The sequence below is a fragment of the Bos taurus genome, chromosome 17 (assembly GCF_002263795.3).
Source record: "Bos taurus isolate L1 Dominette 01449 registration number 42190680 breed Hereford chromosome 17, ARS-UCD2.0, whole genome shotgun sequence".
NCBI lineage: Eukaryota > Metazoa > Chordata > Mammalia > Artiodactyla > Bovidae > Bos > Bos taurus.
This window is the reverse complement of record NC_037344.1, coordinates 19,391,461-19,535,639: the sequence shown is the minus strand read 5'-3', so window position 1 is coordinate 19,535,639 and position 144,179 is coordinate 19,391,461. Positions and strand designations below refer to the sequence as shown.

The window sequence follows — 144,179 nt, the reverse complement described above, 5'->3', positions numbered from 1 at the left end:
GCTGTATATTGTCACCCTGCTTATTTAACTTCTATGCAGAGTTCATCATGAGAAACGCTGGGCTGGAAGAAGCACAAGCTGGAATCAAGATTGCTGGGAGAAATATCAATAACCTCAGATATGCAGATGACACCACCCTTATGGCAGAAAGTGAAGAGGAACTAAAAAGCCTCTTGATGGAAATGAAAGTGGAGAGTGAAAAAGTTGGCTTAAAGCTCAACATTCAGAAAACGAAGATCATGGCATCCGGTCCCATCACTTCATGGGAAATAGATGGGGAAACAGTGTCAGACTTTATTTTGGGGGGCTCCAAAATCACTGCAGATGGTGACTGCAGCCATGAAATTAAAAGACGCTTACTCCTTGGAAGGAAAGTTATGACCAACCTAGATAGCATATTCAAAAGCAGAGACATTACTTTGCCAACAAAGATCCATCTGGTCAAGGCTATGGTTTTTCCAGTGGTCACGTACGGATGTGAGAGTTGGACAGTGAAGAAAACTGAGTGCCAAAGAATTGATGCTTTTGAACTGTGGTGTTGGAGAAGACTCTTGAAAGTCCCTTGGACTGCAAGGAGATCCAACCAGTCCATTCTAAAGGAGACCAGTCCTGGGTGTTCATTGGAAGGACTGACCCTGAAGCTGAAACTCCAATACTTTGGCTATCTCATGCGAAGAGTTGACTTGTTGGAAAAGACTCTGATGCTGGGAGGGATTGGGGGCAGAAAGAGGGGACCACAGAGGATGAGATGGCTGGATGGCATCACTGACTCAATGGATGTGAGTCTGAGTGAACTCTGGGAGTTGGTGATGGACAGGGAGGCCTGGCATGCTGCAGTTTATGGGGTCGCAAAGAGTCAGACACGACTGAGTGACTGAACTGAACTGAACTGAAAACTGTTCCTGAAGGTAAGAGACAGGAAACTAATTATCAGGTGGAACTCATGTCACTGTCCCCAAGACCTTTACACATTTTAAAATCTATGCTTTGTCTCCTAATAAAAATTAGAGTGAACTGCAGAAAATAGGAAAATGAAAACCTGATATGAAGGATGTATTTAGTTAATGAAAGTCAGTATCAGATGTAAAACATACTAAAAAATAAAAGCAAAACTATTTTATTGACAAATAGATTTCAAGTTGTTCAATGACACAGAAACGTAATCACTAGTCCAAGTGAAGGAAAGTATGACCTTCACTACTTTAAAAGGCACTCTGTCTTCTTTGTCCTATTGTTTTTCCAGTCCATTTCTAAGTGGCAATGCCCTATCAAATGCTCAAATGCGAAAACTTGAGTTCACATAATTGTCAGCACTTATCTGAACTCTTTTTTATTCCATCTTACATTTCTAAATCATGTTTATTTCATAAAGTTAAACTCAAGCCAGATGAAATCCCTTGACAAAAGAATCGAACAAGTCCAAATTGATCTCTTAAGTGGATCAATAGAAACTTAACTGAAATGGATTGGGGATTTTATCAAACTTGATGTAGTAGAACACTAATAAGATCACTTCCAATTCACACATATAGAACGAAATTTTCAGCACAAATTGATCTTATTGCTAAGGATGAATGGTCACCTTTAATAATGGACTAAGGTGGTAAAGAATTCTCTTTTTATTCAAAAATCTTTTTTTTTTCTTTTAAACTATTGGAGATTGTCTTAACTTTTTCTCTTACATTGAACTTTACTCACTTTTTACATGATCAGGTTTGAGGTTTAGGATTGTTTTAATTTTCATAATTTGACCTGGATTTTTAAACTCAGAAATATCTTCTGATGTGTTCTCAAAGGAGAATTTTGTAACAGCCAGAAAATCCATGATGATACAAATGTATTGCTCCAATAAACCATAACATTCCTACAAGCTGTTTGTAAAACAGTGCAAATAATAGTTAGTAAAGCTGTCAGTATGACAGAGGATTGTACATTTGAAGTGCTAGGTTTGTCTATTTGTGACTATTAATGTGATAATCAGGTATGTTTCTTATATCTGTTACATGCTAGAATTTATTAATATTATTCATAAAATGTATGCATGAAAATTTGATGATCAATCTTCTAGGTGGTTTCGGTAAAGACAATATAGTGAAGAATAAAGGCCAAAGACTTTATCTCTTTAAAAAACCCTAATCTACCTCCAATCCATTTGTTTGTTTGTTTTCATTTTATTTTATTTTTTAACTTTACAATATTGTATTGGTTTTGCCATATATCAAAATGAATCCACCACAGGTATACATGTGTTCCCCATCCTGAACCCTCCTCCCTCCTCCCTCCCCATACCATCTTTCTGGGTCGTCCCAGTGCACCAGCCCCAAGCATCCAGTATTGTGCATCGAACAATCCATTTGAAATATCAGAAGATTTATCCATCCTAAAATCCATCTCTTCATGTCTACATGCAGAGACTGGCCTCTGCAATGGTGTCAAATGTTGGTTCAGATTGCTCCCAGCAATTTTTGCTGCTCTTCAGCAAAAACAAAGAGAACTGCTATGAAACGTTCAGATACTTGGAGATTTTACTGGACACTTTGCCAGTGAATGCATGTGGACATAACTTTTCCAGAATGTTTCTTCCTCCATCTCATATTAGTTAAATAGATCCAAAAGAAGAAAACGTCTCTATACCCAAGAAAATGTTCAAACATTCATGTAAAACTTTGTATCCTGTTCTTGCACTCACTTCTGCCTACTGGTGGGTGTGCTCTGAATTATAAATTCTTAACTGTATTTGCAAACATTTAAGGCATGCTGCAGTCCACGGGGTCGCAAAGAGTCAGATACAACTGAGCAACTAAACTGAACTGAAACATATTTGTGCTTCAGTAAGGAAATACTAGGCTTCCCTGGTGGCTCAGACAGTAAAGAATCCATCTGCAATGCGGGAGACCTGGGTTCAATCCCTGGGTTGGGAAGATCTGCTGGAGGAAGGCATGGCAACCCACTCTAGTATACTTGCCTGAAGAATACCCATGGAGAGAGGAAGCTGGCGGGTTATAGTCCACTGGGTCGCAAAGAGTCAGAAACAACTGAGCGACTAAGCACAATACAAGTAAATAATAAGATAGGTAATATGGTGTACTCTGCTTTTATGTTCTTAAACCTAGAAGGGCTTCCCTAGTGACTCAGATGGTAAAGAATCTGCCTGCAATTCAGGAGCCCTGGGTTCGATCTCTGAGTTGGGAAGATCCCCTGGAAAAGGGAATGGCAATCCACTCCAGTATTCTTGCCTGAGAAATCCCATGGAGAAAGGACCCTGGCAGGCTACAGTCCACAGATGGTTTAGATGGAGAAAATCCACCCAAAACATTCTTGATCTTTTTGGGGCAGGATAACTCAGAAGAGTTTTATATTGGAGTATGGGTCTAAATATGGAGTTCTATATATGGAATTATATGAATTACCATATAAGAATTATATATTATATGGGTAAGACTAGCGATCTCTTTAAGAAAATTAGAGACCCAAAGGGAACATTTCATGCAAAGAAGGGCACAATAAAGGACAGAAATGGTATGGACCTAACAGAAGCAGAAGATATTAAGAAGAGGTGGCAAGAATACACAGAAGAATACACAAAAAAGATCTTAATGACTCAGATAATCATGATGGTGTGGTCATGCACCTAGAGCCAGACTTCCTAGAGTGTGAAGTCAAGTGGGCCTTAGGGAACATCACTGCGAATAAAGCTAGTGGAGGTGATGGAATTTTCAGTTGAGCTATTTCAAATCCCAAAAATGATGCTGTTAAAGTGCTGCACTCAATATGCCAGCAAATTTGGAAAACTCAGCAGTGGCCACAGGACTGGAAAAGGTCCATTTTCACTCCAATCCCAAAGAAAGGCAATGCCAAAGAATGTTCAAACTACTACATAATTGCACTCATCTCACATGCTAGCAAGTCAATGCTCAAAATTCTCCAAGCCAGGCTTCAACAGTACATGAACTAAAACTCCCAGATGTTCAAGCTGGATTTAGAAAAGGCAGAGGAACAAGAGATCAAATTGCCAACATCTCTTGGATCATAGAAAAATCAAGAGAATTCCAGGAAATCATCTACTTCTGCTTCATTGACTATGCTAAAGTCTGACTGTGTGGATTACAACAAATTGTGGAAAATTCTTCAAGACAGGGGACTATAAGACCACCTTACACTACCATATGTAAAATAGATAGCCAATGGAAATTTGCTGTATGACTCAAGGGAACTCAAGCTGGGGTGCTGTAACAACCTAGAGGGGTGGGAAAAGTTGGGAAGTGGGACAGAGGTTCAAAAGGAAGGGACATTTGTACACCTGTGGTTAATTCATGTTGATGTATGGCAGAAATCAGACCGGTATTGTAAAGCAATTATCTTTTAACTAAAAATAGATAAATTTTTAAAAAAGAAAAAAAATACCACCTTACCTGCCTCCTGAGAAATCTGTATGCAAGTCAAGAAGCAATACTTAGAATCTGACATGGAACAACTAACTGGTTCCAAATTGAGAAAGGAAGATGTTAAGGTGAATACTGTCACCCTGCTTATTTAACTTATATGCAGAGTACATCATGTGAAATGCCAGACTGGATGAAGCACAAGCTGGAATCAAGATTGTTGGGAGAAATATCAATAACCTCAGATACACAGATGACAGCATCTTTATGGCAGAATGCAAACAGGAACTAAAGAACCTCTTGATGAAAGTGAAAGAGGGGAGTGAAAAAGCTGACTTAAAACTCAACATTCAAAAAAATTAAGCTCATGGCAACTAGTCCCATCATGGCAAATAGATGGGGAAACAATGGAAACAGTGACAGACTTTATTGGTGGGGGCTCCAAAATCACTGCAGATGGTGGCTGCAGCCATGTAATTAAAAGACACTTGCTCCTTGGAAGAAAAGCTATGACCAAATTAGATAGCATATTCAAAAGCAGAGACATTACTGCACTGACAAATGTCCTTACAATCAAAGCTTAGGAATTTCCAGTAGTCTGTATGGATGTGAGAAGTGGACCTTTAATACAGCTGAGCATGGAAGAATTGATACTTTTCAACTGTGGTGTTGGAGAAGACTCTTGAGAATCCCTTGGACAACAAGGAGATTATACCAGTTGATCCTAAAGGAAATCAGTCCTGAATATTCATTGGAACAACTGATGCTGAAGCTCCAGTATTTTGGCCACCTGATGCAAACAACTGATGCATTGGAAAAGATCCTGATGCTGGGAAAGATTGAAGGCAGGAGGAGAAGGGAAAGACAGAGGATGAGATGGTTGGATGGCATCATCAACCCAATAGACATGAGTTTGAGCAAGCTCCGGGAGTTGGTGATGGAGAAGGAAGCATTGCATGCTGCAGTCCATGGGGTCACAAAGAGTTGGACACAACTGAGCAACTGAACTGATATATGGAATATGGAAATATCCCCTGGAGGAGGGCATGGGAACCCACTCCAGTATTCTTGCCTGGAGAATCCCCATGGACAGAGGAGCCTTGCAGGCTATAATCCATAGAGTCATAAAGAGTCAGAGATGACTGAAGCAACTTAGCACATGGGTCTAAAGCCCTAGAAACTTCTGCAGTGTCTTTTCCCCCCGCCATGGGATGCCTTCTCTGTTCAGCATTGCCCAAAAGCTTGTCTGCATACATACACACACATATACACACAAAGACATAAATGCTGATTTGTCTAATGTAGATTTAGATATGTGTTTCTAAAAGTAATACTGCCATAAGGAGGGTCACACACATCTTTTTAACACTGGGGAAAGTAATTAATATAAAAAACGAACAAGATATTATAAATACTGTCAAGTGACATGCAATTACCACTGACTTCCCTGAAGTCAGTCTCTCCTGTGTGTGTGTGTTTGTGGGTGTGCATGCATACACACATGTGCTTAATAGTTGAGTTCTGTCCAACTCTTTGAGACCCCTTGGACTATCCCCATCAGGCTCCTCTGTCCATGGAATTCTCCAGGCAATAATACTGGAGTGGGTTGTCATTTCCTATTCCAGGGGATAATCTGGACCCAGGGATTGAACTTGCATCCCCTGTATGGGCAGGCAGATTTTTTTTTTTACTACTGTGCCACCTAGTTCAGTTCAGTTGCTCAGTCATGTCCAACTCTTTGTGACCCCATGGACTGTGCCATGCCAGGCCTCCCAGTCCATCAACAACTCCTGGAGCTTACTCAAATTCATATCCATTGAGTTGGTGATGCCATCCAACCATCTCATCCTCTGTCATCCCCTTCTCCTCCTGCCTTCAATCTTTCCAAGCATCAGGGTCTTTTTTAATGAGTCAGTTCTTTGCATCAGGTGGCTAAAGTATTGGAGTTTCAGCTTTAACATCAGGCCTTCCAAAGAATATTCAGGACTGATTTCCTTTAGGATGGGCTAATTGGATCTCCTTGCAGTCCAAAGGACTCTCAAGAGTCTTCTCCAACACCACAGTTCAAAAGCATCAATTCTTCAGTGCTCAACTTTCTTTATAATCCAACTCTCACATCCATAGCTTTGACTAGACGGACCTTTGCTGGCAAAGTAATGTCTCTGCCCTTTCATAAGCTGTCTAGGTTGGTCATAACTTTTCTTCCGAGGAGCAAGCGTCTTTTAATTTCATGGCTGCAGTGACTTTCTGCAGTGATTTTGGAGCCCACAAAAATAAAGTCTGTCACTATTTCCACTGTTTCTCCATCTATTTGCAATGAAGTAATGGGCCAGATACCATGATCTCAGTTTTCTGAATGTTGAGTTTTAAGCCAACTTTTTCACTCTCCTCTTTCACTTTCATCAAGAGGCTCTTTAGTTCTTCTTCACTTTCTGGCATAGTGTGGTGTCATCTGCATATCTGAGGTTATTGATATTTCTCCCGGCAATCTTGATTCCAGCTTGTGCTTCATCCAGCCCAGTGTTTCTCATGATGTACTCTGCATATTAGTTAAATAAGCAAGGTGACAATATACAGCCTTGACGTACTCCTTTTCCTATTTGGAACCTTTCTGTTGTTCCATGTCCAGTTCTAACTTTTGCTTGCTGACCTGCATACAGATTTCTCTAGAGGGATGTCAGATGGTCTGGTATTCCCATGTCTTTCAGAATTTTCCACAGTTTCTTGCGATCCACACAGTCAAAGGCTTTGGCATAGTCAATAAAGCAGAAATGTTTTTCTGGAACTCTCTTGCTTTTTCGATGATCAAGCAGAAGTTGACAATTTGATCTCTTGTTCCTCTGCCTTTTCTAAATCCAGTTTGAACACCTGGAATTTCATGGTTCACATATTGCTGGAGCTTGGCTTGGAGAACTTTGAGCATTACTTTACCCGCATGTGAGATGAGTGCAATTGTGCGGTAGTTTGAACTTTCTTTGGCATTGCCTCTCTTTGGGATTGGAATGAAAACTGACCTTTTCCATTCCTGTGGCCACTGCTGAGTCTTCCAAATTTGCTGGCATATTGACTGTAGCACTTTCACAGCATCATCTTTTAGGATTTGACATAGCTCAACTGGAATTCTGTCACTCCCACTAGCTTTGTTCATAGTGATGCTTCCTATGCCCACTTGACTTTGCACCATAGGATGTCTGGCTCTAGGTGAGTGATCACACCATCATGGTTATCTGGGTCATGAAGATCTTTCTTGTACAGTTCTGTGTATTCTTGCCACCTCTTCTTAATATCTTCTGCTTCTATTAGGTCCATACCATTTCTGTCCTTTATCGAGTCCATCTTTGCATGAAATGTTCCCTTGGTATCTCTAATTTTCTTGAAGAGATCTCTAGTCTTTCCCACACTATTTTTTTCCTCTATTTCTTTGCACTGATCACTAAGGAAGGCTTTTTTATCTCTCCTTGCTATTCTTTGGAACTATGCATTCAAATGGGTATATCTTTCCTTTTCTCCCTTGCTTTTCACTTCTCTTATTTTCACAGCTATTTGTAAGGCCTCCTCAGACAGCCATTTTGCTTTTTTGCATCTTTTTCTTGGGGATGGTCTTGATCCCTGCCTCCTGTACACTCTTTAATTAAAATGTTTTGGAAAATAAGTTCATTGTATTTTTTCTAAATGTAAAAGCAATAATGTGCTTATTATAAAATAAATGTTTGGAAAATATAGAAAACTAAGACAAAATTAAAGATATAAAAACTCATTTAATACCACAAATCAGAGGAAAATCACTACATTTTAGCGAGAAACTAGTCTGGGCTTAAGCTGAAAAGTTCTGGAGCTAAAGTGTTGAACTGGAAATGTCTTTCTGTTTCTATACCAAATCCCAAATAGTGGTCACATGTTTCAAATATTCAATGGAAGGAAAGACCACCATTGCAGAAAGAAGCAGAAAGAAAAATGTTTAGGATATTCACAGAGAATAGTTACTTTATTTTTTTACTAAAAGCTAACTAGTTCCATCCCCATTCCACTCACTCGTCTTACCTGATTATATCAGAAATAATTCAAAAGGGAGAGAGAGTAAATATGCATGATCTGACAACTATGAGAGAGAGGATGCTCCAGGCTACTGGCAGCACCAGCGCACTCCATCTCAGCACAGAGAAAGCCCCTATCCATTTTCAGCTGGAAGATAACGTCTCTGACTTTGAGCAACTCATCTCCTTAAGGCCCACTGAGTGGAATATTCCTACCTCTTCTCAAATAAAGAGTCAGAATGTTGTGAGAGGAAACAATGTTTGAACTCCTTGAGAGTCCAGAACCATAGCACAAGATACGACATGAGTATGGGTAACTAACAGGGAGTGGCGACAATTAATTAACGTGAAATAGTGCACTTCCCATGTGGCTCATCGGTAAAGAATCCATCCGCCAATGCAGGCGATGCGGGTTTGATCCCTGGGTTGGGAATATCCCCTGGAGAAGGGAAAGGCAACCCCCTCCAGTATTCTTACCTGGAGAATTCCACGGACAGAGGAGCCTGGCTAGGCTACAGTCCATGGAATAGCAGAAGTGTCGGACATGCCTCAGTGACTTCACCACCACCACTACAAAGTGGCCAAGTTATTTAGTGTGAGACAGTGGAGGCAATGAGAGCTGAGGGTCACCTGCTGTGAGGTCCAATGTTATTCCTTCCCTTCCTTTAGTGCCCCTCTTGGGGGGATGCTTCTATGTCCCCACTCTGCTGAACCTGAACTTCCTCTGGCCAAACAAACATGTGTGAAGTGCTGTGAGCTAATGAGGTGCAGAGCTTTTAAGAGCCTATGAGTGGTTTGCCATGCCTCTTTACTCATTCCAGATAGCTATGGTTCCATCACCTTAAGTTCTAAGGGAAATAAAAGGAACAGATAACTAATTTCTCAGGCAGGATATAGCATGAGAAAAATAAACATGACAGTTATAAGTTAATAGGATTTATGTGTTATTTTATGAATAATAACCTATTCTGATGGATATATGCCAAGTACCAAAGATTTCACCTCCAAGATGAGATGTAATAGATGACACCAACAAGAAGGAGCAGAGCAAACACAGCTGTGAGAACTGCAAAAGAGATTTGTTTGTTTGTTTTTTAATATAAGAGTGAAAGGGAAATTTCTGGAAGCTGCATACACTCAATTTTTCCCCCACGTATTTGATTTTGAGTCATGTTGATTTTACTCAATGTAATACTGTGAACATTTCTCATGTTTTGAACATTTGGGGAAAGCAACATTTTTAATGCTTATCTATCTCACTTATTTACTTATTGCACCACTGACATTTATCTCCTATAATATGCCATTTCAATACTATAAAAACATCATTATCTTGATACTCAAATTTTGAATATACAATTTTATAACCTTAGTTGACTATGGATTTTACTTATTTAATATCTTTTTTGTACTATCTCTTGTATTAGATTATAGCTCCTTATATGTACATTTTATGTTTATTATTTTCTCTTAATTTCCCTTGATACTTATCCCAGTAAATTACATAGAGCTAATACATATAGTCATTATAACTTGCCAACTAACCAAATAGTGCCATGAACATGCTTTTCTCCGACTCTTATAGAGATAACTAACAGGATGGTGGGATGTTAACGATAGCTTATGTATGGGTGATGTAACAGCATAAACTTTCATATTTACTTATAGGAAGGCTGATTCTGATTTTATTATATTCTACTTTTGATATAGATGGTCAGGTTCTCATTAAAGTTCCTTAGACAATTTAAGAAAAATAGCAAAAGCCAATACTTAATATATCCAAATATCTATTTTACTTCTTATTCAATAATTAAAAGCTATGAAACACAGTAAGATGTTACAAAATCAAGTTCATGACTGATTCAAATGTGAAACAGATAAGTATGTGAATGAAAGAAAAACTAAAGTCTTTACAATTAATCATCTGTAGATGATAAACATTCATGCAGACAATTTAGATAACCCAGAAGGGAGAGAAGGAAAAGAACTAAGCTTCACTCAAATTATCATGTATGCTATACAATTAGATTCTAAATTCACCAAATGTAATGTATTGATAAGCTACAGTAGGGTGATAGTTGAGAATGATAGCCAAAATTCTGACTTGAGCAGCAAGGTGATACCATTCTCTAAGAGGGGGAAATATAGGTTGAGGGGCTGAGTTGAAGAGCAAAATTCTCAAATAATCATGGACATGTGGAAAAATGTGAGACCAGGGTGTCTAATGTGTATATACACACAATTATCCACTTGTCAGATTGGTGGCAATTTCCTATACTTATAAACCTGGTTGGCACAGTATCTAATCCTATTCATTAGCTATTAATAGTTGTGTCCTGTGATTTAAACTTACAAGAGGACAGAAAAGCAGTGGAAAAATAGCAAAGTGTTTTACTAAGGCAGTAAAGTAGAAATAAATGCTTACACAATAATATGCTTTAACTCATTTGGAGTAAGTGTTGGTCATTAAATATAGTCAAAACAGTTACCATGCTGTGAATTACAGGGTCTTAAACATTCCTTTCACTGATACTTGACTTGTTAAAGGATAATGGTGGGTGGAGAGAGGAGTATCACAATAAATAATTGAAGACAAATTCTAGGCCTGTCAGCAATGATTTCTTATGTATTATTTTCATTTAAACAGTGAAAGAAATGACGAAGGCATAAATAGAATGAAAGCCAACTTAATAAAGTCTCTCTTTCACAGTTCAGCAACGCTGAATCTAAACCAGTTTTCAGGCAGGGCAATTTTGGCACTAGAATCAGATCTCATGACTGGTTTTCTGGGATCAAAACTGAGATGCACTTCTAGCATTGTCTTTATTAGAATGAGCCAAAATGGTTAATATCTTCATATCATCTAACTTTTTGCATTTTTTCAAATTGATGGTGTCTGCAATATCCTTTTAAATTTACAAGATTTATACTGTAGGTAGAGATGGGCTTCTCTGGTGGCTCAGATGATAAAGAATCTGCCTGTAATATAGGAGACCCAGGTTCAATCCCTGAGTTGGGAAGATCCCCTGGAGAAGGTAATAGCAAACCACTTCAGTAGTCTTGCCTGGAGAATCCCATGGACAGAAAAGCCTGGCGGGTTACAGTCCATAGTATTGCAAAGAGAAGGACATGACTGAGCGACCAATACCACCACCAGAGATGTGCTGCAGATTAGTGAATACTAAGTTGTTTCAGAGTTTTGCGAGCAGCAGTAAATCTACATGAAGAAACACTACAGACTTTCAAAAGCTAATGGGTCTCCAGTACAAGTCAGTCTACTTTTAGCTTCTAAGAGTGTCTATCTGAACTGCCACTGATCCAAATTTACATCATCACTACAAAATCAAAGCAAGTCACAGTCGTAAAGAACAATCCTATGGACACCAAGTGGGAAAAGGGGGGTGGGGGGTGGGGATGAATTGAGAAATTGAGATTGACACATATATACTATTGATAATGTGTATAAAATAGGTAACTAATGGGAACCTACTATATAACACAGGGAACTCTATGCAATGCTTTATGGTAACCTAAGTGGGAAGGAAATTCAAAAAAGAGAGGATATATGTACATGTATAGCTGAATGGGGAGAAGGCAATGGCACCCCACTCCAGTACTATTGCCCGGAAAATCCCATGGATGGAGGAGCCTGGTGGGCTGCAGTCCATGGGGTCCCTAAGAGTCAGACACGACTGAGCGACTTCACTTTCACTTTCCACTTTCATGTATTGGAGAAGGAAATGGCAACCCACTCCAGTGTTCTTGCCTGAAGAATCCCATGGACGGAGAAGCCTGGTGGGCTGCAGTCCATGGGGTCGCACAGAGTTGGACATGACTGAAGTGACTTAGCAGCAGCAGCAGCATAGCTGAATGACTTCGTTGTACAGTAGAAACTAACATGCCATTGTAAGAAACTATATTCCAAAGAAATTCCTTTTCAAAAAAAGCAAGTCAAAGATTATACTGTATTGACTTTCCACATACTTATAACTGTCTAGAAACAAACTTTGCTTCAAGAAAGTCAGTTAGTTCTGTATATTAATACATACATTCAACCATTTTATTGAGAAGGTATTTAATGTCAGATATCAGGTCAATACTGATATAATCAAAATATTAAGTGTACCTTCCCCATCTCTCTTTGAGACCTAGAGATATGACCTGAATTGTGATGGCTGATTCATGTGAATGTACGGCAAAACCACCACAATACTGTAATTAGCCTCCAATTAAAATAAAAATAAAATTAAAATAAATAAATAAAATATTGGGAAAGTCAAAGCCTTTCTCACAACTGATGTTTCCAGAGCCCTGTTTTATCTTGAAGCCATTTGCTTCCACACCCATCCATTTGTGAAACTTAGTGCTTCTAATGGAAGGCACACACATGCGGTGGGGGCTCAGTGGTGAAGAATCGCCTCCAATGCAGTAGCCACAGGAGACACAAATTAATCCCTGGGTTGGGAAGACCCTCTGGAGGAGTAAATGGCAACCCTCTCCAGCAGTACTGCCTGCAAAATCCCATAGACAAAAGAGCCTGGTGGGCTAGACAGTCCAAGGGGTCGCAAAGAGGCAGGCACGACTGAAGCAACTGAGCAGGCATTCCCACACATGCACACCTGGCTATTTCTCAAGTTTAATGATGCTGTTAAACAATGTGCTCCTGGGGCCTCCCTGGTGGGTCTGTGGCTGAGTCTCTACACTTTCAATCCAGGGGGCCTGGGTTCAATCCCTGGTCAGGGGATCCCAAGTGCAGCAACTAAGAGTTTGCATGCCACAAAGAAAGATACCTCAAACCACAACTAAGACCAGCCAAACAAATAAATATTTTTAAAAATGTACTCGCGAGTATGAAATTAACATGGCAGAATGTATAGCCTTCTCCCAGCTCTCTAGTTCCCTGTGTCTCTCCACTAAAACTCTCTTCTCTTCCTCCACTCTCCTCCATCTCTCAAGACCTAAAGGGCAGTGTGCTCCGTGTTCAGGCAGATCTTGCTTCAACAGTGTTTGGAAAGAACAGATCCAGGGACAGCCCTTGTTGCAGTCTCTGACCACCCTCCAACCTTTTTTTCCAGCTGGAACCTTTGGAATCAGCCACTCAGCTGTTCTCCGCCACCTTGACCAACCAATTTCTTTTCTTTTCTTTTTTTTTTTAGCTTAAAATTCCTTATTACCTATCATCCACGTGCTCTTGGATTCCTCAACTTATTCCAATGAGGTGGAGGCTATCATCAGACACCGGGTCAATGCGCATCTGCGTGCCTCCTACACTTACCTTTCTCTGGGCTTCTTTTTCGACCTCCACAACGTGGCTCGGGGCCGCTTGGGCCACTTTTTTTCCCCACAAAACCGCGCAGGAGCAGCAAGAGGAGTCAGGCCTCTCTTAAGTGCAAACCAGTGCTGTAGCTGTTCCCTCCCCTTCCTGAACGTGCTGAAGCCTTCTCAAGTCATTGAGTGGCGTGAAACCCAGCCCACTGTGGAAGTCCCCGTGCTCACAGAGAATAACCTGAAACATACCCTTGTGGATCGCACGTCCCAGGTCCTGCCCTTGCAGACCCCTACCTCTGTGACTGCCGGGAGAACCACACACTACGGAGCAGGTGAAACTTATCAAGAAGATGGCGACCAGCTAACCAATCTCTGCAGGCTGGCTGGTTCTCAGGCTCGGCTGGGCGAGGATCTCGTGGAAACTCTCACCTGTAAGAAGGACTAGCAGCTTCCGAGGCCCACCAGTATTTTCGGTGTGGGGGCGGGCCCTTCTGGTGTCAGGGCTTCTATCTGAAGCCCCTGTCTGCAGTCACTAGTTGGATTTTTAACCACCCTGAAGTTGTCTCCCAAGCCTTGGACCAAATAGAAACAATAAAGCTTCTTGCAGCAAAAAATAAAAGACCTAAGCAAATTCTTTTTCCAGATGCATGCCTGATATTTCTGTCTTATTTTATTGAAATGTTCTAAATCAAACACAAGCCTCTCTCTAGAGAGTCTGTTAAGTTGTATGTTCCAGTAAAACCTCTAATTTAAAGAGCAAGGTTGCTGAATATAACTCATTGCAATGAAGGAAATGTTCAATATTCATCTTGTCCATAGAATAGCCATATGTGACTACTAAACATCTTAAGTGTAGCTAGGACAAATAAGGACCTGAAGTTTTATTTAATTTTCATTAACTAATGTTTAAATAACCACATGTAGCTAGAGGCTACTATATGGAACAGCACCACTCTAGAGCAAGTAACTTCTGCCAAGCATTCAAGTACTTACTTAATAATCAGGGTTATATTAGCAACCACGTCAGTAAGTGTATCCTTATAGACCTAATTTTATTCACATTAAATATTTTAAACTCTTAAAAAAAAAAAAACAAGGACTGATTTAATGAATTAGACTCACCTGAATCAGAGTTTCAAACTTTGAAAGTGAAAGTGTTAATCACTCAATTCTGTCTGACTCTCTGTGACCCTGCTAAGTCTCCTCTGTCCATGGAATTCTCTGCGAAGAATACCAGAATGGGCTGCCATTTCCTTCTCCAGGGGACTTTCCCATCCTAGGGACTGAAGCCAGTCTCCAGCATTGCAGGCAGACTTTTACCATCTAAGTCTTTTGATTTTTAAATCAATCTTTGAAACAAGCAAAACAAAGAGGGCTAGAAGCCCTCCTACAGCTTCCCTGGTGTTTTCTCGCCACATCAGAATACCTTCCAGCCCTGATTAACATGAGATCACTAATAATATATGTGCCTACACTACCTACACAGAAGGGATCTATTTTAATTGTAAAATAACTTCATTTTATACCAAATACCATGACATTTCCTGAAAGGTGATGCCCACACATCCGTAGATTTCATTCCCCCAAATTCACCGATTCCCATAAGCAATCATGGACAGACCAGGTGCATCTGCTCACAGCCTTTCATAGATAGAAGACTCTCAAACTGCTAAATACCATTAGTGCATTTCCCAGCAGTTCTGTAATTAGGATGTTTATAAGAAGCCTTCTAGGTCACCTTTGTTCTTTCTTGGAGGCATTTTCCAAGTAAAGGAAGAGAATGGATCAAAGACTTGATGCTTAAACCTTCACTTCCTACTCAAGAAACTGTGTTCACTGAAGCTCTGCTGAATCTTATGTGCATCCAACAGTTAGGCAGCTATGGTGAGCCCACTCCAGTACTCTTGCCTGGAAAATCCCATGGACGGAAGAGCCTGGTAGGCTGCAGTCCATGGGGTCACTTAGAGTCAGACAGGACTGAGCGACTTCACTTTCACTTTTTACTTTCATGCATTGGAGAAGCAAATGGCAATCCACTCCAGTGTTCTTGCCTGGAGAATCCCAGGGATGGGGGAGCCTGGTGGACTGCCGTCTATGGGGTCGCACAGAGTCGGACACAACTGAAGTAAGTGACTTAGCAGCAGCAGCAAGATGTAGTTCTATATTTGGTTCAAGTTCAACAATATTAGGGGAGCCCTGAAAATGAACTCTTACTATCAGCTTCAGGTTACCTATAATATGGAAATCTAGAGTTTTAATGTCTAATATAGAAGCCACTAGACACATGTTGAGTCCTTGAATGTGACTAGTTCAAATTGAAATGTACTGTGAGTACAAAATGCACACCAGTTTTTGCAGAATTAGCATTTAAAAAAGGAATGTGACATATTTCACTGATAGTTTTACATTAATTACATGTTTAAGTGAAAATATTCTGGATATGTTTTGTTAAATAAATTATTAAAACTAATTCCATTATTTATTTTCACTTTTTTAAATGTGACTACAAGAGCATTTTAAATTACCAATGTGGGCTTGTCTTTTGCAATTCACATTATATTTCTATTGGGCACCACTGGCCTAAAATATCCTAATTCAAATATACTTTTTTTGTTGTTAAAATTCAAAGCCTCTTTTTGATCTCTTGAAATTCTAAGATTTTACATTTCCATGGCATTTCTGCCAATACTTCCTCTATACACACTATCTCTGTTTTGCTCTATCCCAGCTCAGCCCAAAATTCATAACCTTTATCAGTTATTGATTTAAATGAAAGGATTTACAAGTACAGAAATGTTATTGACAATTTATGGGCCAGAGTTGTATCTTAAGATCTCCTGCATTCTCTTTGCTTTCTTACTTTTTCTTTTTATTCTTTGTTCATTCTTCCTTTTCCTCTCCTCTCTCCTCAGGAACAAAACAATCTATCTCTCTTTCTCCCACAAAGCAGTTTAGCAGGCATGGTATTTTGTTTAAGCATGCTTTTGAGGTCTGTCTCTTTACCTGAAGACCGGCAAAATTTCTCCCCAGGATAAAGTCTAAGGAATGCTTTTTCTCCTCATCTTTTTATTCTTGCAATACAAAGATGAAAGCCACTGGGGAGATTTTTAAGTGTGTTCATAATCTAGAGGAGGATACAGAGAAGTAAAACAAAAATGAAAATGGAATATGAAAAGAGCCACAATCAAACTTTGCACAAGATGCTTTGAGACTATAGGGAACCAACAACACGAATCGTTAATTAAACAGATTGACAAAAGCAATCACAGCTGCATCATTTTGGCTACATTCACCCTATGCTCTAGCCAAGCAACTATGTGACGTTCATCATTCACTCTATCCCAAATTCTCTACTCAGGAGATTTTCATATTTTAATACAATTCTATAACAAACACCCTCATTTAAATAAAACCCTATGGGAAAAATGTGAGCATATGACTCAAATAAAAGCACAGTCATTTTGATTTTGGTGACAGATGCAGGGTCCCACTTATTCACTCCTTTTTGCTATTGTGAAATAGGTAACCCCTAGAGGGACTTTGAGGAGTACAATGTAAAAACTATTGCTCTGTTGTCTTGGCTCCTGAGATATTCTCTTCAGCAATTTTCTAACAAAACCTTTTTCAGTCAGAATGGAGGGCTTTTCTTCCAAACATCCCTAAAGTCGGCTTCTTGTTGTTCTTCCCACCCTCAATTTCTTCCGATGTGTTTTCTTCCAACATGGCCTCAACTCTGCTGTCTAAAGGCTGAAAACATCCAAATCTAGACTTCCAACACAATTTTCATCCAGGTTTCAGGTTCTGATAGCAACATGTCTGCTAGATAACTAGATATCTCTTGTTGGCTTGAAGTTCCACAGGTACCTGCAGATCTACGTGCTCCACACCTCACATGTGAGTTGACAATTAGCATAACCTGAACAATTCTTCCTCCAGTATACCCCATCCCCATTGATGGCACCTCTGAAAGTCAGCTAAGTTAAACAGCTAGGAGTGTTTCACTTTCTCTTTCACTTATTCCACACCATCTTCATAAATTACTGCTGCTGCTGCTGCTAAGTTGCTTCAGTCATGTCCGACTCTGTGCGACCCCATAGACAGCAGCCTACCAGGCTCCCCCATCCCTGGGATTCTCCAGGCAAGAACACTGGAGTGGCTTGCCATTTCCTTCTCCAATGCATGAAAGTGAAAAGTGAAAGTGAAGTTGCTCAGTCGTGTCTGACTCTTAGCGACCCCATGGACTGCAGCCTACCAGGCTCCTGTGTCCATGGGATTTTCCAGGCAAGAGTACTGGAGTGAGGTGCCATTGCCTTCTCCATCATGAATTACTAAGTCCTCCTAAATATTTTTTCAACTTGTCCCTTGTGGTAGACAGAATAATGACCCATAACATATGTTTCCATCTTTATCCCTCACACCTGTTCATACATGGTAAAAGGAACTTTGTAAAGGGGATTCCGGTAAGGATTTGTGAGATGAGGATAATAATACAGGATAGTATTATCTGGGTGAGTCAATCCCAATGTGAGTCATTATAAGAGGGACACAGGAGGGTCACAGTCAGAGATATGATGACAAAAACAGAAGTCAGAGTGATGCAAGGAAGAGAAAATGAAGCAAGGAATGCAGGAAATCTGGAAAAGGCAAAGAAGCAGATTCTCCCCTAAAGCAACCAGAAGGAACACAGTTTTGCTGATATCTTGATTTTAGCCACTTAAGACCTATTTCAGACTTCTGACCTCCAGAAATTTGCATTGTTTTAAGCCATTTAAATATGTGCATGGGTGCTAAGTTGCTTCAGTCATGTCTGACTCTTTGTGACCCTATGGGCTGTAGCTCACCGGCTCCCCTGTCCATGAGATTCTCCAGGCGAGAATACTAGAGTGGATTGCCATGCCCTCCTCCAGTGGATATTCCTGACCCAGGAATATCTTGCATCTCTTATGTCCCCTGCATTGGTGGGTGGGTTCTTTACCACTAATACCACATGGGAAGCCCCCATTTAAATATGTAGTAATTTATTAGCACCACTGTATTGCAGCAATAGAAAATACACCCCTTTATCTCAGTCTCAATGTCCACAGCTCTGGTTTAGTTCTTGATGTGTCTTGTCTAGAAAACTGTCAGAACCAATTTACTGTGATTCTTCTTACATGCTAGACTCTAGTCTCTACCCACTACGGGGTTTTGTGAAACTTCCCCTTGCTTCGCCCAAGGAATCATATAAAGATTGTTCACCAGTGTTGTATGTCATTCCATGTGACCTCTGCTTACTTCTCCAGCTTTATGCTTTTATACCTCCCACAAACACCACTTGAGGTCCTGTAGTAGAGAAGAACAAACTTGATTCCATACTGGATCTGTTCCTTATTCCTAACTCTAACCCTTGTGTTCTGTTGCCTGTGCTTAGTCATGCTGGTCCAGCTCCTTTTGTAAAAGAATGTTACCTAAAGCCTGAAACTACAGAATGGCCCCATTCTCAAGGCTCTAATCTTTAAAGGAATAACACTTTTCCATTCATATAGAGATAAAAAGTTGCAGACAGAAAATAACATAGGAACCCCATGACCTGACCCATGTAGACAGCTGCAAGAACAAAGGATTCCTGAAATAAGGAGTGTGCAACAACCAGCCACACTCCCTCCCCTTTTTGTATAAAATAAGCCTGAATTCTAACCTAGGTAAAGATGATTCTTTGGAACACTAACCTGCCACCTTCCCGGTCTATTTGCTTTCCAGATAAAGTCGTTCTTCCTTTCCCCAGCAGCTTGTCTTTTGATTTACTGGCCTGTCCCGTGGTGAGAAGCACAAGCTTGGAGCCTAACATGGTCTCTGTGCACTCTGTACAATTTCTTCCTCCATGGCATTACACACATTGCACCCACTAGCTAGAATGCTTTCCACAGTCTCCACCCTCCCATACCCCCTTTGCCTGGGTAACCTTTAACGCCAGGTTGATTCATTACCCCTCCAGGATCTCATCTCTATTCTCTTTAGGTGGGATTTGGTTTTACTCTTAAAGGCTCCCATAAGCCCCCCATGCATGCCTCTATCCAGCCCTTATAACACTGTCTTAAATTTGTTTATGGGTCTCTTTTTCACTGTTAATTAGTTGAGAAAAACAGTACACAACAGTCAACTATGGCACACAGTAGTTGCTTTTCTATGTTGCATAAATTTAATTATTCCATTAAACTACATAATATTGTACATCTATGCAAAGACTAGTTTCTAACAAAGGGATGGAAATAATTTAACAGCAAATTGGAATATTGAGAAACTGTGATAGAAACATATGTCACCAGTGAGAGAAATCTTAACGCATGTTATAAAACATCACAACTCATTCTGTTATTTATAACCTGGAAAATCCATCTAAGATAGGAAATGGTGTATAAAACAACCCAGGGTTGCAATGGTAAATTTCTAGTTTAAAAGTAGAAATTACCTTTGCATTGGTATGATGCAGGTAAGACTCATATTTGCTCAATGAAGGAAAAAGATTTTATAGGATAAGAAGTAATTTTAAATTGATATTCATATTGGAACTCAAATGAAAGTCTCTGGAATGATCTCCCTTTGCCATATTTATCTTATTATATAGCTGAAAGGTTAATAAGCCCGTCTCAAGGCTTCTTTTTGTTGCTTCATTTAGTATGGAGTTAAATTGTGGAGACTATTTTATGATTCATGCGATATTAGTATTTGAAAATTATACTACCTGGAAACTTCAGATGATTAGGTCAAAAATTTGGCCAGGCAAGCTGAGAAGTGAGGAAGTTTGTTCTATGCTTCGTTTTTCTCTGAAACCCAGAAACAGGAATGAATTCCCTGGATAATGAAGCAGAAGATTGCAGTAATCCACAAAGGAAATGGACTTCTCTTGCTAACATGGCAAACTCACCATCTTTATTCTTCTTAATGTTTTACTGTCTTTTATGGATGACAGATGCATAAGTAACTAAAAAATTGATGGTAATTTATAACATGCATTGACATTTCATTGGTACAAACATTTCTATTACAGCTCCTCAGTATCAATTTAATTTCCTGTAAAACAACCCCCTACCACTGGACAAGGAAATGGCAACCCACTCCAGTATTCTTGCCTCAGAAATCCCATGGACAGAGGAGCTTGAGGGGCTACAACCCTTGGGATCCCAAAGAACTGGACACAATTTATGGACTAAACAACATCAATCATTCTAAAAACTGATTTAAATGGAACACATTCTTATTGCATTACTGCAGTTAATTTTTTCAAAACTATTATCTTTTTAAAATACAGGAGAAGGCAATGGCGACCCACTCCAGTACTCTTGCCTGGAAAATCCCATGGACAGAGAAGCCTGGTAGGCTGCAGTCCATGGGGTCGCTAGGAGTCAGACACGACTGAGTGACTTCACTTTCACTTTTCACTTTCATGCATTGGAGAAGGAAATGGCAACCCACTCCAGTGTTCTTGCCTGGAGAATCCCAGGGACGGGGGAGCCTGGTGGGCTGCCGTCTATGGGGTCGCACAGAGTCAAACAGGACGGAAGCGACTCAGCAGTAGCAGCAAGCAGTTTCTCAGTTCATGACCTGTCATCTTGAACATGTGCAATGCCTCTGCTGGTTTTGTGGCTGTTATACTGTTGTTATTATTGTTGATTTCCCCGTTCATCTGCATCTCCATTCTCCTTGCCTTCAAAATTTCCCTCCTAAATGCTTTAACTGTCACGGAAAATTGCTGGCTGGTTTGTGCTCTTCATTATTATGTAGTTCTAGGTATTCTATAAATTTTTTACCCAAGAGTACAGATTTATAGACTTTAAAGCTATACTTTTCTAATTTCTAATTTACCATATTATCATCATAGTCTCCAAGATACTGATTCCTTGAGATTTAGGTGGTTTTCATTGAGTTCTAACAGAAGCTAAATATCTGTGGGTGGTACATGGATGCTCAAAATAATATTTGCTTATTGGTATTAAATACACACATATGTATATACAATTTTATACATCAACATATAATTTATATGTAATTAATTATATAAATATAATTACTATTTTCAAACATTCTATAGCTTCGTGTCTTATGTGTTTGATATAAACAATTTCTGAGGAAGTGTTAAAAACTTCCAATCAAAATTGGCAGTTCATCCAAATCTCCCTGCCATCCTATCCACTGCTCACCCCCACTGCACCCTTACTAATAAAGTTTCTGAAGCCAAGAAACTAAAAGGAACATGGAATTGTTAGTTAGAAGTAGAATCATTTTTACTAGCTATAGGCTCAGGGTAGGATTGCAGAAGTCAAGTCTATAATTTGAGTTAAATTGTTTTACTATTTGCAGGATTTTCCAGTGGTAAGAGAACCCGGCAAATTACACTTACAAACAAAAGAGTAGTTACAAATTAACTACTCTTAACATCTTCCCACAGCTGGATAAGGTATCCTCCAGGTGAATATCAGCACACCCTGTGACCTATGAGTATCCCAAAGAACCAGTAGTACTATCACCAATCCTTTCCATTATCAATCCTTTTACCAATGGAGGTTTCCTGAACTTTTCCTCAGTAAGCAAATTCAATAATTATGAACAGACTAAAAATAAAACATTTGGTGGCTGGAGAATATGAATAATTTTAAAATGTTTTTATTTAAAGACATCTGAAATGTTCCAGACACATACTGTGATTTTGGATGTTTTGGGCTTGATTTCAGCTTGCCTTCATTTTTTTCCTAAGAATACTGCTGCTGCTGAGTCGCTTCCGTCCTGTTTGACTCTGTGCGACCCCATAGACGGCAGCCCACCAGGCTCCCCCGTCCCTGGGATTCTCCAGGCAAGAACACTGGAGTGGCTTGCCATTGCCTTCTCCAATGCATGAAAGTGAAAAATGAAAGTGAAGTCACTCAGTCGTGTCTGACTCTTAGCAACCCCATAGACTGCAGCCCACCAGGCTCCTCCGTCCATGGGATTTTCCAGGCAAGAGTGCTGGAGTGGGGTGCCATTGCCTTCTCCGTCCTAAGAATGAGGACCTCCAAATGTTGTCATCAGGATAAATGAGTTAGTGTATAGTGCTTAAATAGTGCTAAAGGCAGGTAACATGCATTTGTTAAGCGTTAGCTATTTTTATCTTGCTAGTTGCATTTCACTCTTCCTAGTCATTCCAGCTTCTGGATTTATTCATGTTTTACATGAATGTGTCTGTGTATGTGCGGTATGTGTGTGATAGAGAGGAAACATTTTATAGTGAGTGTAGCCTCTGAGAATTCTTCCTCCTCTAAAATATGTACCCATTCAGTTGTGCAGGAACCTGAAAACCATAACTGGATTCTGCTTGGGGTTAAAATTCATTACCTGACTAAAAGATCTGAGAGTTCATCTGAGTTTTTCTCTTGATTGGAAGATGTGCGTAAATTCAGGCACTGGATACAGAAGGACAGTACAGGGGAAAATAGAGGTAGAATAGAGTCACACAGAGATGGAGATAAGGAATGGAGAGAATGTTTCCCAGCTTCCTGGAGCTCTCTGTTCCAGGCCTGGGCCCTCTCTGAGGCCAGACCACATTCCTGACAAATGGTTCTTCAAGGTATGGCTATAACCATACATCCCATTTCCTCTTTTGCTTCATTACTTGAACTGGTTTCTGTTACCTGCATCTAATAAAGTCTAAGTAATATGTCACAACAACCTGGTTAAGGCTGAAAAATGCCCATTAAGGCTGAAAATTGTGTTTTTGATGGATCAGAAGATGAAACAGTAATCACTGTTGGACATCTTTTCTTTAATCACATTCCTGAAACCACAAAGGCTAGAATAGCTGTCAACTTGATCAAAATATGGAAAAAATAGAGAATGACATCAATGGAAGTATTCTGAAACTACAACACACCATGTCGTCATGCAAAATAGACAGCCATCTCAGATCTACAGTCTTACTAGGTGCCCTCTGTCCTTTTCCCACTTAATTCCCTTAATTCCCACTTAATTCCCTTGCTCCATTTCCTACCCATCTCAGGCAAGTTCATTCCATGGGGCTACACTTTTCTCTTTTTACACTCTCTGCAATGGAAATCCACCAACTTGGATTTCTGCAATGGAAATCCACCACGTTGGATTTCTGCAATGGAAATCCATCATTTTCAACTGACAATTTTATTTACCCATTTAATCAAAAACTATTTGTTGGGCAATTAATATTTTCCAGGTACCAGATTATCAGATTGTAGATACAAAATACATATTTTCTGAACCCATGAAGGTCCGTTTCTATACAGAGCACTTCTAAAGTGTTGGGGTGAGAAAAAGAAGTGGTTCTTTCCCATAACTGATATTTACTCCCATGTAGAAACCACCATGAGACACTCTTGGCCTCATTCTAGAAAAGTAGTGCCCTAATCTTACTGGTGAGTTTGGAAAGAAAAAAAAAGAAAGCTGACTATACGTCCTTTCCCTCTTGGGAGCCATCCTGGCCTCAGAGGGCATTAATTCTGCTGTCCTGCTTCATGTCTTAAGTTTTCCAGGGCCAGAGACCCAAAGAAAGAGGTGTGAATGGGTACAAGACTGCCTGCAAGGGAGTGAGGAAATCTTTCTAACCCCAGAATTCAACAGTAGAAAGCCCACTTGCCCTTAGCTTCTAATATAGAAGAATCAGATTCTTCTATATTAGCTGCATCAACAATAAAGGTGATCTTTTATTCTATCTGCTTTAAAATTTCCACTTATAGCTTAATTGATTTATAATTCAAAAAGGGAAGAGAGGTGTTATGTATAAGCCTTCCCAAGAATATTAACAATGTGTATCTAAATCCTCTCCTCTCACCTGAGTTCTTGACTTATAATCTGTTCATCAGGGGATGTGTCCAGATGGAATTATCACTATCTCAAATTTAGCACTTCACAAATGAAAATGTGCTCTAATCTCCAATCAGCTCAAAAAGGGAAATCAGAAGTTTGCCAGCAAACATGTCTGTTCAGTCACATGCTCCCTTATTTGTTTATTTAGCTCGTTCAGGTTGGGCTTCCCTGATGGTTCAGCAGGTAAAGTATCTAGCTGGAATGCAGGAGACACAGGAAATGTAAATTCAATCCCTGGATCAGTAAGATCCCCTGGAGAAGGAACTGGCAACCACTCCAGTACTTTTGCCTGAAAAATTCCACGGACATAGGAGCCTGGTGGGCTACAGTCCAATGGGTGGCAGAGTTGGACACGACAGCACAGCACAGGCTTGACACCATGGAATCACCTATGACCCCTGCTCCTCTTAATCCTCCAAAGTAAGTCAGGCACAAAGGTTTGACTTTTTTGCTAAAATTCTTATTCATCTGCCCTTTTATCTCCAATCCCAACTAGACTTCTTCATGCCTGTTTATTGCAAAAACTCTTCAGCTAGATTTTGCTGAACCCAGATTTGTCTTCATAAACTCTAGCAGAGCTGACAACTGCCCAGTTGCCACTTTGACCATATGATTCCCTTCAGAAATGCCTTCAGTGGCTTCCATCCTCAGATCACGCTCGTTTTCCTGATTTAAAGGTACTGCCATAAGTGACCAGGATACAGTCAACTTCTCTGTATTTACTACCCTCAATTCTATTTGGACTTACATCCTTTATGAACCAAAGGCAGACTATCCTTTTAATATATGCCTTTCACCAAATTGTAAACCATATATACACATCATCCAAATCAACTTCTACTCTACAATCTCCTTCAAATGTTTAAGGACTAATGCAAAGTCCAATACACATTTTTCAGTTAATCCCATAATGTATTCAATTATGTGTCCCTGTGGTTTATTACAGATTCTTCTTTATCCAAGCTGAATTTGTGTGAGATTCAGCTGAAGAATCATGGTACATTTCCCATACCATAAAGTTCACTGTAAATCATAGATATGAAATAAATATTTAATGACTGATTGACTTACAAATATAAGAAAGTAATTGTTTTCAACCTAAGCGATGATTTGATCCAACATTCAGGAACTTAAGAGTGATTTAAGTAGTAATCAGAATTTCTACTCTGATCTTTTTGACTTTCTCTGTGGCTCAAGGCAAGCATTTTAGCTATTTTGGACTCATTTTCTTAATCCAAAAATAGAAGTAAGACTTGTCATCTGTCTTATTCATAGAAAGTGTTGAGGAGTATCCTAGTCAATGCAAAGCACATGGCTAATACAAAGTTTAATAAAAATGATAAATAACATCTATTATGAAATTGAACCATTGTTCAATTTCTTCTGCCCTTTCAGTCCTTTGATTCAATATTCTCTCACTGGAATCTGAGAGCTGTGATTTGAGAAAGTGCTTTACTAATAATCATAGACTTTCCACATTAACCTTTTCTTATCATTAGCCACACCTGGATGATATCAAATTATTCTTTTAAGGAAATCAATATATCACTATAAATACAGAGAAACATCTGGTAATGGGACTTCAGATTAGGGAGACTTGGGTATGGAAAAACTGCATCAGAGCAAAATGGCAAAATGGATGGTTCCTGACTTCAGTTCCCCTCATAGAAAGAGTGACTAGCAGTGCACACAGACAAGATGCCTTTGTGAAGATCCCAGAACATGGGGACGAAGCTGAAGCACACACCTGGACCACAAAAACCAAGGAAAAACATATTAAAAGGGTCAGGGAACTTGCTTCCTTTTGGCCAAATCTCTCCTACCCCAGGCCAGTATGCTGCCACACCAGGAGGTTCCCCTTCCCCACCAACTTGACCTGTAATTTCTCCAGGGAAAAAAGGAGGGCCCAAGGCAGATACCCAGCTTCTCCAGCATGAAGAAAGCTTCCCAGGAAACCCTCTAAGGTATTGCCTCATGGGATTTACCTGGGGAACAGCTAGAATTGGGGTGGATGAGCTTATAGATCTTGACAGACAACTTTCTGCTGCTGGTGACTCCTGATCCTAGATTCCAGCCAGCAGCTCTGTCCATCTGTGGACCCAAGTCGGTGGCCCTGTCTAGCCAGACAGCTTAGTAGGAAGTTTTGCTCAGTTTCGGTCCACAGCCAGTAGGCTGTCCCAGTGGCAGAGCCCATTCTGTACACTTGCCTAGACAGTGAAGCGAGTCTGCAGCTCCACTCAGCTGCTAGACAGAGCCTCCAGCCCTGCCTGACCAGCAAGCCCAGCCAGAGACCTTGAGCAGCTGTGATGCTCACCCTGGAACCCACCTGAGGCAGAGAGCCAAGTTGGCTGCCCCAACCAACCACAGTACATAACTTCCAGTCCCATGGCATGGCATGGGAGCCCAAAGCATGACCCTAGGCATTCTCGTGTTGAGCCCACACTGCCGCTTAAAGGCCGAACACAGCCATCTTCCTCTTCTGGGCAGAGCCCAGCCGGCCACCCTTTCCCAGCCATGGTATGTAGACTGAGGCTCCACGTGCCCAGGAAACTTGGACAGCAACCCTTACAGATCACAGACTCCAGCACCACCCAACTGCAAGGTACAGCTGGAGGGCCTGCTCCGCCAGGGATCCCAGCCAGAGACAAAGAGTGAATTTCAGCCAGCAGACTCCATGATTACAGACTGCAGCCAGGATTGAACACAGAGTCCAACCAGGGGCACCATCCAGCTGGGGGGGCATGGCCTGATGAACACAGATTCAAGTATTGTGAACAAAATACAAGCAAATGAAATTCAACATTAAAAGGATTGTACACAGTGACCAAGTGGGATTTATTTCAAGGATTGTAAAGATGGTATGAATCAATGCAAATCAATAAATAGGATTCATCACATTAATAGAATGAAAGATTAAAATCATATGATTTTCTCGATAGATGACGAAAAGGCATTTGATAAAGCAGAATACCCTTTAATGATAAAAACTCTCGAAAGATTGGATACAGGAGGAATATACCTCAACATACACATGCTCGGCAAACCAAACAGCTAACACCATATTTAACGGTGAAAAGCTGAACGCTTTTGCTCTAAAATAAGGAACAAGAGTGCATACTCACCACTCCTATTCAAAGAGTACTAAAAGGCCTAGCCACATCAGTTAGGCAAGAAAGAGAAATAAAAGGAGTCCAAATCAGAAAGGAAGAAGTAAAATTGTCGTTTGTCGATGACATGATTATATATTTACCAAAAAACTCTTAGACAAATACTTTCTGATCTCACTAATATGTAGAATTTAAAAAGTCAAATTCATAGAAAGCAGGTTTATGGCTACCAGGGACTGAAGGGTGGCAGTAATGGGGAGATGGCCAAAAGCTACACATTTTCTGTTATAAAACGAACACATTCTACACATGTAATATACAACATGGTGACTGTATTAACAATACTGTACTGTACACTTGAAATTTGCTAAGAGAATAGATTCTAAATGTTGTTAACACAGGAAAAAGCGGTTACTGTGTGAGACGAAGGATGTGTTAACTAACTTTACGTGATAATCATTTCATAATATGTATCAAATCATCACCTTGTACTAAACTTACACAATAATATTTGTCAATTGTATCTCAACAAAGCTGGGGGGGGGGGAATGGTATCAGAGAACTCCCTATTTTCCATGGATCTGTTCTTTGAATAATCTCAAATCGTTTTTGTCGCTTTACTTCCCAGTTGCTCAAATAAATTTCTTGTTCTCTTGTCGGAAGTGTCACTTTTCATCAATTGTTGATTATGAAGAGTAGAAAAAAAATACTAAACATTCTTCTCCATATTTCTACAGAACCAGAAAAATTTCAAATATTTATGGTATTGACATTTTAAAAATTAACCCATTAGAGTCAAATGTATGATACTTTTACCTGTGAGACAATGACTCTGTTATAGTAGGTCATTCAAGGTAGACTTTTGTTTAATATTTTCATTTGGACAAAAAATAAATTTAGAAGTTAAGAAGAGATGTAAATTTATAGCACCAGAGGACTACCTCTCAAAAAAAAATTACAAACCTTCCTAGAGATGATAGTTGATGAGGTTCAACATTGTAGATCAGATGTGATCTAACTTGAACAAAAGAGGGGAAAACATGCTAAGGAGAGCCAGCAATAAAATTCCTGGAAAGAGAGATTTATCTCTTTTGTTGATTACACATTCCTGTAGTTACTTTCTCTTTCAATATTATATGTTGAGCCTATTGTACTTTGCAAATACTTCTGGCAGTGTGAACTAATTAGATAAGATATAAGAATAACAAGAAAGTGGTAAAAAAAACAATTCATCATTTACTACTGAAATAATTATATTTAGAAACTTTGCAAAAGGGTAAAATTTGAAATTTTGATAAGGTTCAATGTTCACGTCACATGCGAATTTCATTTGTCTCTACCATCTCCATCATACTGGGTAAAGACCACAATTTTGAACATTGCCTAAGTCCTCTGCAACTGCTCTTCTTCTTTGGAAAGCACATTATGATTTTGTGTTGTGCTCTAGGAACACTGATCTTGCATCTGTTTTCTTTAACAAATATTGCTTTTTTTGGCTCAGGGCCTTTATCACACAGACTGCTTTGCCTATAACCCTTCTCATCCCACTTCCACTTTACCTGGTTAATGAGCACCCATCCTTCAATATGAATTCACATCGTATCACTAGGAAAGCCTTCCCCAACCTCCTAGACCAGATCATATCAGAGTATACTGCATTCTAGCACCTGAGATTTACCCCAATTCTTAACAAGACATATGAGTGATTAAGGGAAAAATATCTATGTCCTCAACTTTTTGAATCATAGGCCATACTAACTCTTAAGCACTGTATCTCTAGCATCATTATACTGCTTGGCATAGGGCAGGTGCTTGAATTTTTGTCAAATCAGTAGATGAATAATGAAACTTTGATTTTAATACCTTAAGTAACAAATTTGAAAGGAAAATGACAATGCGGGAGTGAGAAATAAACATAAGTTTAAGATAGAATCCAGAACATGAAAGAAAATTTTATGGTGTATTGAGATTTTAGAAAATGGAGTACAGAATGATAATAATGACATATTGTATATTTACAATGTTAATTACTATGAGAAAAGTAAGATTAGTCTCTTATTTTTAACAAAAATTAGAATGAGAGGAAAATAACTGGCTTACTCATACATTTCTTAGGGTTATACTCATTTATACTTACCAATTTACTTTATTATAGCTAGAGGGTATTTCAATTTTTATAGTAATTTAACCTGAATTAACACCTTTGAAATTCTCTTTCATGTCTTTCAGAGATTAATAAATCTTCAAAGCTAAACATTTAAAAGGTATTGAATCCTAATTATATTTTTATTTCTAAATTCTTTCAAACATAAAACATTTTAAGATCATAGTTTTGAGTTAATGTCTGCTGGGGACCAGGTGTTCTTAAACTTAAGACCATAAAAACAATAAAGTGGCTATGAAGACCCAACCTTCAAAGTCAGATTTCTAGAAAGTCTGAAAATGTAATTCCAGGGCATGTGGAGGCAAAAGCAACAATTCAGTTATTTAGGATCTGCCTACCCATTCCAGGATCAGTTCAGTGCAGTTCAGTTGCTCAGTCGTGTCCGACTCTTTGCAACCTCATGAACCGCAACACGCCAGGCCTCCCTGTCCATCACCAACTCCCAGAGTCCACCCAAACCCATGTCCACTGAGTCGGTAATGCCATCCAACTATCTCATCCTCCGTCATCCCCTTCTTTTCCTGCCTTCAATCTTTCCCAACATCAGGGTCTTTTCCAATAAGTCAGCTCTTCGCATCAGGTGGCCAAAGTATTGGAGTTTCAGCTTCAACATCAGTTCCTCCAATGAACACCCAGGACCAATTTCCTTTAGGATGGACTGGTTGGATCTCCTTGCAGTCCAAGGGACTCTCAAGAGTCTTCACCAACACCACAGTTCAAAAGCATCAATTCTTCGGCGCTCAGCTTTCTTTATAGTCCAACTCTCACATCCATACATGACCACTGGAAAAACCAAAACTTGACTAGATGGACCTTTGTTGACAAAGTATTGTCTATGCTTTTTAATTTGCTGTCTAGGTTGGTCATATACATCAGCTCAAATTTTTATGAATTAGAAACAGCCTAAAATTCACAGTAGAAAATGATTAGATATAGTTCAGGTGCAAAGTCATTGTGAACCTAAACCAGGAGGTTTAAGAGCCTAATTATGTATTTTCTAATTTTTTAACACATTTTCAATAAATACATTTCTAGTTATATTCATTAAGATAAGTATATAAAATAAGTATAAATACATATCACATGGTTTGTATTTCTCAAGTGTTTAAATTTAACAGGTGCAAAAGTTATTAATAGTTTCCTTTCTTATTGTTCTCCTAAAATATATTAGGAAAAAGTGCTACTTAATCTCCTGTGTCTACTTCAAAGAGAAGCTGAATCATCAAAGATATAAATTTTCTGTCTATTTCATACCATTATTTGTTTTCATGCTACTGTTATGAAAAAGATACCTTATCAAGACTGCTGCTGCCGCCAAGTTGCTTCAGTCGTGTCTGACTCTGTGCAACCCCATAGACGGCAGCCTACCAGGCTCCGCCATCCCTGGGATTCTCCAGGCAAGAACACTGGAGTGGGTTGCCATTTCCTCCTCCAGTGCATGAAAGTGAAAAGTGAAAGTGAAGTCGCTCAGTCGTGTATGACTCTTAGTGACCCCATGGACTGCAGCCCACCAGGCTCCTCCATCCATGGGATTTTCCAGGCAAGAGTACTGGAGTGGGGTGCTGTTGCCTTCTCCCTTATCAAGACTATAGGAACCCAAATATCTTTCATGGGATGAGTTCATAGTAGGTCATTTGCCATTTTTTCTATTCAAGACCCACTTAGCAACATGAACTAGCAATGCAGGAGGGTGTAGAAAGAAAGAGGAGGAGAAAAGAAAGACTGAAACTCTCCACTTTTCTTATGTTCTGAAGGTAAGACATTTCATAGAACTCCACAGAATCGAAGAGATTGCTTAAAGGTAATACAAACTGCTTCCAAAATAAAAAAAAACCTTACAATGAAACCTAATGAATAACCATTACTGTTCATTTATTGAATGTATGAATCTAAAACACTGAAGACTTCCCAGGTGGTAAAAAAAACCACCTGCCAATACAGGGGACATGTGTTCGATCCCTGGTACAGGAAGACTGCACATGCCAGGAAGCAACTAAGCCAGTGCATCCCAAGTACGAGCCCGTGCTCTGGAACCCACGAGGCACAACTGCTGAAGCCTGCATGCCCTAGAGCCCGTGTGCTGCAGCATAGAGAAGCCACTGCAGTGAGAAGCCTGCACACTGCAAGTAACAGTATCCCCCTCACTGCAACTAGAGAGGAGCCCCCCTTGCCACAACTAGAGAAAGCCTGCACGCAGCAATGAAGACCCAGCACAGACATGAATAAATAAATAAAAATCAAATAAAATACTGGGTACCTATTATATACTTCAGTTGAGTAAAAGATAACTACATGTTGCAAATCCGGGCAGAGAAAGGAATTAGGCAAAATCAATTTCAACGCTGTACTATGAGTTCCACTAAAGAAGCGTGCTGCAGAAGATGAACATGGTCAGCAGTCAGATCCTAATCCAACTTGGAAGATGGAATTAGTGACTTTGCTATGGTTTTTCCTGTGGTCATGTTTGGATGTGAGAGTTGGACTGTGAAGAAGGCTGAGCGCCAAAGAATTGATGCTTTTGAACTGTGGTGTTGGAGAAGACTCTTGAGAGTCCCTTGGCCTGCAAGGAGAGCCAACCAGTCCATTCTGAAGGAGATCAGCCCTGGGATTTCTTTGGAAGGAATGATGCTAAAGCTGAAACTCAAGTACTTTGGCCACCTCATGCAAAGAGTTGACTCATTGGAAAAGACTCTGGTGCTGGGAGGGATTGGGGGCAAGAGGAGAAGGGGATGACAGAGGATGAGATGGCTGGATGGCATCACTGACTCGATGGACGTGAGTCTGAGTGAACTCCGGGAGTTGGTGATGGACAGGGAGGCCTGGCGTGCTGCGATTCATGGGGTCGCAAAGAGTCGGACACGACTGAGCGACTGATCTGATCTGATACTCAAACTTGAATGTTGGGTAGAAGTATGCTATGTTGGGTGTAGAACATCAATGGGGGAGATTAATATAATTCCTGTAGGTATCTGCAGAATCCCTACATTGTTTCAACTATGTCAGATGAAATGATGGTATCTTTTTCTTTGTTAGACTACTAAAAAGGCATTCAATATTGTGGCAGAGAATATGGAGGTGGCCATTTGCAGCTGGAGAAAGAAATGTGGCAGATTATGGATAATACTGCATGCTATACAGAAGTATGGGTTTTACCCACCCAGGAAAAAAAGTTAATAAATGTGAAACTATCGAGGATTTTTATCATCGCTGTGTTTTAGAAAGAACATCCTGGGGAAAACATGTGAGGCTGAATTAGAGATAGACAGGAGATAAGACTTTTGTTAAGACACAAGAAATAAGAGGACCGAACTAGGACAGGCAAAAATGGAAGAGAGAAGTTGCTAGATATTTCAGGGCAAAGGACAGATGAATGTAGGCCATGAGGAAGAATGTCTACAGTGTTGCTGAATTCACCACCACTTTCAGGGTTTAGTATAGGAAATTGTTTTGAAGTGAGACACTCCAACAAATTTACATAATTAGTGAAAAATCCGATCATTAAAACCAAAACCTTCAATTTAATGGAATGTACACTAAAAAATGTATGCTAAATAAAAACACAGCATAAATTTTTTTGGTAAACTATCAAATGTTTATTTAATTTCCATTTAAAGTATTTTCTACTAAAAATATGTACAAAAATATGTATTCAAAGTTTGAACCAGAAGCATGACAGGTATACATGTACATAAATACAACTGAAATAAATGCAATGCAACACTAACATCATATTGCACCAAAATTTATTCCACAAGAAAACACATGCATCAAGAGTTTCCACCAGATGAATGCACACTTATTTCATAGTATCTTACCACTTACACAAATAGCCCATAAACACCATCTGGTAGTGTGATTGCTGTACCAGAACTCTCCCCAGAGGGCAATCATTAAGCTGTAGAAAAATCCATTTTATTTCACATATCGCATGCTGGTATAGGTATCAGTGCCAGAGAATCCTAAGAAGCACTGCACACTCCACAAATGAAAGTCCCTTTGCATCATTTGAATTTTCATAAATATCTTAGTACTTCTATTGTCTTGGAATACAGATGCAGAAAAGGAATTTTGCACCGTAAGAATTTATCAATGGATACTGTGTAAAATGTGTATAAAATACACACAGTCCCATTTGCCAAGGTTCACAATCACAATGCTAAGAGGCAGAAACACTGCCGCAGATGAGGACCAGTGAGAATGGTGAGGCTCTCTCCCTCTGCCCGACTTCTCGTTCTTCTACTTGAGAGCATCAGGCCAACCCCACCTCCCTCCCTCTTCCAATCAGAGAAACATTCCAAGGTCTTGGGGAATGCATTCCAGACCCAAGTTAATGGATTAGGCTGGCTGGCTGGTCTATTCATTACAATCTAAGCCAGATCAAAGAGACAGCTACCGACACAGCCCTCCAGGGTAACCGAACTCTTTTCCCACTGGGCTAAATTGATTCCCTTGGTGCAAATTACTGGTTCTTGCCAGAGACTATGAAAGACATTTAAATACATTCACATATAGTACCTAATAATATGTTAATGAACATACCAATACATATGGATATTTTCTGTCCCTTGATAGTTGAAAAAGAAATATTGTTACCAGGTCAAATCTGAACAAAAAATTCACTAAACCCATTTTTCATAGGGTCGATACAGTTATATATATACAAAAGACAACATGAAAGATTCAAAATGAAATGAATTCTGAGTCAATAAGTAAAAACCATCTCTACCAGTGCATTGCTACCGTCTATGAAAACTAAAACCCAAGCACAACAAAGCCCAGCATCAAAACTTTGATAGCAAACTAGGAAAAATTAAGTTCTCAAAGCATCCAGTACAAGAAGTCCTTTGATTTTCCTCTTTGTGACTTGTATTTATTATAAAACTGCAGGTAATCAACATGTAGTATCAGTTAAACAATTCTACACCACGTTTGTCCACCCTAAGAGAAGACACTGCATTACATGGTAATAAGCAATGTTTTTTGTTTTGTTTCGTTTTTAATACAAAACATCCAGTGCTTATGTTTGCAAAGTTCCCCAAATACTGAGAGGTGCCACTGACAATTCATTACTATAGTGCTATAATCCATCTACAAAAAGATAAAAATCTGGGGCAAATGCCTGTGTTCACAATAAGCAAGAATAGAGTGATATGCCATTCTTAGAACATGGATATTGTCAAAAGATGAACCCTGTTTTCAAGATATAAGCATCAATAGTTTAGTTCTAGATTTATAACAGTAGTAATAACATTCACAAGGGAAAACCATTAGATAAAACATTTCTCCAAAAAGAGGATCGAAATAATCCCAGACTTTAAAAAACAAAGAAGAAATAATTCTAGACCACTTAAAATCTTTGAAGGGTTCTTGTGGTTTGTGTGAAAACCATAGTTATATGCTTCCAGAGCAATTAAAAAGTGCTGTGTGGTAGTGTTTGAAGTAATTGACATACACAGTAGTTTAATGTAGATAATTTCTATTCTATTATAATCATACATTCATTTGAAACAATCTGTGTTTTACTTTTCCAAAGTATTTTTACTTTATAGTCCATTAGTCAGTGAGTGAAGATTTGGAATGAAGGAGGAATGTAAGGGAAAAAATAATTCAGAAATCCTTTAAAATAAGACAGTTCAAACTCAAACCAGGGAACCGTACTGCATCACCCTCTAGTGCACTGTGAATGTGTTTCCAAGTGTGCACAGAAAGATGCTAATCAGTAGAAATAAGCTGAGTCCAACTTCACAATCCTCATTTAAGTCAGGCCTCTCAAACCCAACCAGCTACACAGCTGTGACATCCAAAGGCCTAAACTGTTTTCCCACAAGATTCTGTGCAAAATACCCTGTTGCACAAAGTACTCAAATACAGTCACTACTGCAAATGAGATAAATAACTGTGCGTTGGTCTTTTTTTTGTCTCTCTCTCTAGCTTTCAACATGCCCTTTAGAGGCTTCAACAAGAGGTAACAAGAGTCCTTGTTTGGACTCAGGAAGCAAATCTTCTAACCAAGAAAATTAATTCACTTGAAAGTCATACTTTCAAAAATAAAATCAGTAGTGTATCTGTTGAGGGAAAAACGTATGCTCACTTTCAAACCAGTGCATCCATCTGTATGGGCTCCCAGACATCTAATGTTCCACAGTTTCTCTTTCTTGAGAGATCGTTATCTATACAACTGTTAAGGCAGTTATTGATACTATAAATGTACCCTTGGTCCAAGTAGCCAAAACACACACAGGTAACAGATAGCTATCTGGAGACTGTAACCATCCTCCACCAATATTTTAAAGCCAATGGTAACAACGAGAAGGTTGTGGGGACTCCTAAGTACCCACAACTAACCGAAGTGGTAGCTTCATGCTAAGAATATCAAGTAATTGTGTAAAAGTAAATTAAGGCTCACTCTTATTTTGAAAATAACTTGTCAAAAAAAACGAAAAATAAAAAGAATCGCTGATTAACTAAAAGGAACAGAGAAATGCTTCAAAAATATCACTTATCCTGATGAGGTGACAATATCTCACAACATATGGAAAATTGATGAACTTTCTGTGAGACCATAATGAACACCTTTGTGAATTTGTATCAGATCTAAAAATAGATCAAGCATTTATTTTTAGATGCCAACTAATTTCTAAATGCAACAGAAGGAAGAAAGGATTATCTCTCAAAATTGGCTATTAAAATATCTTCTTAAGTACAGTACTAATAATACCTAGAGGTTACACTTTTAGGTAATATATATATTGAGATATGTTAAAAATAGTTTATCAGAAAATTAACCTAAAATACATTTATAGGTAATAAACTCTGTCCATGGGATTTTCCCAGCAAGAATACTGGAGTGGGTTGCCAGGCCCTCCTCCAGGGGAATTGCCTGACCCAGGGATCAAACCCACATCTCCTGCATGGCAGATAGATTCTTTATTGCTGAGCCACCAGGGAAGCCCTAATAATTATTTTATATATAAATAATGTAAACAGAAGCTGTCAAAATGACTCATTATCTACTCTAATTTGCATCCACCGTGAGCTTCTCGTCAGTTACACAATGACATGCTTTGATTCCTGACTTTGAATGGTTAGGAAAGTTAGGAAATGTAACTCTGTAAACATGATCAATACCAACATACAGCATATTACACAGGGTAAAATGAAGCAGGGTTTAACTAAAATCAAATTTCTTGACTCATCTGCATTCAAATCTCAAATATCTCCATATTTCTTTCCAAACTAAGAAAAAGAGCTACAATTAAAATCTCATTCATTGTTTTCCTATCATTCAGAATTGACACATAAAATGTCAAAAGTGCAACTCTCTCCTTATATACTACACATAATATGTATTAGGAGAAAGCCACTCTATAGTTACAAAGAGATAATTTAATTAACTCACAACTATATTCCTTAAAAAATATATCCAACAAATATCCCATGCTTATTTCTAGTGGAAAAAGGAGTGAGAATCCTTTGTTCTCTCTCACAGGGACAGATGCAGATTTTGTAGGGCCAGAAATAAATATATAATTTTGCCAATCTTCTTCAAGAAAAGTAATACAAAATTCTTAATGCAAAATGAGATACAGGACCCTAACAAAGGCATGTCTAAGTGACAGGCACTGAACCTTACATTTCATTAGCTTTTAGGGGTATCTGTGTACAGCAGTTAATTTTTACAAATTTCTCTGACTATATTGCATAATGTTAGACCAAAGTATTGCTACCTCCAATCACATACTATCTTTCATTTCCTGCTACTCTCTATCAGCTTCTATCTTTTCATAACCCATTCCTTGACTGTAAGAAACCAGCTACAGGTCAAAGGTGCGCCCTTTTTCAGTTAGCATTACATACATCTCAAATACTAGAGATAATGAGTTTCCTGAAGACTGATTCAGTTCAACATGGAATTCTATTGAGTTATGTAATTTTACTCATGTTAACCATTTGTTGATATATCAAATAGCAATGGGGAAACAATTGTACCAGACACACAAAACAGTCTAGAAACTTCCTTCAACATATATTATCTTAGTGTTAGAGAAACTCTCATGAGCTGCGAATGTAACCTAATACTCGGCCCTAATTTTGCACCTCACAAATGGGATAGATACAGTACAAGTACGTATGCAAATATGTATATATTTTACATATGCAAATTGTGTATATACATATTGTTATATGTATATAACAATCTACTGTTTATGTTTGGCCATCTTTTCTAAGACAAATCTTTAATCTCCTAATGAAAGACAAGAAGGGAGTTTATTTCTAGCTGACCAAGACACCATTTATAACGGTCAGACCGTTTTCTTCATTACACAGAAGAAAAAAATCTCAGAAAAATAATCCAATATTTTTTAATGGGGGTCAAAAACTTTTACTGAAATATTCATAATTGTGTGAGGAGAGTCATTCCATTTCATCTATCAGACTGCTTGAGCTTTGGAAGTCATTACTAGGTCCATTTAATTCATAATTAAACACTTGAGAATCTATGTTCCAAAAAAGCAGAACATTTGAAAATGTTATATTAGTTGTTGTAAACTATACTGGCTACTTACACTTTTTGCATTATAATAAACTGATAAAATGTATCTAAACATTTGAAAATGTACATTGGTACAAATATATCACATGCAAAAGTTCAATATATAAAATATATATATGAGAAAATTTTTCCTAAAGATATGAGAAAAAATTATTTAGTATAAAAATACACATATACAAAAAAGTGTGTAGGAGAGTTTTCAAACTAGAATCTGCTTGACATAAAACCATTACGAATAAATGTTGTGAATATTAAATGAATGATTACAGAAGTTCTGTGTCTTGTCATGATGTATCTTAAGAATAAGTAGAAATACAAATTAATCATCACTTTAAAAAAATTGCTGACTTTCCATCTCATTAAAATGGCATTACAATTAGAAATTTAACAATGATAAAATCATTTTTTAAAATGATGAAAATAATGTGTAATCTAGTCAATTTGTATAATGATATATTTAAAAGAGAAAGTGAAAGTGAAGTCACTCAGTTGTGTCCAACTCTTTGTGACCCCATGGATGGTAGCCTACCAGGCTCCTCCATCCATGGCATTCTCCAGGCAAGAGTACTGGAGTGGGTTGCCATTTCCTTCTCCAGAGGATCTTGTCCCAACCCAGGGATCGATCCTGGGTCTCTGGCATTATAGGCAGACGCTTTACCATCTGAGCCACCAGGGAAGTCCTTTAAAAGAGAAACTAGAACCAAAACTAAAGAAAAAATAAAATGAGGAGACCTATCTGTCACTGTTGATATAAGCACATTAACCTCAGGAATAATCCAGAAGTATACAAACTTCTCCATGATGCTTCACCATTATTTTTTTCCATTGGGGGGAAAAAAAATTCCAGAAGAGTTTTCTGGTTTAGATTATATGGGCCTAGACTAGAAAAAATAGTATACAAGAAATTTGTTTTTACTTTTAGCAACTATTTAGTGGGAAGAGACATAGACAAATGGGTAAAAGAAGTATAAATTTCACATCCAATTTTAAGAACCCATGGTAAGAGAAAAGGAAGGAATTTTTGTAAATTCATTTAAAGACCCAAACACTAGGTTTGGGCAAAAAAATTTCAATCTCAGATATATATTAAATTGAAATTTAATTAATCAAATTTTGAAATTGAAATTAATAAACTGAAAGTTAATGAATTGTAATTGCCTCAAATTATCAACTGTCTATGAACCCAATATCCGTTACTAATTTTAATCAGTATAATTTTTCCAAAAATTCTTTTTTTCACATGGACAAAAATTAAAGAATGAAAAATATTCTGGCTGTGACTATTCAATCCAAGACTTGAGTAAGAGTTAAGAAATTTCATTATATTATTCTTATTTGAAAATTCCCCAATGTTTTCTAAACCTGGCATAATAATACCTGCCTGAATATATACACTGCATGCAGTTTCTTTGAGTGAATTTCTTATTAGTTATCTCTTTCACAAGTTGAATGATAATTAAGGTGAAGAGATTACTGACCAATACTAAATGCAGAAATGGAAAATTTTTTAGAAACATCAATTGTAAATCTTATTTAGCGGTGACATTTCTTCCTTAGCATGCGTGCATGTTGTCACGTCCAACTCTTTGAGACCCCATGGACTGTAGCCTGCCAGGCTCCTCTGTCTGTGGGATTTCCCAGGCAAGACTACTGGAGTGGGTTTCTGTTTCCTTCTTCAGGGGACCTTCCCAACCCAGGGACTGAACCCAAGCCTCCTGCATGTCTTTTCCTAATTGATCTGGACAGTTTTGCCCAAAGAGAAAATGTACAAACTGTCAAAATTCATCACCGTGTAAAAACAGCTATGAAATTAAAATATTATTCAGAATCACTAACAATGTATACAGATCTATAGATCTGGGCAATGTATTTTGGACATTTTCTCTCTTGGTGATTTCTGTCTTCTGTTGATATTGTTAACTTGAAGATTTAAAATGCACATATTTAGATAAATTTATCAAAGAGTAAATTATTAGTGAAACACATGACTGTGCTTAAGAGAATTTAATACCAAACCGACTATTGCTTTACTCTAAGAAAGGTGCTACATCCTCTCCTGATCAATTAGGCTACCATGAAAACAAAATGGCATGTATCCATGGAGCTTCCTGATAATGAATGAATAAAAAAATCCTAACAATATTCTCAAGAATATTTTTTGCTTAAACATAATTCCTGGATTTGCCTCCTAAACAATAACCCCTAGAAGCTCTTCTTTAATGGATTCATTAAAATTAGGCATACCCTCTCTGTTCTTTGTTCAAAATGCTCTGGATACAATCCATTAAAACATGAATGATATCTAAGTTGGTATCTATGGGAAGCAGTGCTATGCCCACGTAAAATAAATTTCTTTCCACTGTCCATAACGATGGCACACACTTTTCTTTACCCAAAAGAGTAGAAACAATTTTCACAGTACAGTCATCTACAGTACATAAAAATTGTTTTTACAAAACCCTTATATGCAGAAAACATCTCAGTCTTCAGTTTGAAGGTTCTTAGCCATAAGATATCTTACAGACAAAGATGACTAGAATTGTACATTCTACAGTCTTTTCCCCTAACCTCAACAGGTAGGTATAGGGAACTCAATGATCATACGAACTTATGGTATATCTACATATCAGCTTTCTAGAACTACATGGAGTAATAGTAACTAAATTTCTTAGTAACCACTTTGAAAACACTGGAAAATTAAATAGAAATAACCAATTCCTTTCATCCATCCCCATAGTTGCAATCCTCTGGATTTTCATAAAATGGAGTGAAGATCCATTTTTTTGTTTGTTTGTTTCAGCCTTTGGACAGAAACAAAGCCAAGGATTGAATGCCAAGATTTCAAATGCATTAATTCATAATTTATGACAATCTTCTTCTGGCACAACTTCCAGTATTATTTGTAATGTTCTGGTTATCATGTCTACAAAGAAATAAAGAAGACAAATTTAAAATGCATGGATGTCAGAAATGCATACAAACAACAAAATGCAAGTTATCTGGGGTTGAATATTGAAAACCCACAACCACCTATTTCATAGAGCACTTTCAAGAAATATTTATTTCATTAGAATCCTATCATGTTCAATTAATTTACTTGTCACCTCTGTAACTTCCTATGATGGCTTCTCAGCAAGAGTACATTAATATTTTGTGTTCAGATAAAGACTTTTATTCATGAACCAGGAGGCTGAGAATCTTTTGAGACAATCGGACCAAGGTATAAATAAATGTTCAAAACTACACTTCATCTTGAGTCTAAAATTGGTTTGTTGTTTTTGCACCTACGAGAGTACATCCAATTCTGCAGCAAAATCAGAAGAATCAGAATATAATTTCCAGTCTCAACTTGTAGTATGTTATTGAGCAAAACATATTATCTCCTAGGTAGGGCCTCATTTGCTTCATCAATAGAATGAGGGACCTGGGAATGACATCAGCAAGACAGAGGGCAGGGATGCTTATCTTCTCCCCCTAAACCAAGCAAACAAAAAAAGAAAACCAAGAACAATAAACAGCTACAAATGGAAGAAAATAGCTCAGGCAAAGCTCTAGACAATAAAGAAGCAGTAGCAAAAAGCATGGCGAGCTCAAAAATCAAGGATGGCCACATGGGAAAATAAAGGGAGCTTTTTGCCCCCATTATCCCATTTCCCTGGAGGGAACTGCTAGGCACCAGAAGGAATCCTTTCAGAGGAAGGTCACCACATGAGGAGGAGAGCAGAAGGACCACAGCAAGCCTCACCATCATGGGTGTTAGCAGCTTTGGGTACAAGGGTCTCAGTCTTCAGTGATGCTGACCCTAGCTGATGGAGCAGTCTGTAGCATCAAAGCTCTGGGCTCTGGATCTACTCCCAGAGGCTGGAGCTGTTGCCAAAGTGAGACCTACCCTCAAGGGGCCCAGTTGTTGCCATGCCCCACTCTCACAGATTGGTACCACAGCACACCTCCCCATATGAGACCAGAGCTGCCACTGTTCTTTGCCCACCCCAGTCCCAAGCTTTGCTCCACCATTACCAAGGCAACCTTCCTGGCCTGAGCCCTGCCTTGGCAGGTAGTGGGGGTTAAGACTCAGATCCATCATTGCTGGGACTAGGCTGCCTGTACCCTGAGCTCCACCCCTATCCCAGGTTGAGGCTCTTGAACCATCACTACCAGGAGGGCTACCCATCAGGTTTCAAGTCAGGGCTCTGACTCATCAAGGCTGGGACCAGGCTACCACTGCCCTGAACCTCCCATCCCAGCTTGAGGCTCTGAACTGCCACTGCCAGGGCCTTGGTACCACTGCCCTGTGCCCAGTTCCCCAGAGTCTCAACACAGAGCTCTAACCAACAACTACTGGGGCTGTACCACTCTATCCTGTGAGTGTTCTGCATGGTGGGGAGGGGTGCGGGCAGACTGGAGACTTCAACCTACCACTCCAAGGCTGTACCACTACTGCATTCTGCCTTCTGAGCCCAAGCCACCAGTGCACCTTGTCACCCCAGGGCCCTTGTCACCGCCATATCCCTCCCCTCATCACAAGTCGCAGCAGAGAGCCTGTGAAACCCAAGGACCAGTTCCACAGGCTACGCACACATGTCGACACCCTACACACCTGTGCCATGCCCACCGCAACTGTGCCTATGCTCCAGGACCCTGGCACTGTAGTAGTTCCACGAGTACCTGGTCCTATGGCCCCTAGCTCTGAGAGTCAGCACATCAGACCAGGCACCAAGAGCGGTCTCCTCAACTAGACCTCTCCCATAGGCAAAGAGCAACCTCAGACTCCGAAGATACTAATAGCCCCATCTGCTGCCTGTCCTCTGTAGCCTTAGGCATAAAAGACCCCCTATTCCGGCCAAGGTCAGCCAGTGCAGTAGCATGGAGTCTGAATCACTGTGCCTCCTCGGGAACCAAAGACACTGCATCTCACCCAGCAAGTGCTCTCATAGCTACCTCCGGGGGAAAGGCTTTCCCTACTGAAGCCAGTCTGAAAAGGCCAGAAGAGATGACTTCACCTCAAAGGCATAAACATCAGCACAAACCCATCAAAAATATGAAGGAAATACGACACCACCAAAATAATGCAATACTACTCCAGTAACTGACCCCAAGTAAATGGAGGTCTGTGACCAAACTGAAAAAAAAAAAAAAAAACTGAAAATAATGATTTGAAAGAAGCCAAGTGATATACGAGAGAATACAGACAAGTGAATGAACTCAGGAATAGTACATGAAGAGAATGAGGAATGTAACAAATAGAAATCATTTAAAAAATCAAGAAATTCTGGAGAATAAAATACATGAAATGAAAAATGTGATAGCTTCAACAGGTAGGCTCAAAAGAATCTGTAGGCTTCAAGACAGATCTCTTGGTGTTATCTAGTCAGAGGAGAATAAAGAAATCAAAATAAAAAAGAAGCAAGCCTATATCAACTGTGGAACATGATCTAAAGAAAGAATATCCATATTTTGGGAATCCCAGAAGAAGAGAAGGAGAAAGATACAAAAAATTTATTTAAAAATATAATGGGGAAAACTTTCAAATCTGGGGAGACATATGGCCATAGTATTGGTACGAGAAGTTCAAAGATTCCCAAACAGATTCAACCCAAAGAGATCTTTATTGGATGCATTGTAGTGAAACTCTCAAAAATCAAGGACACAAAGAAAATCTTGAAAGCAGCAAGACAAGAAAGAATCATCACATATGAAGGAATCTTGATATGACTATCAGCAAATTTATCAGCAGAAATCTTACAGAGATTGGGATTGGGATCCCAGGACAGAATGGGATTATATATCCAAAATACTCAGAGGAAAAAAAAGAAACTACCACCAAGAATACTTTACCCAGAAAAGCAATCATGAAGAAATGAAGGAGAGATAAAGACTTTCCCAGACCAACAAAAACTGAGGGAATTTGTAGCCATCAGACATTCCCTATAAGAAATCCTATTAGGAGTTCTTTAAGCTGAAACAAAAATACACAAATCAATAACATGAAAATATATGAAAATATGAAGAAGAGGGAACACTTCCAAACATTTTATGAAGCCAGCATTGCCATGATGGGCTTCCCTGATGGCTCAGTGGTAAAGAATCTGTCTGCAATGTAAGAGATGCAGGTTTGAACCCTGGGTCAGGGAAGATCCCTTGGAAGAGAAAATGACAGCTCATTCCAGCATTCTTTCTGAAGAATTCCATGTTCGGAAGAGCCTGGAGAGCTACAGTCCAAAGGATTGCAAAGAGACACCATGCAAAGAGAGTGACTGAGAACAATTACCCTGAAACTAAGTACAGACAAAGACCCCGAAGAAAAGAACATTACAGACAAATATTTCTGGTGAATACAGATGTAAAACTTCTCAACAAAATATTAGCAATCTAAATTCAACAACACATTAAATGGATCATTCACCAAGATCAAGGGGGATTTATCTCTGGAATGTAAGGATGCATTCAATATAGTAATGAAAGTTCTAGCCAGAGCAATTCGGAGAAGGCAATGGCAACCCAGTGCTCTTGCCTGGAAAATCCCATGGATGGAGGAGCCTGGTAGGCTGCAGTTCATGGGGTCGCTAGGAGTCGGAGACAGCTGAGCAACTTCACTTTCACTGTTCACTTTCATGCATTGGAGACGAAATGGCAACCCACTCCAGTATTCTTGCCTGGAGAATCCCAAGGACGGGGGAGCCTGGTGGGCTGCCATCTATGGGGTCGCAGAGTTGAACACGACTGAAGCAACTTAGCAGCAGAAGCAGCCAGAGCAATTAGGCAGAAAAAAAAAAATAATAATAAAGGCGTCCATGTCAAAAACGAAGAAATAAAATAATCTCTGTTCACAGACAACATGATCTTATATATAGGAAACCCCAAAGACCAGTAAAAAGCTGTTGGAACTAATAAATGAATTGCAGTAAAATTGCTGGATATAATACCAACACATAGAAATCAGTTGCATTTCTATACATTAACAATGAATTATCTGAAAGAGAAATTAGAAAGCAATCTCACTGACAACAGTATCAAAAATTAAAACAACTAGGAATAGATAAAACCAAGGAGGTGAAAGATCTGTACACTAAAAACTACAAGACTAATGAAAGAAATTGAAGAAGACAAACCAATGGAAAGATACCCTGTGTTTCTAGGTTGAGAGGAGGTCATACTGGGGAAATGTCCACATAACCCCAAGTGATCTAAAGATTCAATGCAATCCCAATCACAATTCCACTGATATTTTTCACAGAAGAAAAAAAAAAAAAAAAACTATCCTAAAATTTGCTTAGAACCACAAAGTAATCCTAAAAGATCAGGAGAGAGCTGGACACATTACAATACTTGATTATATATCAAGCTATATTATAAATAGAGCAATCAAAAGAGTATGGTGTTGTCATAAAAACAGGCCTACAAATCAGTGGAACTGAATGAAGAGTCCATACATAAACTCCCATGTATACAGCCAACTAATTTTTGACAAGAAGGCCAAGAGAACGGACAGTTTCTTCAATAAATGTATTTGGGAAAACTATATATATATACACCAAAAAAATAAATGAATAAGTAATATAAAACTTAACTTATACCTAATACCACTCACAAAGATTGACTTAACATAGATCCAAGATTTAAACCTAAGATCTGAAAACATAAAATTCCTAGAAGAAAACATAGGGAAAAAGATCCTTGATATTGGTCTAGGCAATGATTTCTTGGATAAGTTACCAGAAACACAGGCAACAAAAACTTTTGATTGTCCAGGAAAGCTGCAGGCCAGTGGCCTCCAACTGCATCCCTACCCATATAAGGTCTTTGGCTTTCGGGATAAATCAGTCCCACTATTTTCTTTAAATAAAGTTGAGCTACTGAGTCTGCATTTGATATTCTTAGTTATGTAAAGCCAAACAGCAATTGTAGGATTTTTAGCTTTGCCTTTCATGTTCAGTAATTGTTTTTGAAATCAGATGAAATAACTTCTGACCCTGCAAATCTGATTTACCCAATCATGCCTGGTACAAGCACAGGAGCTACAGCCAAATGTGAATAAGCCTACTGAAGTATTGGCACAAAACCAAGCTTTCCCAGAAATCATAATAAGAATAACAGTATTTACGTTTTTTTGAAAAGCCTTCAAAACCCTTTCACAGGCCTGGCTACATTTCACCCTTACAGTGAAGATGGTTTGACCTCCTGAGAAATGTAGACAAGCTTAAACTCATTGAAAAGCTTGCACTGCAGGTTTCACGAGGAGTCTGTCAAATGCATGCAGCAGCTTTCAGTGAAATACCATAAACAAACTATCACGACACACTGTATGCAGACTATGCTCTCAGGACTCTGATTTTGCAAAATCACTGTCCACCACAACGGACTACAGTCACTCTGCTGGTGCTGCCCAGTGTGATCCTCTATAACTCAAGATTCTGTTTAAATACAGCTGTCCTCCACATCATGCCCGGAGCCAGAAGCATCAGCTTCCAGTCATCCCATTCAGTCTCAGCTGGGATGAGGTTTGACTGATAAAGAGAGGCAGCCAAGTAAAAGGGCTGCGGGGAAGCCTGGCTGGGCTTTGCTGGCTCTAGCTAGCTCCATGAATTTCACTACATCGGTGGGGTATCTGCTCCTTTTTCCTTGGGTGAGAAGCTCGTGCCTCTGTAAATAAATAAATAAAGATCCAGAAGAATTAAACACTCCGTCACAGATGGTGGAAAAAAGCTCTCTGCACATCCGACTGTTCCCTTAAGAGCACGTTTTTTTCTTCTCATCCCAGGAACGCTGTCAAATGAAACGTGGTTCAATACTGGCATCCTGTGGCCACAGAAATTCATCAAGTCTCTGAAACTCAGCTCCTCCGGGTCTGCAGTTCCCTGGCTATCTGAACTCAGCAGTCTACCTCCCTGTTTTCTGAATGTTGTTCTGGCGACCTCTTTTTTTTTTTTTAATGGAAGCATCCTCGGTAAGATGGGTTTTGATAAACTATCATTTCACAGGGCTAATCTGTTCATGTATATTTGGGTGAAAATATGGTATCAAGGCTAAAGAATGTTCCCCAACAGAACAATCTGATGTTAAATCTGTACACAGGGCACCAAGCAGAGGCTCTCTGGCCTCTGAGTTCACACTGAGTTTCTCTCGCCCCAAACAGAAACAGTCGGGAGAGGAGGTGAGACAGTGGTTCAGACTCTGCTGTGTTGTCTGTGTGTGTGATTTGTTTTGGCCAAAGGCTAGGAAAATACTTGCTACAGCCGCAATAAATATTATGAACTTTCTTTATTTTACTACAAGAATGCTGCCTAAGAGGAAAATCAAACAAAATTACGGAGGATTGTTGCTTTTTGCAGACTCACTTTCAAGGCAGCTATAAAGATAAAGGGTTACAATGATCGCAGTTTAGAGGCAGATTTGCCACGCTCCCTGGTAAGACTCAATGGCGTTGTTGAGAACCAAATAACCATTATGGGACTACTACTACTACTGCTACTTTCACAAATGGCTAACACTACATTTAGAGTCCTTGGAGATGTTCAAAACGCTATTTGAGACAGAAAAATAACAGAAAACTTCAAAATTACATGAGCACGGAAAAACATCAAAGGAGCAAGCAGGAAAATCAGTAGTTAATATGCACCAGCAAAGAAATGAAAGAAAATATGCACATGTTAGCAGAAGGAAAGCTTTGTTAGCGTTGGCTGACTACAAACAGGAGGGACAAAATGTTTATTCAATAGGGGAAGTAAAAGGAACTCCTTCTCTCATGTAATCTCTCTCATTGTTCAACTCTAAGGCAACCTGCTCTTCCTAAAATTCTCAAGGTTTACCATGTGTTCAGGGATTTTAATCGTCTTTAGCTAGTTATTCTGCAATGGACAAAGACCTCCCAGTGGTAAATACTCATCTACTCTGAAAATTAATAATGAGCAATCCTAATGGTAAATATTGTGTAACAAGACTTGGATTTTTTTTTTTTTTTTTTTTTTTTTAGAAAAAGCTCTATATTTACTGTCTACAGCAGAGAAAACTTTACCAAAGCTATTCTACAGAAAACTAGTGTGATCTGACAAGAAACAAGGATTAAATACACTGCTAGGCAAACAGTGTTGCCCTGTTAGCATTGAAGAACCTAACTTTTACCGTAACACTTCTTTGGGGAAGAATGTTGCTAGCTAGGAAACAAAATGCAGGTATAAATAGTAGTATAAGGTCTAATGATATCAAATACCAAGCTAATAAAAGGCAGTAGCTTAAGTCTATGTTAAAGGACTAGCTTCTAAATGAGTTTGTACAGCACAGTAGAGATGCAAAATGTACATAAAGTTGTTTGTTTTTTTATATTTAGTAACATTGACATTATTTATTAATAATTTTACCAGAACTCTCCCTGAACTTTTCACTAGACTTTAAAAAATTAATGATGGTAAAGTAAGTAAATTAAAATGAATGAGAAGAACAAAAGAGGATTTCTAAACTCACCAGCAAGAACACATTTGCTCCTCTGGATATATTTTTACTTCTTTCTCTCTTCCCCCAGGCACCCAGTATAAAAAGAGCATGAATTTGAAGTCCAGAAGCTATGGCTTCAAATCGCAGCTTAATAACATGGAAACATATACACTGCTGCTGCTGCTGCTGAGTCACTTCAGTCGTGTCCGACTCTGTGCGACCCCATAGATGGCAGCCCACCAGGATGCCCTGTCCCTAAGATTCTCCAGGCAAGAACACTGGAGTGGGTTGCCATTTCCTTCTCCAATGCATGGAAGTGAAAAGCGAAAGTGAAGTCGCTTAGTCATGTCCGACCCTCAGCGACTCCATGGACTGCGGCCTTCCAGGTTCCTCCATCCATGGGATTTTCCAGGCAAGAGTACTGGAGTGGGGTGCCATTGCCTTCTCCAAACATACACACTACCATATGTAAGATAAATGGCCAGAAAGAATTTGCTGTGTGATTCAGAGAACTCAAACTAGGACTCTGTAACAACCTAGAGGGGTGGGAAGAGATGAGAGGTGGAAGGGAGGTTCAAGAGGAAGAGGACATGTATGTACCTAATATACATGACTGATTCCTGTTGGTGTATGGCAGAAACCAATACAATATTGTAAAGCAATTATCCTTCAGTCAAAAAGAAATAAATTTTTTAAAAAAATGCTACATCTTCCTGCATTCTGGTTGTCCTACCTGGGTATAGAAATCAACAAATTCACACATGGATCTTGTGGAGGAATGAAAGAGATGATGATATAAGAGAGAATCTCCCAGCCCCTGACAGAGGGTTAGGCTTTTGATGGCTTTTGGCAGAGGCTATTCCTAAGTCCTCTTCCTACCTACTGATTTACTGTATTTTCTCCTCCCTCAACACACCTGGTCACCAAGCTCTGTTGATTTTTCATCTTTAATATCTTTCATTTTCCTCTGGACCCTGCCAACATCACCTGTATTCAGACTTTTCTCAGTTCAGTCAGGATTACTGTGATAACCACTAATCACTACTCTTGAGAATGTCTTCAGACTCATGCTCTCTATTCCATCCTCATTGTCCCTATCATCAGGATGACTTTTGTAAAGTACAAATCTGCCCAAGTTGGAATTCTAGGTCTTCTACTTAATATCTTCATGACTTGGAACAAGTTATATGGATTCTTCCATACTATAACTCAAAATCTATAAAATATGGATAAATTTTTCTAGCTCAGAAAGTTGATATAAGGATTAAATATGGTAATATATATATATATATATATATGTTAACACAAAAAATCACTCAATAATTGTCAACTGCTCTTCTTTTCTTGATCATTCTTGCTGTTCCTGTGATTCTCCATGATTCACGAGTTGGGCAGTGTTATAATAAAAGAAACCATGATACTTGAGAACTTTTCAGACTCTACCTGACCCCCCACCAAATCTCACACCACTCATTAAGTAGTGTGTTATCATATAGAATCAATAAACTGCATTCAGCCCAGGATAAAAACAATTAGGTAAGTGAGGGATTCAGTAGAACAATTAGGTTGTTTATAGTACTGCTGATAAAAATTCTATGCAAAAACTGGTTCTCCTAAGAAGTGATTAAAGAAAATCAAACTAAATACCCTCAAAGGATTCAGTGACTCTACCCTAAATATCCTTCCTGCCTTTTCTAGAATGCATTAATATATTCAAACTAGCAGTTTCCCAAGTGGTATTTTCAGACTTTAAGGTGTGTATCATATATGTACACAGAGATGGGCTTTCTACAACACAGTCTCTCAAAGGTCCTAAAACTGCTTAAAAGTCTTACCTGACATTCTTCGGAACCACTTGGGTTTCTTGTCCCATATAATAAAGAGATAGTAGGCAGGAATCCCAGTCAGAGTGATGATGAAGCCAATCCCTGTACTAAATGGGTCTGAGTAAAGGGAAAGGGCAACCATGAAGAGACACGTGAAGGAAAACAAAGCTGGGATGAACAGCGGCACCTGGAACATAGCAAAAAAGAAAACCACTTCAAACGTGGCTTGAGAGACAGAAGGTAGATTCAAGTTGAGCATTGCAGTCATGTGATCAGGTGATACACTTTGATCATGCAACCAGGTGACAGGCACCATCCTACTTACCTTTCTATGAAAATCTCTTGACTAGGGCACAGAGCAGATACTGATTTAAAAACACTCCTTTAAATTAAAAATAAATCTTTGGGTAGAACAAAATCTAAGGATAAATAAGTGTGTTTCATTAGAGATGCTCTGTTTGAATTATTTTACTAGTTAAGTACCATTATGATTTACGTTTCTGATTGTAAAAGATTGCTTCTTTGATAATTATGATTAGAATCCACTTTAATGTAGAGCCAAGAGCACAGGCTGCTTGTTACATGTTAAAGCCTTTCAGTGCATATTGATTTTCTGTTGGAGATTCACAATACGAACTGACAGGGATAAAATAGGCCAACTCCTATTCAACCACTAATAAAGATGTCACCGGCATTAGGTAATGAATATAATTAGAAACAAATTCTGACAACATGATAGACAACAGTATCTGTGTTATTTCTTAAAAGCAAATACATAGTGAGTTCAAATCAAACCATGAACATTCAAGGCTGAAGGAGATGAGAAGCATATTCATCAGCCTTCCCAAAAGGAAATGCTTCGTTATGGTAAATGGACATTCTATTAAGTGGTAAATTCAGACATCTTCACTTTTGTATGTATTTTACATCTTTATTACTTCTGGAGTGCATGATGCGGAAAAGGGGCAATGTAACAAGTCATAACATTCAAGAATACTCAAAATGCCTTTTTTGAAAAGCAGCATCCTTTTTGGAGGCTTCCCTAGTAGTGCTAGTGGTAAATAATCAGCCTGCCAATGCAGGAGATGCAAGAGAAGCAGTTTTGATCCTTGGTTTGGAAGACCCTCTGGAGAAGGAAATGGCATCCCACTCCAGTATTCTTGCCTGGAAAATCCCATGGACAGAGGAGCCTGGCGGGCTACAGTCCATGGGATCACAAAGAGTCAGACATGATTTAGTTATTAAATGACAATAATTCCTTTTTAGAGTATTAATTAGTGATGATTCCATATGTATCTGCCTCACTCTTTCTCCGCATGATTGTCCACAACTATTCAGCATAAAAGAGTAGTCTATACTTTGAATGTATCAGATTAGGCACATTAATGAAAAATCAATGTAACGACCATTTAATGTTAATACTCTTTTTCAAAAGTGCGACATACAAAGCTCAGTACATCACAAACAAACTAATCAACAATTTTTCCAAAGTAAAATAAATCCCATATGAAGGCATTACCTGCAAGAGTTAAACGTTTTATTTTAGAGGATTCTGCCCTCTGCCCAAGCTCCTCATCATCAAGTTATGACAGAGAGAGGACCAGATATTAGGAGGAAGATTTATGTAAACCCATGAAGATTGCTGAGGTTACCTTGAAAGGACGATGCATATCTGGGCGTTTGTATCGAAGATAAATCAGCCCAGCAACTGCCAGCCCAATAAAAAGCCACCTGGCAAAACTGAGGAAATTCAGAAGACTGTAGAGGTCTCCAGAGAAGAGCATTATCATTGTCAAAGGGTGCTGGGGGAAGGAAGACAAAAATCACACTCAGTGAGTTAAAAGGGAACAAACATGATAACAAGCAATAACATCACTACACAATATTATTGTATTTTCCAAATGACTATTTCTACTGATTAACTAGCATCATGATTAAAATCTATACTCCACTACCCTCCTAGCTATATCTTACTCTTTACTCCTACATACACACATACATTGATGTGTTATTTTTCATTGTTTTTCATTAAGAGAATGTGTTTTCCAAGAGTAAAACACAGGACACTCAATAACTCAAAATTTAAAGATCCAGAGGGCAGCGATGGTTAATAACTAACAATAAAAATTAGAAGCGCATCCAATACAAACATTTACAGAAAGCTCTGTAAATGGTGTCTGGTGAGCTCCTGGCTGTGCACATACAGGAGAGACAGCCACGGGGTGACTGTGTGGTCTCCTGAATGCAAAACATGACCTTTCTTTCCCCCACACTTCCTTTCCCCATGTGCCTGCCACGTATGACCCTCAAGACCACAGAAAAGAATGAAGCACAGAGATCAGCATAGCAAGTCTCTCCAGCTGCACATACCAAGGACGGCATGACTGATAGCAGAAGCTTAAAGGGAAAAAAACCCTCTTCACAGAATAAATACATTCTGTTCCCAAAGTGACGTAAACATCCAGATGCCACACAGAGAGTAAACATACTTGACAAAGAAATTTCAAGGAGACATTTTGAAACAAATGAAATTCATGGAGAGAAAAAAAAAAAAAAAGGTGTATCAATGCATTCTATGGTGGTCCTGACAGCAGATTCCACCGGAGACAAAACAGTAAATAAAAAGGAATATAACATTGCCAATGAGGATTTGCGGACTTGCACACCTTCCACAGTCTTCTGTATCCCACATTTTGCAAATACTTTTCTCTGCTTAAAGAATCCTACAGCTCAAGTTTAAATTATGGTGCTTTTATTTTTTTCCCTTTAGGCTGCCCTCAAAAGTCTCACTTTTAAGCATAAAATCACTGCAGTGTCTAGGATTTCATTGACTTTTTCTATAAATTTGTATGCATTTCATCATATGGGGCCTCTGATGAGACATCTGGATATTTGGGGACTGTAGCTTTTAGCTCCACTTTCAATAGAATTGGGACTTTTTACTCTATACCATTTTCTGCAGAGGCTCTAAGTCATTGACAAAAGCCCAGGTAATCATTTCCCTTCCATTTCACAAATGTTTACAAAGGTGAAAGAGAAGTGATTTGGTTATTGCTCCAAAGCATCAAAAGTGCATCAGAACTGATAAAGAATTTGCCTACAATGCAGGAGACCCCAGTTCCATTCCTGGGTGAGGAAGATCCCCTGGAGAAGGGATAGGCTACCCACTCCAGTGTTCTTGAACTTCTCTGATGGCTCAGATGGTAAAGAATCCGCCTACAATGTGGGAGACCTGGGTTCAATCCCTGGGTTGGGAAGATCCCCTGGAGAAGGTCATGGAACCCACTCCTGTATTCTTGCCTGGAGAATCCCCATGAACAGAGGAGCCTGGAGGGCTACAGTCCCTGGGGTCACAAAGAGTTGGACACAACTGAGCGACTAAGCACAGCACAGCATACTGGATAAAGGGAAGCAGTGGAAAGCATCCTGCCTCTCTAACTCCACCATGATACAAAGAGAGCCAATTTAGAGATGAATGAGGACAGAAAGAAATTCTCCTTACTAACCTGTCCTTTGAGGCTATATCTAGATACACATGTTAATATGCATTACCAAAACAATAACAGCTGGCAGAGGAGTGTGCTTCCGGATGTGAATCATGGAGAGGATTTCTGGAAGGTGACCCTCCCGGGATGCAACATAGAATAACCTGATGGGAGAAAAATGTATAATTGATCATTTCCAAGGGGGAAAATCCAGAAAGCTAAGAGAAAACTTGCACCTTCTTTGCACCAAATGGTGATTACTTAGGTTTTGCTTTTTAAAGTAGAGTACATTATGAGAAATCAAATTTTGAATTTTATAAATATCTGCCAAAATATGATTCCTTGAGGAGAAACAATAGCAACATCCGATTCAGTACAGCTCTGCCCCCATATACATAAGCTGGTGGGGAATTTAGTTCTAGATTCCTATTATTACCTGTGTGCTGTCAATCCAACACAACATACACACATACACCAAACATTCATATTTATCTGACTGGGTTTTCATATTAAATCAAAAAGGATTTCTAGATGAAACAGAACAAAAGGGATTGCAGATGGTGGGATGATGATTTCTTGTGTCTATGACTTCACTTTTTTTTCTTGTCACCTTTTCTTTAGAGAAACCAAAGATTTTATTACTAGAAATAAAAAGCTGTTGTTATAGACATACATCCAAAAAAAAAAAACAAAAAAACCCTTGATGCCTGGCTTCAGAGTAGGCTATGAGCAGACAAGCAGTGCCCTCTAATGGACAGAGAAGGACGTGCTGAGGAAGATTTCAATCTCGCGTGTTCCTTTAAAAGCAACAAGTCTGGAGGCGCTATTTCTTTTCTTCTTAACTTATCCTTATCACATCCCATCTCAAAAACAGAAATGCTTTTCTAGAAATGCTTGAACTACTCACCTGGAGACAGCAAACACACCACCATTCATGGAGCCAAAGCAGGAGAGGGCAACAAAGATCGGAACTGCTAATGAGAAATTTCCCAGGAGCCGCTCAGAAAAGGTCTAGTGAACGGCAGAAGGGAGCAAATTAATGTTTTGCCAGAAAGTAGAATAAAATGAAACAGTTTAGGCCAAACTCGCTCCATGACTCTCTGTTCACCTGGTGACACGTGTGTGTTTTACAATCCTTCTTTTGGGTTAGGGTCAGACTAACCTCTTAGGATAATAATCCAAGGCCTTGCTTGCTACAAAACTGTGGACAACGGTCTAAACAAGCATCTTTCCTCTACCTTCAAAAAGCAGTGATCCATTTACCAAATCTATCAACTATGATATCTATTGTCTCTGACTCTGGGAAGTAAAAAAAAAAAAGCTCAATTTAGAATTTCTCCTTTTGGAGACAGAAATCCTTCTGTATGATACCTTCTCTTTAGTCTGGAAAGCCACATGTTTATAGTGAAGTACAAAGGAAGACTGAGAAGTGCTGCAGATACTTATTTCATATACCAATCCTAGTGTTATGACTTAGAAGTGTGATGAAAAATAAGTGATGACTTAATATGTGTATCATGGATAAGAACAGTTCTGAAATCTTCTGCCCCGGAAAAATCACATCAGCTGCATCTCTGTTTATCAAGTCAATCCCACCCTCTCAGGTATCTGCCAATTCCTTCTGTAGTTTCTTATTAAAAGCTTAGAATACCAATACAAGTCTGAGGGAATCAAGTCACAGAAAATATAAAAGAGAAGCGAAGTTTATGACATTTCCTTTTATTCTATGGCATGTGCAAGACTGCAGATTTTCATGAAGGATATATTTAAAAAAAGAAAAAGATGTGGGATTCTTTACTTGTCCTTGAGCAGCTGGCGCTATGTAATTAATGGACCACATTACGCTCGGAGACTAAGTGCTGCCCTTTGTCTAGTAAGACGAGATGACGACCTGACATCAGAAAGCTCTGTGCATTTGGTTGTCTGGTAGAAGTTACAGCAGTGGGCAAAGTCTTCTTTAATACAGTGAACTCGTACATAGGTTCACGAAATGGGATAATTTGTTCCCTGTGGATGTTCCCTGCGGATGATTATTATGAGGTAATAGTGACTATTTTAAAAGGAACCGACATCTAGTGGTGGAAAGTTCTTTTTTTCCACCCTTCATTGTTACAAGGTCATGAATGAGCGCTCTCTTACTAGCTAAGTTTTTATACCAAAAAGTCTGTGCCACAGAAGAACAGTCCCCTAACATGACCTCTGGAAGCAAAAGATGGTCTTAAAGTCAAATAAATTTTGGAAAATGCTGTGAAATTATAAGTATCCACTTCTTTAGGAGTTAAAATACACATTAGCTTCTGTGATATTCTGAGAAGTACAATAAAAATGACATCTGTTTAACTTTGAATAACTCTATTTCCCCAAATTAATAATATCCTAGGAGCTAGTATTCAAAAGGATGTATATACTAGGAAAAAAAAAACAAATGCATATGGTCTATTTGGAAATTCTAAAGTGATACTTTGGGGAAAAGATTTTAAGTTAGCATTTAAAAAGTGTCCAAACAGGAAAGAATACAGAATAAATTGCAATTTGCATATCCCCAAAATGAATTCATTTAAATTCAGTAACTGCCCACCTGTACTTAAAGACACATTGGAAGAATAATGCCTTCTATTCAATGTGTATGTGGAAATGTGTTTTCAAGCTGGTATATGTGGACATATTTTACGTGAAATTAATAATCAGAAATTGTATAGGATTGTAGTTGTATCAATGGCTACAGCTGTAGCTATAGCTGTAGTTTAGTTAAATGGAATACGCTAAGGTATGTCCTAAATTTTTAAAATATTCATTATCATTCAGTTCAAAAAAATTACTAAATTACCAAAACACTTTCCACTGGAGGGAACTACTCTAAAACTGCATCAATTCATTAGCCTAAATTCAAACCGGCATTAGCCCCACTTAGACTTACCACCGCCACTGCATTTGAAAGCATCAGTTCCTCGGCACTAATTGTTGTGAAGTAGGCCACGTTTGTTAGCACGTAGCCAACAGTGACAATGGCCATGGATATACATATCGCAAGGGGGATGGTTCTGAAATGCACAAAGGAATTGCTTATTAGTCATCTTTTGTTAGTCATTTCTCTGAGACCAAAGAAAATAACAGGCTCGTTCAAAGCAAAAAATAAAACAGTATGGATAATTACAGGCTCTGTTGGGTATGTATAAACACTTCATCTGGGTGAAGTACCACATAGTCCTTTGTAATTTAATAAGGGCCACGAGGGGAGATACTACATTTGTCTTGTCTACTGCTCTGCCCCAGAACATATGGGTCTGTCCCATTCTTTTACTCCATAGATCTTAGAGCAGTGTTTCCCACACTTGAGCGTGCATCACCTGGACGGTCTGTTGGAACACAGATTGCTGAGCCCACCTCAAGAAGTTCTGATTCAGGAGGATTTGCATCTGTAACACCTCCCTGGGTGATTCTGATGCTGCTGGCCAGGGTACCACACTTTGAGATCCACTGGCCTTTCAAATGCCTTTCAAATACTAATTCACTTGGCTTGACAACCTTTCTAAAACTAGTTTCCAAAAAGGTATTTTGCATTCAGTGTTTTCCCCTTCAGTAATTCTCCTTGCCATCAAATAAGTGTACAGTATTGGAAGCACGGGAACAGGAGGTATCTACCTTTCTAAATGATGGCAATAATAATTTTGTACATAACACAAAAAGCCTAAAAGTGCTTCCAATAATGGCTTTGCACTGCCCTGCTGTGAGTTCAAAGGAAGCTCAAGATCATGAGTATCTATTAAAGCCATAGCACAGATAATCCCATGAAATTAGAGGTGACATGCTGTGAAGTACATATGACCGGACAGCACTGACACCACGCAGCATCATGAAGTATCCGGCACAAATGCAATGTTATGTCTTCATTTAATGCACTTGGAAAGTCAGGAAGTTACCGACCCTAATAATTTGATTCCATGTTACCGATACACATTACTTGCTTAACATAATCACCTCTTCAGACTCTTTCCGGTTCAAGCAACTTAAACCTTCAGCTCCCTGCACAAAGGCTGATGGGGTTTTTTTTAGCCATAGAACTTATCAGCCCTCATGGAGCCTTAACCCTGCTGGATGCCACTAATGAAGACCTCCATATAATTTCTTCCAAGATGAAAATACAGTTCTGAAAACAGGAAGGAAAAAAGGCACAGCCTGCCTCACTCCCCAAGCTGGGTGTGTTGAGCACACGAAGTCCCAGCTCATTACACTGAATTCTCTATCCCCTGTTGAGAACAGGCAAACCCAGCCAGTCAGCAACTGCCATTCATTACGGCGCTTGGAGCCTGACACTTCCACTGATCCCCAAAGCCTTAAGCCTCGATGGGGAAACACACTGACCTCTAAAATCCTGGCATCCTAACAGGAAAGGAGCAGATGTTCCACTTCCCCAGCGTGAAGAGGGTCCTATGGAATTTGCTGTTCACACCATAACACTCATTGCTCGTTGTGATTGATAAATGCTAAGTGTAAGCAAAGGAAATCACTGGGCCAATACAAAACAGAGGGGTAAATGGCACAGGGCAAATTAAAGATGAATCCTGTTTCTTTGGGTACTTCCCTGGCGGCACTAGTGGTAAAGAACCTGCCTTCCAATACAGGAGATATAAGAGGTATGGGTTTGATCCTAGGGTGGGGAAGATCCCCTGGAGGAGGGCACTCCAGTAATCTTGCCTGGAGAATCCCATGTAAGAGGATCCTGGCAGGCTACAGTCCATGGGGTCGCCAAGAGTTGGACACAACTGAAGTGACTTAGCACACAAGGATGCCTGTTTCTTTGAAAGACAGGTGGCAGATCAATGCAAAGGCGGAAGCAGCTGAGCAAGAAGGTGAACAGGCAGCTTTTCAATCACTCACTGTATTTCTTTAAATAGGGTTCTGAGTTCTTTCTGTGGAGGAGGGAAGCAGAGAGGGAGAGACTTTCTAGAGATTCCTTGCAAGAGGATTAAGAAATGCGAAGGCTCTACTAATTAAAAGTGAAGTGATTTATTGTTCAGTGCAGTGAAGTCACCTAACCCGTCCAGGACAGGTAGTACTGTCAATCACGTGATGCTGCCACAGAGCAGAGAGGAGTGAGTCTGAAATTTGATGGTGGCTCTCCCAGCAGAGAACCTAGCCTCCCAAGGCAACCTCCCTGTTTCCTGCCCAGAGATTATGGTCTTTCTGAGGGGGGATTTCTAAACTGACTCCAGCAGAAGGGATCTTAAAAAAAATTGAAGTTTCCAGGTTAGTTTCCCTTTCTTTTTTTCCTTCCTCAACTTGTCAATAACAAAAACAACAGCAGCAACTCTGCTATGTACCCTCTACTTTACATATTTGTCTCATTTTATCCTTGGAAAATTCTGTTATTTAGGAGCATCATCACCATTTTATACATGAGTAAATGAAGTCTTAAAGAACTGTTCAGGATACACAGCTGATAAGTAGAACCTCAGAATTCAGCCACAGATCTAGCCTATCTTGAAGTCAAAGCACTTAAAACCACTAAAGAAAACTCTCTCTCATGGATGTGGGTCTTCAAACTCAATTTTCAGAGAAATCATAACTATTGAATATGTATAATGTTCATTGGAAAGCTCTTATCATGGCTGTATTCTTCATGTATTCACTGAAAATGCAGTTTCATGTAGTATGAAGGAAGGGAAAAGACTTATTCCAGGATTTTTGTAAATTATGAAACATTATAGTTCTTAAGAGCTATACTTCAGTGTTTCTGTCTTATGTGAACTATAATGTCAAGGAAATGTTTTCAAAAATCTCAATATTTAGGAAATACTGGTTCCTCCTTAATTTAAAAACAACAAAAGCTCACTGAATAAACTTCCCTAGACAACTCTTACAGAAAAGGAGGAAAAGTAAGCATACACATCAGATAATTTTAAATAGATTATTAACAGTTTTACTATCAGCCAAAAGCACTGTATAGATACCAGAGTGGGGGGGGCGGGGAATCAAAGGAGTTTAAACTATAGGATAAAAGAGGAAAAGGGTCTAAACTTGCAGCAATTCACAATAAGCCCAGTAATTCCTCTTGAGGTAAAATTAAGCCATGGGAATTGGAGAGGATGAGGCCAGATAGCCACTAGCTTCTGTCCTTAAGGTTCCATTTCACTTTCACAAAGGGAAGGAGAGGAGGTTGTGGCTGCCTTGGCATAAACAGCGATCATTTACCAAGAACAGTTCATTTGTTCAGAAGGGCTTGGCACCATGTGCGTAACTCCTGGATTTCAAGCAGCAAAGCCTAAGAGCCACTGGGTGAGCTGATAAAAGCTCTTAGGCCATGCAGAAGCAATCTTTCTGGAGGCTTTAGATGCAGAGGGCAGATAAGCACAGTTAGTACCCAAGATTAAGGCAAATGGCATATGATAACAAAAGGAATCAAGGGAACTGGTAGGCCACTGATATTTCAAAGCCCCTGTGTTACTGTGGGGTATGCATCAATTGTAAATGCAACAAAAGCTTTAAGCTGAATAAAAATGATTTGCACCTATGACTTATACTCTCTCAAATGTTTGTGCATTTTTTTAATGATTAACAATATACTAATTATTAGAAAGATAGTATTGGGAAAAGAGACTTAATCCTTAAGAGCTTTTTTGTCATATCTATCTATATACCTGGCTTCCCAGGTATGGCAGTGATAAAGAATCTGCCTGCCAATGCAGGAGACAGGGGTTTGATCCCTGGATCAGGAAGATCCCCTGAGGAGGATATGGCAACCCACTCCAGTATTCTTGCCTGGAGATTCCTATGGACTAGGAGCCTGGTGGGCTGCAGTCCAAGGGGTTGCAAAGAGTCAGACAAGACTTAGAAACTAAATAACAACAATAAACAACAAACTATATACACAGGTCGACAGACAGATGGATATAGTCTTTTCAATTATGTATTAATGGGAAGAATTAAGTGAGAATCTGATATTTTTATTAATTGAAAATAGTCTCCAATTAAAAGGTCTTGGATAGTCTTTTGTTGTAGGCTTATTTTAAATTGGCATCTGTAACTGGTCTATGTAACACATGGATAAATGTTTATTTTATCAGAAATTATTAAATGGAGGTCTCTGGAACATCTGCTTAGAAGCACTCTCATTCTAGGGGTAGGCTTCCTCAGAAATTTAAATAATCCCAATAGGAATGGCAGGTAGATTATATTTGCATAATCTACAAAGTGCTGGCAAATACATTTTATCTCCAAATACACACATGGCATATCATATCCTTTGTGAAATAAAATAGAATATGAACAAATGACAAAATCCAAAACTCACTGAAACAGGAGGCAATTTTCAAAGAATTTTCCCTTGTTTGTATTTTCAAACAAGGGAATCAAGGCTCAGAGAGGTTACACGACTTGACAGGCCAAGGTCACAAAAGTAGTAAGCGTGAGAGCTGGATCTGAACCTAGATCTTCCAATGCTAAGTTCCACATTCATGGAGTTTATCTCATCCAGGATAACATGTCTGCTTTGTGCTTACCTGAACTCTAGGTACAAAGTTCCTAGGATTTTTACATGCTGACAAACACATACTCTATTTATAATACAAAGATCAGAAGGCTGATATCTTCTAATGTTACCATGTGACACATTTTAAGCCAAGTGTATTTTACTATGCATTTAATCATCACAAATGATGCAGCATGGGATGCATTTTTAATACACTTTGCATCTATATGATTGAGCATCAAAAATGATCATTGTTTCCAGCTTCATATTGGCTAAAAAGACTCCTGCCACAAAAACAGAATTAACAAACCTAGCTTGATTCTTCAGAGCTGAGGAACCTGAAGGTCACAAAGATTTCTGATATTCAGACATCTGAGTAATTCTGTAATCACTTGAATTTCTGGATATTTCTAAAGCTGTTTTATAAATGGCATAAAATCTTCTGAGATTTCTGTGAATGAAAGTAAGTTTCATATGTTCCTCTGTGGATATACCCACTAGGGACCACAAAACTCCTTGGTCCCCAGGCATCTAAAATTGTCTTTGAGCCATGAACTGGGCATGACGACAGTTCTGCTAAAACCTACTCTTGTGTATACTGGAAACTTCTAAGAGAAGTGCTTGATTCTTCACATTTTTTTAATTTAAAAATCATTAATATTTTAATGCAAGTATTTGGCATTCAGGAGGAAGCAGGGAGGGGAAAAAAGAGAAATTAAGAAGGGCAAGAACATTAGCATAAGCAAAATAGATAACTAGTGGGAAGCTGGGGCTCCCCCAATGGCTTGGTGGGTAAAGAATCAGTCTGCAATGCAGGCAACACAGGAGACACAGATTCTATCCCTGGGTGGAGAAGATCCTCTAGAGAAGGAAATGGCAACCCACTTCAGTATTCATGTCTGGAAAACCCCATGGAGAGAGGAGCCTGGCTACAGTCCATGGAGTTACAGAGTCGGACAGGACTGAGCAGCTAAGTACTTTCCACTTAGTGGGAAGCTAAGTGTTGCTACATAACACAGGGAGCTCAACCTGGTGCTGATGCTCTGTAACAGCCTAGAGGGTGGGGTGGGGTTGGGGGATGGAAGGGAAATTCAAGAGGGAAGGGACATATGCATGCTTAGAGATGATTCACGTTGTTGTATGGCAGACACCAACACAGCATTGTAAACCAATTATCCTCCAATTAAAAATTTTAAAAATAAAAATTAAAGAAAAGGGCATGAAAACAGCAAACTTCTTAATATGAGATACAAATAAAAAGGAAAATGGGATTTTTCACAGAATTTTAAAATTTTTAGTAAACTGTTTCTATATAACTGAAAAAAAGCCATGACTGATGTCAACACAAAATATTTAATATTATAAATACTTTTTTGCTTCTGAGTACTTATTTTAGAATCATACATATTTCCCATTTTCTTTATAAGGACCCTGAGGAAACCTTGAAAACCTTTCTCTAGATCTGACCCAGAAGTGACTCAAGCATGTCTTACTAATCCCTTTTTGATCCACCAATTTAATTTTGAAGAATTATTCAGTTTATTTTATTACCACTACTGTTAATTTTATCTCACTCCAAATATGTTACAAACCAAAAGATAAATAATAGTATATATCAAAGGAAATCTATATTTTTTCATTCATGTGATTCTTCTTTCATACATTTTTACATAATTTCCCTGTTTCTTGCTCATCTCAAACTCTCCAGAGATGCCCTCTAGAATGGAAATGTAATATCTGGCTAGGTGATTTCTGATGTTTCCAGCAGGGACTGTATTACAAAGAAGAGTTCTTGGATTGTTTTCCAGACTTAAAACAGTTAGATTACAGATGACTGGACTCTGATGAATTGCTTTATATGTTTTCAGTGATTTTGTCTCATTGTTATTTAGTGCTATCATATCTCTAGTTATACACCGCGAGTGGGAACTGGACTGTTAATAACACTACAAGAGAACTGCACTTGAGGAGACAGTTGGGAAGAAGGTGAGGGTTGTCACTGAAAGGAGAAAATGGAGCAAGAGGAAGAATACATTCAATAAAGCTATTTAGAAACATTCTTAGAGGTCCACGGTTCACATTCTAACTTAATGACAATTTCTGGGCCAAGGCTGAACACAGTGATGTGACAAGCAGATTGTCACATAAAGGTACACAGTGATCCCACTGACTTCAAGCATTAAACACCTGCCCTCTGCTTCTTAACTGCACTCTGGCAAAGTTACGGGTATTTTCACTGAGACGCTGTAAATTTCATTACCACTGATGTCTAATCTAAATCTCACCATTTTCCATTGTCCACAGATGAAGAACTCCATAAACAAAAAGAAGATAGAGAAACCTGTAGGGAGATGTAAGAAATGAACAGAAACAGATTAAAAGACTGCAGGCTCAAGGAGGCTCAAGGAACAATGTACACAGATACATGAGAGAGAGAAAAGTGCAGCAAAACCGCTCAGAAAAATGAACTAAAGTAGAAACTTATAATTCAGAAACAGGGTAATAAGCAATCAGAAGCATTAGTATAAGCATTTTCAGCCCTAACAACACTTGATTTTTTATCCCACTATTAGAATAAATTCATGCCTAAATAAAATTATTCAGCAAAATGTAAATAGCTTGAGAGTAAATTTTCATTTGCTTGAATTTCATATGCACAAAAAATTTGCATTGTCTGCATCTCATTTTTTCTTATTTTCTCAAGATTTAGAGTGTGTCTTCCAGATGTATTACAGTTATCCATATTTATCATGGATGAATGTAGAGATATTAGTAGGCAAGTTTGAGTGCACAAAAATAGAAACAAAATTGGTTTTTGATAAAATGTTAGCAAGTAAATAAATCAGAAGATAAAATATTTTAATAACAATAAATTACATTTCACACTAATGTTCAATCCTTACTTTTGTTATATTGTTTTTACACTATACTTTTTAAAATGTTATATTTTCCTTGGGATTTTGTGTAAAGTACTCTAAGGTGATACAAACCATTTTTTCAAAATAAGCAAGTTCCTGAGATTCAGATGCATAAAGTGAAAGTGAGAATTGCTTGGTCGTGTCCAACTCCAGGCCAGAATACTGGAGTGGGTGGCCTTTCCCTTCTCCAGGGGATCTTCCCAACCCAGGGATCAAACCCATGTCTCCTGCATTGCAGGCAGATTCTTTATCAGCTGAGCAACAAGGGAAGCCCAAGAATACTGGAGTGCATAGCTATCCCCTCTCCTGTGGATCTTCCCAACCCAGCAATCGAACTAGGATCTCCTGCAATGTGGGCGGATTTTTTACCAACTGAGCTATCAGGGAAGGCCTCAGATACATATGGCTGAGTAAATGAACTACTCGTCACAATTCTGTGTTCTTCTTTCCAAAGTATTCCTGCGAAGCAGCTATCTAGATGGACATTTCCCAGACTCTCCAGTATCTAGGTGGGAGTGTGGCTCATTCATCCATGTCGACTGATGTGGCAATTGCAGACAAGGTGGTTAAGAGTGGGTTGCCTTGTTCACCCCTGCACTCCACCCCTACTTCCCTAGTTGCAGAGGATCTACACAGAGGCAAAACCACAATGCGGAAGAAGGAATCTGGGCCACAGAACCAATACATGGAATAAAATCCACCCGCAGCCAGGGACACCAACGGTGAACTGTTACATGATTTAAAAATTAAATCACGTGTATACTGTGGCGGATTCATGTTGATATATGGCAAAACCAATACAATATTGTAAAGTTAAAAAATAAAATTAAAAAAAATTTGAACTTTCGATTGTTAAGAGCCACTGAAAATCTGTGGCTCATTTGTTAAAGCAGCTAGCATTACCCTAACTAATAAGAGAATGAAGGACTTCATTTTATCAAGACTTTTTGTCGATCTCAGTGAATTAATTTATATGAGACAAAATGGGTCCTCATTAATTTTTATCTTATGTCTTTTGTTTTGTAAGAGACTAGTATATGACATAAAGTCTTTAAAATGATGTCCCACATGAGAATAAATTAAAACATTTGAAAAAGTTAGAACAGTGAAAATTCTATTATTCTTCCAACTTCCCAGAAACAGAGCAAACATAGACCCCATTATTCACTCTTTTGAAATATAATATCCCCTGCACTTCAATGTATAATTGAAATCAATCAGTATAATTGAGATCAATGTATAATTGCCTTTTTTTGACCAAGGACACATAATAAGATAATGCAATGTTTAATAAATATACTCTTAGGCTAAGAACAAGGTGATGTAAAATAAATATACCCACTTTGGCATAGTAAGTGGGAATTAAGAGTCAAAATTCCCTCAGGCCATTAACATGAGTCTCAGAAGGAACTGATAACACTTCTCCTACTATAAACCCATAAATCAAATCCAACAGAGGAGCCTGGAGGGCTACAGCTCATAGAATCTCATAGTGTCTGCTGCTGCTGCTGCTAAGTCGCATCAGTTGTGTCCGACTCTGTGCAACCCCATAGACAGCAGCCCACCAGGCTCCTCCGTTTCTGGGATTCTCCAGGCAAGAGCACTGGAGTGGGTTGCCATTTCCTTCCCCAAGGCATGAAAGTGAAAAGTGAAAGTGAAGTTGCTCAGTCCTGTCCGACTCTTTGAAACACCACTGACTGTAGCACACCAGGATCCTCCGTCCATGGGATTCTCCAAGCAAGAGTACTGCAGTGGGGTGCCACTGCCTTCTCCCCACATAGTGTCGGGCACTACTAAAGCAACTTAACATACATATGTGCATAGATATAATAACTAATAGGTAAGTAGGTGAACCTATTCTCACTCACTTCAACCAGATCAGTCCTCTTTTACTTGTTTTATGTATTGATACACAACTGAAGTGATCCAGTGCTTTTGAATAGTTTTAACATCATTCCTCCAGATGCTACAAGTCAAATCATGTCTTTAGATAATTTTTGGACTCAATACTGGCTTCCTATTAAAGGTACATGAATTGGTTTCATAAATTGCCTATCTATGAATGATTGCATATATGGATATATTTGATCCTAAAAGTTAAAATAATTTTTCACTGCCACAAATCCTACATATAGGTAATTAAGGGAAAAATTCTTAGCAGGAAAGGTATAAAGTTGATAGGGGAGCTAATAGTTATGTCTTGACTTTAATCAAAATGGTAAATTCACAAGGCCAGGCTCCAGAGAACATGACACAGCAGCTTAATGGAGCTACAGAGAACGGCGAAGATGAGAAGAAAAAGAGCTGATAGGTTAAGCACCTTGCCAGTTAAGAGAGATAATATGTCATTATCAAGAAAGAGATGATGAAGACTCTGTGTGGAACAGTTGACAGTTCCCTGCAAAGGTCACAAAGGCCCCCAGAATGGCAGAACTTCCTGCAAGCTCCTCTCTGCTCTCCTTGGGCTTTCCCGTTACCAAGAATTGTATACCCAGTAGAAATGGATATCGTCATCTTTTATCTTTCAGCTCAAAAGTTAAACCTTTTGAAAAATAAGCTTTTGTGCTTTATCTTGTATTTGCTAATGCCTTTTCTTAGATTGCAAGGAATTCACAGGCAAGCTCTCTCCTTAGGGATACACTGTATTACAAAGTCCAACACAACATGCAATGGTTGAGGGGCCACCTGCCTCAGAAAGAGAAGTGGTTCCCTCATTCACCCACCCTGTAATTCCCCTTCTCTTACATAGTCTCCCTTAGCCCCATCCTCAAATTCCTATAACCAAGAAGAGAAAAAAATGTACACACACCATCGCAAGTGTAAGCTTTCTTTATGCAAAACATTTTCTCTGAAGTTTTGCCTTTGATGTTTGTTTTTAACTTGATTTCATAGAATTATGAAAAATTCTATGGACTCCAGTCTGAAGGCTGGTTCATGTTCCAGTCATTCGCAGGGACCTAGAAGATCACTGGACCTCTTCAGGCTTAAACTTCCTCCTTAAAGAGGGTGCTGAATTAATGAAATGCAGTGTCCATTTCACTTGGAAGATCATCATTTGATCACTTTAGCAAATAAAGCTGATTTGTAAAGACTGTTTAATAGAATCCTTTGAATACTCAGCTAAGCCCTTGCTAATGTATCAGAGCATCCAAGGAAATGCCTGCTTTTGCCTTGTTCTGTCATCGCTCAGTCGTGTCCAACTCTTTGCGACCCCATGAATCGCAGCACGCCAGGCCTCCCTGTCCATCACCAACTCCCGGAGTTCACTCAGACGCACATCCATTGAGTCAGTGATGCCATCCAGCCATCTCATCCTGTCATCCCCTTCTCCTCCTGCCCCCAATCCCTCCCAGCATCAGAGTCTTTTCCAATGAGTCAACTCTTCGCATGAGATGGCCAAAGTACTGGAGTTTCAGCTTTAGCATCATTCCCTCCAAAGAAATCCCAGGGCTGATCTCCTTCAGAATGGACTGGTTGGATCTCCTTGCAGTCCAAGGGACTCTCAAGAGTCTTCTCCAACACCACAGTTCAAAAGCATCAATTCTTCGGCGTGACTTTCAAACTCTTCTTCTGGGTCTTGAGATTATGATTCTATCCTCAATCAGGAATACCAGCACATTACAACTACCTACATTGTATCAGCCTGGCTGACCATTACAGAAAAGCATTTAAAGGCTAAGTGGTCTGTCCCTTCTCCAAATTCTAAGACAGTGTTTATAGATCAGGTCAGACCTCTGGATGCCACATTAAATGGACAATATTATCAAAGACATTTATATTTCCTGCCTTTAGCTTTCATCAAAATGTTATTACAAATATATTTTTTAAATTATATGAATTTTAGGACGACATTTGTAATAACATTATTAAGGATATTGTCGTTTGATCAGAGTTGTTTATAAAAAAGTTCATTCACTTCACCACTGTTTCTCAAATATCTTATTTATGCTAGACATTGTTATAAGTAAAGTGATAAAGATATAAACTACAATAAAAAATTCATTCTCTTATGGAATCCAAAATTTGAACAGGATAAGACATGGAGTTCCACATCTCCCATTCTTCACATGATGCCCCAGTCAGTCAGGCTTGGATTGAAATCTCCCCTTAGGGAAGCCTCCTCTCTATTTCAGAGTATGCTCCACAACCCCTGTACTCCTCATTCTCTACTATTTTCAATGTGAGGAAAACAAAACATTTTTAACTCCAAAAGTCTTTGCAAATATCCTTGTATTTTCACACTTAACCAGATTCAACAGAGAAATTAAGAACATTCAACTGAGCACATCAAGTGTCCTGCAAGCATTTGCTCTAAAACTCTAGTGCAAATATTTTCATGAGGAGCTGTCAGGACTCTGACACTCTCAAGGATAATTCTGCTTTTCACAAACATTGTAATCACATGTGGAGAGTTCCTGGACTATTTGGCCTCTATTATTCATTTATTTATTTGCTTTTTATCAACCTGTTATTTTTGGACATGTTCTAAAAGACATTAAAGCAAGAAGAGAAGATAACTACTTTGGATGTATAAAGGGATTAAAATACTTAGAAGTGTGTTTATAATTGTGATGGAAAAACTCAAAAAACTTAGCAAAGTTAAATTACTTCAAGCAAACTAAGCTATCGTTTTGACTCTTCCTTTTATATTATTTTCACAGCTATGAGATAAATCTGTACAAATCTCCCAAAAGAAGACTTTAAAAAAATAAATAAATGGAAGCAATGAAGAGGAAAAAGGAGGAAAAATGTTAAGAGGCAGCTTTAACGAAAAAAAGGAATGTTTATTCCATCCAAACCTCACGTGAATTCTAAATTATTAAATCTCTGCAAACACCTGATTTATGAACAGGATAACACAGCCCCTAGCCAAAATCATTTTTAATAAAAAGCAGGAGGTTTCCTGAAGTTCATCTCAGATTTAATATCAAACACAGCAGCCACACATGAACGTTTCCCCATAAAACATGAACACAGCATGGCACCGGCAGCTGGCAACCATCGGCAGAGACATAGCAGTGCAAACAAACAGGGTGTCCACACCGTGAAAGGATCAGGGCTTGCAACCTAGAGGCGGCAGCCAGTGGAAAGGGATCACAGACTGAAAAGATACCACTGAGGAAGGGAAAAGGCACGAGGAAGGCTCACTTCTAAATACGTGATAGCAGCTGACTCACTTCTGGTCAAAGCACTGAGCTTCTTGATTGACTATTGGATTGAAAGAGCAATGCGATTGTGTCTTGAGTTGATTTCTATGCATACATTTGGAACTGTACCAAATGAGTTGGAACCACCACAAGAAAATAAGTGCTAGAAATGATATAATTCAATACTGCATTCTCATTTTGTAAGAAAAGTAGCAAGTGTCTAAGAGATGCATTAAAAACATGATTTGAGTATTTTCCCACAGATGTTTGGTTCAATGATAAGAAAGATGTCAAGGGAAAAACTTATTATTTCTAATATATGTTGCTTAGGAATTGTGTATATTGCCATGGTTATACTCTGTGTGGCAAAAGATTATTTCTCAGGAGTATAAATTGAACTAGTTGGATACATACATAATAATTACATTCTTTCATGTTTAATCCCTTACACGGTTGATTCAACAACTACAAGCATCATAAAGAAATAACTTTTGCATGTTTCCACTGAAATTTCTATTGATATTCTGGCATTTGGCATTTTGTTTAAAAATATTCCGCAACAGAGACAATCATTACAAAAGGTGCTTTATCAGTAGAGATGAGGTGTTAAAAAAAGAAAGGCTAAAGGGGAAAAGATTAAGACTAATATTATTGGATGATAACTTGTAGGTTATTTTAATTAGTCAGCATTTTAAAAATCTAATAGAATAAAAATAATAAGCCAAAAATTAACCATAGTACACAGCAAAAGAAATTTCTAGACTATAAAGAATTTAGTCATATATGCAATGTGGGCATGCTTAGTCACTCAGTCATGTTCAACTCTTTGCAGCCCTAAGGACTGTCACTCACCAGGCTCCTCTGTCCATGAGATGTTCCAGGCAAGAATACTGGAGTGGGTTGCCATTTCCTTCTCTATGCATATATGCAGAAAATATCTTTATATAGTGCAAGTTATGAGATAATATTACCAAAATAACTTGAAAAACCATGAGTTTTAAATTTCAAAGTACTGCATGGATTCTCTTCCTATGCATGGAAAGCTAAGAGTAGAAACTGTCTTTATACAAATATGTTATACTCATGTTGGTTTATCTAGAGAAAAAGAATAGTGATTAAGGCCTCCTTTTCCTCTTAATTAAAAAAAGCATTAAAACTTTTAATAATAAAAATTGCATATTAATTGGTTGATATATCAATAGAGGAGATAAGTGAAACAGAATAGATTACCTTGAAATAAAACCTAGTACATGACATAGAAGCTTAATATATAATAACTGTAGTAAATGTTATAAACTAAGTAAATATCATAAGCTAAAGGTAATATGACTGTTCAAGAAATGATGGGATATTGGAATATTGGGGAAAAATAAAGGATAGATGGATATGTTGGATGGATCACACTTGAAGAAATCCATTTCAGATAAGACAAAATGTTCAATGGAAAAAAATCAAGGAAAAACAAACAAAACATGAGTGAGATTTAAATGATCTAGGATATAGAAACAGTTATGATATAAAAGCAATATACAGAAAAAACTTTTAAATGGTTACATTTAAATGTGCTACTGCTGCTAAGTCACTTCAGTCATGTCCGATTCTTTCCAACCCCATGGACTGTAACCCACCAGGCTCCTCTGTCTATAGGATTCTCCAGGCCAGAATTCTGGAGTGGGTTGCCATTTCCTCCTCCAGGGGATCTTCCTGACCCAGGATCTAGCCAGCATCTCCTGTGTCTCCTGCATTGGCAGGCAGGTTCTTTACCACTAGTGCTACCTGGGAAGCCCCACATTTAAATGTAATAAATATTTAAACATTTTACTTATTAGTTACTATATTTAAAGTCAAAGTTCTATAAGTTGAATCATAAAGAAAAATTTATTTATATGAAAAATTCAAAAATGTTTACAAAAAAAAAAAACAGGATATAAAGAATCAGTGCCCATGATAAACAAAGAATTATGTTGAATCATGACTATTCATGCCCCCACGTGGCATCCACACAGCTATCTGACAAGGAAGAAGTATTAAGCCTCTTGTGTGAAATTGGAACTTAAGGAAGTTTAACTTTTGCTTTTCATTTAACAAAGATTTTTTATAAATAATGATACAATGCTGATTAAGTGTTCTTAATTATCACTATTGGGAAAGGAAATTGATATATGTACCCATTTTGGAAAGCAACTTGGTAATGCAAAAAGAGGCCTTTTAAAATTTCATTGCCTTTGGCACAGTAAAAGGCTCTTTTATCAATCTTCCTAAGAAAATCATTGACTATGTACTAAGATTTACATATTAAATACATAAAAACCAACATTATTAGACTAAGAAAAACTGGGAACATTTTCAATGTCTAAAAGAAAAATGAGTACATACTGATGCACCTACCCAGTAAAATATTATACCACCATTAAAAATGGTATTAGATTTTAAAGATCTAGGAAAATAACGACATGACATTTAAAAAGTGAGATAGATCTAGATAAAAGAAAGAGTTAAGCTTGACAAACAGCAAATCTAGATGGCAGAGGAGACTTTATAGTTTCTTCAAACTGCTGCGGATGCAGCAATGAGTGACACAGGAGAAACTGCCAATATATAATCAAACAAGTAAATACATATTAAAATGCCAGGGTTATGAAAAAATGCCTCTGTATATTTACCTCTACTAATACACGCATGGCACAAATACACACACAAATGGGACAAAACAAAACTATCAATAACAATGAGTACTTACATTTGATCTAATCATGAGATGATAGCTGACTTTAATTTCCTTCTACCTATTTTGATATTCTAAAATAATCATCTATTATTAAGATAAAAGGAGAGAGACTATAGACTGTTACTGAAAATACTATGAAAATCATAAAGTTTTACTTTGATATTTCCTGGTAGGGTACAGAAGACATAAAAAGAAATTTTCTGTTCTATCTCTTGACTAAATCATTTGACCACAACTACATATGGAAATTTGTGTCCTAGCCAGTTAAAAATGGAATAAACGAGGTGTGTTAGGAGAATTATGAGAACGAGATACAGGGTATCTTGTGTTCCTGGGTGCCCCTGGAGTAGCCATGTGAAGTTGGGGAGGCCAGATTGAGAGGTGGGGGACTTCTGGGAGGAGTTGCTGTAGAAATGGCAACTATGCTCCAATAAAAATTAACTGAAAAAAAGAAATAACAACAGTAGGAACTGAATTAGCACTATCTTTTAGAGAACAGGAAACTGCCGCTCTGTTTAGTCACAGAGTTGCATCATAAATTCGACAGTTTGAAAGCACCTACATATTCAAGTGAAAGCTTTCTCCCTTGCTGCAGTTCAGAGTTCAGGTTGTGGCTTGGCAGAAAGACAGTTTCATGGCCCAGACAGAGATATCACTGAGTTTAATTTGCAGCTCCATTCCACCCCCCATCTTTGCCACTGGATCCCCTCTCCCTGGCGAGATCACATGGCATTATGAGGATCAGTAGCTAAATACATACATTTAAAACACATTTAACCTTTCCTCTATCAGACTCCGAGCAGCTATAAAACAGTCTTTTAGAATCATGACCTCCTTTTGCTATCTATCTCATTCATTTTTTTTGTCATTTTCTGGCTCAAAGAAGAAAAAAAGAATTAATCGTGTCTTCTATATCAATTTCTCTTTTGCCTGCCTCAGGCCAAAATAAAGGAAGTGAGATTTTGACTGTTTGACAATATCAATGCAGGGAAATTAAATATTGCCCCTCAGAGAGACTTCAGAGCTCTTTTAAGAACTAGTCTATCTCTAAAGATTAGTTAGAGAAAAGTTTTTAAAAACCTAACCATTTCCTTATAATGGCCTAATATTCAATATTTCCTAATCATCAAGTTTCTGTTTTGATTTTGCAACTAAAAGACCTTCAATAAACGACCTGGAAGAGAATACTTAATTCAAGTAGCCTGGGACTTCTTTGATTAAGTGTGTGAATAACAGTTTTAGAAAGTCGAATGTAGGTAAATGTTAATATATTTGAAAAGCAGTTTTGTTCTCTTCTCAAATGACATACAGGTGATTCCTAATGATTATATTCTCCCCTCAACTGTTAACAATTTTAAGGCTACAATCTTGCCCTATCCATCTCTTAGATTTGTATTCAAACATTATTGCTGCTGCTGCTGCTGCTGCTGCCGCTTCAGTCATGTCCGACTCTTAGCGACCCCCATGGACTGCAGCCCACCAGCCTCCTCCATCCATGGGAGTTTCCAGACAAGAGTACTGGAGTGGGGTGCCACTGCCTTCTCCAATTCAAACATCATTACCTGTTTAGAAAGAGGACTGGAAAGGGATCAAGACTGAAACTCCTAAATACAAGCAAATTAATCCACCAATCCAACAACTGACTTCAACTGTTTTATCTTTACAAGGAAAGGGTTGGAAATTTTCATGGCTACTTTCCTTCAAGTTCTAATACCCCAGGCCTTTGTGGTTTATTTTTTCAAGGTCAAGTTCAATGTGTTGTTAATTGTGACAGTGAGTTAGTCTAATAAACTGGGCCACAACAATGCCAATGTGTGAATGGAAGAAGGTAAATGGGTAGAGAACTATTTTTACACAGAGGTTACATGAAAATTGAAATAATTTAGCCCTTTAGAAATATTATTACATGCTTTGCGATCTATTGTTGAATGAATGACCTTGACTGTACAATATTGGAAAAGAAGAGAAAATGACGTCATGAAAGGCCAAAGGAGAGACGATTTAGACACTTTAGGACAGCAGATGCCTATAAAAAGCTCAGTGTGATAGGCAACCTACCAGGTTCTGGAAACAACTCAGTTTAAAAAAATCATGCATTATAATCGCTAGTCTCTTTCTCATTTTATAGTACATGATTGTATTATAAGCTTTACTTTTTCACATATTATAAAATATTTGATTGTTATGTCATAGACTTAATTTCATAAATTATCTTCCATATAATATAGTATATCCTACCATATAAAATATATGGTGACTCTGATGGTAAAGAATTCACCTGCAATGCAGGAGACCTGGGTTTGATCCCTGGATTGGGAAGATGTCATGGAGAAGGGAATGGCAACCCACTCCAGTACTCTTGCCTGGGAATCCCATGGACAGAGGATCCTGGGGGCTACAATCCAGAGGGTTGCAAAGAGTTGGACACAGCAGAGCAATTAAGCACAGCACACCATATAAAATAGTGGCCTTTGTATTTCATCACTGCATTCTCGACAAATTTGCATCAGTAATGATTATTGTTAAGCTTTTGATACTTCTATCTGTCACGTGTTTATAATTTTAAGAGAGGAATAAAGAATACCTAAAAGTGGGGTATGAGAACATGGTACAAGAGTAAATAGTTGCAAGAATCATCTGATGTTTAAAAGCTATGAGCTAGCCTCCTTAGAAAACCGATGAAATACTACATGTCTTTGAAAAACAGCCTCTGATGTCAGAGATCAGAAAAGCCTAACTCTGAGACTGAGATAATTTCTGCTTCCCATGGCAAAGCATTTCAAACAAGGGTGTCTTTTACCTTGTCATAATGGATTGCAAACCCAACAATTAAGTAGTGCAAAAGAAAAAAAAATACTTTGCCCAAGTTTACAAATCCTGATCTGATAACCCTTACTGGATTACAAAAGAGCTGATGACATGGTGTTTGATGACAACAATAAAAAGTAAGTGGCCTATCATTAAATAAGCATCTACTATGACCAAAATAATGTCAGACACATCGGTATATTGTTTCTGATTGTCACCAAAACTTTGCAAGATAAGCATATGAATACCCACTGAACAGTTGAGTAGAAGAATGAATATACATTTTTGAAAGTCTTTACAAAAAAAACTCTCATTCCTTAGGTAGGAAGCATACAATCCTAAATAAATCAATAATTCTAACCTAATTATTGTAAATGTCTAACACTTAAGATAATAGAGCTATCATATATGTGATAAAATTAGTAAACAGATCCAGGGTTCATCATCACATTTTACTGATCATCCTAACAAGTGTATTAACATCTATATTCCTCTTGGCACACTCCACATATCATAAGATCCTGTGGTTAAAGTGGTCCCAATGAGTCAGTTTTCAGAGCTTGTATCTCCCCCTATATCTTCAGGTCTGATAAATTCTCACATTGGGATGAGGGTGGATGCCAATTGGGCTTTACTACCCCTACATGTCCATCCAAACTTCTTACCATTTTCTAAAGTAACTCAAACACTTCAGTCCTGTCCAATCTCCCAATCACTATGTGATCTAGAAACTGGTCACAATTGACACTTTTTCTTCCTCAGAGAGGTCTCATAAGTTTCATCCCTTGGCCATGCTCCCCAAACACCTTCTACTTGTTAACCTAGGTACTTGCATGTCATCTATAAGAATCACAGAACATACTGGAGTTGGCAGAAAATTCAAGATTTGCTATTCTACCCTTCCTTTTTTTGCACTGAGACATCAAAGGCTCAGAGAAGATAAAGGATGCAGTTACAGACACAAAATCAAGTATCTCCAGAACCAGACTCGTCATCACTTACTTCAAGTTCAGAGCTTTTTCTACACCAGTGTGAATCTCACTGTGCCTAGCAGTGCTAACTGCCTCCCAGCCCAACTTTTGTCCTGTACTGATATTGCTATTTTCCTTGCCTCCTTACACTCGTTTCCCCTAGAATCCAAATGTTTGAATATCAGATTTTTTAAACCCATCTTATTTAAATACTTCCAAACTCTGATACAGGATTTCTTTTTTTCCAACTATTTTTTTAATTAAAAGATAATTATTTTACAATATTGTGATTTCTATTTGACCTTAAAAATCTAACTAAGGATTTCTGGATTTCATCTGTCTTCCTAGTATGTGACAACTTCCCCAATAATATAGACCTGTGATGCTGTATATGCTTCCCCACATTGGTTCCTATATATTCAGTAATCTAAAAAGAGAATCTTTATATTATAGAACTGGAAGCAAGTTTAGGCAATGGTTTCTCTGATTTTTTTCAACCTGAATATCTAAATCATTGTGGCTAAATGATAACCTGTTTAGCTTGATTTTGATCATTCTAATGCCTAATCAAATTCTCTTTGTTTCAACACATATCAATAGAAATTGTATTCTAAAATGAACCCTCTTCTCATTTAATTTAGCCTCAGTTGCTCTTTTATTGGTATGGAGAATAAATGACACCATTTTTTTTCATTAAAAAAGACAATTGTATAATTTTCAGGAGAGTTATATGTAGACTATGCTGATTCAGTCTTTTTCTCTAAGTAGTTTGTTTAGTCCATATCTTTAGGCTTGGGAGTAAAGAGATTAAGATGCTATTTGATAGAATTTTCTGCCACGTTTTTTTCACCTTGTCTGACTCTAGCAATGGTTCAAGTCCAGGACACAACTACCTTTTCTAAGGTACATATAGCTGATTCACTTCAACGTACAGCAGAAATGAAAACAACACTGTAAAGCTCCAGTGTTGTCAATTGTACTCCAATTAAAAAAAAATCATATAAAAGAAGAATGAAATGTGACTTCTTCGATTGGAATTCTCTTCAAACTGTATATATGTCACAAAAAGAAAATCCACTGAACATGCCACCAGGGTCATCCTCCCCGATCACTGCTTCATGTACACCAAAAACATTCAACATACCCCTACCCACCCCATCCCATAGGGCTCCTAGATCAGGTCCTAAATTTTTGTAATGGAGGATAAAGCTCACCTCACGTCAGCACCCACATATTAACTACCACTGGGTCTTCTTATTCATCTTCACAACCCTTTACTTTAGCTAAAGGAGTCCACACAATATTCCCTAAAACCCTATGCCCATCTGCTATCAGAGATGCCCTCACTTCTCTATTCTAGCCTTCCAGGTTCTGCCCTTCTCTAAACTTCCTCTTTCAGAGCCAAGTTACATCCTTAGTCAGGCATTACACCATCACCCTGCATACCCATGGGTCACATCTGTTTTGCCTCCAAGGAGAAGAGCTGGCATTTGAGAAGAACTCTGATGGATGGAACTAGAGATTATAATACTAAGCAAAGTAAGACAGAAAGAGAAAAATACCAGGATATCGCTTATATACAGAATCTAAAATATGACTCAAATGAGTCTACCTGTGGAATAGACTCACAGACTTAAGAAATAGATATGTGCTTGTCAAGGGGGAAGGGGGAGGAGAGAGGTGAATTAAGAGTTTGGGACTAGTAGATGCAAACTATTATATATAGAATGGATAAACAACAAGGTCCTACTGTATAGCACAGGGAACTGTATACAATTTTCTGTAATAAACCATAATGAAAAGAATATTAAAAAGAATTATATATATGTATACTTATATAACTGAATCACTTTTGCTGTATACCAGAAACTAACACAGCACTGTAAATCAACTATACTTGAATTTAAAAAAAAAAAGAAAAGTTCTGGAGCCAGAAAAATAGTCCATTATTATATCAAACATGGATTATAATCCTAGTCTTCTCATGTACTAATTACATGGCCACGAGACGTTAATTCACTTCTATGTTCTTTTTCAACTGAAGAATGGAAATAAGACACATTATATTGTTAAAAATAGTGAAGTGTTACCCTGAAGTAATCCATCTATTACTTAGATAACAAGTATCATATTTTCAATAATGCATTTTTAAATTAGGTGAACATTCACACACATACATACACACCTTTCAGGGCTAAACTAGTACTTGTGTTCTATTTTGTGTCAATTCCGTAGTTTCCTCTCTGGAAATAAAAATTTCAGCACATGATACCAGCCACTCAGATCAAGAACCTGTTTGTCAGATTTCATAAAGGAGTTTCTTGGGAAGAGAGGGAACCTAAAAATAGGTGACTGCACTGGAAATACAAATAGTCCATCCATTATGGCAGCACCATTGGCCAGTGGAGTGATGAGGACAGTATGGGTGTGGGTGTGCAAATATTTGGTTCAGACAGAAAAAAAAAAAAAAAAAACCTGCCAAGAAATTCATTCTGATTAAGATGCATGAGCTTATTACCACCTGAGGGAGGTTAGAAACTATTAAATAAAAAGCAGTTCTCATCATCTTCTGAACCCTTTAACTACTAATAATTGGGCACTTTGCTGATGGTGCAGAACAACTTTCCAAGCTGATTAATAGGTCATGTGTGTTGAAAAGGCACCTTTGTTCATAAAACAATTATGCGAATCCTCTAATTTTTTCCAAAGATTATTAAATATTCTAATCTTTGAAGAACATAGGTTTGAGTTGCAGATGGTATTTGTATATTACTTGTCAGGCTCTTTAACATTTTTTTATTTTCACATATTTTATCCTTACAACCCCATGGGAACCGCAATATAGGGATTAATACCCTCTATTTAAAGGGGGGTTAATAAAGATTCAGAAGAAATTTAGAGGTCTGACCAAGGTGAAACATCTCATTAAGAGGAGACAGCATTAGAATTTTTATTCCCTGAGCAAATGCTATTTTCAAAGATTCAGTAAGTAAATATTTTTATAGTTCATAAAACTGAAGGAAATGTTGCTTAACTGGAAAGTCTCAACTCTACTGGGTTCATTTTAGATGTTTACATTATTGGAATACATTTTTAGCTTACACCTATACAGATTCAAAAGTTGCTCATTTTCCTGAGTAGATCGATAAGCTGAGTCAATGTTTGAATACGACTAGAACAAAACTGTCAAAATTATTTCAGGGCATGGCAAGCACACAGCTAGTGGCCTACTCACATCTTATTTCTTCCCATGACGAACAATATGGGATATCCATCTATTTTTGTGAGAATCTTAAACTCTGTTTAACGAATAAATGAATACCAAGCAGCAGTTCAAGAACTAGATATTAGTGTTCTAATAAGTTTTTACCTAGTATAATCCAGAATGTAAGATTTAGTTATGAGCCATCTTTTGAGTACAATCATTGATTTTCAAATCCAGGCATAGAGAAGGGTAGCTTATCTGCATAAAGCAGAATACTGATGATGGGAGCTCCTACAGTGATGAACTCAAAAGAAGGAGACAATCTAATGACCAACATTACTTCTAATTGCGGAAGGTATTTCCTTTCAGATAAGAGGATTCTAACTCTGCAACATCTAGGGTTTGAGGAATTAAATGACATTTGAAAGTGTTGGTGACTTAGTCATGTCCGACTATACGACCCCATGGACAGGTGCCCGCCAGGCTCCTCTGTCCATAGAATTCTTCAGGCAAGAATACTGAAGTGGGTTATCATTTCCTACTCTAGGGGGCACTTCTGATCTGGGGATCAAACCTGGGTCTCCCTGCATTGCTGGTAAATTCTTTACTGTCTTGAGCCACCAGGGAAGCCCCCAAAGGACATTCTTGTTGTACCTAATAAAGTCAAGACATTTGATCCACCCTATTTATGCCAGCCAGCCAATTTATCAATGTTTAAAATGCTTATAGAAATTAGCATGTTGATAATCAACAGATGCAAGTAAAAAATATTGGTACCCCAGTTCAAAAAGGCTACAGTAAGTTTCCCAATGTTTCTTATATGAATTTTATCTGTTTAAAGATATGGAGGAGATTCATATTTGGTAAAGCCTTAGATTAGACAGCATGCAAAGTCCCCCTCCAGTTCTGAAATTCTTTGATTCTATTCATCATACCACTTGAGGTCTCTTGTTTTACATATAATTAATGGGAACAGAAACATGGGGTAGAACCAACACTATTGTTCCTAAAACATATGTTTATGGATTTAGACTCAAAACATAAACTTCAAAAAAATTAAAATTCAAATTTAGAGACAACTAAATTGAAAGGACATAAAACAGTCAAAAGCATTCACCTTCAGATTTTTGCCTCATAATAGGGTTCGAATCCTAAAAATTAAAATATTCTAAATATCTTCCACAAAGCACATGAAGGATTAATATCTGTCTTCTTTGATTACTGCTTGATAAAATATTATAACATAATCCTGTAATTTCTGCACCACTTATTTGACACTTTAGCCTTACATGAACAAACTGTGTTTGAGCCAAATTTATGCATATGTGAAGCTGAGAAATGCGAAAATTGTGATCGCAGGGTACATCAACCTCATGTTCCATTAGAGAGAAATTTTTAGACCGCACAAAGGCAAGGAGGAGTAACTTGGTGACCTTGTTCTCTGAACACAGAATCATCTCTTCTCTGTGTCATTTGTACAAATCCTGATCTTTTGTCTGCCTCAGTGGCTCAACCAGCATAATTATCCTCCTACTCTGAAAATAGTTAAAAATACATCTGCCAAACTTTTTATATATATTTCCAGAAGAAATACATAAAGTAGAATGATTTCAATTTAGGTTTCAATTATTTCAACAATTGAAGAGAAATACTGTCACATATTAAAATAATCCTAGCAATGCTTTATTGCCATTAATAAAGAGATGCCTCATTTTGCCAAAGAAATCTTTGTAAACTTGGGTATAAACTCAATTTTACAAATTAGCTTCATTAGGAGACATCATGTCTAAGAAGCTCATGTGGCAAAGACTTTTACAAATTAATTCTGCTTAATAATCCGTATTTTTCTAGATACATTTACCTATAGTGAGGTAATTTTCTGTGAAAATTAGTTTACATACCTTAAGAGCATATAACATTTAAGTATTTATAAAAGACACCTTGGGAATACTCTAAGAATGAAAACAATATTACTTTTTAATGTTAAAAAGATCACAAAACAATATTACTATAATCTGTGCATATATACACTATATGCTATTTTCTAGCAACTATTACATTAGAAAGCTAGAAAGCATTTAAGAAGACTTGTCTTTCATAGAAAATTACATCCTTTAAATGCCAAAATGCAAGACAAAAGATTTCAAGTCAACTTTTAATGTTTTGTCATGCAATTTTGCTTCAGCATATTTGGACAATTTTTAAATTGCATTGTTTTACCATGACTTTAATCATATTAACAGTTTCGTATGTCCTATAAGCAATAGGCATATAAAATCATAAAATATTATTAACAAATGCCTTTACTCTGGCTTACTACAAATCAATAAGGATAAAAACATACATACTAAGAATTTAAGACTGCATCATTTGAACTGAATGTAAATAACATGGTTATGGACCATTTATGAACCACTCTGATCGATCCCAGGACCTTAAAGGTCTTTGGGCATTTTTCCCAAACCAAATTTCTCCTCTTCTAAATTATCATTGGTATAAGGTGTGATGACTTTCAGGCATCAATTCATACAAATTGAAAGCAGGCAAAGTATTAATTAAACTTGACACTCTGATTATTTAAACCTTCTATTAAAGCTGATTAATCATAGCATGTTGATAGCCTGCTCTTCAGTAATGACAGATGATATCAAGGCTTACTGACTTTCTCCAAGTCCACTATTTCCAACTCTTCAGAACAGAAGGAATAAATGAAGTGAGAAGAACACTGGAACAGGTCCAATAGACAGACTGACTAATCTCAGACCCCCAAGGTCAAACTAAAGCAATCCATTTCTTGGCTTTCATCAACACAAGACATGATTTATCCATCTGAAAGCAGGATTACAAACATTATACATCTCAATGATATGTTCTTTGCACCATGTAACTTTTTGAACAATGATAGATTGCACAGTTGCCAGAAAAGTAATGTCATGAAGCAAAAACTCATTATATTTTCAAATAAAAACATTTTGACTTTTAAGAACAACTATACACATTAACAATTATTACTATTGCACACTTCATTTTGGGGGGAAATATCATTTTAAAATTCAGATATTCCTTGGGACTATATATCACCTTAATGGTCCAAACTTTAGACATTTGTGCTCCTCAAAATATGATTCTTACTCTAATATTTATTGTTTGGGGAGCCAGTTACCATGCTATAAATAATTATTAAATGAAATAATTTTATATTACTACAAAATTTTAATGATATTCACTGTGTTTTCACATAAAATATTTAATAACTCCTAAAGATGGGAATACCAGACCACCTGATCTGCCTCTTGAGAAATTTGTATGCAGGTCAGGAAGCAACAGTTAGAACTGGACATGGAACAACAGACTGGTTCCAAATAGGAAAAGGAGTTCGTCAAGGCTGTATATTGTCACCCTGTTTATTTAACTTATATGCAGAATACATCATGAGAAACGCTGGACTGGAAGAAACACAAGCTGGAATCAAGATTGCCGGGAGAAATATCAATAACCTCAGATATGCAGATGACACCAACCCTTATGGCAGAAAGTGAAGAGGAACTCAAAAGCCTCTTCATGAAAGTGAAAGTGGAGAGTGAAAAAGTTGGCTTAAAGCTCAACATTCAGAAAACGAAGATCATGGCATCTGGTCCCATCACTTCATGGGAAATAGATGGGGAAACAGTGGAAACAGTGTCAGACTTTATTTTTCTGGGCTCCAAAATCACTACAGATGGTGACTGCAGCCATGAAATTAAAAAACGCTTACTCCTTGGAAGGAAAGTTATGACCAACCTAGACAGCATATTCAAAAGCAGAGACATCACTTTGCCAACAAATGTTCATCTAGTCAAGGCTATGATTTTTCCTGTGGTCATGTATGGATGTGAGAGTTGGACTGTGAAGAAGGCTGAGTGCTGAAAAATTGATGCTTTTGAACTGTGGTGTTGGAGAAGACTCTTGAGAGTCCCTTGGACTGCAAGGAGATCCAACCAGTCCATTCTGAAGGAGATCGGCCCTGGGATTTCTTTGGAAGGAATGATGCTAAAGCTGAAACTCCAGTACTTTGGCCACCTCATGCAAAGAGTTGATTCATTGAAAAAGACCCTGATGCTGGGAGGGATTGGGGGCAGGAGGAGGAGGGGACGACAGAGGATGAGATGGCTGGATGGCATCACTGACTCGATGGACGTGAGTCTGAGTGAACTCCGGGAGTTGGTGATGGACAGGGAGGCCTGGCGTGCTGCGATTCATGGGGTCGCAGAGTCGGACACGACTGAGCGACTGATCTGATCTGATCTGAAACAATAACTCCTTCCATAGATCCAAAGCCACTTTTAGAGAAGAAAATATAAATTATAAGAAACACCATGGGAACATTTTTTAACACTACAAATATAATCATATAACAGGAATTTTGCCCCAAATTTTAGTGTTTTATAAGCTTTAAAGAATAGATGAGACTTAAGAAAGAAGTCATGAGCTATTTGGATTCCATTATTAATATTCCATTAATTTCCCAGTGTATCTCTCATTTGCTACATTAAGGAACCGTTCTATAAGTCATAGTCATAATAGCAGTTCAGAAATTATTCCATAGAGCAATGTTAGTTAATTTGAAAGATTTCCACTGAAATTAAATTATATGTAAAGGGTAACTAATTGTGATCATGAAACCTTATTCTACATTCTGTATATTTTAAACCACATCACTACTTTCACTGATCTAAATTAATGATCTCTTTTTCTATCAGGTCACAATTTTAGGGAAATTATACTGCCCAGGTGGAAAAGGATAGTAAAAAGTATTGTATCTCCAGCTGATGATTCATTTCACCAGCTGCCAGAATGGTGCCCATTACAGCACACCTGGACACATGCACCCCTGACTGATTGGGAAGCACATTTATCTTGGCACATCACAAAGGAGATGGAATAATAATTATTCTCCCTTGTAACTAAAGGTATTTGAGAGCTGTGTCTCCCTACAAAATAATACAAATTACACAGCCGGACAAGGTCTGCATAATTTTACCATCTGTTCTCTATATTCAACCATCAATATTTCCCAAAGCAGTCTGTTTTTTTAAAACAATTATGAGTTTTAAAAGACTTGGATTAACTGTCAACATTTCAGAGGATTATTATTTTTAAAATTAATGCATTGAATATTGGTTGATAAATACATATTACAAATTAATACTTTCCATTAGGTACTTTCCATAGTACTTTTTATTAAGGGGATTCTGCAAACTTCTCATATTCTGATTCTGAGAAAATAAATGTGTTGTCTGAGTTTTACAAAGAATCTTCCATGCAAAAAAATGGAATATCTGAGTACCTAACATAAAAGAACAGAAAGAAATCAGAGGTTTCTTTCTTCAGCTGAAGTCTTGGCAGTTACTCATCATCTTAAACTAAAAATCTAGGGATCTGTACTCTTTCCTGAAAAGTTCCTTAGTTTAAGAGCTTAAAATATAATTTTAAATTAAAAATATTCTAGGAAGAGTTAATGAAATTTGCAGAATCATAATTTGCAATAAAAGACAACATTTCATCCAATGTAACCAGTGATAACAACCTTAGTCTTATACAAGTTTCAATATGGTATGAAATAATGTTTTTGTATTTCCTTCAAAAACACCAGAAAAAAAGAATTGCTTAGGACATTGAAAACTAGAAAACATTCTTATGGGAGTAACATTTTACCTTGTTCCAAAAGTAAGAATATAAAAGTATTAGCAACAACCAATTGTGTAGAGATCAAAATAACAGTCACTAATCTACATTCTTTATACATATCAACTCATTACTACAATCCAATAAGGCACATACTATTATTATGATTACTTTTTGAGATGAGGAAATCTCTTTGCAACAATGATGATGATGGAAAATCATTGAACCAATACATCAAAGTTCTTTAGTATTTGTATATCTATTGATCGTGGACATTATCTATGTGTGAAACTAAGGCTCTTTAAGAAAAAGAAAAGGGGAGAAAGAGAATCCTTGACTGGCATCTCTCTGACAGAATACATCAAAAATTCAGATCAAGCTAATAATGGCATAGTCTTGATATGCTTAATATGCACAATAGTATTATTGTATACATTGAAAACAAAACCTATGCTTAAATTATTAAATAACATTAAAAAAGAATATGAATTATCTCCATGCCACTGAGGTACCATGTCATAAATGTTATATTATGGGTTCACATCCAAACCGACAGTTTGCCCTTGTTTTCAGAAGAAATTATCTCTGATAATGGATTTTAGCAATAGGTCTCTTAAAATGTTTTTAGACTTAAGAGACAGCCATAAACCACAGCTATCTCTTTCACACAAAGCAAATTCAATAAATACTTTACATGAAACCTAGTAAGAGAAGTCTTTTCTCCACATTGCTACTTACACATGAATTATTAAAAAAAAAAACAACAGAGCAACCTATTTATCTCTGTAATCAATAGATTTAGAGTCAAAATGTAGTTTATCATTTCAGAGTAATGCTAGAAAAACTAGTTTCTGGTAAATATATGTTCTCAACCACAGTTCTAGTTATAAAGATAAAAAGATTGCTATAAATTTATATTTCTCAATAAAAGAACCTTTTCACATGTTTAAATTTGCATAAAGTAATTTGCATAAAGGTTACATCAGACAGTATGAAATACTGTTTTAACCTCAATTGCTGGGTCGGGAATATCCCCTGGAGAAGGGCATGGCAACCCACTCCAGTATTCTTGCCTGGAGAATCCCATGGACAGAGAAGCCTGTCAGGCTACATACAGTCCATAGAGTTGCAGAGTCAGACATAACTAACTGACTTAGCATGCACACATGCTGGTTTATGTGTCCAAAATTCTGACAACTCTGGTATTTGGCCAGATTTAATCAGCTTCTAATATACTTGCCGCCAGAACTTTAGTCTACCTTCATTTGAATTGTCAACCCTTAGGCATGTTCTCTGAAGTCCAGGTTACTTCATACTGACTCACCTTCGTGCTTGTTTCCCTTTCTTCAAAGTCTGTCCCTTCCTCTCCCTTTATCTTCTTTTCTCTCTCTCCTTTATTACCTAAGGAACACCTGGGGCTTCTCTGGTGGCTCAGTGGTAAAGAATATGCCCGCCAATGCAGGAGACATGAGTTCAATCCCCAGGTCTGGAAGATCCCCTGGAGAAGGAAATGGTAACCCACTCCACTATTTTTGCCTGGAGAATTCCATGGACAGAGGAGCCTGGTGGGCTACAGTCCATGAGGTCACAAAGGAGTCGGACACAACTTAACTAAACAACAAGAATCACCTACTCATCATCTGAGTCTCTGTATAAGCAACATCTCTCTAGATAATATTTCCTCCTTTCATCTCTGTGAGACTGAGAAAATAATCTACTGTGGTACCAATCACACCATGTTACAGTTATTTGATTACATATTTGACTCAATGACTAGACAATAAAATCTTGAATGCAAGTCTTATTCATCATGTAAGATGATGCTCAATAGTTGGAACATGGTAGATATTTAATAAAAGTCAGATGGATTAAATAGCTTCAAAATTCTGTCTTTATCTTACACTGTACTACTTCAATTGTCCTTCTTTTGACTTTCTGGCCATAGATTATGTGATTTTCCTGTATAAAGTCCATTTTTTATACAAATCATAAAAATTCATTTTTCAAAGTTCTAGATTAAAAATAATTCATTTTGGAACATATATAAACCATCATGCCACCTAATTATAAAAGGATTTTTATCAACAACAAGAAGTAAAAGTAGTCGTCCAGCTTCTCAAATTTACAAGTTCCTATGATATTCTACAGCTATTTACAGGCTTTCATAACTACTTGTTCATTAATTACATCATTCTCCTTAGTTGGATAGTTATGAAAAAAATTCACATGAATCCTAGAAATACTCAAGTTTTGGAGTTCACAAATTACGGAACATTTGTGAGCAGCCAAGAGTCCATTTTAAGTTGTATGTATATTTTTAAGAAATGAATTACCTAAAATATAAATCTATTCTTTTATGCTTTCAGGTAATCAGACAATTTAAATATTGGATGTAGAATACACAATAAAGTTATTTACATCTAACTTATGATAAAATCAAGTACATTTTACTGCCCAAGACACTGATGATGATGATGAGAAAGCTAATTAGCCCCTGCTGAATTCCTTCTTTAGGTCCACTTTTTAACCATATAACCTTACATTTTATTCCTTATGAATATTTCACAGTAAATATAACTACTTACTTTTCAGGATTTTCTACTTCTTCAGTAACAAAGTTGAGATAAAACCTAAAAAGACATACATAAAGTACAAACCATTAATAAACTTTATGATCACTATCCAAAGTTTCACATTTTAAATATTTATAATCAAACTCAGAATTATAAAAATTTTATAAACAAATAACCTAAGATGAAATTCTCCAACACTAAATGCTCCCGCATTTTATTTTTTCTATTAAACATTATTTATGGAGTTCTTTTCTATTTCTTAATTTTTTTATGGCGGTATAACATGAACAGCAAACTGATTAGTGAACAGTGAACAAATCTTAATGTATAAACATGTAAACAGTATGTAAACAGTAAATGTGTAAATATGTATAATGTATAAACAGCAAACAAATCTCAACATATATTGATAAATTTTTATTTATTTATACACCTACACAACCAAAACAAAGATCAAAACATAAAACATTTCCAGTACCCTAGAGGGTTCCCTCAAGGCCCTTTGCAATCATCTCTTTCATCCTCCCATAAAGGCAACCACTATTCTGATTTCTATCACTATAGATTAGTTTTGCTCATCTCAATACAATAGACTAATAATATCTGCTTGTATAACTATTATACAATATTCCTTTGTGTCTGGTTTTTTTTTTTTTTTTTTTTGCTGGACTTTATATCTGTTGGCTCTCATCCATGTTATTGTATTTAGCAATATTTCATCATTCTTTATTTTTGCTTTTCATTGTATGAATGTAACACCAATACAGCCTACCACTGATGGGTATTTGAATTATTTACAATTATAGCTATTATGAATATGGATACCATAAATATGCTTGTGCATGTCCTTTTGGGGACCATACAATCATTTCTCTTGTGCATATACTCAGAATATGATCACTGGATCATAGGGTAGGTACATGTTTATTATTACATTATTATTATTTATTTATTATTTTTTTTTTTTTACCATTTTTGGATTCCTAATTGCATTCCAGCAATATATGAGATTATTATGTGTTAGTCACTGGGGAAATAAAAGTAGGAAATCTATAATCCCTCTCCTTAAAGAGCTCGTTGTTCATAGAATGATCCATTGTGGATATAACAACACAGTAGGCAATGCTAGAGCACGTCCAGGTTACCAGGAGCCAGGGGTGAGGTCAAAACCAGCCTGGCAGGTCATAGAAAGCTTTTGAGAGGAGGCATCACCCAAGTTGAGGCTTCAAAAATGCTTAACTATTAGCCCTGGTGAAATGACATAAGGACATTCCAGGTGGAGTATAACACATACACATGTGAGTGTGGTAAAGCTCTACATGCACAGAGATATGAGCTACAGATAGGTATTCTGCAGTACAAAGGGTGCCCAGGGAGAGAGAATAGAGTGTAAGGACAAGATGCCCTCTGGCTTCTGGGAATCTAGATTTCAGTAGGGGTGACAGGTCAATAAAAACTTGTAGGAAAATAGAAGTATGATAATAACATTTCTCAGTTTTAGGGAATTGGCTTACTAGATATGAACACTGAGGCAAATAGGAAATAAAAAATGGGATAAAAGATTTGCACTTTTAAATTGCAATTTGCAATTTGCACTTCTTCCTTTCAATTCAGTTTTCCAATATGCATCCCATCCAAATAATCTCAAGTCATAAGGCAACTATAAGAACAACATGAGGTAAATATGCCTTATGCATAACAGTAACTATGAAGTTGCCAATTTTTTTGTATATTTAGGCAGCTAATTTTAGGTCCATTGTTAGTCAATACACTATAGGCTGATACGAAAGAACATAACATTTTGAATATTTCCCCCAAGACCTGAACACTTCTGTCATCTCTTACATGACAAGAAGCATTCTAGACACATGATATTTCACTTTCTAGTCCCACAGGGTTGCAAATATTACCCTAAACTTATGGCCCAAGAAAAATTCAGATTCCTTTCCTTCACTTTACAACTCTCCTTATCCCACCCAGGAATGGTGGCTGCCTCGCATCCTTGACTTCTTTTTCCAGTCTAAAAGGACTGCTGGAGACCCTTTAAAGCCCTTAAAGTTCTCTTTCAAGGTTCCAAGATGCAGCAGACCCCTCAGATATGCACACATAGATAACCAAATCGTGAAGATGGGGAAACTAAGGGATCATAATGAATAGAGCTAGACATATAAGGACAAAGACCTTTCCATTTCTTCATTGTAGAGGCTTAGAAAATGTCCACAAAGTGAAAAAGTCATATTTTCATTGTACTCTTCCGTGTTCTTATTATTCCTTAGAAGATAAAATAGCCATTACGTAGGTCCACAGAAGCACTGGTCAATAGGAACAAATTCTCTATATAATCTAAAACCAAGTGACTAGAATATAGTCCATCAGCCTTTAACATACTTAAAGTATCTCATAACTTAAAACAAAGATAAGAAAACCTGTCTTATTCCATCTTTATTCACAAGCAGGCACTTGATGCTCATAGTTGAAGAAAGCCAAGACAACAGGCCCAAAATGGAGTCGTTTATGCTTAAGCCTCATGCCACCAAACCAAAACATAATTCAGTTAAAGTCTCACACCTCCCAGAAATGGAATCCAAAACCAGTCAGTTAGGAATTGCATTATTTAAGTATTCTGCCTGGTAGACTCTTGCTAGCCCCTAAATGAAAATAACTCCATAATAATCAACCTGTTTTTTAGCTTAGTATAACTTTTTTGTTCCCACCCTTTCAGCCTATAAAAAGCTTTCTCTTTTGTACAGCTCCCTGGAGTTCCGTTCTATCTGCTAGATAGGATGCTGTCAATTCATATCGATTTTTTCTCAAACTCTTAAAAATTTTAATATGATTCAGTTTATATTTTAATAAAGTTAAGGTGTCTGATATTTTAAGGACTATATGTGAAGCAGAAACATTTGAATATCTGAGAGAACGGTAGCAACAAAGGTGATCTAAAAGGTTAGCAGCCAAGGATATTTTTTAATGACTAGAAAGTAATTTTCTAAAAATAGAGGTTGTAGTTATACCAGGAAGGCAAGCAAAAATCAATACTTATATCTGGAATATGCACTCTGAGGGATTTGATGCGTTTGTTATAAGCCCAAGGCAATGGGAAGTACAAGAAGAAAATGAACAAAACAAAATCCAAGGAGGGAGAAAAAAAAAACTCACACAAAAACCACACACACACACTTAGAAATCTTTCCAGGCCTCTCACTTCAAAAATAGCCAGTTCCTTCTAAACAGTTGTTTTAGAAACTGGTCTTTTTCCAACAACGTTAAGGAAAGAAAGGAAATATTTATGAAAAAAGAACCCAATTTCAAATATTTTCCATAGAGAAAAGGAAAGGACTTGGGACATGGTAGCAGGGTGGGAAGGAGAAAGCTTCTTATTTTGGTCCAAACATTCACATCCTGTGGGAAATATACCTTTATGCTCTCCTAGTCTCCAGTCACGCATCCGTAGCGTTCTCTATACATCTACTCAAGTTCTCTAGAGAATGTTCACAAGATCTATTGTTCCAGCTTTTCCATGATTGCGTATAAAAGGCACCGCAAAGCTAGCCATGCATTCTAATACCCAACTATGAATTATTTTAAAAATAAAGCTTATTCTTTAGATTAGATTTCACACAATGCTAGAAAATAATCCCAGCAGATGCTTTAGAAGACTAAATCCCCTGAGGATACGATTTAAAGGGAAAACACACACACACACAATGAAAAACTATTTCCTATCACACGGTTCAAAAAAAAAAAAAAAAAAATTCCCACCAAGCAATATTTAGCTTTGGATCAGGATATGGGACTGAAATTGGTTGAGTTCCCCTGGGCCACAGGGAGACTGACATATTTCTCCTAATGCAGACGTTGGCAATAATATTAAAGTTGTTCTGACCCACCTCTGTGACCTGGCTGGGTTAATGATTTCTTTCCCCCAATCATGTTTCTGTGAAGGAGTTTTCATCATTCTAAAAAGGCCCAGCACTCCTCATACACCAACAGCCTGCTCTATTCGCATCCAAGGTCTAGCCGAGCCTGTTTCCTATTCAATGGGTAGGTGGTGACTTGCTAAACGAACAAGGCCTCCCAGACAACAAGGGTCTCGCTGCTTTTACTTACACTGTGGGTGGTTAAGTTCTGAGGACAATGACTGATTCTGTCTCCTTATTTGCAATGCCCCCTACACTTTTATTTTTGCATCAAACATTGTCAGGGCAGGAGCACAGGGAGTGGAGGCTCATTTATGGTGCCCCACTTATAATTCCACAACATAGTCTTTAATTCCATCATGAAAGACAAAGAAAGGTCAGAGAGGCAGGATCATATTTGGAAAGTGACTACATAACTCCCGCTTTGGGCACTCTTTTAGTTTCCATCTTGTTCCATTTATATCCAGATATTAACTTTTTCCTCTGGAATTCCAAACCAGCAGACTATTTCTTCTAAACACAGCTCCCTTTTTCTAAGACGGATGGCCACATATTAACAAGCAGGTTATTTCTACCTACCTGCAAAGCAGCATTCAGGTAGCTGAACAGCTGTTGGAGACATACAGTTATTTATCTGTCCTATACATAAATCACTTGTATCAGATGACATTCATTTAAAATCTTGGCCTTAATGTCTTATGACTGAACCCTCTAGAATATAAGAAAACCAAGTTTCCTGTTCTTTAAAATAGGACATGGACATGAGGATTCTATGATGAAAAGTATAATATAAACAAGGGTTCATGTAAACCCCATTTGCCCTGTAAACAGAGTACTGAAATAAATTTCTATGTCTAAGATGGAGCCACTAATCTGCAAGTCAACCCTGAGTTCTACACTTATTTCCCTGTTTTACATTCATTTTCCATTTTTCTCTTATTTGTTCCTTACTCTTCATCCCATAAAAGCTTCTTGTCTTCCACCTCATTTTTAAGTTTGGCTGGACTCTTGTTTATACCACCAAAACTGTCTTTTTAAAATCTTTCTAACAAGAGTAACATTTTGGGTTTAGTATCAACAAAACTAAAGATTAAGATAATAAGATAATTCAAAATGAAAAGACTTTTTATACTTGGAGAAAGCTATCAGCCCTCAAAAGCTTACAAAAGTGAAGATTTGCTCTCCATAAAGCAGGTGACTTGAGTATTCAGCCCTTGTAGTAGGGGAGTGAGTCGGGTAGAAGAATATTTTAAGATTCCGTGGGAACAGATGCATGGCACTCACAGGCAAAAGAAACTTCATTCAATAGAATTAATCAAAACTCCCTCATGAGGATCTCCACATTCCACATTCCTGACTGAATACTACCAAGCCCCCAACACTTGGCTCTAACTGAAAGCTTCTGTCACCTCCCCAACTTGCTCTGGCCCCTCCTGGTGACCCTCCCAGGGCTTGGCCACTGCCCCAGGGCACTGGAGCTCTGATCAGGCTGAATAGCCATAGAATAGATGATTCCACTGCTAACCCTGGGAGCACAACTCCTTTTTTAATTTTTTTTTCTTGCTCAGCACCACATTGTGCTTTGGACAAAAATAAAGACTTCAAAAATACTAAGACTAACACACATACACAAAGGCTATCAAAATATTCCAAAAGTACACAAATATTTTATGCTAGACTCTTCAGAGCTACAATTTTCTAAGAACTTCAAACATTATGCTTCAGATGCCATGCTAAAATCTTTAGTTCCTTTACTTTCCTAATCCTCCTCTAGTGCTCTGAATTTCCATAATTCAGTGAGATTAATAGGGTAAAAATTTCATTTATCGAAAAATATATTTTTATATTCCATGCATTAGAGAATAAAATCCTAAAAACTGAACAAAAAGAAATTGTGTTTGTATTTGAGATGCATTTACATAATTTTAAGCTAGTATAATTTGTTGCTTTTTTAGGCTCATAGAACATTCTAACTGCAACTGTACAATTAGCTCGATAAATTATTTTTTTAAAGAAATATTGCTACTAATTACTTCAAAACTGAAATTTAATTTTACTACAATCATTTTGATGTTTAAATAATGGCATTTCTAGTGGCATTTCTTGCAATAATCACCTCAACTGAATCTTACTAGATCAATAAAATTTAATTAGAAAAAATTCCCACTCAGAACCATGGTTATTGTTATTCAAGTTCCTAAACAAAACAAGACATAAATACAAAGCTTAATGCTTCAACCAAAATGTCATCACACTTTGACATGGATCCACGGAAATGTACCTATGCCACTGTGGTTTTATTCATCTTTTCTGCATTTTTTGTTTTCAAATGTCGAGGAAATTTTAAGGAATGCATAAAGTCCTTTAGAATGTATCAGACTATCTAGTACATCTGATTTCGCTATCCCGTTTACTCCTTCTTGCCTTTAGAGTACCATTTTACCTCCTGGGAACATGCTACTTATTTCTATACCTGAATTCTTTCTTTCTCATAGGAAGGTGGAAAAAAAAAAATCAACTAATCACTATGTGAGCAGACCTTGTAGCTTCAGCTTGGCAGGCTTTTTGACAAACAAAGTACTATTCTTTAATGGCTTTCGGCACTATTATGCCCTTACTGATCCATACTTATAAATGATTTGTATTGGCTCTCAATACCCAGCATTTGTTTATTTTTTACATTATCATGTTAAATTTACATTATCAAGTTAAATCTAGTATGTGCCTTGACTGGAAACCTCAGTGATTTTGTGTTGAGTTGTATACACAGTGCCTGGCATGGTGAAGGGAGCTACGTTACCTTCCTCTCTTCAAGTACAGGATAGCATGTTGAATTACGGCTGTTCACAATTACCTAGCAGCTCACTTGGCACTTGAAGTACTTGAAGGAATTAATGAATCATCCAAATCACCAGTTGATAGTGATATCAACTTACCAGCCGGCGTACGCATACATTCCATAATAAAAAGCCAGTGGCAACCCCATAATACTTGCATCTCTTCCTGAAAAGGCATCTTTAAAATACTGTGTTTGCCCTGAAATAGGAATAGAAAGATTAAGGACTTTTCAAACAGCTGGTTATTATTCATTCTTTAACCATAAACATGAAAAGGGGGAGAAGGGGGCTTGGGGATGAACTATATCATTTCAGGTCTAGATTTCTTACTCTCTGCTCATTTCCAACTTTATCTACTAATGCTGTATCCATTATAGAGAAGGAATCCCAAACATATGCTGATTGCCACTAACACTACTTAACATTTATTTTAATAAAATCATGGCAAAGAGGAAAACAACATTTCAAAAACAGTCCCTTGCTTTAGCATGCCTCTACTCTTAACAGAGTTTCACCACGAAAGAAGACTAAAGGATCATCTGTAAATTATAGTGTTTAGAGTGTGATATAATTCTCAACAGCGATGATAATATAGTGCTTAGGAAGAATTATTCAAGGGTCTGTCTTCAATGAGGAGGTGGCATGAAACCCCAAAACCACCTTCTCACATCATTGAACTTGCTTTTTTGGCTTTCTCCCTATAGTTCATTAGATACCTACAGGGGTTGCAAAATGCTGTGAAACAAATCTCCTTGGCACTTCCAGGCTTGTTTTATAAAGAAAAACTTATTGGAGCACAGTTGGGCTTACTTATTCATCTAGATACCATCAGTTCAGTTCAGTTCAGTTGCTCAGTCGTGTCCAACTCTTTGCGACTCCATGAACTGCAGTACGCCAGGCCTCCCTGTCCATCACCAACTCCCGGAGTTCACCCAAACCCATGTCCACTGTGTCGGTGATACCATCCAACCATCTCATCCTGTCGTCCCCTTCTCCTCCTGCTCTCAGTCTTTCCCAGCATCAGGGTCTTTTCCAATGAGTCAGCTCTTCGCATGAGGTGGCCAAAGTATTGGAGTTTCAGCTTCAACATCAGTCCTTCCAGTGAACACCAAGGACTGATCTCCTTTAGGATGGACTGGTTGGATCTCCTTGCAGTCCAAGGGACTCTCAAGAGTCTTCTCCAACACCACAGTTCAAAAGCATCAATTCTTCTGCACTCAGCTTTCTATATAGTACAACTCTCACATCCATACATCACCACTGGAAAAATCATACCCTTGACTAGACAAACCTTTGTTGGCAAAGTAATGTCTCTGCTTTTGAATATGCTATCTAGGTTGGTCATAACTTTCCTTCCAAGGAGCAAGCGTCTTTTAATTTCATGTCTGCAATTGCCATCTGCAGTGATTTTGGAGCCCAGAAAAATAAAGTCAGCCTCTGTTTCCACTGTTGCCCCATCTATTTGCCATGAAGTGATGGGACCAGATGCCATGATACCATTAGTCTATGGCTAATTTTACTCTCCAACAATAGGGCTGATAATTGTTGCAGAGATCACACGGCACACAAAGTTGAAAACATTTACTATCTGCTGGTTTACAGAGAAGGTCTGTGGACCCTTACCTAGAGAACAGCACTGTTTCCTTCTAGAAGCATGGAAAAGAAACTATATTGAACTTTAAATAGGTTTAAACACATTGTTGCATCAACATGTAGACTGCTTTTATGCATCACAGTTTTCTCCTCTTTGTGATGGGACTTTTCTTCTATATCTTTTGGATAATTAAAAAATAGAAATTCAGATTTAGTCAGTCAATATTCAAAGTAAAGCATAATGAGTTTCTGTTTCCCAAAGAAAATACAAATGAGATTACCTAAATGGGAAATATGACTATTTCAAAATTGGCTATCACATAAGTAAATAAAAGGGGGGGTGGAAGATAGATGGTGTACATAAAACTCTCTTCACACTTAAACCTCAGTTTTTGTTTGCAGTTTCCAGACAACAACATATATATCAATACAGTGTGTGAGTTTTGAAGCCAAAAATGGAGAATATTGTGTTATCCACTAAATGACTCTCTCAAAATATCCAATTCCTAAATATATCTCATTTTTTAAAATGACACTGTCAATTGAGAAATATCTGTTTTACTAAAACATCTCTGTGTCCTCATAGAAGAAAAACATAAATCTTTGAACCCAGATTAAAAACATCTGCTGTATATTGCTTTATCATGATCTGTGGTCTCCTAGGCCTTATGGGACAATATTGCTAAAGTGCAATGCTGAATAATCAATAAAAGATACAAAACTTTGTAAAGATTGAATCCTGAGCACAAAGTGTTACAAAAGAGAATTGTTTCCAAATTTCAGGAGTATTTGGCTGCATAACAGAGATCTCAAGAAGATTAAAGTTATTAGATTCAGAGGAAAGTTTAACAAATCCTCATAAGAGAATACAGAACATACAATTATTTTCTGAATTTCATTAGATCAAAATAAATGTAGAATCTGGGTAAGTAAAAATTTTCTCCTCTTGAAGTTTTTTGTATTAATGTGAAACATATGTGATAAGTTAGAGACAAAGAAATATCATTGTTTTATAGTAATAGAGCAAATATACCTGCTAAGAATACTCTCCAAAATATTTAACTTACTTTAAATGTGGTAAAATTCCCAGGTCATTTCTCTGCTAAGTGAGATATATAAGGAAACCTGGTCACATTAAGCACTGATAATGAAACTGGAGACAGACCACTGCCATGTCCCCCGCCGCGTGTTTGTAGGGAAGTTTTAGCCTCCTAGGCTTCCCTGAGTTCCAAAGAGCGATTTTAATCATAGAAGTGAGAAAATGCAGAAACAAAGGAAAGCAGTCAAGAAAGATAAAAGAGTAATAGTTTTGCTATAAAGCAAAATTAAAGTTCCTTAATTATTCCTTGGGCTTCCCTCGTAGCTCAGTTGGTAAAGAATCTGCCTGCAATGCAGGAGACCTAGGTTTGATCCCTGGGTCAGGAAGATCCCCTGGAGAAGGAAATGGCAACCCACTCCAGTATTCTTGCCTGGAGAATCCCACAGACAGAGGAGCCTGGCAGGCTACAGTCTGTGGGGTCACAAGAGTTGGACACAACGTAGCAACTAAAACCACCACCACCAGTTGTTCCTTAGGGCTACAGCTGACATCCTGAGTCCTATCCTTGAGTTGTTTCCCGGACATTAAAGCCTGTATCAGGAGGAAGAAGCTAATTGTAAGATGACCATAATCACATAGCCTGCAAATTGGCTGGAACCTAAGGATTGATAATGTTGACCTCTGTGACCTCACCTTTATCATCAACCTATCAGAGTATTGTGCAGGAGCTAATCAGGTACCCTGTGACCTTCTCCCTCACACTCTCTTTAAAAAGCCTTTCCTAAAAGCTACCAGAGAGTTTAGATTTTTTTAACATAAGCTGCCCATTCTCCTTGCTTGACTCCCTGCAACAAACACTATGCTTTCCTTCACCACAATTTGGTGTCAGTAGATTGGCATTGCTGGCCCTTGGGCAAGCAGACCCAAGCTTGATTCAGTAACAATACCATAAATATTAAAGGATCATTCTATTGTAAGTGTCAAAAAAAAAAAAAAGCTAAAAGATATGTCATGACTTCTGCTCTCAAGGAATTTGCAATACAGTAACATTTGGGCAACTACAGCTCACCTCACCAACATATATAATTAAGTGGTAAAAACTGACTACAGTCTTACATCAAAAAGAGAAGAGAAAAAAATTATCTTTGTTTTAAAGGACTGCATGTCATTTTTTGGAATCTAAATGACTCAGTTTCTGAACTTTCCAAAAATGTAAAAAATTCTTTACAGAAATATAAACAGCCCAGAAAAGGAAAGCGGTAACAAAATAAGTTACTTTCCCTACATTTCTAATGGATCAGATAAAGTATGAGAAGGCCAGCTCTGTGGAGACCAACATGAATTAGAAAAGTTCATGTTTTCCCTTCAGTGTAAGCTATCGTATTAAAGCTCTTCATTGTGTTTATTTTGAGTTGGCTGAGGTTGCTGAATTTGATGCAAACATTTAGCCGGGAGAGTTCTAAGAAGTCCCACTAGGTTTTATTAAACGCACAGCAGTAGTTGCCTTTCCCCGGGTACAGAAGGACAAATCTTTCCACCTTTGTTGTCGTTTAATGCTTCTACCATCAGCAATGATTTTTTGTTTAATTTTGGAATTTCCTTTTGCCTTGAGTGATCCTACTCTTGCAACTTCATTAAATTTCTCTATAAACTCCTTTTCTTGGAACAGACAACATCAATGTGAACATGAAATATTTTATGTGCCAAAGTTACACATCACTCCTTTATCATTTCTTCTTACTTCCTTACGTATTTCCTACTACTGTACCCATTGTTAGTTAAATAACTCACTAGACCTCCTTCTCCGGAGAAGGTGATGGCACCCTACTCCAGTACTCTTGCTTGGAAAATCCCATGGATGGAGGAGCCTGGTGGGCTGCAGTCCATGGGGTCGCGAAGAGTCGGACACGACTGAGCGACTTCACTTTCACTTTCCACTTTCATGCATTGGAGAAGGAAATGGCAACCCACTCCAGTGTTCTTGCCTGGAGAATCCCAGGGACGGGGGAGCCTGGTGGGCTGCCATCTATGGGGTTGCACAGAGTCAGACATGACTGAAGTGACTTAGCAGCAGCAGCAGCAGCAGACCTCCTTCTCACCCAATAATTTCCCCTGAATCCAAGCAATTGCCTGTGCCTTCTTACCTAGAACAATTAAAACTCCAAATGACATCATTCTCAACCATCTCAACTCTAGAAAGGCAAATACTCCCAGAAATTGGTGTTACATTTCTACAGAAATGCAGATTTTACATTAAAAAAAGTAACAATAAAATACATTTTTACAACTATTTTTATTGTCAGATAGCATTTTTTTTAATGAATGCTATTTCCATATCTGACTCTCCTTCTGTCAAAATTCCATTCTCAAGGTAAAAGGAATAATTAAGAAAAAGTAAAACAATATTTTATCATTTTTCATTATTTTCCAGATATCTTTTTCTCTCTCTAATCTTTAATATATGCTTGAACTACTTTAAAGTAAAAATAAGAAGACATATTTATCTATAGTTAAAGCTAACAGCTTATTTTTTTTTTCCACTTTGTGTTTTCACTACAAACAGTTTAGACCAAGAGAAAATTCACTGATGCCTTATTTTGCTGCTTGGCCCAGGCTTAATCCTCTTGTTGCCAATCAGCTGTAAATACCAATTCTCCCCCCACTGTTGTAGGCTTTCAAATCAATTAGATGACAGTATAGAGTCTAAGTTCCATGAGCAGAGAGACTAATTAAGGGATTCTGCTAGCACAAGTGAAAGCCAGTGTTGGAAGAGACCAAAAGCAGACACGTATTTTAAAAAGCATTTACTTTTCAGTCCATACCTTTAATTAGCTGCATCACTCCAGGGACTATAATTATCAGAATTGCTGTGAGCTTGCAAAAGGTTAGGAAAATCTGGATCCGGGCGCTCCAACTGACACTCATGCTATTTAGGACCATCACCACAGCTGCAAACAAACAGATGAAGTTTCAAAAGGTGAATCCTCACTAGTATACGTGAAGACGTCTTAGGTCCTGGCTACTCAAAGTCCCAACCGTGAACCAGCAGTATTGCCATTCATTACCTGGAAGCATTTTAGAAATGCACAATCTCAGATGCCACCCCAGACCTAAGGACTACAAACATGCATTTCAACCAGATCTCTAGGTGATTTTTATGCACCCTGAGGTTTGAGAAACTGGATAAAATCTGCAGACAGTAAAAAGTTATCTCTTGTTCTTTGTATGGGCTTCCCTGATAGCTCAGTTGGTAAAGAATCTGCCTGCAATGCAGGAGACCACAGTTTGATTCCTTGTTTATGTCAGTAAGAGTGAACAAGGATTGTGGTGCCCTGCAAGGAGATCCAACCAGTCCATTCTGAAGGAGATCAGCCCTGGGATTTCTTTGGAAGGAATGATGCTAAAGCTGAAACTCCAGTACTTTGGCCACTTCATGTGAAGAGTTGACTCATTGGAAAAGACTCTGATGCTGGGAGGGATTGGGGGCAGGAGGAGAAGGGGACGACAGAGGATGAGATGGCTGGATGGTATCACTGACTCAATGGACGTGAGTCTGAGTGAACTCCGGGAGTTGGTGATGGACAGGGAGGCCTGGCGTGCTGCAATTCATGGGGTTGCAAAGAGTCAGACACGACTGAGCGACTAATCTGATCTGATCTGATCTGAACAATCATATAAAAATATCTTCTAAGCAAATCCTGAGGTCATCCCACGCAGACTGTGACTCTAGCCTGACACAGCGGACAGCTCTTCTCCTCCCTCAATGTCCACATGCAGAGTCACCTGCCAACTTGGGATCACATTAAAAAAGGGACAGAGTTGGGATCACACTCAAGAAGGGACAATGTGTGGAAAAGTGGGCTGGGACTTTATTCTACTTTCAGAATTAGCCTTAGCCAGAACTTTTTGTATTTTGTCTCTACTTTCCAATCAGCATAGTAAGGAGTGACTTTCAACCTACCCTAAATGTACAGGTTTCCAAGATATGTTTTGGAACTTGAAAAAATGTTTTGAATGATAAATCCAAAAGTGTTTCCAGAGTAGGGTGCACACGGGGTCTGAAGCCAGCAGAATCTCTCTTTCTTGGTGATGCTATCTACAATGTCCTCTGCAGTATTCAACCAGCCACTCGCCCGCACTGTGGACCATGAGAATCTTGAGAACAGAACAAGCATCACTCATCTCTGTCTTGCTAGTATCCAGCTTCATCCATGGCCCAGGAAGATCATCAACAGTTTTGTTGAATAAATGAATGAGCTGGATCCTCAGTTTTTAAAAAAATCTATAATACCTTCAGCCAAAAAGGCGTGAAATAAATGGTGGTACTTCCAGGCCAGGCCTCCTATACTATTCTAGAATGACTGAGTTATTCTAGACAGCAGATTTCAACTTTAAACACTTTCTAAACCTCACACTTGGTGTTACTCACCCTCTCCTCCCCACTCCCAACAAATAAACTGCTTCATACCTGACATTTGTAGTTATTAGCTACAAGCTTTATTTTTAAAAGGTATATTCTCCCTAAACAAACAACAAAAATGAATGAAAATACTTCTTGGGGGATTAAAAAAAACAACAACAACAGAATTCTTACAATTCAGGTTGCAATAGGAAGCTTTCCATATGTACACTAATGACTGATCTTCATTGCCTGATACAATCATTAGCTCATTTCAGAATTTAAGAATTGGTACAAATGTTTTCAACACATAATATACAATAGCAAAAATATTTTAAATAATCTAGCCTTCTAAAAGTAGGCTGATTAAGGTATATCTTTTTAAGAGTTTACTATGCGGCCATTTAAAATCATGACACAGTTAAATATTTATTACATAAAAGATGGTTCATAACATGCTAAATTGACATACAGGAAGATAGATAGAAGACAAAGCTACAAACATAGAAAGGAAAGGAAAGGAAAAATTTTGAAGGACTATTTACCAAAACATGAAGAGAAGGTATCTATAGATGATAGAATATGGAATAAGTTTTAAGTTTAAAAGTTTATTTCTCTACACTTTTAAAATAATTCTTGCAATGAACATGAAGCATTAGGTAAAAAAAATCAAAAAAAGCAATTTTCATCTTTGAAAGAAGCTCAAAGATGGGAAGAATAAGGAACCATACAAAGTTAAATAGGGGGTTACTAATGAAGAAATGTTTCAAAGGAGAAATGATGAGAATGATTAGAAAGGCTGAAGCCCCAAATAAGCTATATGGTAAGCTGAGAGAAATATTCTACCTGTGTTTGAAGCTGGAAACATGAAGAACTAGACAGGTCCATTGTTAATTGCCAAGTGCATTATTTTATCAGAAAGATAAAAAGTAAAATGATTTTTCTCACCCCTGTAAAAAGCACTTATATACTGAAAATAATTTAATGCAACTCTGCACTCATCGTCATCATCCAGTGATTCTTGTCCTTTCTCTATGCAAATGACTCTGTGATAAATGAATCATCATATGAAAGGGATTGTTTTTTTAGTTAAGGAGATTCAGCATTGGTCTGAAAATAACTGGACTCATGTTCCCACCAACACAAAAGAGCACTGTTTCCTTTTAAGCAGAGCTCCTAAAAACCCAAACACCATTTCTGAGAGTACTCCACAGTAGAAAAGAGCTATTGTAAAGAGAGGAAGGGAAAAGAGGAGGAAGGAAGAAGAGAAAAAGGAATAGAGGGAGGGAGGAAGGAAGGAAAAGAAGGAGGGGGGAGGGAAAGGAGAGGCATCCTCATATTAGAACCTCTATGTATTTGGGAAGAGGAAAGAAGGTTTGTTACTTTCATAGAGGGTTAGAATCCAATGCCTATTGAAATAGAAAACAAAACTGAGTGCTGGGGATTTTATATTTTGTAAAGTTTTCTTAGAAAAATGGAAGACAAAAATCAAACAAATATTATGAATTGATAATCTCACCTTGCTTTCCTCTCAGGCAGCTGAAATCAAAATTCTGGTTAAGCCTGATTTCTCTCAAAAGGTTTCTCAGAACCCTGCTTTATCTGAGCATCCAGAAATCGCCCTCATTACTCCGTACGCCAAATTCCAGCTGAGATGTACCTCTATGACCCTGAAGGGATACAGCTTAACAAGCACCGAGGCAGCCAGTACTGAGGCCTGCGGAGGTCCTCAAGTGGCGAGAACTGCTGTTCCATCATGTGTCTTTACACAGAAGTTTAAGTCCGCGTATGTTGCTTACCCAACAATATTGAAAAGGGATTTGGGATTCACTAAATGCTAAGAGCTTTCAGAGTTTCTGAAACAAATAGTATCTACTCTGGTTTTTATACACTATCTACTTACACTGTAATGATTAAAGAAATCTGAGCAAGCTTTCATCCTAGCTTTCCTTCCTTTGAATAATAATTGCTAAATTCATGCATTAGAAATTACCTGTATTGATTTGAGCTTATTATTTTATTTTTTTTGCTGACCTTAAATGTTACCAAAATGAAAATAGACATATAGCTTTTATTTACTTATTAATGGTGCTGATTGGTTCCTAAGAACTGAAATGCAGCAATGAAAGTTATAGGTATAAACTCTGGCAATCAGAAATACATAGGGAAGGGAGTTGTGTTTGAAGAGGATATTTAGGGGAGTGTTAAAAACTGATACAGTGATTTAAGGACTAGCAAGCATTTCTTTCTGTACTTCAGTAATTCAAGTTTGTCTTTTGTTTTGCAGAGTGAGGTTACTAAGTCTGGATATATTGGGTTTTTTTCCCCCCCCCAGGTTCAGGTTCTCCCTGGCTTCTGGCTACTTTTTGCTAAGCTGGTAAAATATATGGACACTGTACGGATGCATCATGGTGAGCTGAAGTGAATTGTTCCACTGTTCTTTGTAGCAGCTGCCTGGGTTGCCTCCATTTTTCTGTTAGCATTTGTTTCCTGGACAGATTCATTGCACAGAAGCTATGTAGCAATAAACACCTTTATGAAGGAGAGAGGCTATATCTAGGATCTCACTATTGGGAATAAAAATGGTAAGCATTAAACAAATGTACACTATTATATGACACATATTGTGCAAGGACCTTACATGAATATTATTTAATCCTCATATCTGTATGACTTGGTTACCATCATTAACATTATTTTTCAGATGAACAGCTGAGAACCCGGATATTACTTAACTTGTCCATGTACACAAAGCTAAAGGTGAAGATAAGATTGAAGCCAAGTAAGCTGACTCCAGAGTCCACAATTTTACCAGCAGTGCACAGGTAACAATGAGGAAGCAGGTCAAAAGACACATATGATTTCACAAGTTCTCTCAAACATCTGATGCTCTCTCTCTGCTAAAGTGAAGTAGCTCAGTCGTGTCTGACTCTTTGCGACCCCAGGGTCGCAAGGCCCTACCAGGCTCCTCCATCCCTGGGATTCTCCAGGCAGGAATACTGGAATGGGTTGCCATTTCCTTCTCCAGAAGATCTTCCCAACCCAGGGATCGAACCTGGGTCTCCCATATTGCAGGCAGACGCTTTACCATCTGAGCCACCAGGGAAGTCCCTCCTCTCTGCTAAGGATCATGTTTATCTTGGCTGGGATTTCAAGACACTTAGATTCCACATTTTATTTCTCATCCTTCTGAAGGGTATGATTGTTGTTTTGAAGTCCTTGTATATTTCAATACTACATATCTTTACCTAAGAATTGGTTGTCATGGTATTTAGTTATGGTAGAAGAGGAGTAAAGATAGTCCAATTTCGGGTTTAAACAGAGCCACTTTATGTGCAATATTTGAAAAGCTAGCACAGAACTCAGCCTAGACTTTCTTTCATGTAATTTAATGATGCTAGTACAGTTTGAGAAAATACAGTAATGCATTTATAGAAATAGCTATCTCTTTTTCTCACATCATAATCACAAGTGTTATTTTGTTTGCTTTCTCCAATTATTCCCACAGGTGAATAACGTTCTTTATTCACCTATGTAAATTAAATAAGAAAACTGAGACTCAGAGAGGTTGTTAGATGTGTCTGAGATAAGAGCCCACATCTGACATAAGGTACTTTTATTAGAATATTCTGCCACTCAAGTGTATACTTAAACAGGGTCTGGTTTCAGGAGACCAGAACCAAAAACTAAATGTCATTTTAACTTTTGAACATACTTCAGTGTTTATTGAAGCTTCAAGGAGAGTGAAAATTCATGAAGTTCCATAGAAAGTAAAGGGAGCAATGTCCCTTTACCTAGGGACACTGGGCTAGAGGAGAGAAGACAAATGTGAATATATAAGATTTCCCTACTCAACTTCCACATGCCTGACATGCTTGCCAGAATGGACAAGACTTGGAGTACGCAAAACCCTTTTTTCTTTAAAGATTTTTTTTTTTTTTAATGTGGACCATTTTTAAAGTCTTTACTGAATTTGTTACGATATTGCTTCTGTTTCATGTTTCAGTTTTTTGGTTGCTAGGCATGTGGGAATACCAGACCACCTGATCTGCTTCTTGAGAAATTTGTATGCAGGTCAGGAAGCAACAGTTAGAACTGGACATGGAACAACAGACTGGTTCCAAATAGAAAAAGGAGTACGTCAAGGCTATATATTGTCACCCTGCTTATTTAACTTATATGCAGAGTGCATCATGAGAAACGCTGGACTGGAAGAAACACAGGCTGGAATCAAGATTGTTGGGAGAACTATCAATAACCTCAGATATGCAGATAACACCACCCTATGGCAGAAAGTGAAGAGGAACTAAAAAGCCTCTTGATGAAAGTGAAAGAAGAGAGTGAAAAAGTTGGCTTAAAGCTCCATATTCAGAAAACGAAGATCATGGCCTCTGGTCCCATCACTTCGTGGGAAATAGATGGGGAAACTGTGTCAGACTTTATCATTCGGGGCTCCAAAATCACTGCAGATGGTGACTGCAGCCATGAAATTAAAAGACGCTTACTCCTTGGAAGGAAAGTTATGACCAACCTGGATAGCATATTCAAAAGCAGAAACATTACTTTGCCAACAAAGGTCCGTCTAGTCAAGGCTATGGTTTTTCCTGTGGTCATGTATGGATGTGAGAGTTGGACTGTGAAGAAAGCTGAGCGCCAAAGAATTGATGCTTTTGAATTGTGGTGTTGGAGAAGACTCTTGAGAGTCCCTTGGACTGCAAGGAGATCCAACCAGTCCATTCTGAAGGAGATCAGCCCTGGGAATTCTTTGGAAGGAATGACGCTAAAGCTGAAACTCCAGTACTTTGGCCACCTCATGCGAAGAGTTGACTCATTGGAAAAGACTCTAATGCTGGGAGAGATTGGTGGCAGGAGGAGAAGGGGACGACAGAGGATGAGATGGCTGGATGGCATCACTGACTCGATGCACATGAGTCTGGGTGAACTCCGGGAGTTGGTGATGGACAGGGAGGCCTGGCACGCTGCGATTCATGGGGTCACAAAGAGCCAGACACGACTGAGCGAGGCATGTGGGATCCAGTACCATGCAAAGGATCGAACCTGCATGCTCTGCACTGGAAGGCAGAAGTCTTAACCACTGGACCACCAGAGAAGTACTCCAAAACTTTTCACCTTTATTAATTTGAGAGAAATGAAGTTGAATACTTTCAAAAGAGGAGAGGAGTAAACCCAACCAGTCTCCTTCATTCACAGGATTTTCCAGGCAAGAGTACTGGAGCAAGAGTACTGGGATAGGTTGCCATTTCCTTTTCTAGGGGATCTTCCCAACCCAGGGATCGAACCCAGGTCTCTCGCATTGCAGGCAGACACTTTACTGTCTGAGCCACCAGGGAAGCCCCAGAGGGGTAATTAGTATTTAGCAATGCCACACTCCCACCGGACTCTCACTTCTCAAGTGATCGGTTAACATTTCACAAACCCTGAAATTCCTTTTCTTCTATGATTTGATGATAACAATATCCTTCAAGTTTGTTCTTCTACACTTGAACTAGAGAATTCAAACTACCACAAATTGCTTCCATCCCTGTAGGAGAACACAGGGAAGCAATTCACACAATTAAACTCTGTTTTCTATATCTCACTAACCTTTCACCCCCGGCAGGCAGAAAATCACCTCTCTCCTCGCTTTGAACCCTACAGAATGTGAGATTTGCCCCCAGGTAAATGTCTCCTTTTCTATCTCCATCTCCACCTGCTGTTGCTTTAAAGCTAAGTTCTCAGAGACAGTCTGACTTTCCCAATTAGGCCATTGATTTATATCACCTGCCATCGAGTTGCAAGACTATCTCATTTCATCTTTCAGTGCTTCTGATCTTAGGAACAAATTTCCTCAGAAACTCAAGCTTGCATCAAAATCTGTAAATTGATGTTATAACTAATGGTAAAAATGGAAGAACATGACTAAGTTCATCCAAGATTAACTCAGGCTCTTTGTTAGTTACACCATCACCAAACTCTACTACAGCTTTTGTAAACTGCAACATATTTAATCATTCTTACCTATAATTGCTTTAATTTTTTGATTTGAACAGTTTCCATTTACTCTTCTAAAATACAGTTTTCCCTTTAAAATGTTTAATAGAATTGGGACAAATAAAAGAGCTATCTAGATTTACCAAAATGGTAATGTGTTGTCATTATCTAATTCATTACCAGTCCTTCTCAATCCAAGCTGTGGATTTGTAAATGTTTACATAATATATAATGAAAGTTTGCTGTTACAGCTTTTAATCAGTAACCTCTGATTGGCAATTTACAGAGCTCTCAAAATGCTACCACTGTGTTTCTCTTTTCAAATACAATACTTGTGATATGATTCTGCCTCAGTCAGTTGAGAAACAAAAATAAAATGAGTATAACAGTGGCTACTGATCCAGTCCCTAAGTGGAACACTAGATTTATCAAAAACTTTCTATGAACAAGGCACCACTCTGCTAAAGTCTTAAAAATCTAACTTCATCCTTCCAGAGCCATTCAAGATAAATTATCATCTCACAGATATTTTACGAATAAATAAAACTGATGCTTAATGAGATTTAATATTTAGCCCCAAATCACATAACTGAGAACCCCTACACTATTCCAGTTGTTTCAATTGCAGATTGTTTGCCTCCAGAGCCTGAGCTATAGCCACAGTGCTAAAATGGTTCCAAAAATCAAAATTTCATGGTGTTAGATCTGAGCAAAATCTATTTCATTTACCTCCATTTCCTGCTGCTTGAGAAACGTGAAGATGTGTAATCCTCTAAGTTTAACACATAGGCATTCCATTAGCTTCTCTACAAGAGAAGAATGCTTATATCTCTTCTAATTAAAATCAATCACGAACAAATATTTGTTGAGCACAAACAATATACTAGGGGCTATGTGAAGGGCTGGAAACACAGCAGTTAGTTAATCCCCTGGTCTTATGGAACTTGATAAGACGTGTTCCCACAAGAGTATAAAAAGCTACCATTTGTAATTTCACTCTTTAAACTTTTCTAGCATTACTCCAGTGTGCTTGCCTGGAGAATCCCATGGACAGAGAAGCCTGGTAGGCTGCAGTCCATGGGGTCGCACAGAGTCGAACACGACTAAAGCGACCTAGCAGCAGCAGCAGCAGCATTACTCAAAACACTGTATATACACTCTTTTAATATCATTTAATCCTCAAAAGACACCTTATGAGACTAGACATGATTTGTAAATAAGAACACTCAGGTGCAGAAAGGAGAAGTGACTTGACCCCAAGTCTCACAGCCGTAGTGTGTGGAAAGGGTAAGAACAATCGAGAACACCATTACCACTCCAGAACTTAGAAATATCTCATTCAAGTATTTTTCTTGGTCTCCCTTCAAATATTCCACATAACAATTATTTTGTTTCATGAATTAAGGGGGGAATCCAGGATGAATCTATTTAAGTGCAGAAATATGGACCCCGTACTAGAGATATTTTGTGTGTAACTCCTCACTCTTTCCTGCTAATCACCCAGCTGTCTACTGTGAAATGTTCACCTTTCTCTCACAACAGGAAGTTGGAGTCATATTGCGCCTCACATCACTTATGTCATGATGTGCATGTTCCTCTTTTTTTACTTCCTTTTTTTTTAAAAAAAGGTTCTAATATCTGGGCCCAATGATGAAAATGAGCAACTTCCTAATTCGGAAATGATAAAGAAAACTCCTATTTGAGAAATGCTGCTGCTGCTGCTACTAAGTCGCTTCAGTCGTGTCCAACTCTGTGCGACCCCAGAGACGGCAGCTCACCAGGCTCCCCCTGTCCCTGGGATTCTCCAGGCAAGAACACTGGAGTGGGTTGCCATTTCCTTCTCCAATGCGTGAAAGGGAAAAGTGAAAGTGACGTCGCTCAGTTGTGTCCGACCCTCAGCCACCCCATGGACTGCAGCCCACCAGGCTCCTCCATCCGTGGGATTTTCCAGGCAAGAGTACTGGAGTGGGGTGCCATTGCCTTCTCCGTTGAGAAATGCTACTAATAATCAAACGTTGGAAGAAGACTCTAGTGACCATCAATGGACAGCTAAAATCTGAACACAGAGTGGCAGGTGGTAACACTAGAAAATTCATGAACATAACATACACACCCAACACACAAACACCATTCCATGAGGGTAAGTGCTTATACTTCTCCATGTTATTGCTAAGGAAGGATATTTTATAATTCAGAACACCCATTTAAAAATGGGGTTTTCCCTTGTAAAAGTCTCTTTTTATGCACAATCAAGTTACTATTTTACTAACAAGGTGTTTTGTTTGCCTGTTTTAAAAGATTAGCCATCACATGTATTGACCCAATACAAAATAGGCTTATAATGTCGTATCAGGCATTACACCAAACCCTTATTCTTTTCTTTGTTTTCCAACACAAACCTGGTGAGCAGTTGTAAGCAAGAACACCATGTGAGGAATAGTACCACTATGCAAAAAGTCTCAAGAAATTTTGTCTCCAATCACTTTTGTCGGGACTGTTTTATTTTTCATATTTATACCTATGATACTCACTTATGCCCACAGCTGTAATGAGCTTGATTGCAAGTTCAGGAATTTCACAGTGAATAAAAAACGGTTCCAGAATATAGCGTCCAAATGCTAGAGATATCACAGCAGTGGCTGCAGGGCTAGAAGAAATGCATATTTAGGTTAACCACAGGGAAAAAAAAATAGCACTTTCACTAACTTTTTATACCTTGAGGTACTGTTACTCAGCACATGGAACATAAATAGAGAAGTCTATGATTTTTAGAAATCTATATTTGATTCAGTTCAGTCACTCAGTCGTGTCCGACTCTTTGTGACCCCACGGACTGCAGCACGCCAGGCTTCCCTGTCCATCACCAACTCCCGGAGCCTCCTCAAATCATGTCCATCTCATCAGTGATCCCATCCAACCACCTCATATTCTGTCATCCCCTTCTCCTCCCTCTATCAATCTTTCCCAGCATCAGGGTCTTTGCTAATGAATTGGTTCTTCACATCAGGTGGCCAAAGTATTGGAGTTTCAGCTTCAGCATGTCCTTCCAATGAATATTCAGGACTGATTTCTTTTAGGATAGACTGGTTGGATCTCCTTGCAGTCCAAGGGACTCTCAAGAGTCTTCTCCAACACCACAGTTCAAAAGCATCAATGCTTTGGCACTCAGCTTTCTTTATAGTCCAACTCTCACATCCATACATAACCACTGGAAAAACCACAGCTTTGACTAGACTGACCTTTGTTGACAAAGTGATGTCTCTACTTTTTAATATGCTGTCTAGGTTTGTCATAGCTTTTCTTCCAAGGAGCAAGCGTTTTTTAATTTCATGGCTGCAGTCACCATCTGCAGTGATTTTGGAACTCCCAAAATAAAGTCTGTCACTGTTTCTATTGTTTCCCCATCTATTTGCCATGAAGTGATGGGACTGGATGCCATGATCTTAGTTTTCTGACAGTTGAGTTTTTAGCCTATATTTGATTAGGTTCTCACAGATATTCCAAATGAAATACTGTCTGCAACTTTGATAGCTAGTTTTTAAACTTCATATCTGCTTAGGAACAAGGCTGGGTGCTATCAGTTTTTCCTCTTCCATCCCATATTTGACTTTTTCTTAAAAATCTAGTTTTTACTTGAGATCCAACAGGGCTGGGCCACACAAGAAATAGTCTCCTTTCTCAGTAAGTCAACAATTAAACTCCAGCAGAGTAGGAATGAGTTTTAATAGCACAGTCTAATGGGTTCAGAAAAGGAACACAGAACTCAACTTTAAAAAATTAGTATTAATAAGTGTTCATTGCAAATATATGCTTACATGCTTGACATTGTATTAGTCTAGATTTTTCCAAACAGAAAAACCTTGAGAGCCAAGTGATTATTCTTAATTCCATAGAAATATTTAGGTGAAAAGTATGTGTTCAAAAACAAAATTAGTCTTGTAATTTTATAGAGAAAACATGAATGAGATAAGAAAATGAAATAAGGTCAGGTATATAGTAAAACAGGTGGCAAATGATTCTATTTTAGCTTTTCAACTTTCTGTTAGAAAATGACACAGGCCTTTCCAGTTTAAATATACTGCATATGAATGCATGTTTGTTAGTACACAGGCAAGTCAATGGAATTATTAAATTTCCCATGCCAAGTCTTCCATTTCAGTTTATCTCCCATCTCATGCTTACTCAACCTCCAGGTCCAACCCCTAGATTGTCAGGAAACCAACCACCATTATGCATTCCAACCCTGACCTGCTGGTATTAGAAAGCAAGATAGATTTATTTATTTTTAATTGGAGGATAACTGTTTTACAATATTGTGCTGGTTTCTGCCATGCATCAATAGGCATACATATGTCCCCTTCTTCTTGAACCTCCTTCCCAGCTCCCACCCAACCCCAACTCCCCTAGGTTGCACCAGATTTGAGCACCAAATTTGACCTCCTTGCATCATATAGCAAATTCCCACTGGCTATCTATTTTATCTGTGGTAATGTAGATGTTTCAAGGTTACTCTCTCAAATCACCCCACTCTCCTCCTCGCCCATGTCCATAAGTCTGTTCTTTAGGTCTGCATCTCCACTGCTACCCTGCAAATAGGTTTATCAGTACCATCTTCCTAGATTCCATGCATATGGGTGAATATACGGTATTTGTTTTTCTCTTTCTGACTTCATTGTGTATAACAGGCTCTAGGTTCATCCACCTCACTAGAACTGACTCAAATGTGTTCTGTTTTATAGCTGAGCAACATTCCATTGTATATATGTATTTCTTCTTTATCCATTCATCTGTCAATGGACATCTAGGCTGCTTCCATATCCTGGCTATCGTAAACAGTGCTGTGATAAATACTTGGGTGCCTGTGTCTTTTTCAATTATCATTTCCTTGGTGTAGATGTGCAGAAGTGAGATTTCTTGATTTTTTTTCCCAAGACAATCTCCTCCTGACCACAGCAAGACATTTTTCTTATTCTATATCATTTATAAATTTCTGATGTATAAATTAAAATCTAGTCATGTCATTTTAGTGCTTTCCAAACATAGAATCCACAAAAATCCTTCAATACAAGGCTCCATCTGGTCAAAACTTTTCCTTCCTCTTCAGTGTGCTTCCTCCCACTAGAAGGATCTGAATACCCTTTGCCTAGAGCCCCTGAAACTCACTGACAGTTTCTTATATCTCAGGTCTTAGTTCAATCTTTTTCCCAAGGAAGCTTCTTCAGTCCTCTGATTGCATTAGATCTCCTAGAGTATACTCTCATATGGAACTTCATAGCTCCCCTTTCACATGTGTATCACAGTAGTAACTTTTTATTCTCTTACATGATGTCTTGATTGATAACTGTTTCCCTCACTTGACCATGAGCTTCATGCATATGACTGTGTCCATATTAATCACTATTTCATCCTCAGTGTATGGGTAAAGTGTCTAGTAAAGTGTCTGTCACACAACAGAAAACTAATAAATACATGGTGAATGTATGAATTCAAATGACCCCTGATGTATGATTTCTTTTTAAGATTTGTTACAGATTATTTCTGACAAAAGTGGCTTAATCTGAAGTACAATTTTAATAGTAAATATTTAGGTACCATGGGTACTTTCAATGGAAGAGGAATGTTATATTACTCAGGTATTTTGTCAAGCTTCAAGTCATTCATTACTCTGAGAGAACAACTGAGTAATGTGAATCCATATTACAAAGAAATACATGAATCCATTACAAAAGCTTCTAGAATATAGTTAGGTAATTGCTGCCATAAACACATACCCAGTGAAGTAGCTATCTAAGGTAATATGATTATAGGCTACTTGAGAATAAGAACTGAGGCTCACTTCACTTCAGATCTTTTTAACTTGCCATACACCATTCAGTAGCAGTTTGTGGAATGAATAGATGAATGAATGAGCACTGTGTTGGTGCTACTACTGCAAATGGAATGATCAAGTCCATTATAACGCTGAGCAATTAACCAAAGTATGGCTAACCAGCCAATACAATTAGCCAGTACATGGCTGGAGAGGGACTCAAGCTCAGCTGCATCAGGCCCCAAAGCCCACTATTCTGACAGGCCACCACTCTAAATAAGTATTGTACTTATTTGAATACTGAGTGTATTTTATTCAAACTATTGCCCCCCAAAATAAAGTCTGACACTGTTTCCACTGTTTCCCCATCTATTTCCCATGAAGTGATGGGACCGGATGCCATGATCTTCGTTTTCTGAATGTTGAGCTTTAAGCCAACTTTTTCACTCTCCTCTTTCACTTTCATCAAGAGGCTTTTTAGTTCCTCTTCACTTTCTGCCATAAGGGTGGTGTCATCTACATATGTGAGGTTATTGATATTTCTCCCGGCAATCTTGATTCCAGCTTGTGCTTCTTCCAGCCCAGCGTTTCTCATAATGTACTCTGCATATAAGTTAAATAAGCAGGGTGACAATATATAGCCTTGACGTACTCTTTTTTCCTATTTGGAACTAGTCTGTTGTTCCATGTCCAGTTCTAACTGTTGCTTCCTGACCTGCATATAGGTTTCTCAAGAGGCAGGTCAGGTGGTCTGATATTCCCATCTCTTTCAGAATTTTCCACAGTTTATGGTGATCCACATAGTCAAAGGCTTTGGCATAGTCAATAAAGTAGAAATAGATGTTTTGACTTTATTTTTTTGGGCTCCAAAATCACTGCAGATGGTGATTACAGCCATGAAATTAAAAGATGCTTACTACTTGGAAGGAAAGTTAGGACCAACCTTGATAGCATATTCAAAAGCAAAGACATTACTTTGCCAACAAAGGTCCGTCTAGTCAAGGCTATGGTTTTTACAGTGGTCATGTATGGATGTGAGAGTTGGACCGTGAAGAAAGCTGAGTGCCAAAGAATTGATGCTTTTGAACTGTGGTTTTGGAGAAGACTCTTGAGAGTTCCCTGGACTGCAAGGATATCCAACCAGTCCATTCTAAAGGAGATCAGTCCTGGGTGTTCTTTGGAAGGACTGATGCTAAAGCTGAAAGTCCAATACTTTGGCCACCTCATGCGAAGAGTTCACTCATTGGAAAAGACCCTGATGCTGGGAGGGACTGGGGGCAGGAGGAGAAGGGGACAACAGAGGATGAGATGGCTGGATGGCATCACTGACTCAATGGACGTGAGTCTGGGTGAAATCCAGGAGTTGGTGATGGACAGGGAGGCCTGGCGTGCTGCAATTCAGGGAGTCACAAAGAGTTGGACACAACTGAGTGACTGAACTGAACTGAACTGATTAGGGTTGGCAAAAAAAATCTGTTAAGGATTTTCCATGCCATCTTAATGGAAAAACCTGAATGAACATTTTGGCCAACCCAATATAACTTACTGAAAGATTGAATGATTACTAAATTTTTCAACTGCTATTCAGAAAGAATTTAATATATGACAATCAGTGCATTTAATATATGACAATAAGTAGTATTAGAGTTACAAAAAGTGAGAGACCTGGTTTTATATACTTGAAATGCTTGCAGTTTTAACAAGAAAACAGAGCACAGATTCCTAAAATATTCAATAAGAATATAAGCCAGCATGTTCAATGTCAAATGAGAAGCAGAGACTGCATTTTTTTTTTTTTTCAGAAGAATTAAGAGAGGAAAGAAATACTATAAACCAGGGTGAACAGGAAATTAACTGTGGAAAAGATAGAACTTAAGTTGACCTTTGAAGAGTAATCTTCATGTTATCAGAAAATAGTGGAAGGCACCTCCCAGGCAAATCCCAGAGTTTAGAAAAGGAACAAAATACTTCTTTATCATTATTTCATAATAAAAAGTTTTAAATAATGCAAAATTGCTTAAAATGAGAACAGACTTAACAAAGATGTAAATACTATTCTAAGCTTTTTACTACAAAAGAGACTCCTAGGACTATAAAAATCAAGATTAGTGTTAAGTCAATACATATTAGCTCTGCATTTACCACTTAGCTCTAAATGATAGGATAAGAGCTCACAGGAGCTTTCAGCTGTGTAAGTCTGATAAGTTTACAGTAAGAACAAGTTTCTTTAATTATTTCTGTTAAATTCTGCTGTTAGAAGGTGCTAGTCACATTTCATGGAAGCAGTTTGCCTTAAGGATAATCTGAAGTTCTCATGTGACATCATAAGTTTCCCACAAAACTGGAGGAAATTTGCTATTCAGAGTGACTTAGCATTATTTGGTTTGATTTTAAACCAAGGCAATCAGGAAGGGGAATGTATTCTCACAACAATATAATCAAAAAGCGTTTTGCAACTGTAGTTCACTGATTTGTTTAATGTGAGGTTATGAGTCATTGTGACAAGTGTGTGTGTGTTTGTTTTGTGTTTTTTTTTGGTAGAATATAAAACTCGATGACATACTAAGTTGCTAGGAATAGAGGTTTCCTAGTCACAAAAAACTGAGTAAACTTAAGACGGCTTAATGGTGTAATCTACAAGAAGGAAAACCCCAGTTCCTAGGAGAACATTTAAATTTTGTCAAATTACAATTTATAATCAAACAAAAGGTCTGATTTATCATGGTAGATTTTGACAATTCATATTCTTTTAGGTCAGCATTTTTCCTGAAAATGACTTAGAGAATAGCTGAATATTAACAACAAGCAGATGTTTTGAAAGTTTGGCATGGTTAGAAGATTACTGCCAGCGGCAAAATGGCACTAAAAACATTAATTGAGAAAGGTATTTCATCCCAGATTTTATGTCCTGAAGGAGACCTATTTACCACAAAGTCATGCGTATTTCTAATTATTTAAAAATAATCAAAGTGATTCAAAAATGGGATAATGAATAGATTTATTTTTCCTTAATCTTTTTTCTGTCTAGGCTCTTACCGTATAATGAGCAGTTCTACCCAGACTCTCACAAAAGCTGGTAATGGGCCAAAGACTTCTAGAATATATGTGTAATGACCACCAGATTTCTTTATACTAGTTCCCAGTTCAGCGTAGGACAAGGCTCCTGTGAAATAATTGTGATAAAAAGGCACAAAGTTAAAATATTACCAAGTCATCCGGCAGTAGAATGGACACAGCAATATTTCATGAGATGATACTACATCCTTTGGTTTGAATGACACCCTTTTTCAAAATAAACAATACGAATCAAATTCCTAAGAACCTCCAAATTCCCCTTGTAACTTCCTCATGCTTGAACTCTGGTTCATTCTGTTCAAGATAATTTTATTTGAAATGGTAAAGACAAACTTCTAAAACAATATAATATTATTAAGAATTTTAAATCTCAAATCTGAGAACAAGAGAAAGATGCCAATAACAATCCATTTTTGAACATAATTTCACATCAAGACAAAGAATTATATTGACCTCATTATATTGAGCATCCTTTTAATAAATAATGTTTTTGTGACACATCAAAATAAATAAAATTCCTCTCTTCTGTAAAGTATGGACTCAAGGTTTTGGAAGCCTTCATTCAATTTATAGGATATATTTTGTTTATCAACAAAATTAATTTGACTCAGATATTCTATTTTTAGGAAAGTTTGTTATAGATGTATTTCAGAGTATCCTTCCTGGGTGACTGAAATAAAAGTTCTGAAAAAGAGATGCTTTAACATATTTATGAACATGGAGATAAAATTAATTACGAACCAATTTTTAACATTTAGCAATAAAATTCACAAAGGCTTGAGCAGATTATGTAATCTCCCCAAACCTCAGTTTCATCCTCTGAGAAATAAAGATTTTAATTCTCACTTCATAAGGGGATTGTGTGTGTAAGTATGAAAATGAATGCCAAGGATAGTAACGGGCCTGGTACACGGAGAGCACCTCATGAAATACAGCTTTACCTACTACTATGAGCAACTTATTGTATATATAATGAAAAGTATATCTTGACATTATATGAAAAGTTCTACCCATACTATTAAGTACTCAAATGTAAGACATAATTTCTGCCTGAGCTATTCTGGAGACTAAAAGCGTGAGAAATCATTACTAATCAGTAGAGCTTCAGGTAGAACTGTCCAACATAAATGTAATTTGGATATTCAGCAAAATCTTAGTGTTGCTTATCCTATTTCCAAAACTAGCACTGTATCAGAGTCACCTGGGAACAATTTTTTAATTAAAATAAAAAATACTAGCACTAAGGCCATCCCCCAGACCTACTCTCTGATCAAGAAAGGCCAGACTCTTCAACAGAGGCATCAAAGAAAATCTATTATTTTAAAATTAGCACAGCTAATTCTAAAGTAACTTAGTCTACAGATGGATAGTTGGGAATTACCAATACAGTTTGTCCATTTAAAACTAACTATAATTAGTTGCAGTTCATTCTCTATTGGAAACCAGTTGCCATGTTGGTAGGCTGTACAAAAAATCATCCAATATTAAATGTTATTGGAAAGTGCCTTAAGAACCTCAGAATTTATCTCCAGAGACTCAATACCTAGACCTGTGTGTTCTTTGGTTAAACTCCAGGATGGTTGCCCCAGGTTTAAATTGAGTTCTGGGGAAGTGAAATTTTCGTTTAAAGGTCTCAAGCTCCATAACCATATTAGTCAGATGAAAACAGTTCAAAATAGGATGCAAGAACCCATGTATTAAACCTGGCTTTAAACAAAATTGTAAACACAATATACACATTCTATGCTCTTAGTTCCAGAGTTTTAGGACAAAGAATTTTTTCCCTTATATTTTGCTTTGCTTCCTATTAGGAAGGCATTCCTGTCAAAAGTTCCTAGTAGCTCAAGTGACCAATGTAATGCAAACATCGATAAATAGGTTAGTATAGAAGCATATTCCCTGTGATTAGTAATCAAAGAATACCAACTCAAGTGTAAACTTAGCTAGTCCCATTAGCTTATTTTTAATCACTTGAGATGACATACTTACGCAGAAGCATATTTTCTTAGTACAAGTCAACACCACTTTAACTAGTTAATGCTCAGAGCCACCCATTTTATCATATCTGAATAGCCTTTTATAGTGTACAAAAATGGAACTACGTACTGGGAGCTGCATGCACACAGGACATAAAACCCAGGAAACTGGTTATGGTTTCTCCTATTAGACAATTATTTATTCTGAATATACCAAGTGTTGGAGAAGATTAAAGGCTGAGGGCACACAAAATCATTTAAGAAGATCAATAATTAGGTTTCTTTTTGTCTATAAATGTGTATGCCACACCATATGAATACCATAAACCCTTTGTAAACACCTAAATATAATTCCTCTGTTGATATTTCTATACTAAGTTTTTATTTCAACAAGTTTTCTTTAAAATACTTTCTTCCTAACCATGAAAATTTGAGTTCTCTAGATAAATGCTCAAACCAATGCATGAAAACATTGCCAAGACCTTCAGAATAAACAGGCTGGTCCATGTAGGACCAAGAGTTAGTAGTACTTGGTCCTAGAGAGTTAGGACAAAGAGTTAATACCTTTAAAGAGCAGTATCTTTTGGAATAAAAAAGCACTATTTGCCAGAGAAGAGCAAATATGTCTTAGACATTTTCCCCATAGTATAAATACAATTTAATTTTCTTGACCATTCACCAGTCTTTAACACCTTTACAGCTAACCCAAGAAGCATTCCAGTCATATGCACACCTCATGAGGGGACATTTATTACCTCTTTATTATTAATTATCACATCAATAAAAGAGATCTAGGTTTTGAAAAAAGTTAAAAATCACATTTTTCTACCAGTTCTGTTGAGACTAACTCTGCAGATAGGTGGACCAATGACCTGTGTCTCCAAAGATCAAGTGAACTGTAAACGAAGAAAACAGCTGGGCAAAAAGCAAACTAATACCCAATTCCAATTTTACAATTCATATTGCAAAAATTTATGGGTACTGGGGAGAGATGAAAAGTATAAAAAAATGTGAAATATGCTCACACCCTTGCAATAATCCATTACAAAAGGAGCTGAATTATGTGCCATCACACTTCGATCCACATTCAAGGACTTTTGAAAGAAGACTAGGAACTGACAAGCACATGAAGTAAAAAAATTAAAAGGGAAAAGACTGCCATCCATTTGTTTTGCCAATAAAAAGTCAGTAAAACTTCTGCTGAGCACTCAGTTCTGTGTCTAAATAGGCCACACTGGGTTTCACTTCACAGGTGTTTCATTCAGCTTGCCAGCTGCCAAGACACCCCAAACATACCTTAACTGAGCACAAGTGCTGGGTACAGAAAGTTCACCTGTATTTTACTGGGTCATCAAAGTTAGCATCAACATTCAATGCCAAAGGGAAAAGTCAGAACATAGAGTGCCTTGGTCAGGAAAAGAGAGCATAGATTTAGGATGCAATTTCAGGGAACTCAGCATTCTGCCAACAGTGGACAGTGTGCTTAGATAGCTCGCATACCTCCCCTAAAAGCAAAAAATCTGGGGTAGCCTTTGCCATTGCTTTGAAATCTCCCTCTGCTCTCCCAGACAGCACAGTGCTCAACCCCACAGACACACCCCCAGAGAAGCAGGAGCACTCACCAAACAGCGACAGGACCCCACAGACCGTCCAGACCACCAGGGACAAGCCCACGCTGCCTGTGTTCTGGAGCACGCCCTTAGGAGAGATGAAGATTCCTGCTCCGATGATGGTGCCAATGATGATGGAGATGCCTCTCAACAGAGTGATTTTCTTCTTCAGGACAACTTTCTCCTGCCCAGGTGGCTCCCTGCCGCCCAGGGCAGGCAGCCTCCCATTAACACTGCCCTGCAGGTAAGCCCCACTGGAGATGGTGGACACCACAGGCTTTCTGACCATGGTAGTGACCCGCAGGGGGGAAAAAGGAAATGGAAAAAAAAAATTGTTTTTTAATTCCAAACTTTCAACTGTGGTGTCTCTTGGGGTGACTGACCGATCTGATCTCTCCTTTTTGCTTTCAGATTCGTTCTCAGTGATATTGTGCTGCCAGGTAAAAGATCTAAGGTGTATTTTCACCTTCCGCGATCTAATTACACCTCAGAAACACCTGTGTGGTCTTTCATGGTGTTCTGGCTCGTTCACCTCCCCGACTACCTCTGCTGCTGCGGCTGCTGCTGCCGCCCTATCACTACAGACCAGATCAGCTTCCTCATGGGCTGGTATTTAAGCGCCTGCCTGTCACACCAACTTACTCCAGCTAGATGATGATGCAAATTCTCCAGGTTTGCATCAGCCACATGAGAAAGCTCCAGCATTACTCAGCTCTTTTTTTTTTTTTTTTTTTTAACACGAGCAGCAAGTTGCTCAACTGACCAAAGCTTTCAAAGAACAAAGCACACACTTAAAAGGGATTTTAACCAATCCAGAAGTAGTAAATTCAGAACAGACCTTCCCAGAGATTTCAAGCAACTCCTAGTGAAAGCTCTTTACACGAGAAGAAAATTAAAAATGAAACAGGAAACGATCACTACGTTGTAAGAAGTTTTTTTTTCTTCTTTAATGTACATATGAAATAGTTTACACCAACCTTTTAATCACGGAGTATAATACAAAGCTGCACTGTTTATAAAAACAAAATTTAGTTTTCATAATGCTTCCTGCTTACTTAAATTTCTTTTTATTTGGGGTTTCCTAGCAACACAGTCAAATCTAATATTTACAGAGCTAGAAGGATTCTGTATAGCTGCTGTCACGCACAAACTGTGAGCTTTACTTAAAGATAAAAACTATTTCTTACTACCAATAATACACCAGTACTTAAAATTGCCACCTGAGTATGACTACTTCAAAAATTAGTGACTCCAGAAAATAGACATTTTTTGATTCTTATTAGTGCTAGGTGACCTCCTAAACTAAGTATTCATAAAAGATATACCCTTCATTTGCATGTTATTCCAACCAATTACCAAAAATATCTAATTTCAAAATTAACATTTAAATGATATAAAAACATGCATATAACAAAACTTGAAAACAGATACATAGAATAAAATTGAGAAAGTATTCACATTATATAGGATTTTTATCTAAAGTGTACAGACTATTGTTACATTATGATTATAAATTTTAAATATATTAGAAATATAAGCTAAAATTAAAATGTTTTGTTTGAAATAGTAAGAAAGGCAAACATGTTTAAACCCTATTAACTTTCTTAATCAAGTGTTTATAAAACAAATACCAAAAGAAATCTCAGCTACCACTTTTGGCTGTGGTCATAGGTGGCTGTGGGTTTTAGTGAGGAGAATGAGTTATCATTACTCTGAATCTACATTTACAAACACTATTAAATATGTTTCTGAACATCTGAGCAAAAACAGCAGCAAACGTGCGTGTGAGAGGTGGCAATGGGGATGAGGAGGGAAGCCAGGATGACACAGGAAAGAGGCAGCCACGTAAAAGTGGAGATCAGACCATTTTCTGTTCTGTTGGCACCTGAGCAAATTACACCACATCAATGCAAGTAACTGAGGCTGCATCATTTCCCTCTTGTATAATCTACCTAAACCCAAGTACTTTGCTTTGAGTATACCAAGTTAGGGTTTTTATCAAGCCAAAATAAATACTTTTTCCCAGCTGCATGTTTTTCAAAAAAATGAAAATGGTTAGTTTTCCTCATTCAATCTTGTTGAAATGCCAAAGAAAGAAAGGAAAGGGGAAAAAAAAGAAGCTAAAGGAAAATTCTTCCTCTATTTCTCTTCCTCCTCCTACATGTCCTTCAATCACACAATTCTCTTGATTCATGTACATAATGAAGAGAGGAGAGGCCTTTGTTTTCCAAAAAGGGGAAACAGATTAGCTGTGAAGAAATATGAGTTAAAAGTAGCATGTTAGAATCTCAGGGAACAGTTTCCCATGTCTAACTAACATAGAGCCACAGTTTAATTTTAAATTTTGTGCTAAATGACAGAGCTAATAAAATGACAGTAAGGCTGCACTCAGACAGAAGTTAGATAAAGTCTAAAGGAGGAAAAATATTCTTTTAAGAATAAATAACACTCCCCCTCCAAACAAGGGGAAAAAATGTTGTTGAAGAAAAGTTGTTGAAGTTTGACTAATGGCCAAAAGGATTGGACTATCATATAAATAGAGTCACATTCCGAAACTCTGCAAAGCAGCAAATAGTTACCAAAGACACCAGTATATCTCATCCAATCACATGGAAATCTGCAGAAAATGTAGTTGACAGAGAAAATGTTGAGTTATTTTCAGGGTTACCTTAGAAATCAATAGTCCTAAACTTATAAATTAAAAAATTGTATGGTCTTCAAATATGTGTTACCATAAAAATCAGTTCTAAGCAAATGCATTTATAGTCTCCCCCTGCTTTAGGCCTTATTTTAAGCACTGGGAGATTATTCTAGTGTTATTCACAAATATTAACTTAGTGCCCAAAGAATAGCCACCACAGCAGGGTTACCTAAATGTCCAACAGAGGAATGGATAAAGAAGATACGGTGTATATATACACCGTATCTTCTTTATATAATATTCCATATATATATAATGGAATATTACTCAGCCATCAAAAAGAATGAAACACCGCATTGCTCCGATATGGATGGACCTAGAGAGTGTCAAACTGAATGAAGTAAGTCAGACAGAGAAGGAGAAAAATAGTATGGCATCTCTTATGTGTGGAATCTAAAAAGAAATGATACAAATGAACTACTTACAAAACAGAAAGAGACACATAGATTTAGAGATTGAATTTATGGTTGCCAGAGGGGAAGGATCAAGGAAAGGGATAGTTAGGGAGTTTGAGATGGACATGTACACACTGCTATCTTTAAAATGGATAACCAACAAGTCCCTATCCAGGGCAGCCTGGATATGAGGGCAGTTTGGGGGAGAATGGATACATGTCTATGTATGGCTGAGTTCCTTCACTGTCCACATGAAACTATCACATATTGTTAAATGGCTATATCCCAATACAAAGTAAAAAGTTTAAAAAAAAAGATCCAAATAGATAAAAGCACAGAATTAGGTATTGTGGGACAGAAAAGAAATGAACCTACAGAAACCTCAAACACTTTTACTATAATTTAAAGGAATTTTTCCACCTTCAAACTGCCTGGTAGAGCCATAAAAGTATTTATGCTCCCTGACTCCCTCCCAAGAAAATAATACAAAAGACAACCTATAGTCCCAGTGATATTTACTGCAACATTGTTTACAATCACAGATATTTTTAAAACAAACTAAATATCCAATTACTAGAAGTTACATGAACTATGAATTATAATACAGATCATTGAAGTTTACAAAGATTATGTGGAATAAAAAGCTATTAAATGAAAACAGAACAATTTTTGACACAGTAATTAAAACATTAAAATTATGTCTGCATAGAAGACAAGAACTAGAAGGTAAAACTCAGTTTGACTTGTCAGGGTGTTAGGGTGACTTGGCAGGGTGAAAAATCAGTTTGCCTTGTCAGGGTGTTAGGGTGACTGAATCCTTGTCATTTGGCTTCTTCTCTTTCATTTTCATTTCCATGAATGCTGTTCATGCAAAATTTTTAATTGCTTTTTTAAAAAAGAATCTAGCTATTGATGATCTATTTTATCTTAGATCCTATTTTACCCTCCGTAAAATAGGGATAAAAATAATATTTAAAAAGATGTAATATATCATTGTAGCTCCCCTTTTCTGGTGATAACTTCTGTCCCATGATTATTAATATGGGCATATAATGAATACCCTGGCCAAAGATAATCATCTCCCCACCTGCAGGGTATAGGAGGAATGTGGCCTGAGCCAGGATATTTCTAAACCGATTAGGTTTATTTTTTTCTCATCTGTTGGAAGTTGTAAAGATATGACCCCAGAACAACTGGTGGCCCTGTCCCCTGCCATGTTGAGGAAACCCTCATGAAATAAGAGAGTAAGGAGAGAAGTGGGATACTTAGAAAGTCCCAGTACCATCAAGCCCTCTTTTACTTCCTAAGTAACCCAGATGGGCTGTGGATCCCGAAAATCTTCCTTTAATTCTATAAAGCTATTATTAAAATGGGATTTAAAGTTCTTTGATAGTATCTCTAAAGTTAAACATATAGATACCTTTTGACCAACAAATCCCACTCTTATGAATTTGCCTCCCTAATAACAAGGCAGGACATTCATGTACCAAAATACATGGATGAGAATATTCATAGCAGCTTTACTTACAGTAGCCAGTACTGAAAATAATGCATATATATATATAAACAGTAGAATGGACAGATGCATCACTGTATTTGTTCTGTGAAATATTACAAGATAATGAAAAAGAATGGACAATATAACAATGTACAGCAATATTGATAGCTATTACATAGTGTTAGAAGATAGATGCAAAACATACATACTGTATGACTTAATTTACATAAAATTTAAAAACAAGTAACTTCTATTGTGTGAAAACTCTGATAGCTATCTTTGGGGGATAAGTGGATTTAAGTGATTGGGGGAAGGGGGCACAGAGGCAGTTCTAGGATCCTGTGTACAATTTAACAACCTGGTAAATACCTATGTCTTTTAACTGGGTTGCATACTTATATTTAATACTTTTCTGTATGCATGTTAAAATTCATCTTTTTAAAAACAGATATTTTATTGGAAATTCATGGCATTCTCTCAAAAATAGATAGATCGAGCAGACAAATAAGCACACCATAGAAAATCTGCAGATTATGATTAACAAATTTAAGATGGTCATTCTATAGAGAACTTCCTATTCACCAAAGAAACAAAACACAGATTATTTTAGAGCATATAGAAAGCATTATCCAAAATGCCATGTCTAAGACACAACTGAAACCCAATAAAGTTTCAAAAAATTACACACAAGCTACACACTCTTACCATTATGCAATAAAATTAGAAAGCCTTGTTCCTGCCTGGAGAATCCCAGGGATGGGGGAGCCTGGTGGGCTGCCGTCTATGGGGTCGCACAGAGTCGGACACGACTGAAGCGACTTAGCAGCAGCAGCAGCATAAAATGTAAGACAATAAATCTTGCATGTCTGTAAGTTAAAAATCATACCATCAACTTGTTTTTAGGTTAAAGAATGATTGTGAGAAAAAATATTCAGAAAATAATTAAAATTGTATAATAATAAAAAGTATATGTTTGAATTTGTAAGACTCCGTGAAAAGTTACTTAAAGAAAAACTGAAAGCTATAAATTACATTAATAAGAAAATAAGGAAATTTTAGAGCAAAGTAGTTACATGTTTAACACAAAATTTGAGATAACTAAAAAATTCAGGAGTAAGAAAAGTAAGAATAAAAGCACAATAGAAAACATTTCTAATAGCAAACTGTAATTTTTGCCAAGATTAATATATAAAAGTTTGACAAATTTAACAAAAACTTAGGAAATTAATTAAATGTAAAATAAAAATAGAGAAAATATCTTAGCAAGATGGAGAAAGTTTTTCAGCAACAAAGAAATATAATGAAAAGAACTATGTGCCAGTAATATAAAAACCTGCGGTAAATGGACATCTTTTTGGAAAACAGATAGATACTGAAATGGCAGTAAAAAAAAAAAAGAGAAAAATTAAACAAACAGAAAAATCGAATTACCATTTAAGGTGAAAATCAAGGATATCCTTAATGCAAAAAAAAAAAAAAACTAGGCTTCATTTGCTTTACAGACATGCGTGCATGTTTATTCCGTCAGTTATTTCAGACTCTTTGCAACCCCATGGACTGTAGCCCACCAGACTCCTCTGTCCATGGGATTCTCCAGGCAACAATACTGGAGTGGTTGCCATTTCTTCCTCTAGGGAATCTTCCAGATCCAGGGATTGAAACCGTGTCTCCTGCGTTTGCAGGTGGATTCTTTATCACTGAGCCTGGAATCACAGGAATCTGTGATTTACAGAGGAGGCATACCAAATTTTTATGAACTAAAAAAGTTTTTTTAGTTCTTATTTATTGTATAACTTATTTATGAATTAAGTAAGTTATTCAAGAAAATGAAAAAAAAAGAGTAACTATCCAACTCATTTTTCTGAGTCTAGTGTAGTAATCAGCAAACTTCTGTAACAAGCCAGGTAGTAAATATTTGGGCTTTAAGGCCACACATATTCTTTGTCCAGTATTCTTCATGTGTGCATGCATTTGTGTTTTCCAACACTTTACATGTATACCTGTGGTGGATTCATTTTGATATTTGGTAAAACTAATACAATTATGTAAAGTTTAAAAATAAAATAAAATTTTTTAAAAAAGAAAAATGTAAAAATTATTCTTTGCTTTTGTGCAGTTTACCAACACTTGGTCTAGTAGTACTTTGATTGCAAATAGGATAAAGTAATGCAAAGTCACTGAGCTAACTATGTCAGATGATTCTGTAAATAATGTTTTATTGAAGCACTGGCGTGCCCACTTATTTGTTATGGTATTTGGCTGCTTGGACAGTATCACAGCAGAGGTGAATAACTGCAACAGAAACTGAGTAATTCACAAAGTGGAAAATGTTTACCATCCTACTCTTTACAAAAAGTTTGATGATGCTGGCCTAAGCTATCATAAAGGCCTAAGGGAACATACAAAAAGTTTGACGACCTTGGCCTAAGGGAACTGCTAACCCATTCCTTCTTTGATTTTCTCCTACTAATAACTCTTCTTGCACATTCATCGATTGCTAGTCCTATAACATAGATATACTTCAGACTTAGGGCATTTGCAAATGCTGTTTCCTCTGCCTGAAATTCTATTCCCTTAACATTTACAGGTCTCATTCTCACCTCCTATACAAACTTTTATCACAAATAATCATTTTAATTCAGTTAGTTTTATTAATTTTCTCTGTACCTCATTAGATTGTGAGCTCCCTCATCTTGGACTGAATTTTTATTTCTGTATCTTGAATGCCTACCCTATAATGTATTATAGACTAGTAAGTATTGGATATATATTTGACAATTATTAAATCCCTGAAATATAAACAATATTATTCTATAGCTCTATAGGGAAAGAAATAGGAGTGGATTGAGAGAAGAAAGGACTAGCCAAAAAGTCACATCATTATCTTTCATAGCAAAAAGTTGATATATAACATACAAAGCAATAATAACTGTATTATAAATATAAATAATATTATAATTTACATTCTATATTTATTTATATTATATATAAATTTATAATGTATATGTTATATTATATAATCTGTATTATTTGTATATAAGTATAAAATTTTATATTTTACAATTATAATAAAAACAAAAATAACTGTATTATGACAGGATATGCATATTATTTAGATATATAGACACAAAGAATAGGAGAAAATCAGGCTCTGGGGCATGTGTTGTGTTTGGGGAGCAAGAAAAAGGGTAGGGGAAGAATGAAAAGAGGTATTAAAAAATAGGGACATCTGTTCCTGTTAAAAACTTTGTAGAATAACTTGAATTTTCAAACTATCTTATTTTTGACTAAAATAAAACAAAAAAAATAAATAAAGTCACTGACTCAATGCACATGAGTTTGAACAAGCTCCAGGAGACGGTGAAGGACAGGGAAGCCTGGCATGCTGCAGCCTATGGGTTTGCACAGAGTCAAACACAACTGAGAGACTGAACAACAACAATAGCTAAATTCAGATAAAATAGCATAAAAATAGGAAGTGATCAAAATTTCTAATAGCTTTTTATTTGAGCATTAGGAAGGTAGATATATTAATCAATTTAGATTATATAGTCATGTATTCATATGAATTATTTAAAAGTAATTATAAAAGGGGAAGGAAAGAAGAAACAAATGCAGGAAGGATAAAAAGAGAAAAAAGAAGTGATCCATGACTCCCAAATCAAAAGAAAGGAAAAAGAAAAGAGCAAAACCTCAATTATCCCAAACTATAATTAGGAAAAAAGGGATGAAAGGGCAAAGTATGGATAAGCTAAATAAAATGAACAAAATTAGATTATAAAAATATATCAAAATATATGAGTAATATCAATAAATTTAAGAGGATTAAAAGCATATGTTAAAAGACAATGATTTAGACTGAATTATAAAAAATGAAGATACAGTTAGGTTCTATTTACAAAGAGCATATGAAATTAAAGCAAAATAACTTGAAGATAAAGAATTATTATGGATGAAGTCATTGTGAAAATTAAGACATTTATGTACCTAAAATATAGACACAAAATAAGTGAAGCAATTATGATCGAATTACAAGGAAAATTTCATACACAATTGTTCTTGGTAATATCAACACTATTAATATTTGTTGAATCAATAAAAAAGAGTTTTATCAATTGTAGGCAATTACTGATGTTCTACCAAATTTCCTTATATCACTATTTTTGTTTCTGTGTACCCATTTCCTGACTTGTTATTCTGGTTTATAAAGGCATAGCTGTGACTGTCCTCAGAGGACTGCCTGTAGACTATTGGAGTCATTTCCTAGGTTCATAGAAAGGAAAGTACCTCGAAGTCTACATCCCTTAAGAGATATCAATGACACACTGATCTGATTATATGAAAGTCCAAAATCCTTGCCTTGAGTTGAGAAATTTTCTAAGGTATAATTCTTAATTATAGAGTTCTTCCTGAAGAATCAAACTGAAACTACCTGAAAAGTTGTATAACAAAAGTTGCATATTTGCTATCTTATTTCTCCTCCTTGCTCTGCTTTCTGTATTCTTTTACTAGTTTTCATGAAAAAATTTCTTTATCAATCGCTTACATATGATCCTTCATCTCACAATCTTTTTCTATAGAATCTGAACTAAGATGATTGATATATTGAAAGTAGTCCAGAATGTAAATTCTAAAAAAAAAACGTGCTAGGGTTGTTTACTCACTCATCTGTCAAATGGCAGTGAGGACCCCATCACTAATGGCAATTAGAGCATGTATAGCCCATTTCAGGCTTTTATATTGCAATTACTAAGACTCTTGCCTAAGGTAAAATGGGGGGGGAAAAAAACCTACCATTGGAAAGGAATACATTGCCCCGTGCAAGCTCTTTGGTATTTGAGAACATGAGAAACATTCCTCAATATCAAAACTAAGTAAAAAAAAATAATATTTTGTTACCATTATTTAATATTATCTATGAGGTACTATCACCGCATTTAGACAAGAAAAATAAATATTTAAAATAAAAAAGAGAGGACAAAAATTCCATTTTATGATAAATTACCTGGGAAAAACAAAACATTCAGCAATAATAATAAAAATTCCTATAAGGGTCAAAGAATTTATAAAGTAATTAATAAAAACAAATAAATATAAAAATATATTTATAGATTATAAATATTTACATAGGCAAAAAGTTAAATGAAAACAATGAAACCAGTTATGTCATTTATAATAACAATGACAAATTTAAAATTAAACAGTGAACTTAAAAGAGATTTGTAAACTTGTATTTTTAAAAGAATCAGCTTCACCAAATAGAAGAGTATGTCATATTCGTGGGTAGGAAGACTAATATCATACAGCTGTCAACTTCTTAGTTGATACACAGGACATGATCTAGATGAAAATTCTGAGTTAATTTTGTTTTTAACTAGAAAATAGATTCTGCACTTACAGAAGAATATTATTTCTTAATTATGAAAAATAAGAGCATTAAGGGAATACTAGGTAATCAAAATATACTACAGCTATTCATTAGTTCGGAGAAGGCAATGGCACCCCACTCCAGTACTCTTGTCTGGAAAATCCCATGGACAGAGGAGCCTGGTAGGCTGCAGTCCATGGGGTCGCTAAGAGTCGGACGCGACTGAGCGACTTCACTTTCACTTTGCACTTTCATGCATTGGAGAAGGAAATGGCAACCCACTCCAGTGTTCTTGCCTGGAGAATCCCAGGGACGGGGGAGCCTGGTGGGCTTCCGTCTATGGGGTCGCACAGAGTCGGACACGACTGAAGCGACTTAGCAGCAGCAGCAGCAGCAGCATTCATTAGTTAAAATGTATGGCACCAGTACATTAAAAATTGAGTAATAGAAGAAAAGACAGAGCCTAGTATTGATCCAAATACATTCAGAACTTTATGATAAAAGTATCATCTCAAACTACAGAGGAAAATACAGACTATTCAATAATGACATGGACAAAGCTGGATAATCATTTAGAAAAACAAAGTTGGGTCAGTTCTAAACACCAGAGAAACCAAACCCTAGCAGGTCAAAGGTATACATGGAAAAATAAAATCCTAAAAGTCCTATAATAAAACATGGCAGAATTCTTCAGAATCGAAGAATCAAGGAGGTTTAGTGAACTGCTAAAAACTCCAGAAGTCATAAAAATGATAATATTAAGAGGATATGAAATTTAAAATCCATGTAGCAATTAAGAAAAAACCAAATGAAAAAAATAAAATAGGAATGATATTTTAATATCACAGTCAAAGATCTAACCTTTTAAAATAGTTTTATACAAGTAAATAAGAAAAACCCTGGGTGTTCATTGGAAGGACTGATGTTGAAGCTGAAAATCCAATACGTTGGCCGCCTCATGTGTCAGGCATTACCGCGTTAGGCATTACTGACACTCATGTGAAGAGCTGACTCATTGGAAAAGACCGTGATGCTGGGAGGGATTAGGGGCAGGAGGAGAAGGGGACAACAGAGGATGAGATGGCTGGATGGCATCATCGACCCGATGGACATGAGTTTGGGTAAACTCCAGGAGTTGGTGATGGACAGGGAGGCCTGGCATGCTGCAATTCATGGAGTCTCAAAGAGTTGGACACAACTGAGTGACTGAACTGAACTGAACTAAGGAAAAAGACAATCCAACAGAAAATGAGCAAAATATATGAATAAACCCTTCATAGAAAAGGAAATACCAAAGGCATTCATATAAACAAATAATCAACCTAACTCATATTGAAATAAACACAATTCCATAAATCAAGGATGTATTCAAAAATGACAGAACTGGTCAAAAAAGACACTTTCTTGAAGCAGCTCCTATGGTACAAATTTGGGATAATCTGAGTATCAGAAAAGAAAATGAATACAATAGATTATAACATACTTTTGTAATAGCAAATACGGTGTACTTAGGAAAGAGAGTGAGAGAGAAGGAAAAGGAGAAAAGAAGAAAAGTTTTCTAAAGACTCATTGCTAATATATGTAAAAGGAGGAAAAGAATTAGAAAATCAATATTCTTGCAATTCAATGCAATAATTGATTCAGATGAGGATTAATACTGAATATCAAAATCAGTGGATAAAATGTGTCATAAAAGAAAATATTCACATAATCTTGAGTTCTCTCTCCAGAGATCTGTTACCACCTTAGTTAAGTAATCAAAGTAAATATCATCAATAAAGACAATTGATGTAAACAATATTGATAAAACTCAATATCATTTGTGTAAAATCTTGCAGAAAAGGTCAGTTTTCATTCCAATCCCAAATAAAGGCAATGGCAAAGAATGTTCAATACCACACAATTGCACTCATCTCACACGCTAGCAAAGTAATGCTCAAAATTCTCCAAGCTAGGCTTCAACAGTATGTGAACCAAGAACTTCCAGATGTTCTAGATGGATTTAGAAAATGCAGAGGAACCAGAGATCAAATTATCAACATCCACTGGATCATTGAGAAAGCAAGAGAATTCCAGAAAAATATCTACTTCTGCTTCATTGACCATGCTACAGACTTTGACTGTGTGGATCACAATGAACTGTAGAAAATTCTTAAAAAGTAATGGGAATAGCAAACCACCTTACCTGCCTCCTAAGAAATCTGTATGCAGGTCAAGAAGCAACAGTTAGAAATGGACATGGAACAACAGACTGGTTCCAAATTTGGAAAGGAGTACGTCAATGCTATATATTGTCACCTTGCTTATTTAACTTATATGGAGAGTACTTCATGCAAAATGCCAGTCTGGATAAAGCAACAAGCTGGAATCAAGATTGCAGGGAGAAGTATCAATAACCTCAGATATGCAGATGACATGACCCTCATGGCAGAAAGCGAAGAACTAGAGAGCCTCTTGGTGAAAGTGAAAGAGGAGAGTGAAAAAGCTGGCTTAAACCTCAACATTCAAAAAACGAATATCATGGCATCTGGTCCCATCACTTCATGGCAAATAGATGCAGAAACAATGGAAACAATGACAGATTTTATTTTCTTGGACTCCAAAATCACAGAAGATGATGACTGTAGCCATGAAACTAAAAGACGCTTGCTCCTTGGAAGGAAAGCTATGATCAACCTAGAGTGCATATTAAAAAGCAGACATTACTTTGCTGACAAAGGTCCATCTAGTCAAAGCTATGGTTTATCCAGTAGTCATGTATGGATGTAAGAGTTGGACTATAAAGAAAGCTTAGTGCTGAAGAACTGATGCTTTTGAACTATGGTGTTGGAGTAGACTCTTGAGAGTCCTTTGTACTGCAAGGAGATCCAACCAGTCCATCCTAAAGGAAATCAGTCCTGAATATTCATTGGAAGCACTGAAGGTGAAACTCCAATTCTTTGGCCACCTGATGTGAAGAACAGACTCATTGGAAAAGACCCTGATGCTGAGAAAGATTGAAGGCAGGAGGAATAGAGGATGAGATGGTTGGATGGCATCACTGACTCTATGGACATGAGTTTGAGCAAGCTCTGGGAGTTGGTGATGGACAGGGAAGCCTGGCATGCTGCAGTCCATGGGGTCACAAAGAGTTGGACACGACTGAGTGACTGAACTGAACTGAGTGATAAAGAAACAATCAGAAAAATGCACAGTAAGAGAAAGTCTATTTAACAATTAAAATTTCAAAAACTCAGTGTAATAAACAAGGGAGTAGGGGGTGTATTACTATATTGCAGTGCATGCGTGGTAGTCATATCTGACTCTTAGCAACCCTATGAACTGTAGCCCACCAGGCTCCTCAGTCCATGGGATTCTCCCATGGACTAGAATACTAGAGTGGGTTGCCATGCACTCCTCCAAGGGATCTTCTTAAGCCAGGGATCGAACCTGCATCTTTTATTTCTCTTACATCAGCAGGCAGGTTCTTTACCACCAGTGTCACCTGGGAAGCCCATTCTATGTTAGAGGAAACTAAAGAGACATAATGCAATTTATAAAACTTAATTGGAATGCAGATTTTAAAAAAAAGAATATAAAAGATTTATTTGGGAAATCTGGGGATATTTAAATACAAGTTGTGTTTTTTGGATAATATAGGAAACTTTTGATCATTTCCTTAAGCCTAATAAAACAATTGTGATGCATAGAAAAATATTCTTCAGCAATAGGTATGAAATATATGTCATGATGCATGCAAATTTCCAAATTGTTCACCAAAATATTTATAAAGAGAGATAAATTAAGTCAGTAAAATATTATCATATCATAGTCTGTAGTTATAAAGTTTCAAAACATCAATGCCCATCAAAATTGAAATGGTTTAATAATTATCCAAATATGCTCTTTAAAAAACTTTAAATATATGCCAATATAGATAGATTTATAAAATATAATATATATGATGTGATATATATGGAATATAATGTGAAATATATGAAGGACAATAATTACAGATATAAATGTCACTGCATAAGATCTCTGCAAGATAATTGAGCAGATGGTGTTAGAATAGGAGGGAAATTCTCACTATATACATTTTTTAGTGCTATTTGATACTACTGTGAATTAACATTTTAATAACCACAACAAAAATTATAACAATGGAGAAAGTTCCAAAAAACATAGACAAAAGAGGGTAATTAGGTAATAATAAAAGTGGAAATAAATAAAATAAGAAACAACAAAAGCAACATAGGTTTCTATGAAAAGCTATCAAGTTAAGCATACTTTTGGCAAGATGGATCGAAGTAAAAAGACTTGGCAGATGTTGATCCTTGTAAAAGAAAAATAGGGCTCATATGTACCAACAAAATACAGGTTTAGAACTATGCGAAAGTAGTACAAATTCAAAACAACTTTTTCAAAAATTATATTAAATGAGCCATCTTTAAAATATATATATATTACCACAATGATTCAAGGGTAAACAGAAATTTCAAATTCTTCAATAGCAATTAATCAGCAGTTTAAAAATCATGCATAACAAATGCACAAAAAGCATACAGGTATCTATGTAGGAAAGATCCATAAACAATCTAAGAATGCATAATTCATGTCTTAAGCAAACTGTCACCCAAAGTAATAAAAGAGAAAAAACTCCAAATCTTTAATTATATTCTTAATGTATTATACTTACATATTTATTAAATAATAATTCATAGTGATCATCAGGCTATCTCAGTAATATAAAGTAATTACCCTGTTTTATTTTTCCATCATAACAATTTATTTTTCATCACTGGTGAGATAGAATATTTCCCAAGACCCAGTACCTAGCATGAAGTATTCCCTCAATAACATATGTAGAATTATAAAAATACCCCCAAAATTAAGTATTTATAAATTTATCACATTAAGTTGACACAAAAGTTACCATAAACATAGAGATAGGCCTTATCTGAAAAACAATATTTATTATTTCAATAAGAGAAACACAAAGTTTAGAATATCTATTTGCAAATCTATGAGAAAAGGTAAACAAGCCAAGACAGAAAGGGCTTAATCAAATATTTCAGATAAGAAAACCCAATTGGGAGAAAACATAAGAATGTGTACCTCATTAGGTACACAACCACTTTATTGAAAAGTGCTAGTAATAAATGTTACTGGAGGCCAGCACCACTTTGGGAAATCAAATGAGGTTTATGTACCAAAAGCACAGAGAAGGCAGCAAGTGCACTCAAGTCTATATCTCAGAGTTGTTAACTACATTCTGTGGCATAGACAGAGGTTCAAGTTCACCAGCTATCAGTTCAGTTCAGTTGCTCAGTTGTGTCTGACTCTTCGCAGCCACATAGACTGCAGCATGCCAGGCTTCCCAGTCCATCACCAACTCCCAGAGCCTGCTCAAACTCATGTCCATAGAGTCGGTGATGCCATCCAACCATCTCATCCTCTGTCGTCCCCTTTTCCTCCTGCCTTCAATCTTTCCCTCCATCAGGGTCTTTTTCAATGAGTCCATTCTTTACATCAGGTGACCAAAGTATTGGAGCTTCATCTTCAGCATCAGTCCTTCCAAGGAATATTCAGGACTGATTTCCTTTAAGATGGGCAGATTTGATCACCTTGTGGTCCAAGGGACTCTCAAGAGTCTTCTCCAACACCATAGTTCAAAGGCATCAATTCTTCGGTGCTCAGCTTTCTTTATGGTCCAACTCTCCCATCTATACATAACTACTGAGAAAAATGTAGTTTTGACTAGACGGAACTTTGTTGGCAAAGTGATGTCTCTGCTTTTTAATATGCTGCCTAGGTTTGTCATAGCTTTTCTTCCAAGGAGCAAGAGTCTTTTATTTTCATGGCTGCAGTCACCATCTGCAGCGATTTTGGAGCCCAGGAAAATAAAATCTGTCATTGTTTCCATTGTTTCCCCACCTGTTTGCCATGAAGTGATGGGACTTCACCATCTATGGACCATTCACCAGCTATCGACCATGACATACGAATGAGATGAGTGAGTTCCCCCTGGCTTTCTGTTAGCATGACAACTACTCTCCAGATCTGGCCTGATGTAATAATCCTGGGGCAATTCTGCATGTAAACTAATCTGAGTAAGTGCCTGGACCGCCTCCCCAGGGCCAGGTCTAACTTATCCATTTAAGGAGTGTACAACCCACTATTTGATAACTTTCTGTATGTCTTACTCGTAGACATCTTAGCCAGCCTCATAAGCCTCCCTGGGGTCAGTATAGTCTCATCTAAGACAGAATTAAAAGAAAAAACACACTCTTCTCAAATACACGTGGAACAGGTACCACGGTTGACATACACTAAAACCATAATACATATTTCACACCTTTTCTGAGAAAATGTATACACATTATGTTTTCTGACCATAACACAATTAAGTTAGAAGTTGAAAATAAGAAAATGAAAATACACATTAAACAGAAACTTTGATCAAAAAATAAATGGTAAGAAATTTAAAAATTCTTAGAGATGAATAAAAATAAAAGCATTATGTATCTAAATTTGTGAAGAATAGTTTAAGGCCTTTCTAGGAGGGGAATGTATAGCCTTAACTATTCACTTTAGAAGAGAAGAATGAATAAAAACTAAAGAGTAAATGTCCAAAATAAGAAATTAGAATCAAACAATAAGCCCAAAGAAAGTTAAAAAAAGAAAATAATTTTAAAAATGAAATAAAAGAGGAAGATGAATAAAGAGGTCAATAAACTCTAAGTTGGATATTTGAAAGATGACAAAAGCAATCCTCTGGTAATACAGATGGATGAAAGAGATGCAGAATGCACACAAAATTTTATGAATGATAAAGGAAACATAATCCTGATGATGTAATTGAAATTTAAAAAGATAGCAAGCAAATATCATCAGCAATTTTATTTAGATTTAATTGAAAACATAAAACACTTCTTAATAGAAAATTCAGCTAACATAGCTAATCTGTGAAGACACGGAACACCTGAATTGCAATATAACTACTAAAGAAATTGAAGAGTTGTAGAATGTTAACAGTAACACAGATGGTTTCACAGATGAATCTTACCAAAACTTCTAAAAAGTAGTACAGTTGGAAATTACTTACCCTAAAACCCACCAATTCTACTCAGCAATTTAACTAAGAGAAAGATTTACACATCCACAAGAACAACCAGAAAGCAAAAAATTACAAACAACCCAAATTCCCTTCTACCGCAGAATTATTATGTTTTTTCCACACGATGGAGTGTGAAAATTAAGAAATGATACGCTGCATGCAACAACATGGCTGAATCTTGCATAATGTGAACTAAAATAAAGTCCCAAAACCACTCAATGGGAAACTCTTTTCATGAAGTTTAAAAGCAAGCAAAAGCAAATACACACACAAACAATTCCTAAGTGGCAAGGAAATGATAAACATTTTAAAATTCAGGGTTATGGGATCTATATGAGAGTTCATATGCATTCATGACATTATTTATAAACAAAGAGACAGGTAAATAAAAATATGGCTATGCATGGACTAGTAATGGTTTTGCATCTTGAACCTAGGGATATTATAAATGTAACACTTGCGATCCTAAAGGAAATAAAAGTAGTAATTGTACCTTCCAGTCTCCTGGTAACAAATCTTAACCAGCTGTTTTACAACAGGAAATGAAAGAAAAATTAACATTTCACCCCTCTCAGCTTGACAAATATGAAGATGGATAGCACCAACATTTGGTGAGGATATGGGGAAAAATCAAAATATTGATCTGAGAGTGTAAATTTATGCAACAATTTTAGAGAGCAATTTAGAAATATCTAGAGAAGGTAAAGTTGCACTTGCCATATGAGTTATAAATTTCACTTCCAGAAATCTACCTTAAGGAAATTCCCACTCAAGTGCTTAAAGGAGACAAGCACAGGATCTCACATTGCAACATGTTTATAATGGCAAAAAATGTGGAAACCTCTTAACCATTTGTCATAGAGGAGTAGATAAACTGTTTATTTCCTATAAAATGTGATACACTTGGTAAAATGCATGAACCAAATTTGCATGTATTAACATCTCAAAAACATAAGATTAACTGGAAAAAAGCAAGTTCCATCAGGATACACACAGCATGATTCCATTTATATAAAGCTTAAAAGTACACAATACAATTCTGCATAGCATTTATGAATCCATTCTATATGTAGTGAAAGAACAAAAAACATAGGGAGTTAACGAACTCCAGAAGAGTGGCTACTTTTGAAGAGAAAAGAGAGGGGAAGAGTTACAGGAATGAGGCTCTGCTGGGATTGTTAATGTTTTATTTCTTTCAAATAAAACAAAATGTGAGCTCCAGAAAACATGGCAAAACAACCTCTGTTAAGTTCAAATTGTGCACGCTGTGTTTGTTATATTATTTTCCAAGTTTTCCGTGTGTTTAAATGATTTCATCAATAAAATGTAATGGAATCATATGACAAAAATCTGACATTTCAAAGTTCATGTAAAATCCCAGTAAGCACCATCATCTCCAGGAAGAATTCACAACACACACCAGTAAGGGAATCACTGGAATCTTTAGTATGGTAGGATGTGTCTAGTCTTGCTTGTAATTATTTTACTTAACTAAGTCTAAATTGTGACTCAAAAGAGATCTGGGGAAGAATACTTATCCTCCTATTAACATACATTTTTTATCAGTCATCAGGGAATGTCTGAAAGCCCTCTTTTGTAACAGATGGTTGAGGCTATATTAAACCTAAACAAACTAAAATCATTCATAAATGAGCAATTTCAAAACACCTAGAGTAATTAAGATCTTCAGCTTTCTGCACTGTGGTTTTTTTGGAAAATCTGTGAACTCCAGAGAAAATACTCAGAAACAACAAAGGATATAAATTATAAGTATAAATGTAGATATAAATATGTGCAGTTTAAATATCATGATTCTTATGATATTTCCATTTCAGAAACTCAAGTTATAAACGAATCACATTCTTTGATTTCAATCATGATATTGAGTCATCACAATATAGGTATAGTCAAGTCTCAACTTGGATTTCCACTCTTTGTTCTTTTAAGAAGCAGGAAATCTTATAATCCCTGAAAAGGATACACCCTTTACTGCTACTGACAGCATAACTACAATCTAATTAATGTCAGTGTTCAGTAGATTCATTGTTAGAGGCCCTGTACTTCATATCAGGAATAAGCTTATTAAAGAAATTTTCCAAATAGTAGTTACAAATTAAATCATTGCTGTATGGAAGGGAGGGTGAAATCCTTTTCTCTCAGTTCAGTTGCTAAGTCATGTCTGATTCTTTGTGACCTCATGGGCTGCAGCATGCCAGGCTTCCCTGTCCATCACCAACTCCTGGACCTTACTCAAACTCATCTCCATAGAGTCGGTGATGCCATCCAATCATCTCATCCTCGGTCATCCCCTTCTCCTCCTGCCTTCAATCTTTCTCAGCATCAGGGTCTTTTCTGATGAGTCATTTCTTCACATTAGGTGGCCAAAGTATTGGAGTTCATCTTCAGCATCAGTCCTTCCCATGAATAATCAGGACTGATTTCCTGTAGTATGGACTGGTTGGATCTCCTTGCAGTCCAAGAGACTCTCAAGAGTCTACTCCAACACCACAGTTCAAAGCATCAATTCTTCAGCACTCAGCTTTCTTTACAGTCCAACTCTCACATCCATACATGACCACTGGAAAAACCATAGCTTTGACTAGACATTTTATTCACACATTTTATCTGTTAAACAAAACAAGTAATAAACTGTGAATTCAAACCTAGTTAATTCAGTCATGAGTTATATGAAAATCTCATTGTGAAATTCAGGGCCAAAATTCACCAAAGTAATTTCTATAAAATGTCTAACTCACTTTAGCAGGTGTCACAAAGTACTATAAATAAATTGCAAAATCAAAAACTAGTAATGTAAAATTATTTCACTGAAATTAGATTATTTTAAAATTTGCTTAGTAAGTATTTGAATTAGTTTTTTAAGCAAATTCTCTTTCCACTTGAACGTCCCGCAAAAGCATATAAATGATATATGAAATCGTATAACCTACCATACATAGCTCTTAGATGAGAACATGCACTTTGGAAGAACCAACCCAATTCATTGACCTCTTCAATCTATGCTTTTCCCATGTGCATCTGTCAATTGACTCCTTCCTTCAGCAAACATCTGATGCATATTTAATCATGTGCCTGGCATTACACAAAGTGAGAATATTTAGTATGCTAATAAAAATAATAATAGTGGTAATAATAATGTGTGTTATATATTGATACCTGGCACTGAATAAACACTTTACCATCCCTGCCTTCATGAAGTTTATAGTTTAGTAGGGCAGAAGCAGCTAATAAGTTTATTTTGATGTAAGAAAGGATTCTATAGGAGTCTAAGTGACAGGGAAATGGTCTGAAAGTCCGGATAATGTCCATGAGAAAGCACAGGAACATCCTTGATTTCCACCAACCACCCCTCCTTATTTTATCCCAGTTGCCCAATACTGCTTTTCTCTGAAAACCGATGCTGTACTCCACGGACCTTACTCAGCCTTTTCCTACTGCTTACCCCTTTCTTTCCCATGTCCTGACCTGCCCTTGATAATAAACTCATACTTGGCCTCCATCTCCATAGTTAGGCAAATATCCTTTATCCTAATGAATGTGCAAAGACTCACATGAACACACACGAGCAGTTACTTTCTTGCATCAAATAAGCAAAACCAAAGAGAATGCAGGAATTACTGACTGAAAGCTACCTTTTCCCAAAATTCTTCCCTCATTCCTACCTTGCCATCCATCCTCTTTCATTGCAAAGGAATAAATGAGAGCAAGAAGGCAGAAAGGAAGAAAGAATAAAAGAAGAGGAAAAAAGAACAGAAAGAAAAAAGTGGAGAGAAAAATGAAAGGGGGAGAGAAGAGCATCCAACAGAAAGTTCATGATCAATTTTGAAAACATTGGAGAATTCTGACATCCCTTTTTTATTCTCTCCCTTGTTTCTTCTTCCTCTCCCTTTTGTTTTTCTCCTTGTGTTCCTTTTTATCTCCTTTGGCCATCAATACACATAAATGCACAAATCGCATAACTTACACCATGAGATAAATATGCTCAGAGTTCCTTCCTACATGCAGATAACACTGTAACGCACTAGAGGTGGTGGTGGTTTAGTCGCTAAGTTATGTCCGACTCTTGTGACCCCATGAACTGTAACCCGCCAGGCTCCTCCATCCATGGGATTCTCCAGGCAAGAATACTGGAGTGGGTTGCCATTTCCTTCTCCAGGGTAATGCAATAATAAGTCCCTGGAAACAGCGTTGCATAGTATTGAGGTCACCTTCCTGATCTGGAGACTTTTGCCTGATAATCCTCCTTCCAGAGAGAATGCCAACTATTAGAAAGTTGCTAGTTACCCCTTACCTTCTTTCATCTTCTCTCTCATTCTCAGACCGCCTAGAGCTTCCCTCGTAGTTCAGTCGGTAAAGAATCCACCTGCAATGTGGGAGACCTGGGTTCGATCCCTGGGTTGGGAAGATCCCCTGGAAGAGGGCATGGCAACCCACTCCAGTATTCTTGCTTGGAAATTCCCATGGACAAAGGGGCCTGGCGGGCTACAGTCGGGGGACAAAGGGGCCTGGGGTCGTGAAGAGTCAGACACTACTGAGCGACTAAGCGCAGCACAGGGAAACTCAAGCCATGGCAATTGGTTTGCCTTTGCCTCACTCCTAGTCCAGTCTATACTTAACACCAAGAGACATCATTCCACAGACCAAATCGCCATCACAGCCCTGGTCTCGAGAAGGCATTTGCTTCACCAAAGAGGAATTCTTTCCTAGTTTTTAAACTAACAGGTTCTTTTTCTTCCTCACTATTATTTTGAAAATATAATTGTGAATAAAAACGCAAGATAAAGCAAAAGCAAACAGAACAAATCAATCGCAAAGGAATAATATCAAAAGGTAAAATATGCTATAGCAAGTATGTTTACAAATTCTGGCTAGTGCCTTATAGAAGCGGCACTACACTGAAGCAATTATAATGGAATTCTCTCCCACAAATACAAGTTTTATTCACCTTGTATACATATATGTGTGTGTGTCTGTTAGGGGAAGCACACTGATTGAAAGCGCCCACCCTGGCCAGGTACCATGGTAGCCATTTGCATGAGTTGTTTTATGACAGGAGATCCTGATGAGGAATACGGAACTAATAAGCCACCCCTAACCAGAAGAGTTTGGGAAAGGTCTAAAGGAGACACCGCGTGTCCGTCTACTTCCCAGAATCCTTCTTGCTAGCATCCATCCTGCAACACGTCTATGTATCCAACAGTCTCTAAAATAGGAAGAAATAGTCTAATATGTGGCATAACACACTGTGAGGAGAAACGAAGAATTTAAACTATGGTGAGCAGTCAAGTGGTAAGAGAAACCTCAGAAATACAGGCACAGTGATTGTTACTGAGTTCAAGCTCGCACTGCTCACACAAGATAGGCCAATTAATCAAGAGACGAATTGTTGGGGCAAGAAATAGCAAATTTATTTGGAAAGTCAGCAGACTGCAGAAATGGTGGACCAGTATCCCAAAGAACCATCTTGTCTGGATTTGGGTGCTAATTTCTTTTCCAGAACAAAGATGAGGAGGTGAGAGGTAAAGTAAAAAGGTGATAAATTGTTGTGACTATTTCCTGTTTCCAGCCAGACACCAGAGGGAATAGGGTAATTTATTCTTTCCTGAAGCCATTCACAGGTGGGTCAGGTCAGAATGTGTCCTGAGCGAAATAAAAGGTGTTTTAGCTTAACAGTCAGGTATGGGAGGCACAGTCCCCAGAGACGGGCTAATATGTATACTTTAAACTATAAGTAACATCCCTTTAGTGATTAACTTATAGCAAAAGCAATAGAACACAAAGGTTAATGTAAAAGAAACAGATTCAATGTGGTGTCAGATTCGCTCTTCCCTATTACATTATGACCATATAGGTTGTTCAAGTCTGTGTGTGTATGTGTGTATATTTCTATTGAACTAGAAATGACAACCACAAAACACACAGCAAGGTGTCCATTTGTTCTGCTTCCCCTTGAAACTCTGAGCTGATCAATCTGCCAAGTTAATGAGCAAACTGCAACATAGCAATCTGTCCCATCCAAGCCTGCGATGATCAAACACCACACTTGTGAAAGAACCAAAGAGGAAAGCCAGGATACAGCTAACCAAAAACATACATCACATCCCGGAAAAGTGTCAGTGAATCTGGAACAAACACTTTTAACACAAAGTAAAGGAAAAAATATCAAGACTTGACAGGTGTTCAGAAGAAAGCTGAAAAGGTAGGGAGAGGATGATAAATGAAGCTGATGTGGAGAGAGTGTGTTGACAATTTTGAAGCAATGCAGGTGGTTCTGCTGTGCGTGGGGATTGCAGACCCCAGTACAGCATGATTGACAGTAACTTAAATTTGCAAAGCTCTAAGTTGGAAGTGAGTTTTTAATTTGGCAAAGACGCCTTTTCCTTCCATGAACATCAAGTCAGAATGCATCCATTTCAGTTAAACAGCCAACTGCAAAATTCAGTGCATTTGTCATAACTAGTATTTGACCACATTTTTGTGGTTTTGACTTCTTAATGAGAATGGTAGGAAATTCTACCAATTACAGCACTGAAGTTTGTATATTTAATATGCCAAAAAGTAAGGTTCAAACTGTACCTACTGGTCTCATGTATCTTTTCTTAGCAAACTGAGTTAAAACTGGTTTGCATATTAAGAAAAGGAAAGAAAGGAGAAAGAAAGAAAGGAGGGAGAAGTAGATGGAGAGAGGAGAGAAATAAGGAAGGAAGTCACTTTTTAAAAAATATGTTTATGGCTGGATGTTTTATGGTCATGTTAATTGAGAATGCCATATGAGAAAAGCATCCAATTATAATAACTCATGTTTCTCTGACATTTTAAATATGAGAGGAAGAAATTGAAGTCGACCATTTTTATAGGTTTGACAGAATCAAAATATTTTTGCTGTTTTAAAAGATGAAGGTGGGGCAATGTATGACATGGAAAGTCTTCCAAAGAGAACATTTTTGGTGGCACACTTAAGGAAAATGGTAAATCAGGTTATTTATTGCTGTCATCCTTCAATCATCCTTTTTCCTCCTTTCAGCAGAACATGTTTTGTTGTGTTTTTGATCTACTGTAATCCTTCAACTAAATCCACCTTTCGCTAAAGTGGCCCATACAGAGACATGGGTTGGTTCGATCCCTGGGTTGGGAAAATCCCCTGGAGGAGGGCATGGCAACCCATGCCAGTATTCTTGTCTGGAGGATCCCATGGACAGAGGAGGCTGGCAGGCTACAGTCCACAGGGTAACAAAGAGTCAGACATGCCTGAAGTGACTGAGCACAGCACACACAC

General features: G+C 37.5%; 1 protein-coding gene across 1 annotated transcript; it reads right to left on the bottom strand.

Moving 5' to 3' along the window:
* Positions 1 to 33,369: 33,369 nt before the first annotated feature.
* On the bottom strand, positions 33,370 to 120,553 carry SLC7A11 (solute carrier family 7 member 11). Its single transcript, XM_024977578.2, has 12 exons — positions 119,837 to 120,553; positions 116,200 to 116,326; positions 109,886 to 110,001; positions 99,787 to 99,912; positions 94,432 to 94,531; positions 87,588 to 87,632; positions 57,011 to 57,134; positions 55,001 to 55,104; positions 54,161 to 54,257; positions 52,261 to 52,410; positions 50,618 to 50,795; positions 33,370 to 41,277 (listed from the first exon to the last, which is right to left on the bottom strand). Exons 1-12 carry the CDS (start codon positions 120,111 to 120,113, stop codon positions 41,210 to 41,212), a joined length of 1,512 nt encoding a protein of 503 aa, XP_024833346.1. The 5' UTR covers positions 120,114 to 120,553; the 3' UTR covers positions 33,370 to 41,209.
* Between the last annotated feature and the right edge of the window lie 23,626 nt (positions 120,554 to 144,179).

What these genes read in the sequence shown, in the direction of transcription:
- SLC7A11 (XM_024977578.2), bottom strand. Translation starts at nt 120,113, where the DNA reads ATGGTCAGAAAGCCTGTGGTGTCCACCATCTCCAGTGGGGCTTACCTG. An exon ending in CATTACAGCTGTGGGCATAA is followed by an intron (nt 99,913 to 109,885) that starts GTGAGTATCATA and finishes GTTTGTTTGCAG; the next exon opens with CTGTGGTGATGGTCCTAAAT. An exon ending in GTGGTTCCGAAGAATGTCAG is followed by an intron (nt 41,278 to 50,617) that starts GTAAGACTTTTA and finishes ATTTCTTTGTAG; the next exon opens with ACATGATAACCAGAACATTA.